Source organism: Lynx canadensis, chromosome C2 (genome assembly GCF_007474595.2).
Source record: "Lynx canadensis isolate LIC74 chromosome C2, mLynCan4.pri.v2, whole genome shotgun sequence".
NCBI classification, from domain to species: Eukaryota; Metazoa; Chordata; class Mammalia; order Carnivora; family Felidae; genus Lynx; species Lynx canadensis.
This window is the reverse complement of record NC_044311.2, coordinates 39,031,352-39,175,530: the sequence shown is the minus strand read 5'-3', so window position 1 is coordinate 39,175,530 and position 144,179 is coordinate 39,031,352. Positions and strand designations below refer to the sequence as shown.

General features: G+C 36.5%; 1 protein-coding gene, 1 long non-coding RNA gene and 1 pseudogene across 2 annotated transcripts; 2 read left to right on the top strand and 1 right to left on the bottom strand.

Annotated features, from left to right (window-relative positions):
• Window positions 1–33,212: 33,212 nt before the first annotated feature.
• Window positions 33,213–57,334, bottom strand: DIPK2A (divergent protein kinase domain 2A). Its single transcript, XM_030330600.1, has 3 exons — window positions 56,104–57,334; window positions 41,338–41,641; window positions 33,213–36,050 (listed from the first exon to the last, which is right to left on the bottom strand). The coding sequence occupies exons 1-3, from the start codon at window positions 56,758–56,760 to the stop codon at window positions 35,719–35,721; spliced, it is 1,293 nt and encodes a 430-aa protein (XP_030186460.1). The 5' UTR covers window positions 56,761–57,334; the 3' UTR covers window positions 33,213–35,718.
• A 3,083-nt stretch (window positions 57,335–60,417) lies between these two features.
• On the top strand, window positions 60,418–138,839 carry LOC116738307. The gene is made up of 4 exons (XR_004344082.1): window positions 60,418–60,473; window positions 61,831–62,050; window positions 79,787–79,879; window positions 138,665–138,839. It is a non-coding gene; the product is annotated as an uncharacterized LOC116738307 (long non-coding RNA).
• Window positions 118,299–119,847, top strand: LOC115524224 (annotated as a pseudogene).
• Window positions 138,840–144,179: the final 5,340 nt, after the last annotated feature.

Sequence of the window (144,179 nt, the reverse complement as noted above, 5' to 3'; positions counted from 1 at the left end):
TTAAAGGAATTGAGCTTATAGCTGAAGAAAAATTACATCATTTGGTCTAATACAATGGTTTTATTGCTCATTATAGGACATTGCTTTTGTGTGGTCATATTTCAAAGTCAAAAACAGTTTTCATATAATCCAAGGGCTTTCTAAAATTAAGTATATTTAAGTATGAACTTATACGGAGGACTCTATTTTTTTTTTTTATGAAATTTATTGACAAATTGGTTTCCATACAACACCCAGTGCTCATCCCAAAAGGTGCCCTCCTCAATACCCATCACCCACCCTCCCCTCCCTCCCACCCCCCATCAACCCTCAGTTTGTTCTCAGTTTTTAACAGTCTCTTATGCTTTGGCTCTCTCCCACTCTAACCTCTTTTTTTTTTTTTTCCTTCCCCTCCCCCATGGGTTCCTGTTAAGTTTCTCAGGATCCACATAAGAGTGAAACCATATGGTATCTGTCTTTCTCTGTATGGCTTATTTCACTTAGCATTACACTCTCCAGTTCCATCCACGTTGCTACAAAGGGCCATATTTCATTTTTTCTCATTGCCACATAGTACTCCATTGTGTATATATACCACAATTTCTTTATCCATTCATCAGTTGATGGACATTTAGGCTCTTTCCATAATTTGGCTATTGTTGAGAGTGCTGCTATGAACATTGGGGTACAAGTGCCCCTATGCATCAGTACTCCTGTATCCCTTGGATAAATTCCTAGCAGTGCTATTGCTGGGTCATAGGGTAGGTCTATTTTTAATTTTCTGAGGAACCTCCACACTGCTTTCCAGAGCGGCTGCACCAATTTGCATTCCCACCAACAGTGCAAGAGGGTTCCCGTTGCTCCACATCCTCTCCAGCATCTATAGTCTCCTGATTTGTTCATTTTGGCCACTCTGACTGGCGTGAGGTGATACCTGAGTGTGGTTTTCATTTGTATTTCCCTGATAAGGAGCGACGCTGAACATCTTTTCATGTGCCTGTTGGCCATCTGGATGTCTTCTTTAGAGAAGTGTCTATTCATGTTTTCTGCCCATTTCTTCACTGGGTTATTTGTTTTTCGGGTGTGGAGTTTGGTGAGCTCTTTATAGATTTTGGATACTAGCCCTTTGTCCGATATGTCATTTGCAAATATCTTTTCCCATTCCGTTGGTTGCCTTTTAGTTTTGTTGGTTGTTTCCTTTGCTGTGCAGAAGCTTTTTATCTTCATAAGGTCCCAGTAATTCACTTTTGCTTTTAATTCCCTTGCCTTTGGGGATGTGTCGAGTAAGAGATTGCTACAGCTGAGGTCAGAGAGATCTTTTCCTGCTTTCTCCTCTAAGGTTTTGATGGTTTCCTGTCTCACATTTAGGTCCTTTATCCATTTTGAGTTTATTTTTGTAAATGGTGTGAGAAAGTGGTCTAGTTTCAACCTTCTGCATGTTGCTGTCCAGTTCTCCCAGCACCATTTGTTAAAGAGGCTGTCTTTTTTCCATTGGATGTTCTTTCCTGCTTTGTCAAAGATGAGTTGGCCATACGTTTGTGGGTCTAGTTCTGGGGTTTCTATTCTATTCCATTGGTCTGTGTGTCTGTTTTTGTGCCAATACCATGCTGTCTTGATGATGACAGCTTTGTAGTAGAGGCTAAAGTCTGGGATTGTGATGCCTCCTGCTTTGGTCTTCTTCTTCAAAATTCCTTTGGCTATTCGGGGCCTTTTGTGGTTCCATATGAATTTTAGGATTGCTTGTTCTAATTTCGAGAAGAATGCTGGTGCAATTTTGATTGGGATTGCATTGAATGTGTAGATAGCTTTGGGTAGTATTGACATTTTGACAATATTTATTTTTCCAATCCATGAGCAGGGAATGTCTTTCCATTTCTTTAAGTCTTCTTCAATTACCTTCATAAGCTTTCTATAGTTTTCAGCATACAGATCCTTTACATCTTTGGTTAGATTTATTCCTAGGTATTTTATGCTTCTTGGTGCAATTGTGAATGGGATCAGTTTCTTTATTTGTCTTTCTGTTGCTTCATTGTTAGTGTATAAGAATGCAACTGATTTCTGGACATTGATTTTGTATCCTGCAACTTTGCTGAATTCATGTATCAGTTCTAGCAGACTTTTGGTGGAGTCTATCGGATTTTCCATGTATAATATCATGTCATCTGCAAAAAGCGAAAGCTTGACTTCATCTTTGCCAATTTGGATGCCTTTGATTTCCTTTTGTTGTCTGATTGCTGATGCTAGAACTTCCAGCACTATGTTAAACAACAGCGGTGAGAGTGGGCATCCCTGTCGTGTTCCTGATCTCAGGGAAAAAGCTCTCAGTTTTTCCCCGTTGAGGATGATGTTAGCTGTGGGCTTTTCATAAATGGCTTTTATGATCTTTAAGTATGTTCCTTCTATCCCGACATTCTCAAGGGTTTTTATTAAGAAAGGGTGCTGGATTTTGTCAAAGGCCTTTTCTGCATCGATTGACAGGATCATATGGTTCTTCTCTTTTTTTTTGTTAATGTGATGTATCACGTTGATTGATTTGCGAATGTTGAACCAGCCCTGCATCCCAGGAATGAATCCCACTTGATCATGGTGAATAATTCTTTTTATATGCTGTTGAATTCGATTTGCTAGTATCTTATTGAGAATTTTTGCATCCATATTCATCAGGGATATTGGCCTGTAGTTCTCTTTTTTTACTGGGTCTCTGTCTGGTTTAGGAATCAAAGTAATACTGGCTTCATAGAATGAGTCTGGAAGTTTTCCTTCCCTTTCTATTTCTTGGAATAGCTTGAGAAGGATAGGTATTATCTCTGCTTTAAATGTCTGGTAGAACTCCCCTGGGAAGCCATCTGGTCCTGGACTCTTATTTGTTGGGAGATTTTTGATAACCGATTCAATTTCTTCGCTGGTTATGGGTCTGTTCAAGCTTTCTATTTCCTCCTGATTGAGTTTTGGAAGAGTGTGGGTGTTCAGGAATGTGTCCATTTCTTCCAGGTTGTCCAATTTGTTGGCATATAATTTTTCATAGTATTCCCTGATAATTGCTTGTATCTCTGAGGGATTGGTTGTAATAATTCCATTTTCATTCACGATTTTATCTATTTGGGTCATCTCCCTTTTCTTTTTGAGAAGCCTGGCTAGAGGTTTGTCAATTTTGTTTATTTTTTCAAAAAACCAACTCTTGGTTTCGTTGATCTGCTCTACAGTTTTTTTAGATTCTATATTGTTTATTTCTGCTCTGATCTTTATTATTTCTCTTCTTCTGCTGGGTTTAGGCTGCTTTTGCTGTTCTGCTTCTATTTCCTTTAGGTGTGCTGTTAGATTTTGTATTTGGGATTTTTCTTGTTTCTTGAGATAGGCCTGGATTGCAATGTATTTTCCTCTCAGGACTGCCTTCGCTGCGTCCCAAAGCGTTTGGATTGTTGTATTTTCATTTTCGTTTGTTTCCATATATTTTTTGATTTCTTCTCTAATTGCCTGGTTGACCCACTCATTCGTTAGTAGGGTGTTCTTTAACCTCCACGCTTTTGGAGGTTTTCCAGACTTTTTCCTGTGGTTGATTTCAAGCTTCATAGCATTGTGGTCTGAAAGTATGCATGGTATAATTTCAATTCTTGTAAACTTATGAAGGGCTGTTTTGTGACCCAGTATATGATCTATCTTGGAGAATGTTCCATGTGCACTCGAGAAGAAAGTATATTCTGTTGCTTTGGGATGCAGAGTTCTAAATAGATCTGTCAAGTCCATCTGATCCAATGTCTCATTCAGGGCCCTTGTTTCTTTATTGACTGTGTGTCTAGATGATCTATCCATTTCTGTAAGTGGGGTGTTAAAGTCCCCTGCAATTACCACATTCTTATCAATAAGGTTGCTTCTGTTTATGAGTAATTGTTTTATATACTTGGGGGCTCCGGTATTCGGCGCATAGACATTTATAATTGTTAGCTCTTCCTGATGGATAGACCCTGTAACTATTATATAATGTCCTTCTTCATCTCTTGTTACAGCCTTTAATTTAAAGTCTAGTTTGTCTGATATAAGTATGGCTACTCCAGCTTTCTTTTGGCTTCCAGTAGCATGATAAATAGTTCTCCATCCCCTCACTCTGAATCTAAAGGTGTCCTCAGGTCTAAAATGAGTCTCTTGTAGGCAGCAAATAGATGGATCTTGTTTTTTTATCCATTCTGATACCCTATGTCTTTTGGTTGGCGCATTTAATCCGTTTACATTCAGTGTTATTATAGAAAGATACGGGTTTAGAGTCATTGTGATGTCTGTATGTTTTATGCTTGTAGTGATGTCTCTGGTACTTTGTCTCACAGGGTCCCCCTTAGGATCTCTTGTAGGGCTGGTTTAGTGGTGACAAATTCCTTCAGTTTTTGTTTGTTTGGGAAGACCTTTATCTCTCCTTCTATTCTAAATGACAGACTTGCTGGATAAAGGATTCTCGGCTGCATATTTTTGCTGTCTAGCACCCTGAAAATCTCGTGCCAATTCTTTCTGGCCTGCCAAGTTTCAAAAGAGAGATCAGTCACGAGTCTTATAGGTCTCCCTTTCTTTATATGTGAGGGCACGTTTACCCCTTGCTGCTTTCAGAATTTTCTCTTTATCCTTGTATTTTGCCAGTTTCACTATGATATGTCGTGCAGAAGATCGATTCAAGTTACGTCTGAAGGGAGTTCTCTGTGCCTCTTGGATTTCAATGCCTTTTTCCTTCCCCAGTTCAGGGAAGTTCTCAGCTATTATTTCTTCAAGTACCCCTTCAGCACCTTTCCCTCTCTCTTCCTCCTCTGGAATACCAATTATGCGTATATTATTTCTTTTTAGTGTATCACTTAGTTCTCTAATTTTCCCCTCATACTCCTGGATTTTTTTATCTCTCTTTTTCTCAGCTTCCTCTTTTTCCATAACTTTATCTTCTAGTTCACCTATTCTCTCCTCTGCCTCTTCCATCCGAGCTGTGGTGGTTTGCATTTTGTTTTGCATTTCCTTTAAAGCGTTTTTCAGCTCCTCGTGACTGTTCCTTAGTCCCTTGATCTCTGTAGCAAGAGATTCTCTGCTGTCCTGTATACTGTTTTCCAGCCCAGCGATTAATTTTATGACTATTATTCTAAATTCACTTTCTGTTATATTATTTAAATCCTTTTTGATCAGCTCATTAGCTGTTGTTATTTCCTGGAGATTCTTCTGAGGGGAATTCTTCCGCTTGGTCATTTTGGATAGTCCCTGGTGTGGTGAGGACCTGCAGGGCACTTCCCCTGTGCTGTGGTGTATAACTGGAGTTGGTGGGCGGGGCCGCAGTCAGTCCTGATGTCTGCCCCCAGCCCACCGCTGGGGCCACAGTCAGACTGGTGTGTGCCTTCTCTTCCCCTCTCCTAGGGGTGGGATTCACTGTGGGGTGGCGTGGCCCATCTGGGCTACTTGCACACTGCCAGGCTTGTGATGCTGGGGATCTGGCGTATTAGCTGGGGTGGGAAGGCAAGGTGCACGGCGGGAGGGGGGGCAGGCTTAGCTCGCTTCTCCTTAGGTGATCCACTTCAGGAGGGGCCCTGTGGCAGCCAGAGGGAGTCAGATCCGCTGCCGGAGGTTTGGCTCCGCAGAAGCACAGAGTTGGGTGTTTGCGCGGAGCGAGCAATTTCCCTGGCCGGAACCGGTTCCCTTTGGGAATTTTGGCTGGGGGATGGGCGGGGGAGATGGCGCTGGCGAGCGCCTTTGTTCCCCACCAAACTGAGCTCTGTCGTCCGGGGGCTCCGCAGCTCACCCTCCCTTTGTCCTCCAGCCTTCCCGCTTTCCGAGCAGAGCTGTTAACTTATGACCTCCCAGACGCTAAGTCGCGCTTGCTGTCTGAACACAGTCCGTCAGGCCCCTCCGCTTTTGCAAGCCGGACTCGGGGGTTCTGCTTGGCTGGCGAGCCGCCCCTCCGCCCCGGCTCCCTCCCGCCAGTCCGTGGAGCGCGCACTGCCTCGCCGCCCTTCCTACCCTCTTCCGTGGGCCTCTCGTCTGCACTTGGGTCCGGTGACTCCGTTCTGCTAATCCTCTGGCGGTTTTCTGGGTTATTTAGGCAGGTGTAGGTGGAATCTAAGTGATCAGCAGGACGCGCGGTGAGCCCAGCGTCCTCCTACGCCGCCATCTTCCTCTGTCTTTCTATTTTTTTAAAAAAGTGATCAATCTTAAAATCCAGCTATGTGGTAGTAAACATCAATGTAGGTTGGATGGGGGAAATATGGCTTTGTGGGAAGGAATCTACCTGGGGCCTCTTTGATTCAGAGATCAGTCTTGGCATGATGATGGAGGGGCAACCATATATCATGCATTTCCTAATGGGATGTGTTAGGAACTAGGTGGCTTCGCTCATAAAATATTTGTGCCTAAAATGTTCAACCTGAATGTCATCACTCCTAAAGATTGAACCTCTAGTTTATAGTAAAACAGGAGCTGGAAGAACAAGCTAACACAGCACCACCACAAAGCAATTAAACACATTTAAAAAGCAAGTTGTTCTACAAGACAACTGGCCCAGTCTCATCAACAAGTTACTATCATGGAGAGGAAGGAAGCAAAGGAGGGAGTGAGGAAAAAGCAGGTGTTGTAGATAAAAACAGTCAAAATACATCACAAATCAATGTACTATGTGTCCCTCCATTAGGATCCTGGTTTCAATAACTGGCTATAAAAGATATGTTGGGGACAGGACAGAATATTTAAAATTTAAATATGGGCTCAGTACTAGATAGTGTAAGGTAATTATGTTATATTTTTAGTTGTGATAACAGATTTGTAGTTATGTGGGAAACTGCTTTCATTTTCTAAGAAATCCATGAAGTATTTAGGAATAAAATGTCATGATGTCAATATTTTATCTTAAAAGACTTTATAAAAAATAGATGAAGCAAATACAGAAAAAGTTTTAACAATTTTAAAATCCAAGTAGTAGATATATGGATTATTTTATATATAGTATTCTCTCTACTTTTGGGTATGTTTAAAAATTTTTATAATACTAAATATAAATAAACAAAACAAAACAAAGCTATTTATTTTTTAAGTTGCTTCTGTTACATCCTTTCTTACTGTAAATATTCAAAACAATATTGCATTTAACTATCTTCCTGTCCCATAAGTTCTAACAAATAATATTTGATCTCCTATTTATTCATATTTTTTAATGCTTTTCAAAAAAAAAAGCAACAAGTTTCTAGGCCTTAATTTGTTAACTTTTACAGAACACTTAGGAGTAGACCTTATTTCACTATTCTACAACACAAATTAAAATACATCCATCTTTTAAAAGATAGCAAGTCACTCAATGCTATCATCCCCAAATGACCACTGTTAATATTAATACTCCAGTATTTTTTAGAATAGAAATATTTTGATATACTCAAGATATTATGTACAAGTTTTTATTCTGCCTTTTTCTATATTGTGATAGAGCCCAGGGATTACAGTCTTTTTCTAAATATTTTAAACTGTTTTAATGGATTCTCTAACCACAGGGTAGATTTTACAACCACAGTGCACTTAAGCATAAGAAAGAATTTTGCCTAGCCACATCAATCAGACAACAAAAAGAAGCAAAAGGCATCTAAATTGGAAAGGAAGAGGTAAAACTTTCACCCTTTGCAGATGACATGATAGTATATATAGAAAACTTGAAAGACTCTACCAGAAAACTGCTAGAACTGATAAACAAATTCAGTAAAGTCACAAGATACAAAATGAATATAAAGAACTCTGTTGCATTTAGATACATCAATAATGAGGTAGCAGAAAGAGAGATTAAGAAAATAATCCCATATATAATTGGGATTAATATATAATTATATATATATATTACATAATTAGGTATATATTAGGTATATTAGGTATAATTAGGTATATATATATAATATATAATTAGGTATAATAAGATACCTAAAAATAAACCTAACCAAAGAGGTAAAAGACCTGTACTATGAAAACTACAAAACATTGATTAAAGAAATCGAAGAAGACACAAAGAAATAGAAAGACGTTCCATGCTCATGGATTGGAAGAACAAACATTGTTAAATGTCTATACTACCCAAAGCAATCTCCACATTTAATGCAATCACTATCAGTATACCAACATTTTTCACAGAACTAGAGCAAAGAATCCTAAAATTTGTATGAAACCACAAAAGACCCTGAATAGCCAAAGCAATTTTGAAAATGAAAAGCAAAGCTGGAGATATCACAGGTCTAAACTTCAAGTTATAGTACAAAGCTGTAGTAATCAAAACATTATAGTACTTGCACAAACATAGACACATAGAACAAAGAACAGAATAGAAAACCCAGAGGTAAACCCACAATTACATGGTCATTCATCTTTAACAAAGCAGGCAAGAATATCCAATGTGAAAAAGACAGTCAGTGTCTTCAACAAATGGTACTGGGAAAACTAGACAGCAACATACAAAAAAAATGAAATTGGACCACTTTCTTTCACCATTCACAAAAATAAATTCAAAATGGATTAAATACTGGAGCACCTGGGTGGCTCAGTCTGTTAAGTCACTCTTGATTAAGTCACTCTTTATTTCAGCTCAGATCATGATCTCAGTGTTCTTGGGATCCAGCCCTGTGTTGGGCTCTGCCCTAACAGCGTGGGGCCTGCTTGGGATTCTCTTTCTCCCTGTCTCTCTTCCCCTCCCCCACTCATGCATGTGTATGCTCTCTCAAAATAAATAAATAAAAATTTTAAAAAATGGATTAAAGTCCTAAATGTGAGATATGAAACCATAAAAATCCTAGAAAAGAGCATAAGCAGTAATTTCTCTTACATAGTCTGTGGCAATTTTTTTCTAGACAGGTCCCCTGAAGCAGGGGGAACAAAAGCAAACAAACAAACAAAACAAAACAAAATAAAATTATTGGGACTACATCAAAATAAAAAGCTTCTGCACAGTGAAGGAAACAATGAACTAAACTAAAAGGCAATGTAGGGAATGGGGAAAATATGACATATTCAATAAAAATGAATGGGGAAAAATGACATATTCAATAAAAGGTTAGTATCCAAAATATACAAAGAACTGATAAAACTCAGCACCCAAAAAAAACAAATAATCCAATTTAAAATGGGCCGAAGACATGAACAGACATTTCTCCAAAGGAGACAAACAGATGGCTAACAGACACATGAAAAGATGCTCACCATCACTTATCTTCAGGGAAATGCAAATCAAAACTACAATGAGTTATCACCTCACACCTGTCAGAATGACTAAAATCAGCAACACAAGAAACAACAGGTGTTGGTAAGGATGTGGAAAAAAAAAGAACTCATATACCCTTGGTGGGAGTGCAAACTGTTGCAGCCACTCTAGAAAACAGTATAGAGTTTCCTCAAAAAGTTAAAAATAGAACTATTCTCCAGTAATGGCCCTACTGGTCATATACCCAAGAATACAAAAACACTAATTCAAAGGGATACATCCACCCCTGTGTTTATAGCAGCATGATTTACAATAGCCAAATTACGGAAGCAACCTAAGTGTCCATTAATATATGAGTTGATAAATAAGATGTGATATGGAACATTATTCAGCCATAAAAAGAACAAAATCTCACCATTTGCAATGACATGGATGGAGCTAGAGAGTATAATGCTAAGTGAAATAAGTCAGAGAAAGGAAAATTGCCATATGATTTCACTCATATGTGGAATCTAAGAAAGGAAACAAAAGAGCAAAGGGGAAAAAAGAGAGAGAGAGAGAGGCAAAGCAAGAAACAGATTGTTAACTAGAGAACAAACAGATGGTTACCAGAGAGGAGGTGGGTGGGGGGATGGGTGAAATAGGTGATAAGACTTAAGGAGTGTACTTGTGATGAGCAATGGGTGATTAAAATGTAAATTAAAAAGAAAAATGCCATTGTGAAAAAAAAGAAATAATTCCTTTTTTTTTAATGTTTATTTATTTTTGAGAGAGAGAGAGAGAGAATCAGAGACAGAGCACAAACTGGGTAGGGGCAGAGAAAGAGGGAGACAGAATCTGAAGCAGGCTCCAGGCTCTGAGCTGTCAGCACAGAGACTGATGTGGGGCTTGAACTCAGGAGCTGTGGGATTATGACCTGAGCCGAAGTCAGAAGCCCAACCAACTCAGCCACCTAGGAGCCCCAAGAAAGAATTTTTTTTTAAGTAAGGATTTAATTGTCATTTTCCATTACAGAGATTTGTAGTAGGGAAGCCATGATGAGGAAGACCACGGTTAGCAGATAAACACCAGGCTACATTATGACTAGTATCATAATCCTAGTGCTCTTGTTTGGGTCCAGCCAGAGATGGGATCAAAGGCTCATTCCCTTCAAAGCTGCATAATACTGACATCCAGTTGCGTAACTTTACACAACTTAAAGCAATTTACCCTGGGGGGATGCTCCTTCAGAAAGGAATAACTGTGAACTGAGATAGTGAAAAATATTTACATAGATAAGACTTAGCTGAACAGGAAGAAAACCTGGCATGGATACTTGCATTGAGAGTCAGGGTGAAAGTAAGAAAGCAAGGGAAAGGATTGAGTTGGAGAAGGATTTGAAAATGGGCACGTCTGGCAGAGACAATATAAGCAAAGGCAAGGCTTTGGGAAATGCACCTAGTACATGTCAGAAACCAATTTATAGCAAAGAGTATAGTGTGAGGAGATTTAAAAGACAATTTTTGTAAATAATCTTAGACCAATGATAAAAGACCTGGAATGACAGTCAAGTTCAACTGGATTTCAAACTTCAAGCAATATACAGTTACTGTGAGCTCTCAAGCCAAAGAAAGCCACAATAAAAGCAATGTTTTAGATAGATTAATCTGGCAGAAGTGTGTGGTGTGATTTGAATTGGGGGTAAACAAAACCTGGGAAAGTAGTGACATGTCTATAACAACAATGAGTCAGTTGAGGTTTTGTAACCATTGGATTAAGAAACCAGAGACACTTTAAAGAAGAGTAAACAAGACTCCAGGGCTAATTCAGTAAAATAGATAATGGAGAGGAAGAAAATGAATAGTGACTTGATGCATCCCTTAGTAACTGGGAGAAAGGTGTGCCCCCAAATACAGGGAAAGTGGGAGGATGGGGAAAAGCTCCAGATGAGACAGAGGCTTGATTGGGGATATCCAAATTTGAGCTGATAGTGGGACATACATGTGAAAGTATTCTATAGGCATCTGGAAAGATGAATCTGGACCCAGAGTATACAGTGAAACCAACAGTAAAGTAAGGTGAAGAGTTTCATGAGTGGTTTGTGGAATTCATCATCTTAACAGTATAGAACTCCTTATATAGGCCAGTAGTTTAAGTGGTCATTGAAATAAATTGCTTCCTCCCTCCCTTCCTCCCTTCCTCCCTTCTTTCCTTTCTTCCACAAATAAACATTTTCTTTCATCATGAATGACCTGTTACATTTACTCTGAATCAATGACATTCTAATCCCATCCCCATTAAGAAGGTTGACAAGTGAGAGTCACTTCAGAATATCTAGGGAATGTGTGCTCTCCTCTTCTATGTTAGAAATTATATGTCGAAAAGTCAAGGGATTTTTCATATCACGGGAAATATCAGTGTGAGTCTATCTCCACAGTTTGATTGCACATTCCAACCTTTTGAAAATACCTGTTATCAAACCTAGTCTTAAAATGCTATTGCATCTAGATTCAATGTTGCATTAAACCCCCTTATAAAAAATCCCCTGCCATCATCTTTGTTATAACTGTCAATATTACTCAGCTTCCATTATCCATGATATGATTAAGTTCCATTGAGTCTATTCCAACTCTCTTACATAGTTATTCATGGTGTTTCTGCTAAGTCTCAAACTCAGATAAGTATGAGACCACGTAACAATTCAAAACGCTGTCAAAAAAAAGTGAATCGAAAAGACATTAACGTAATGTCTTAATCGTTCAAAAATGAGTGGTGGTAGCTTCAGATAGGCAAGTCAACTACCTTTTTAGTATTCTTTCCCACAGTATCAAATAACTCATTTTCTTTATCCTGTGCCATGATCTAAAGATCTTACCATAGCTTTGTTAACTTTGTTTGTGCCTTTGTTAATAAAATAACTATTTTTAATACCTCATTAGTTGGCTGATATTAGCTAGAATGCTTTCCGCTGCAAATAAACATCTAATTAAGCTAGTTCAGATAAAGATATGTATTGGCCCATATACCTGGAATTCCAGGGGAAGGCATAGTATAGTTTTAGAACAAGCCAATAACTCTGGTCCTTTTTCTCCATAATTCCCTCCACCGAGTCCTCCACTGTGAATTAATTTCATCCTAAGATTAGCTTCTGCATGACCAAAAAGGAGCTGTGTCAATTCTGAGCTTTTTATCTGCATCACCATGATGACCAGAGAAAGACAGACTATCTTTTTTGATTGGCTCTTTTTTAACCGCAAGGAAATTTCTTTCCCTGAAACCCTCAGCAAACCTGTCTTCACATCTCACTAGCACAAACTGTCACATCACATTCCCATTTCTAAAGCCATCACTGGCCAAAGAAGAGGGATTATCTTAGGTCAATGACACCAATCCCTAGAGCTGGGAAAAATGTCTTTTTACCTGAAGCCCATTGGTTGGAAGGGGCAAAGAGATATAGCAACAAAAAAAAAATGAGGGGAATTGTTAGAAAGGAAAAAGGAAGAAATGAATGCTGTGGTAGAGTTTGTTGGTTTGCCACTAGACACTACTTTGGTTTTTTAAGTGAGGATTTTTGGGATGGGGTAAAGGAGAAAATGGAAAAGAACCCATTTGACAGTTCTTGTGGTTATCCACTCTTCCCAATTGCCTTAATTTTTCTCTTTTCATATTTCTCAAGATACTTTGCCTGTCATTGCTCTCCATTTATGTGCTTAATTACAAGTTTAATTTCTCAATGAGATTAGTGACTAGGATCCATTATACTGGGACTACTTCTTCCTAGTAATTTTTTCATGTAGGTATTTTTCTTTCTTCAGAAAGAATAATATTTGGAAATATTTTTGGAAATATTAGTCAAATTCCTAATATTTGGAGGGAAAATTAATCAAGACATGAAAGCTTTCTGAGTATCATTTCTAATTCTTTTCCAGGGATGGGAGTATGTGTGGTATTTTAAAAATAGCATCAGTTTATCTAAGGAGATCTCACATTATCACAGCAAGAGTAAAAGGAAAAACTTAAAAACACAATATACTTGAGACTGGTTGGATTTACTCTTTCCTCTGTCTCCTGTATATTGCTCCTGAAAAGGGTGTAGTTTCATCTATTGCCTTCTAAGGGCCTCCAAGCCCTGGGAACATGACGCCAATGGGCATTCCTCCTTATTCTGCCGCTGGTGGGAAGAATAAATCCCTTGGCCCCAGTAGGAAGGTACGGCAATTACTCCCCATATCAATCCTGCAAAATAAATATTATTCATTTAACTTATTCCCAAGAAAACCAAGGCCCTGAGAAGTTAAATCTCACCAAGTTACCACAGAATGATTGGTAGAGTCAAATTCAAATAGTGTTTTCTGATTCAAGGACTGTGTTACTTCCAATGTGTCAAATGACTTCTCAATTCTAAATGCCATCCAACATTCTTTTTAAATTAATAAACTTCATTTTTTACAATTTTAGATTCATAGCAAAGCTGAGCAGAAGCTGAATGAAAAGTACAGAGTTCCCATATGCACCCTACATGCATAGCCTTCCTCACTATCAGTACCCCCAATCAGAGTGCTATACTTGTTGCAGGCGATTCACTCTTGGTGTTGTACATTCTATGAGTTTAGACACTGATGTAATATAAGTACCCACCATTGTAGTATCATACAGAATAGTTTCACTACTCTAAAAATCCCCTGTGCCCTACCTATTCATCCTTACTGCCCCCCTACCCCGGCAATCACTGATTGTTTTATTGTCTCCATAATTTTGCCTTTTCCAGAATGTCAGATAGCTGGAATAGTATCATATGTAGCCTTTTCAAATTGTCTTCTTTCACTTAGCAATATGCTTTTTTAGGCTCCTTGGTGGCTTTTCATTGCTTTATTGCTCATTTCTTTTTAGTACTAGATGATATTCCATTGCCTGGATGTACCACAGTTTATGTATTCATTCACCTACTGAAAGACATCTTGGTCGCTTCCAAGTTTTGGCAAATGTGAATAAAGTTACTATAAACATCCATGTGCAGGCTTTTATGTGGATGTAAATTTTCGATCCAACCTCACCACACAAATCCCGTAGAAGTACAATTGTCACAAAGATTTACTGCAGCCTTGTCCTCTGAGTGGAGTTTCCCAGGCACATTAAGAATTCTCTAAATAAAAAAAATTTTTTTAGAAATATAGATTAGCAGTTAGTATTTTATGAGAATTTATATATCCTGGTATTGTGAAAATTCCATTTGAAGAATATTAGATTAATTTCAATTAATTTCTATCAATCTTCAATTGATAGAATGAAAGTCTCAATGCCAAATAAAAATGACAAAGAGGAATTATTTACTGGGAAGTACATATTTGTATACCAACCATTCTTGGTGTATATTTTAGAGTAAACATATAGAAAAAGGAGAAGGCTGTATAAGCAAACACAGAACCTTATCCTCAGAGGTCTCAGATCCTGTGCTTTCATGCAGCAAGTGAAGGGTGTGATGTCTGTAGCACTAGAGAGCAAAATAATTAATTCCATATCATAAATTACACTGAGGGCTTAATGCCCAGTAGGGGCTGAGACAATCATGTTAAAACAAGGACACATAGAATAAATTCCATTTTCAGTACAATTTTAGGATTTCAAATCAATTTGAATTTGATGAATTATGTTTAACGCAAATTTTTATTTATAGAGTTCATGCTATTTTAGATCATTCTTTTTATTATAACTGTTAAAGATAGAGAGAAGAATGGTTTATAGGAAAAGAAGTAATTAATCAAGTCCTTACAACCAATAATTTCAATGTTGTCATGGAGACTGTGTAGCTTTGCAAGCCAACCGAGAGGGATCCAGTGTGAAAGTTGAGTCTGGGGGAAAAGCAAGTAGGGGGGGAAGAGAATTGCCTCTACTTTAATGTGAAACACAAACTTGACAATGACAGAAGTAACCTCACTTAGAACAGAGATCAATCAGGTAACTCACGTTCCTGCAAGGACCAGGAAGGTAACAGGTAGGGACCGAATAAAACCAGAAAACCAGTGCCCAATCTAAGGTAGCAGCTACTACTCAGCTCCAGACGATTGTTGCCATGTACGAATGAGGAGCCAGTGTGGTTACATTTTATTACGTGGTGAATTGTCTTTTCAACTCCTTTGCCCATTTTTAAATTCAGAGGCTTGTTTTCTTATGAACTATTGAGAACTTTATATATATGTTCTGGGTGTCAGTACTTTATCAGATGTGTGTTGTGCAGATATTTCCTCCAAGCTTATGGCTTGTCTTTTCACTTTCTTGACATGACTTTTGAAGACAAAAATTTTTGCATTTGATGAAGTGCAGTTTATCAGTCTGCTCTTTCAGGGACCATACTCCTATGTTATATAGGAGTCCTCCCTTATCCACAGGGGCTATGTTCCAAGACCCCCATGAGATGCCTGAAATGGGGATTGCATCAAACCCTATGTATATAACCATGTTTTTTCCTATGTATACATACATACCTAGGATAAAGTTTAATAAGTAAATTAGGCACAGTAAGAGATTAACAACAATAATAAAATAGAACAATTATAACAATTTATTTTTAACCTACGTTATGTGAATCTGGTCTATCTCTCTAAATATCTTAATGTGCTATATTCACTCTTCTTCTTGTGATGATGTGAGATGATAAAATGCCCAACTGATGAGACAAAGTGAGGTGAATGATGCAGGTATTGTGACCTACTATTGACTTTCTGATGATGTATCAGAAAGAGGAGTATCTGCTTCTGGACCATGGTTGACAGTGGGTAACTGAAATCTCAGAAAGCAAAACCACAGATGGGGGGTGGGCACTACTGTATCTAGAAGCCCTTTCCCTAACCTAAGATGAGAAAGATTTTTTTTTATGCATTCTTCTAGAAGTTTTAGAGTTTTAAAGTTTATTCTTAAAACTCTATTTAAGGTTAATTTTATTATATTTTATGGTTATGAATCAAGTCTTTTTTTCTGCATGTAGTTTCTAACTATTCCAGTAACATTTGTTGAAAAGACTATTTTTTTCTCCACTGAATCACCTTGGCAATTTGTGAGCAATCAGTTGTCCAGACTTTTGCTACCAAGAAAATAGCTAATGTACTTTTCCTATTTCTCCTATGAAGTACAACTAAAATTTCTGAACATTATATATAAAATAAACATAAGAAGATTCTGAAAGATGGAGAGAAAAAGGCAGACTGGCTGGGGAATTTGGGACCTGAAGGATGGCCAAGTATTGGGTTCTGTGGGTTTTATTTTTGTCTCGGATATCCCAGACTTGGAGCTGAAGAAGCCAATGATCCATAAATGCCAATGGATGCAGACAATAAAAAGGCCCAACAAAAGCCTGCTCCCTCTAGCCAAAGGGCCAGGAAAAGAACAACTTCGAAAACAGGACCCTTTAGACAATTATTATACTCTCGCCAAACATCACAGAAAAAAGCAAGGCCCCATCCACATCCATGCCAGCCAAGGATGAGTGGGAAGCCTAGAAGTCTAGCCTTGTGAGGATATAATGAGGTGTTCCAACTCTCTCTGGCCATAGTGTCAAAGAAGGCAAAGTAGGAAGCAAAAACCTCCATACTAGAACAAACATCCATGTCTTGCATTGTTTCTAGCAAATCTGCTGTGAACCTTATCTTTATTTATCTATAGTGTGTTTTTGTATTTTTTTTTCTTTTCTCCATCTGCTTTTAAGATTATCCTTTTGTCATTCTTTCTAGGTAATTTAATTAAAATGTACCTTTGTATAGTTTTCTTCATGTTTCTTGTGCATGGAGTCCATTGCTTCTTGAATCTGTGGAGTTTAAAATTTCAACAAGTCTGAAATTTTTTCAGCCATTATTTATTCAAGTATTTTTCTCTACCTGCCTTCATTCATAGACTCCAATTACAAACATTCTAGGATGCTTGAACTTTTCCCAGACCTCAATGATGCTCTTTTCTATTCCTTTCTCCCATGGTGGTTCATTTTGGATAAATTGTACTTATGTCTTCAAGTGTACTCATCTTTTTTTTTTTTTTTTCCCCCTTCAGTGTCTTATCTTCTGTTTAACCTATTCAGTATATTTTAAGGTCTCAGTCATTCTGGCTCTCAACTTCAGAAGTTTAATTTGGGTCTCTTAAAATTATTCTTTTTAGCTTTTTGAACATATGGAATGTAGTTTAATAACTGTATTAATGTATTTATCTTAACCCAATTCTGAGTCAGCTTTCTTTGATTTTTTCTTCATCATTATGAGTCCTATATTCCAGCCTCTTTGAATGCCTGGTAATCCTTTTATATCAGACATTGTTGATTTTATATTATTGAGGGCTGCATATTTTTGTATAAATATTCTTAAGCTTTCCTTTTCAATACAGCTAAGTTACTTGGGAAAATTTTAATCTTTTTGAATTTTTTTTAAGATTTGCTATGTAGAACTAGAGTAGCATTTAGTTTAGAGCTAATTAACTATTGTCCACTACCATGACCCTTTTGAGCCCTCTACTCAACGCCCTGTGAATTGTGAGATTCTTCCAGTGTGGTTGATGCAATCAGGCCTTGTTGGCACTGTATGAATGTTCTATTACCTCTAATCATTTTTTGGATAGCTCTTTCCTTGAACTCATACATAGTTTCCTCACATGCATGGATTTATTAAGACTCTCCTGAATCCTAGAAGGGGACCCTCTGCAGATTTCTGAGGTTTTCTCATTGTGTAGGTCTCTCTTTTCAGCACCCATCCTTGTGAACCCTACTTGTTATCATAATCTCTTTGGACACCCCGAAGCATCTCCTTAACTCAGGGAGCCCATTGTCCTCTGCCTTAGTTTCTCTTCCCAGCACCACAGCCTGGAGACTCTATCAGGCACTAAAACAGGCAATAACAGGGCTAACTTCATGTGTTCTCTGTTTTCCCATCTTTTAAGTATCACTATCTTTCATTGCCTGATGTCCAGGGCCTTAAAGATTATTTTATCATATATTTTGTCTTGTTTCCTTGTTTGTTTCCTGAAAAAGAATAAATTCAATCTCTGTTATTCTCTCATGGCCAAAAGAAGAAGTCTGGTGAGAACCTGAAGAAAACTAGATTTGGAAATTATACAGTCAGAAGAGAAAGGAATTTTTCTGTGGGATTTGGCCTTCCATTAGACACCACTAAGTTTCCTGGTCTCCCTAACCCCTACCTTCACTGACTCCCAGAATGCCTCAGCCTTAGGGAAATGTACCATTAGGAAAAAAGTGATAGATAATGGACCTGGATCCTATGCTTCTGTATAAGAACTGAGTTTTTCTGAAAAGTCAGTGGAGATTCAACCAGCACAGTTTCAAGAGAAGCTTGGAACTAAGGATAGAGACTTGAGATTATGACCTGACATTGCTCTCTGAAGATTTGAGGTTTTTTTGTTTTAATTTTTTAATGTTTATTCATTTTGAGAGAGACAGCAAGCAGGAGAGGGGCAGAGAGAGAGAGAGAGGGAGACAGAGAGTCTCAAGCAGGACTGCACTGTCAGTGCAGAGCCAGATGCAGGACTCGAACTCACAAACCATGAGAACATGACCTGAGACAGTATCAAAAGTCAGATTAACCAGATATGCTACCCAGCCATCCCAAGACCTGGGTTTTTTAATGTATTTTCACACCAGATCTGAGAAGTGCATGTGATCTGAAGGTGCAAATTCTTCTAAGGGGAGAACTCAAGAGGAACATATGCCCAAGTCTCCCCTTTCCTTACATATTGTAGAATAAGCACTCTTAATTGCATTATTTAATTCCCTCCAGAATAGGGTATACATACTAAATTCATAAATATCAGGAGAAAAAAACTGTAGTGAAAGCCACAAGTTACCAAAGTTAGACTTATTTGTTTAGTCTGAGATTGCTGAAACTTGACCTTTAGAGTGCAATGTTTTCTGGCTGTGCAAAAGCAAGTTTGCTCTTAGAGCAAAACAATTCAAGAAATGACCATTGCAGAAAAAATGATTTTCAGGGTACAATATAGGCCAACTTACAGCACATTTTTAATGCTGTGTTACCAAAACCTGACATTCAAGTTGAAGTTCTAGTGCAAAAGTTAATGCTTGTGATGGACCAGTTTCTTTGCCTTCTTCTAAACATTACCCCACCTTCTCTTTCAGAGAAACTCCTCCTGTTTAAATGAACAAATATCTTATATCTTCATGAAGTTCATTCCTCAGGAAGACAGCCAAAAATGAAGAGAAAAGAAGGAAAACTGTACACTTACATTACCTTGACTCCCATGATGTGAAAGACAGCAGTAAACTTCATTAGAAAACCATGATGTCCTGGGGCCTCTGGATGGCTCAGTCGGTTAAGCGTCCGACTTTGGCTTGGGTCATGATCTTGCTGTTTGTGAGCTTGAGCCCCACGTCGGACTCTGTGCTGACAGCTCAGAGCCTGGAGCCTACTTCAGATTCTGTGTCTCCCTCTCTTTATGCCCCTCCCCCACTCTGTCTCTGTCTCTGTCTCTGTCTCTGTCTCCGTCTCTCTCTGTCTCAAGAATAAATAAACATTAAAAAAAAAATAAGGAAAAGAAAACCATGAGGTCCTAACACTAATATTCAGGCTTAGCTGCAGATATCTTATTTTTTCATATAATGTAGTTTAAGTCTTTCAGATGTATAGAGACGATTTAAAATAATTCTTCCTTCATTAACCAAAAAAAAAAAAAAACCAAAAAAACCTCTGTTAGAAATCTGGTGTAATAAATAGCTGCAAATCACTTCTTTCCTTCTCAAAAACTCTATTCATCTCCCTTTAAATCTGGGAGATTGGCAACAGCTGTGAAACAATTATCTGTAACAGATGGCTGAACACTTTCTCAGAGAGCATAAAGGTGTCTGACATGCCCCAGGACCCTTTACGTTTTGAGCACATAATCCCCTGTCCTGTACTAATATTGGACCCCAAACTAGATGATAAGTCTTGATTTCCTAACCTCACTGAAACATAGATATAATAAGTAAGTACTTTAAGTCCCCCACTTACAAGGGGTGGGTAGATACTGCTTCTGATAGGACTAGAAAGACCTTCAGTCTGCTCCAGAACAAGGCACCATATATAATCTCCTCGCTTCTAGAACCACATACTGCTCTTAGCTCCAATTCTACAGTTGCAGTCTATGCTCCTAGTCATTTATCCAACAGATATTTATTGTGCATCTGCTATGTGCTAGGCATTGTGTTAGATGATAGAGACACAAAGGAGAACGAGTCAGAAAAGGCCTGGGAAGGGAGTGAATCCAGGCACTGGAAAACAGAAACAGCAGAAGGTACAAACAAATAGGTAAGTATAGAAATAAGATAATTTCAGAAAAATAAGCCCTTCAAAGGAGACAAAACAGTTATAAAAGAGTGATCTGAGTGTCGTGTGGAGGTTTCTTTAAGTAGAGTGGTAAGGGAAAGCCTCTGTGTGGTGACGTTTAGGCTGAGATAGAATTCAAGCCATACAAGGAGCCCAGGTAAGACCACTCTCCCGATTAAAAGAGCAGGAAGGGCAAGGTAAGGCCCTATAAGACCCAAGCCAAGCCCTTAGTCCTTTTCTGGATCTTTGTCTCCTGGACGTCAAGTCTTATGAACACTGACTTTCTGACCTGCCCTACTATGACACACCTGTTCTACCCCCAAACTCCTCCCATGGTAATGCAAGCCCTGAGGATTCCCAGCTCTAACAGAAAAGTCACCATCCCAGGCCAACCTTCTGCTACTGACCAACACTTTATCAAACACATTAGCTTTATCTTACAAGTCTATGTAGAAAAGATCTTTGTATGTCTTCCCAGCCAGGAGTTAGACCTGTACTCAAAGCACACTTACAAGAAGAAGAAGAGACAAAAAATGGGGAGAAACTGATGTTTTTCAGTCCCTGGATTCACTCCCTTCCTAAAGCCTGGCCACATTCATGTTGTTGGACTATGAGACACTAATATATCATATCATATCATATCATATCATATCATATCATAATAAAATAGAATATGATATAACATAAATCTATTTTTACATAAGGTAGCTTGAGTTACTCTGTTACTTACAGTCAAAGAATACTAACCATAACACTCTCTCCACTTTCCCTCTATCCTGCAAGTGTTTCTCTTTAATGCCAGCTATGACCTATGTACCCAGTGATTTAATATAATGGTAAGTGACCACATTTGGTCAGCTTTCCCATGCACTTTCTTCCTGATGGTAGAGAAGTTTCAATAGACACTCTGTTATTTCTTAAATGCTAGTGGTTTGTACTGTTTTCGAGTATCTAACCTTCAAATTGCCCAGCTGGTATTTATATCATATTTTTCACTTGATGGCTGTACCCTTTGATAATATAATGTGTTCATTTTCCTAGTCCTGTCATGTTTTCATGTTTTTCTTAATATTCACTTTGACATTAGAGTCTTATTTTTCCCCTATAAATATTTTAACAAGCATTCTTATAATATTTGCCTTCATATCATTGAAAGTTTCTAAGTGAGTTCTATTGGAGCAAAATACCCATGCTATATTCTTTGATCAGTAATAATATGTAAAAGAAATGTCACAGCTTCCTTCCCACTTGTTAATTTAAGTTCAGTATATTTGTAGGTATTATAGACTATATCAATTTTAATCACATGTGTAAATATAGTGAAAACAAAATTAGGAATAGATGATAAAACTGCAGGAAAAGGGATACTAGAAACTATTAAAAAAAAAAAACTTAGAATCTGTTTCTGGTAAGGCCAAGGTCTCTTAAGGACACAAATTCTCTTTTTATGATAGCCATTATCATTCCTCCTCATAATGAACAATTTCAACAGAAGAAAAAGTTGTTGGAAACAAACAATTGTTAGAAAGATTCAGATTTTTAAGTCACTTCCAATCTTAGTATAAATGAATGATTCTTACCCTTTCTAAGATGATTTTAGTAATCCATCTACAATCACTTAATTATGCCAATACATATTCTTAATTAAAAAAATTAACCTTATTTAAACAAGTGATATCTAATGGAAACTTCAATGTCAAGTGTATAAAGAAAGACATTGAAGATGTGATGTGTTCATATTTTAGGGTTTGGAGCTCATAATAGGTGTGTAATGGAATAATCTAGTAATCTAATATATATATCTAAGTGGGATTGTGTAGACCAGCTCATTAGTCATTTATTTTATTCCCTTTCAAATGTCCCTCAACAGACTGAGCTGAGATCTTGGCAGTCATTTATGCAAGTGGGAATGAAAAAATGAATGACTGAAATGTATAGTACATAGATGATAAAAAGCGCCAGGGAGAAAAATAAACCAAGGAAAGGGCATAGTCATATTCTATGAATCATTTCCACAGGGAAACGTTAATGCTCTATTTCAAATGTGAATATAATTTTATTTTACAAATATTTGAGATAAATTTGATGAGAACCTTAGTGAGTTTAGGATCTAATAGAATAAACAGCTATTTAGAGACTTAGAATAATGTGCAAAGGAAACACTATTTTATAATGCTTTAAAAACACTTCCTATAAGTAAAGAAGACTTACAAATTCTAGAGAATTGAACTTATTTAGCAACAAGATCATCCTCCGCATCATCTGCATCATCACCATGTTCCCCCTCAACAAAGAACACATCACACATATACACAAATGTGTATGAAAGCAAATACTTTTCACTTAGGCACTAAAATCAATCACAGGAAAGTATGGAAAAATATGTCTAAGAAGAACTTTATCCCTTGGTCTTACTTTCTGCACCAAATGCTTCTCACACAAAGTTTGCTATGACCCACCACAGTTTACAGAATACATCTATCCTCCAGCAAGCTTTTAATACAAGTCACCTTGCTTCACACTATAGTTATAAAGGTTCACTTCCTGAAATTAAAAAAAATAAAACAGATGAACATAGGGGAAAGGAAGGAAAAATAAGATAAAAACAGAGAAGGAGGCAAACCATAAAATATTCTTTTTTTTTTTTTTAATTTATTTTTGAGAGAGAGAGCATGAGCTGGGGGGGGGGGGGTGGGGGTAGGTGCAAGGAAAGAGAGGAAGAGAGAGAGAATCCCAAACAGCCTCTATGTGAGAGTAGAGCTCATGTGGGGCTTGAACTCATGAACTGTAAGATCATGACCTAAGCTGAAACCAAGAGTCAGATGCTTCACTGAGCCACTCAGGCATTCCCATAAGAGATTCTCAACAGCAGAGAACAAACAAGGTGGCTGGAGGGGTGTTGGGTGGGGGGATGGGCTAAATGAGTGATGGGTATAAGGGGGCCACTTGTTGGGATAAGCACTGGGTGTTATAGGTAAGTGATGAATCACTAAATTCTACTCTTAAAACTGGTATTACACTATATGTTAACTAACTTGGATTAAAAAAAAAATTCACTTCTCATTGTCCTGACAGACCTACAGTTCCTTAAAGGCTTAGATATCTATTAAAAGAGTACTTTAAAATATTTAACAACTCTTTAGTAACTTGTTAAATATGACTTACCCAATGATATAGTATTTATTATTTTAGAATATAGTTATTATGTTAGAATATCAATTTTTGAGAATTCTTAAAATAAGGTGTTTAAGTGTATTCTAAAGACCACAATAAATTTGTATGAACTTGAAACTATAGGAAACTGCAGCTGAAAATGTCATTAGGAATAATTTAATCCTATTTCCTTTTAAAAAGAGAAAGTTGACAACCAAAGAAACAAAGTGATTTTCCCAAGATTATTCAGCTCACTGGTGGTAAAGACAATCATGAATATCCTGGCATCTAAATTATGTCTCCTTTCTCTAAAACTTAGTAAATTCTCTCGATCTTAAATTTTAATACTCTGAATTATTTAGCAAACTGAATCTTTTTAAAGAATTGTATAAAATATCCTTAAAATGCTTAAATATACTGAGAATGCATGTCCTTAAATTTATCCATAGGCACCACCAGTTTTATCGTAACAAAATAGCAGCATTTAAATCTCTGCCAAATCGTGTTTAACAGAAGTAAACATAGCCTCTGCCTTGAGGTTGCAGCTATCCTCACCTTGCCGCACCATTGTCTAAGATGAAAATGTTTAGGTAGACATTGTAATAGCTCTCAGCAAAGAACATCTATTCTGAAATCCAAAGAGCTAATTCAACCTTAAGGATGAGGTGCTTTCTCATGTTATCCTTCAGGCTTGACCCAGCCTCAAAGACGAAGAGAGATTATTCATGGTGACTCAGCTCTGGGGTGGCAGCAAAGGAGCTAAAAGGTGGGTATAGATGGCATTTAAATCTGGAACATTATAAGACAGAAGATTAGAGAGAGTTCTTTTAAGACCTTGGAGTCCATATGGAAATCACATTGGACAATGTCATCAAGGACTGCCTCCTTGTATCTTGCAGAGTAAAGCGTACAACTGGAATTTTTTTGTTTCTGAGTAGAGATCAAAGAAATGTCCTAAATGCTCTCTTTCCTTCAGCCAAACCCTCTACTGACCAGGCAAGCACATTTATTTACAAGGCAGTTGCTCAGAGGAATAAGGGGGGAAACCCAGAATTTCCTGAAACTTTTAACATACAGTATACTAATGGCCTAATGATTAAATGTGATAAGACAGCCCAAAGTGATATAATTTTAACTCATTTAAAGTATAAAAATAAACTTGCTCAGGGCTTTTGAGTGGCTCAGTTTGTTTAGCATCTGACTCTTCATTTTGACTCTGTTCATGATCCCAGGGTCATGGGATTGAGTGCTGCATCAGACTCTGCACTAAGCATGGAGCCTGCTTAAGATTCTCTCTCTCTCTCTCTCTCTCTCTCTCTCTCTCTCTCTCTCTCCCCCCCCTCTCTACCCCCTCTTTGCCCCTCTCCCTTGCTCATGCTCTCTCTCTCTCTCTCTCTCAAAAACATAAAAGTAAAAATGAAATTGCTTTCCTAAAGACTTCAAATGAAAATTGACAGAAAAAAATTAATGAATGTGTCTCACTTTTTTAGATTAGGCCTTTCCCTCCTTTAAGAATGATTTTTCAATAGTCTCTTGTTTGGAAACAGTTGAAAACTGTTAGAGCATTTCTTGTTAGTCTTGTTGGAGATAGGAGGCAAATGGATGAAGGATAAGTTCCTGTGGCCACAACTCTTCTTCTTTTTCTAGTATCTCATTTTTGTAACTCCAAGTACATTCATCCACAAATAGAAATGCCCTCCAAAGAAAGGACTACCTCTCAAAATGTGGCAACACGTATGAGCATATATTTTGTTCAGCTCAAGGCCTGGTACAAACTAACTTTTTAGTGTCAAAAAATAAAATGGTGCAAGGGAAGTATTGAAGATCACATCACAAACATATATTTTTAAAAGCATCAAGTTGTCAGAAACTTGCCAAAAGGAAACAAATATCACACACAGTGAAAAATCTTGCCAAAACCTTGAACAAAGTTGAAAGATCTGCAGACCCATAAAATTTTTTGCCAGTAGCACTAAAAATAACTTGAGGTGGCATGTAACTTAAAAGCTAATCTCATCTGATGGGTCATTTCCTAACATGTACTTAAGAGTATCTTAAAAAGAAACACAAAACAGATATGAACATTACTTTTAGCAGCTGTCAATACTCAGATTTAGAAATTTTATTGAAACCATACATGAAGGGTAAATAAAAAACTGATGGCATGAATTAATTCATGGTTTTTAAAATCACTCTTTTTATCCCTATAGAATGCACAAGAAAGGCAGTAAGTAAATGCTTCTTAATTAAAATAGCTAATGCTAGTTTAGTAAAAACTCTTATGGAGTAAGAATTTCACATGGGATCCAAACTATTGAATTGTTTATTTTTAAAGGTTTCTTCATGCAAACTTATGACATAAATAAATATTTCTTCAAGTTCCAAATTACCTAGATATGTTTTTGACAGGCTGGAAAACATGTCAGAATAACAAAAGTGTTGCTAAAGATCTAAAGTACTTAACATTTTTCCCCCCATTTGCCAAGATTCATCTAGATTTTTGAGATGGTAACAAACAGCATACTTATAATTCAGAATTTAGTTAACTCAGTTAAGAGTGAACAAATCATTTTCTCAGAATCAAAACTGAAAAATCTGTGCTTGAGAAAAGTATGCATCACAAGAAGAAATTTGGAATCAAATGAGAAATTACAAGATGCTTCTTAGAAATCAGAAACTACCAGGGCCTGAAAAAAGGGGAAATGGAGACTTATTACTTAATGGATAGAGTTTTGTTTGAAGTGATGAAACATTTTGGAAATGATAGTGGTGATATTTGCACAACATTGTGCATGTAATTAACACTACTGAGTTGTACATGTAAAAATAGTGAAATGATAAATTTTGTTGTATATGATTTTTTTCAACGTTTATTTATTTGTGGGACAGAGAGAGACAGAGCATGAACGGGGGAGGGGCAGAGAGAGGGAGACACAGAATCAGGAAACAGGCTCCAGGCTCTGAGCCATCAGCCCAGAGCCTGACGCGGGGCTCGAACTCACGAACCGCGAGATCGTGACCTGGCTGAAGTCGGACGCTCAACCGACTGCGCCACCCAGGCGCCCCTGTTGTATATGATTTACCACATAACATGAAAAGGAAAAAAAAAAAAAAACCTCATGACACATAGGAAAAGAGCACTCTAAGTCATCAATTATAACATAAACATGTCTTTGAATTTTAACATATCTCAAATGGACATTTGTTTTACAATCAATGGTGTCTTACATTTGCTGTCTTTCAGGCAGTAGTTGTGAGGTGGAGCCATTGCCCACACAGGTTCAAATTTGGTTGGTTATTCGGATTATTATTGGAAAAGCACAACCCCTGAACACTTCACCCAACACAGTATTCAAGAACCGTTTCAGGAGGAAAATATGAATCCTAGTTTTTTTTTTCTTTTTGTCTTGTTTTTGTAAGTTCAAGAAAGTGCCAGCATCAAGAAAGTGCCAGCCACAGAATTGGTGGCTATGGCTTGAAAAAAAATTCTAAAGACAGTAATGAAGAAATATGGCTCTGAGAAATATGGCTGCACCAATGCATTTGATGACATAGAGGATGATATATAGTGTGGAAAACCATGTACAGCAAGGGCTCTGAATAGAAAACTGAGTTAAGAGGATGGGTGAACTTTGAATATAAAACGTTCTGTGAATACCTTAGTCAATCTATCTTGCTTATATTTTCTCTTTTAGTATACACACATACAAAAAAAGTCTAAGAAGCTGTTTTAATTAATACAAAAATTCTGAGTGAGAAGACTCACTGTGAGACAGCTTACTTAACTGTTTTTTTTAAACCTCCCCTCCCCCTTAGAAGTATATAAAATAAAAGTGTCTTATAAGCAACGGCATCTTAGATTTCAATAAATACAGTAATTTCAACGAATAACCGAAGACTAATATCTTTAATAAGAACGGAGTACTCCTATAAAGCTATAGACAAATGTGAACAAGTCAGGGTTTAAAAATGGGCAAGGAATAAGAATAAGCAGTTCACAAAAAGTAAATAGCCATCAAATTCATTGGAAAGATGGTCAGCCTAAGGCTGGAGTGTTGTGGGAAAACATTGACTTCCTATTCATTTTTCCTGATGGAAGGACTGCCTAAAAGTGGCACTCCTGATCTGTCTTCGTCCCTTTCCCAGTGACTCTTCTAACTGGTAAGTTTGGGAAAGGGAACTTGTCATGTGCAGTTCAGCCACTTTCTCTCTTTCCTTCTAGGATATGACTATCCCATGAATCACAAATTCTGTTTCTTCATGTATTTTTTTCCAAGGAGAGACTGCTAATGGCAGAAGGTCTGTTGTTTTCCTATTCTTCCTGTGATAAAAGTGGGGAAGATTAATTCTAGGATATTGTATTTGGAAAACTATAGTTATCACAGCTATAGGCCAAGCTGTCCAACAGCTTTATCAATAGCATAGGTCATAGTCTATATCTTGACTCCTACATATGCCTCTTAATTTATTCTAAATCATGCAGGAAGGTAAAGGGGTGTTACTGGTTCTCTCAAACTTCATCAAATTATTAAGCAGTTGCAAATAAAAACAAGGAAATAGTATTTTGCACATAATATTGGTAAAAATTTTAAAAATAATAGTGTTGGGAGGCAATAAGAAGCCCATTCTTATATAGTTTTCGGAAGTATAAGCTAGTAAAGGCCTTTGGAGAATTTAGAAGCTTTATTTATTCTTAAATACACACATCTTTGACCTGTGAATTTCACTTCCTACAAAGTACTCACACATGTACAGGATTATTTGTATAAGGATATTCATAACGGTAATGTTTAATAGTGAAAAACTGAATATGGTTAACTAGAGAACCTATGTTTTTTAAATATTTATTTAATTATTTTGAGAGGGAGAGAGAGAGCATGAGTTGGGAGGGTCAGAGAGAAGGGGACAGATAGAATACCAAGCAGGCTCAGCTCTCTGCTCTGTCAGCGCAGAGCCTTACATGGGGGCTCTAACTCACAAACCCTGAGATCATGACCTGAGCCAAGATCAAGAGTCGGAAGCTTAATCGACTGAGCCCCAAAGTATGACTATTTTTATGCAGAAATACGATGTAATAATTTAGGATGGGTTGGTAAACTGAAACTATGAGCCAAACTTGTCTTGTTTTTTTACAAATAAAGCTTTATTGAAACAACCATGCTTATGAATTTATGTATTGTCTGTGGCTGCTTTTGTGGTATACAATGGTAGAATTTAGTAACAGCAACAAAGACTACATAGCCTGTAAAGTCTAAAATATTTACTATCTGATATTTATTTTTTTTAATTTTTTTTAACGTTTTATTTATTTTTGAGATAGTGAGAGACAGAGCATGAACAGGGGAGGATCAGAGAGAGGGAGACACAGAATCTGAAACAGGCTCCAGGCTCTGAGCTGTCAGCACAGAGCCCAACGCGGGGCTCGAACTCACAGACCGAGAGATCATGACCTGAGCTGAAGTCGGACACTTAACCGACTGAGCCACCCAGGCGCCCCTACTATCTGATATTTAAAGAAAATGTTTGCCACCCTGATTTAGAAGAATGAAATAAATTTAGACTGATCGAGGCTGATCATGAAAAAAAAATAGAACAAAAACAGCTGAAGACTCACATGATCCCTATTATACAGTATGATCTCCACTATATAAATTATATGTATGTAATGCAATCTAACACAAACAGCATTAAGCAGTTACTTATTGAGGAAAAGAAGGGCTAAGGTACAGAAACAGGGTGGGTGTGGGGAGGCGGCAAAGAAAGTATGTTTCTATCCAGGAATGTCTCTTGCCTCCTAGCACTCCCTGTCCCTTCACTAAATCCTTGCCTAAGACTCCTGTTCTGCCAAGCCAAGAGGAAAACTCTTCATTTGATCCTACCATTTTTACTGGTACTGCCACCTTCCAATGAAGAAGGTTGAGATGAGGTAGTTTATTATCAATGGTAAGCTTGCATATTTTGCCATGTCTTTTACCACTGTGTTTCCTCTTTTGAGAATTTTAAGACTTAAGTTATAGAAACTGGTTCCTTTTAAATTTGATCAGATAAACTAAAGAAAATTCTAAATGAAACCATGAGCTGAAGACAAGTAGACATACCTAAAGTATCATGGTAACTGACATTTTTTTCTTACTTTTTTTCAACAGAAGATGAAAAAAATGAAGCTTCAAGAACGAGAACCCTCCTTCCCCAAAAGATTGTGAATTTTTTTTTCTTGATTATAAATTATTATCCCATTAAGCACAAGAAACTGGAACCCCTTAAAATTATCATGCTGAATCACATCTTTGGCAATTTCAGCTAAACCACGAAAAGTTTTCTGAAAATATCTGCTGCCTCTCCCACTGCTAAAACTATTTAATCTTAGTTATAAAGAGGTAAAAGCCATGGTGGCTGTTCACTGATAGCTAGCAAAAAGCCAATTATTTAGTTCTTGAATGAAGCTCCTTCTTTCTCTGGGCAAGCAATCTACATTTATTACAATATACTTGTAATAGCACTTTGCAGCTATAAAGTGTTTTCCTATACATTACCCCATCTGTCCAGTAAACTTGTCAGAGTCAAACAGGAAATTCTGAGTTTCTTTAATGTGAATACTATCTCAGAGATGTTAAATAATTTGTCTAGGCTAAAAACTGGCAACTGTCAAAGGACAGATTCAGACTGCCTCTCAGAAACATCTAAGTATACACTTTTAACAGTTCAAAGATGACTGTATTTCCTCTTTTTAATTGCCTTTTCTCAAATGACTTAAGAGAAACATTATTTTTCCATGGGAGACAAGTGTTAAGTGTTAGAGATTCCTATTTATGTCTTTAACAACAGCAAGAGACTTTTTAAAGAATACAGGTAGAGGAAGATAGGGAAGAACTATCCTCAAAACTTCATCATATCTAAGAGTGCACCAAATATCATTAACCAGTTTCATTAAGACCAAAATCTGCCTAGGATTCAATTCTTACCTTATCCTACTTTCCTAAACATTTGAAAATTGTCTGAAAATCATTACATAAAAGGACCACAAAAGATTAGTGTCCGGATAAAAGTGAGTAAAGCAAAGAAACTCAACCCATGATGGTATTACTATAAAAATATAGGCATTGATTAAAAAACAAATCCAAAAGGTTGACTTCTAGAATTGTTGATAAGACAGTTAAAAAAACACACCTTTTAAAGCAAATCTCAGAAAATAATTTGGGCTGGGTGTATTCTCCTCACCACTCCCTTCCCACGAACCCAATATTACTGATTATTAAAAAAATGGAAAGATAACCTCCATAAAAGTCCTTAGGAGACTGCAAGTATAATGAAGTAATTTAGGTAGCTAAAAAAATGGATGAAAACATTACAGGAAACTAAAATCAGTAACAAGATCTTTAACTACAAAAAGGAAAAAAGAAAATTAAAGAGACTATTTAATGGCATTGGAGGGCCATTGACTTTGTTTCAGGATTAAAATGAAATGCTGAAAGATCATTGCTTTCACCAGCTCTACCTTCATCTAACAGCCTATAAGAGATTTCTTTCAGTATTTAATTACCTAAACATATGAGATATACATAGGAAAACTAAAATAGCAAAAAAACCATGCTTGACTGAACTCAAACTGCTGAGTTTTAAATGGTCTGTCACCTTACAAGGTAGACTATCTTACAAGGCCATATTCTTAGAACTTAGGGTACAAGACATAGCATACAGTTAAACATTATCTGTAGGATACAGAAGGTGAAAGTAAAAAAAAAAAAAAAAAAAAAAAGGCTAGTAGACCCCTAGAGATAGTATACTAGTAAATTCATGATGGGAATAGCAATCTAAGTCATTATCGATATAGGAGAAGCCTTAAGATTTTACCCTTTTGAGATTTTCTTTCTCGTTTTCAAACCCTTTTCCTCATCTCTCTTAACCCTGACTTCCTCTTCTTTTTTACCTCATCTGTATCTCACTCAGGATCTACCTCTCCTTGCCCTCACAAATCTTCCCCTCTCCTAATTTATAATAATTGAGGAAATGCATATGTTTTTTACATTTACATAATTTTTCCTTCAACTATATATATGCTTCTGGTTCTCAAGAGTTGCAATATGGTATAGTAGGAAGAATGTTGGAAGTCAATCAGAAAATCATTGTTGAGTTCCAGTTCTGCCACTATCTATTTTTGAGACCATGGGCAAATAATTTTTCAAAAGAAAAAGCAAAATATTCTTATCCAAGATTTAGACAATAGTTAACTTAGTATAGACTGAGTTATAGTCTGTACTATAACTCAGTCTAAAATAAGGACTTCTATGGTTTTTCCACATATTAGAGCAAGTGCAAAATTAAAGTAGGTAAGGTTACCCAAGACCTTATATAGGTTCACTTGTCTAAATTTGTTTCCAGTTTTAAAGTTGTTTTGTTCAAGTCAGGATTCAAAGGTGGCATTTGCATTTACTCTATGTGTTTATTAAGATTCTTTAACGTAAAGGGTCCCTCTCTTTTTCCTTGCAATTTGTTAAACAAAACCAAGTCAGTTACCCTGTAGAATTGCCCCTGTTATAGATTTTGTTGACTGCTTGCCCATGGTAGCTTTTGACATGTTTCCTTGTGTCATGTACTTCCTATTAATAGAACTAGGGGCTTGATCAGTTTTCTTTTTTCTTTTGAGTCATAGTATAAGGGATATTAAAATAGACCAATGAGTTCAAGTCTTGTCATCTTGATGTACCCACACAAAGTTCCTCCTCAGCTTTTCAATTAATGGCTTCAGGAGTGATTGATGGCCATTGCCTAACTCTGATTAGGAATTGTGAAATGGTGATATTCTAACACTCCTGCATTTATTAACTGGAATAACTCTACATATTTTATAAATTCTTCCACTCAATTATTTGATTACCCTAGGATAAGGCAGGATGAATGCTTCTTTATCTCCAAGTAATCAGTTTCCAGAATAACTCCTTAATACCCCTCCAAAGGTGACTGAATTGGTTTATCTTTGTTTGCTATTAACATTTGGAATGCATAATTTACATATTTAAATTGTTCTGGTCCATTGTAGTTATTATCCATAATCTCTTATCCATACAGAGATTATCAAATTACTTTTGAGAAAAGATGGTGGTATTTGAGAGCTTTCCTGCTTTGGTGAGAACTGATAGGTATTACTGTTAATTTTTAGATGTGAAATGGTACCATGATTTTGTTGGAAGAGAAATGTGTTATGTCAAATCAAATAACATCTCTCAGATTTGCTCAAAATAACCTGGGGCAAGTAGGTTGGGATATAGATAAAATAAGTTTGGCCATAGGTTGCTAACTTTTGAAGTTAGTATAAAACTATAGTCAACTATTGTTCATTATGTTATTCTGTTGTATACAGTTGAAAAAATCCATAATGAAGTTTTAAAACTCCCATTTCAAGAGTAAAAGTTACCTATTATTAAAAAAGTTTACAACAGAAAACCAGGAGAAAACACACAAACTTAAGTTCAGCTCATATCCAACCAGATAGTTTCTGAAAATGATATCATGCAAGAGGAAAAAATATACATGCAAGAAGAAAAAAACTGATTACACAACCTCACTTTCCATTAAAAAAATTTTGGATATTTGAAGTTAAGAGATAGTATGAAAAGTGTGATTCTTAAAGTATTCTTTATTAAGATCATTAAAAGTTGTAGAAACAACTTTATTATTATAAAGGCACAGGGAGACAGTTCTGATAAAATATTCAAATTAAACAGTAACTTACAGTACAAAAGACAATTTTAATGCACATACAAACCCCAAATGTCTGATTCAAAAATATTTTACTGTGTCTATTAATGGGCAATGATTAAAAATATAAATTGCTGCTGTATAATAAATATCTGATAGTGAACATCTTGATAGCAAAGTGAACAAAATATTTATTGCTTTTCACATACATATTTTTCCCTGTAATTTAAAATTCCTAATTCTTTTACTATCTTCTCAATCTTTCCACATAATCTCATGGGGGAAATGGTAGTTGTAACAACTACCTCCAGTAGCAATCACTGCTGGCAGTGTTTTCTCACTTCCTGTTCTGCAATCACAATCACTTTTCCAAAGTAACATGAACGTTTGCTAAGCCACATGAAGACAACCCTCTGTGACTGGCATTCTAAAGTTTGTAATGAACACTTATCAAATATAAAAGGTGCGGTTTTGAAAATGTGTACTTTATTTGAAGTTCTGAGTAAGTGGAGAATGTTTGACAAATCATTTTACCTACTCCCCTCAAAAGTTTCCTGAAGTTGTAAAAAGTCAGCTTAGTAAAATTTCTAGCACTTAAATGTTTCTTTGAGGGCCAGTTGATACCTGTAATATATGGATGTATAAAAATTAACATAATGCAATCTATTTTATAATGGAGAGACCTTACCTTTCTCCCAGTTTTTATACTGGGATTAACATTATTGATTTCATAATGCTTTTTTGTAGCAACCCAGTTATAGATGGTACAAGCAGAATTTCTATCACAACAGTAAAATAACATGAATGCACCATCTTATCTCAATGCTATTTCAACTTAAATATCTACATTAAAGTATTTGATAATCATTGTAAAGTTACTTAACCATGTCACGTTCAGACAGTGTGTAGCAGCTAGTAATGTGCCTGGCACAGAGTTGATGGTCAATAAATAGTTGCCGAATGAATGAAAAAGAAAAGAAAAACTTGGCTTTGGTTGTGCACATTTTAATCACTTTCTGATTTAGAATAAGGTCAGTCTAGAACTAAATACTACTCCACACTACACCAAACTTTGCTGTAAGCTAAAGCAATAATTCTAAACAAATAAACAAAAAAAGGATCACCTAGGTCAGTGATAGTCAATTTACATATTGTAACTTTTTAGAATAGCCCACAAATTTCACACATTAATTTTTTATCCACATACTTAAATTTGATTAACAATGGGGTAATGGAGACCAAGTTGGGCAGACTGGCTAAACTATGCTTTTCAATAAAAATTACTAGTCCGTCAGTAAATAATGTTATAATGCCCAATTAAACTAAGATGATGACTACCATGTTAATGTCTGCGAAACTACCAATGAATATAAGGTAGGATATCTTTAAGTCACATATGATTGGAAGCAGTAGCTTAACTTTTGAACATAAAAGAATAACCAGGGAGATCTGAATGTAACAGTGACAGAGTTCTATTATTGAAAGTGTGATAAGAAGTAGTAGTAGGTGACCAATTTTAAAATCTAACCATGATACTAGATCTAACATTTCTTTGGCATATGCATTACTATCTTGGACTAGTTAGCATTTAAAAAATACTGTGTTGTTTTTTCCCTCAATCAAAATTAATGTTAAGGTGAAGATTGCTAGCATACTCTTCTTAAAGCCTTTTAAAGGACAAGATGACATTTTGCAACATATGCCAAACTTCATGTTTAGTGTACACTTATAGGCATAGAGGGATGTAACTGTTAAACAATCTTAAATGATTTCATGCAATGGTGAAACCACAGAATGTGGAGAGAAAAGTATTTACACAATAAAATATTCAGCTCTGAAAAAACAGTAAACTTGGGAATCTTGCCCTAACAGTAAATGTGTACCGCATAGCACTGAACAAAAACTAGTTCAAATTTAAATAAACAACTAGAGTAACCTGAATGTGTAAAATTTAATAAAAAACATAAAAATGGGGGTGGGGAACACCTACACATCAGAAGGAAAAAGCGGCCTATAAAACAGGCCAATCTAACTTGACATTCAAAGTAAATGCAAGAGATTCACAAAATCATGATAGTAATGCAAACTAAGTCAAATACCAAGTACCCTTTGATACACAGGCCAAAGTAACTATCAGACTCATTTCCAATAGCTTCACGATATTCATTAATCCACTCAGGCATTCAGGGGAGAGAAGCAGTCAATGATAGCTCAAGTCTCCAAAGTGTAAGAACAAACTTATTTGCAGAAGCGTCATGTAATTTTTGAAGTAATGTCTTATTTTGATGTTAACATAAGATCTATCAGTGCAACTTTATCATCTTCTGAATGTATTACTTCCAAATTTCATTTTGCCATATAGTTTTTGGTGGTTTAGTTTCAGCCAGTGCTATTCAAATGGAAAAAAGGAAAGTTCAGCATAGACTACCTCACATTGTTACTTAATTGTGCTAGATATTCACGCAGCTCTTTTGCAGCTTGGAATCTGCCATAGCGTTTCTTTGGGTTGGCACACTCATCCAGCAAGGCCTCTAGTCGGCCATCTTTGGCAATTTCACTTGGTGGATCATGAAGGAGTCCTCCAGAAGTGCCACGCCAGGTGGCATGTCTGGATAAGAGGTTCTGACAAACAGCATAATAATTGTGGTCCACAGTCGCACGAGCACAAAGAATCTCTTTCGAAAATGATAAGCAAGCCTCCTTATCACAGTCATCAAATTTGCTTTCATACCATACATCCCAATTTTCAGGTTTATCTGTGAAAGGGGGAAAAGCAGAAAGAAATACATTTTAAAAATGTTTTCATTGCTTCCCAAAATACACTTCACTAATTACCACAGTAGTATTTCTTGCTCCAATTGTATTATAATTTTAAACATTTAAATATATTAACTTATATAGAAACATTTATCAGGAGTTAGCCAACGTCAGGCCGAAAGATCAGATAAGGCCCCTACTACTTAAAGAGTTTAGTCTGGATAGAAACTTTTGACCATACAGAGGAAGTACCATACAGAGAAGTAGGACACAATGCTACAACAGTACACAGGAAGCAGTACTCCTGCCTGGGGCTACAGAAGGCTGCAGGGAGAATATCTGATTTAGGTCTTAAAACAAAAGGCTAAGTCTGAAAAGAAATGAGGGAAAACAGTAGTGTAGGCTCAGTATAGTGTGTGCAAAGGCAAGGACTTAAGGGATTGTTCCAGCTGATTCAGGAGATAAGTAGTTCACTGAGGCTAGAATGTGAGACAGCTCCTGGAGAGAAAGTATAGAAGAGCCTAGAGAAATAGGTTGAAACTTGGGTGGTCATGAACACGATTTCTTTTACAGGAAGGTAACTCTGCGGGCTCGCGAGTGGCTCAGTGGGTTCAGCATCGGACTCTTGATTTCTGCTTAGGTCATGATCTCACAATTCGTGAGTTTGAGCCTGGCATCGGGCTCTGCACTGACAGTATGGAGACTGTTTCAGATTCTCTCTCTCTCTCTCTCTCTCTCTCTCTCTCTCTCTCTCTCTCAAAATAAATACACTTAAAAGAAAAAGAAAACGTGACTCTAGAATGAAGATGGGAGGGATTAAGATGATGAGAGCAACTAATAGTCCAGATAAAAAAGCCACATTGTAGAAACGTAGGAGACAAAAATTAACAGGTAAGCTTAAGTTGAAGGTTCTAAATGGATGACAAGGTCGACAGTATTTACATAACAGGGTTAACATTTCATATGGAGAGAATAAATATAAAGTACCTATGAGGTATTCAGGTAGGCATATAATATGTGCAATTAGAAATTGACTTGAAACTTAGTACTTTAACTTTTTAATGTTTATTTATTTTTGAGAGAGAGAGAGAGAGAGAGAGAGAGAGCGCGAGCCGGGGAGGGGCAGAAAAGAGGGAGACACAGAATCTGAAACAGGTTCCAGGCTCTGAGCTGTCAGCACAGAGGCCGACTCAGGGCCCGACCTCACAAAACATGAGATCTGAGCCGAAGTCAGACACTCAGCCGACTGAGCCACCTAGGTGCCCCGAAACTTAGTACTTTGAAGTCAGAGGTACAGTACACATATTTAGAATGCATCAACATAAGAATGCTTGATGGAGCCAAGAGAAGAACTGAATTATATTGGAAAGCGTGTTGAAAGCAAAGAAAGAAACAAAGGGCAGAACCTTTGGGACTTAAGGGGTTGGTAGAGGAGAAATCAGTGAAAAAAATTCATTCAGCAAATCATTATTTGAGTGCCTACTCTATGGCAGGCAAGGGTATATACTGGCAAACAAAATAATAGATGGTTCCTGCCTTCACTGGCTTACAATCAAGTATGTGAAATGGTCATTAAATAAACATTATCATAAACAGTGGAAAATGCTCTGAAGGAAACATTTTTAACAGTAGAAAGGTTTAAGAAAGAAACAACCCTCCCTACCATTAGATACGGTGGTCAAGTATAACATTTAAGCTAAGCTTCAAAGGACAAGTAGCTACCTATTTATGGGAAAGAGGTGAGGTGAGGCATTTTAGGCAGAGGTCACTGCATTATGGGAAAGCCCAGAAGTAAAAGGTTCATTCAAGAAACCAAAAGGCCACTGTAGCTGAAGCATCAAAGGCAGTAGACAGAGGGATATTAAAAGTGATGCAGATTGGGCCCTGGTAAGAAGTTTGATTTTATTTTTTCTTTAAGTCTCTTTAACATTTCTTTTGTACACAGAGAACATAACTCAATCTTTCACTTGAAACGTTTACAAATACGTTACAAAATTTAAATAAAACATTGGTTCACCTTAAGCTCTTACATTATTTTGTAAATTGAAGTATAATTAATATACATTATTTTATTAGTTTCAGGTACAAAACATATTGACTCTTCTATATATTATCCAAAGCTCACTATGGTATGTGGTCACCAACTGTCACCATGTTATTACAATATTATTGACTATATTCCTTATGCTATACTTTTCATCCTTGTGACTTATAACTGGAAGTTTGTATTTCTTAATCCTCTTTATCAATTCTGCCCCTATCCCCTCTGACAACCATCAGTTTGTTCCCTGTATTTAAGAGTCTGGTTTTATTTTGTTTTTTACATTCCACATGTGAAATCATGGTATTTGTCTCTTTCTTCCCGAATTATTTCATTTAGCATAATGCCTTCTAAGTCCATCTTGCAAATGATAAGATCTCATCCTTTTTTATGGTTAATATTCCCTTATACACACACACACACACAACACTTGCTCTTTATCCATTCACCTTAAGTTGCTTCCATATCTTGGCTATTGTAAATAATGCTACCATAAACATAGGGGTGCATACATCTTTTCAAATTGATGTTTCTGTTTTCTTTGGAAAATACCCAGTAGTGAAATTACTGGATCAAATGGTGTTTCTATTTTTAACTTTCTAAGGAACCTCCATATTGTCTTCCACAATGGTTGCACTAATTTACATTTCCACCAATAGTCCGTGATGGTTTCCTTTTCTCCACATCCTCACCAACACTTGTTACTTCTTCTCTTTTTGTTACTAGGTATTCTGACTGGTGTGAGGTGATATCTCATTGTAGTTCTGATTTGCAATTCCCTTATGATCAGTGATGTTGAGCATCTTTTCAGATGTCTGTTGGCCATCTGCATGTCTTCTCTGGAAAAATGTCTATTCAGGTCTTCTGCTTATTTTTTAATAGGATTGTTTTTTTGGTGTTGATATTTAAGTAGGAGTTTGAATTTTACCTAAAGAACAATGGGAAGTCATTAAAAATATTGAGCGAGGGAGTGATAAGATCAGCTTTATGTTTTGAGAAAGAAACTATGTGAGTAGAAGGAAACCAAAGGACGGAAGAATTGCAGGAAGTTGTTACTTATCAGTCACTTCACGAATTTGGCAATTAGGTGGTTGCTAATGGTAATACAGGATTTTAAGTCAGGTTCTAATGGGTGGAGGCATGAATGGAGGCTGAGGGAGTAGAAACAGGAAGAGTAAACAATGTATTTAAAAACAGGTGAAAAACGCAGGGCCTTGGAAAAGTCTTAGACATATTTGTTTATGGGGAGGGAAGAGAAATTGGATTTTAAGGAAGGAGTGGGAAGCTGAAGATAACGCAACAAGTTCTCAGAGAAGGATCTACTCTGAAATAGAGAAATTAATGTGTATGGTTTTTACTAGTTTAGATAATAAAGGAAAGGACACTGCGGGAGTTGCCACAGAGAAACTTCAGTGTCCCTGTGAAAGAAAAAATAAAGATCATTTCCCAGAAAGAGGTCAGAAAAGAAGGTAAATAAATAAATATGAAATTTTGTAAAGTAGATATTTAAACAGCTTTCCTGGGTGGCTCAGTGAGTTAAGTACCCAATTTCAGTTCAGGTCATGATCTTAGGGTTCGTGAGTTCAACCCCTGCGTTGGGCTCTGTGCTGACAGCTCAGAGCCTGGAGCCTACTTCGGATTCTGTGTCTCCCTCTCTCTGACCCTCCCCTGCTCGTGCTCTCTCTCTCTCAACAATAAACGTTAAAAAAAAAAAAAAAATTAAACAGCCCTTCAATGAGACATTTCAAAAGTGGCCAGAGCTAAAGTAGCACTGGAGCAATGCTCACTATATGAATACACTTGTGTAGTTGTATTTATCCAAGCTTAGGAATTAGTTGGTATAAAACTGTGACATGTATTCCAAGAATGTCTGGATAAAAAAATTACAAGAAATTATTTTTACAAACACTGAAATGAAAATTTTGAAAGTTGAGGTAAGTTGCACAACTTTGTGAATATACTAAAAGCCACAGAACCGTACACTTTATTTTTCAATTTAATGTTTATTTTTGAGAGAGAGATGGAGTGTGAGCCAGGGAGGGGCAGAGGGAAGAAGACACAGAATCTGAAGCAGGCTCCAGGCTCTGAGCTGTCAGCACAGAGCCTGACGCTGGGCTTGAACTCAAACCAGAGATCGTGACCTGAGCCAAAGTCAGATGCTTAACTGACTGAGCCACCCAGGCACCCCTGAACTATACATTTAAAAAAGAAAAGCATGATGGAATCTGATGCGACACTCACAAATGCAGGAAGAAGTAAGTGGGGAATAAAGCACTCTAGCAGGCTGTCTACTCCCTGTGGGAGGATCTACATAGCAAGTCAAGAAATAATCAGAAAACAGTTTGGTGAGTATAGAATCAGTACAAGGTACTGGGAAAAACCAAGTATTTAACAGGATCAAGAGAAGATCGTGCAAAACCTAAGAGTCAAACTAATAAATTTTTGTTAATTTCCTGCATTTCCCAGATGCCATACATTTTTGGTCTGAGTTCATCAAAAAATCCTCATAAGACAGGAGAAGAGGGGATTAAAAATATAAGACATTCACCATAGAGCAACAATCTTTCAATTTCTTTTACTAAGTAGATTAATTACAGAGTTACAGGCTTTGTCTCTGACACTTTAAAATTCCTGTGGCATTTAATTTTCAAAACACTTCAGACAGTCTGCCCACCTATCCTATGAAAAGCTCACAAATAAATGGAGAGGAAAGTTTTGGGTAAGATGTAATAATGTCAAACCGAAGTTAGGGATCTGCAGTGCTAGAAATCATCTAACGGTTAAACAAACAAACAAAAAAAAATCACCGTTGGAACCCCACAGAACAATGGAACACAGAACATCACTGTAAGAGATCCCACAGGAAAATAAGACCTCCATGTTTACTCTGGTAGTCTGTCACTATACAAAAACTTAATTCTGCATTACACTCCTAAACCACAAACTGTAGCAGACTACATGAAAAATAGACACACACACACACACACACACACACACACACACACACACACACAGTATACCTGGACATTTGAACTCAAAGGATATTTTACTAAATATGGAGAAACTCTGACTAAAAGTACAAGTATAATAAACTAGTATGTGTTTACTGACACTGGTCAAAAAAAACAAAGAGGCAAGGCTGCCATCTAAGAAGGAAACTAAAGGTTTGTTTCATATAAATGTAAACTTTATTTTATCATAGAAAAAATCTGTACAAAAATCAAATCTAAAATTTATATACTTACTTTGTCTAATTAACCTTTTGTCGGCAACCAAAACATTTTCAGCATCCACAATGATTACCTTCCCATCTCTAGGACCAACTGCAAAATTGTCAAAGCTGACGTCCAGGAGGTAGAGTGCAAATTCAAAGTCATTGTTTGTAAGCTGCTCAGCTATTTCCATCAATTGCCAAGCGAGGTCAACTCGTTTCTCCCACGGTGCATTAAAGTAACTCCACAGTTCTTCTCCAACGTAATTTACAGCCACCATTCTTCCACAAGCTCCAAGATATTTTGCAAATGGCCAACCTTCATCAGATGGAAAACTCTACAAAAGAATTATCTTCATATTACAAAAGATCCTGATGAAGATATCCTAGGTCTACCCCACCTCCCCCGATCCTCTTAGCAGAGACTGTTACTAGGCATGCACTTGATATTTCTTATTATATTCAGGAGTTGAAGAGAAATAAAGTTGATTTCTTTTCTAATTCATAACATTACTATGGACGTAAAATCTTTTTAAATAGGTAACTTTACATTATAAAGCTAAAACAGAGTAAGTCTTGCTTATCAAAATTTCAGAACCAAAGTGATCAACAAAACATAAGCCACCTTCCTTATTACCAAATCTAGAAGTATTTACATTTTCCTTTATCTTTCTAATTTGTTTAAGTACATTCAACCATCCTTTCCTTTGAATGAACAGCACTACAGGCCTATTAGCCAGCAAGTATTTACCAGGCAGCACACACTGTGCTGTACTGGCAAGAAGAGTGAATGAACTAAACAGAGTCTTTAAAATAAAAATTTTAGAGGAGAAGACAGCAAGCAAGTAATTTTGAGTATAATAAATGTCAGTTATTAAGAAGTAGTTTAGGTCCTAAGGGAGCATTTAATAGAGGCTATACCTAGTCCACAAGCGGGCAGGGGTAGAATTTAGCAAGGGATTCACAGAAGTGTCTCTTACCCCAAGACTGGTAAAAAGCGGTCTGATATCCTATTGATGCAACCTGCACTCCAGGTACCTTTGGTCCCAAGTCAGTTATTTCCCTTCCTACTCCCCCTGTATTTTCTGTTCACCTTTAGCTCAACCTCAAAATTACTTATTATCTTAATCTTCGCAAGGTTTTCTAGGTTTTGTAATCACTGGGAAAATTAACTGGCTAAAACAAAAGTCTTCCATATTGATGAACAAGTCACTTTCAACTCAAATGTCAGGCTTTATCTAAGATACTTTCCAGTGCTAAAATGCCCAACTACAAAAATGAGCATTGTAGTGCAAAAGGATGGGAAGTAATGTTTTAAACAACTCCTTGGAAGATAACATGACTAGAGGAAGTTATGTTATGTGCCATTCCTTCAGCCTAGCATCTTTCCTTGAATTGGGGGAAAAATTGTAAGATGGTATTTACACAAACACTGCAGGGGAAACAAAGGAAAACACTGCAGAATATAAATACAGCTTACTTCTATTGCTAAAAATTGAACAATCTATGTACATTTAAAGAGCTGGAGATGAGGCCTTTCTTCTTGGACCCCTTATAAAAATAATATTAACTCTGAACTTTCATAAAAGTGAAAAAATTCAATAATATCCTTAACATTACAATGTTTGTCAACTTAAAAGCAAAAGGTTCTTAGAACTAAACATCCATAATTACCTATTTTCATTTGTGATTTCTTTCAACTGTAACTATTAATGAATAGTAACTGTACTTGTTCTTTGTGTATGTAACTTTCTTTTAAGTTTTAGTATCTGCAGTTTTGTGATAAAACACTAATTATGTAAATTAAAGATATGATAGTATGAATCTTTACATATAGTAAATGAATTGATTCAATTTTAATTCAGATCCAACATCTACTCTGATTCTTTAGCAATTAGAGGGAAGCACCCTTCTCCTCTTGTATCTGAGAATTTTTTATTTCTTATGGATACCGGGAAAAGTGACAGACTGCTCATGTCCAAAGTGAACTGCTAAATCCGATTTGCTAACCATGTGTTATTTTCAACTTTTTCTTCTCAATTTCAAAATACCTCCATGACCCTGAAAATTTACACAAATGATTACAAAAGATTTAACTGTTTCCCAGAAGTATTCATGTACAAAGTACCTGACATTAACAAAAAAAAGGAAAGCACTAAAAATTGGTAAATGGGAGATTATATACTTTTGTCCTGCAAAAAGTAAAACAAAAAGATTCCCTCATACACTATTGGTATATTATTCACATGCCATACTGTAAAACAGATACAAACATATCTTTGTGAAAATAAAATGGTCTTTGACAACAGGAGAAAAGGGAACCCTGCCAACATCTGCACATGTACAAATGCCTCCTTGTTTTTGGAGACTTTCCAACTGGCAAACGACAGTTAAATATACACTTCATTACCCAAGGCCCTCATAGAAGAGGATAAAATATATGAACAAATGTCACAGTGAGCAATTTTATATTCATACAATGATTTTTGACAATGTTAACTAAAATCCTGTTATGCCTCATTTTAAGAAGTGCACTGCAATTCTTTCACATAGCTTGCTATCTAATCTTTTGGAAGAACTTTAATAAATGAATTCACGCTACTAGTTCAGATGACATTTTTTCATTGTATAATCAAAATAGTCAGATTTCATTAATGAGAAAAGAATTCTATTGAACACACTACAGTACAAAGAAAATGCTCAAAGGAAGCCGAAATATAATTTTTATTTAAAACAATTCTGGCTTAGCATCAAATTTCCATGGTCAGAGTTTGAGAGACAAAATTTTAAGATGTTACAGAGTGGACTTGGACTTGTTAAATATATCAAGCAATGAGAAACACAAGTTCTTACTCTCTGATTCCCAAACTCCCACAGGGCAAAAACAAACACACACACACACACACACACACACACACACCAGCTAGAATAAGAAGTTTATTGCTGAGGTCCACAGGTTTTATTTTAAAACAAACCTTAAAATCAGATTTTCAAATTGCCTAGAACAACAGACACATAGTTTAAAGTAACCTGACATAAAGTGTGTGTATTTTAATAAGTTATTTACAATTGAAAAAATATGTACAAATACTTTTCATTTGAAGGAAGGAGTCTTTAAACTTGGAATGATTTAAATTCTAAGTGGACTGGAGGCACTCCAATTAATTGTTTATGGTTTTTTATCAGGTCTTAACCTACATCAAAGTGTAATATGTAAAGTCTTTAAAACTAAATATTAGTTCAAAAGTGTACAAAGTTACAAAATAGTTATAAAACTATGTATTTCCATTACTGTATTTTTTTTAAATTAAGTTGGTGAGAACCCAAGAAAACTTCTAGGAGTATTATTAGCAATGTAGAAATTAAAAATGGATATTCAAGTATTAAGACACACATGACTGATAAGATTTAAATAAATATTAAATGCCGTCACTGTTAATTTATAAAATATAAAGTATTTTGAGTATGAAACCTAAGATAAATCTCTCTCTCTCTCTCTCTCTCTCTGGTAACAGAAAACTGCAAGTTACCTCTTGCATACCTGATAAAACCCAAATACTACTAATAACAATATTACATGCATCGACAGTAGCTTAAAGCCAAAGTTACAGAAATAAGTAAACAAAACCACTGGTGACATTATATGTACATATTTGATATTAAAGATCAGAAAATGTAGATATCTTATGCTCTTTATGGTATATAACATTTTATAAAATTTGTATACTTAAAAGACAATATAATATACAAGTAGAATAATGGAATTGAAATCATAAGAGTAGCTTTAAGGTCCACCTTCACTCTGCATCTCACTAACAGTGACTGTGGCAAAGCCAAAACTTCTTAGAGCTTTAGCCTATTCCTCTGTAAAACTGGAATAATATTTGTACTACCACATATATTCATCAAGGCAACCCAAGGACCAAAAGAAAAATAGTATAAAATATACTTTGCAGATTTAATATTACTTTATGAAGAAATGCTTACCAAAACATTTTATTTTTCCTATTTATTTTATACTTCCTAAATAAATCTGCTAAATAAGAAGTCCAGATATTCATCAAGAGTTACCCTTATTTTCATATCACTTACTGAAAGGCATCTAGGAATAATGAACATCTTCCAAATACAGTCAAGAACTACCAAACTAGAAAAGCATTGTTACTGTCCTCTAGTAGTTTCTAATTTACAATGAAATATATTAATTAGTCACCAAACTTTAAGTAATGAAAAATGTGTAGGGCATCTAAAAAAACACCAAAAATACAAAAAAAATTAAAACTTGGTAACATATATACACATAAACTCAACACTGTAATTCACTTTTCATTTACAATAGTTAAGTACCACAGAATAAATTCTAAGTGCTGAAGTAATCCATCACCTATTTATTGATCAAAATCAACCATCATGATGGTTTATATGATTTATAAAGAAGATGTGAAATCTAAGAATTCTAGAGTTGTAATGTATGTGAGTTGTAAATCTAGTTTAATCTTATTAGCACAGTTTAAATGATTTGCCCAAAGTCACACAGATAAAAGGCTGATACAACCCCTCAATCCAATATCCTCCTGTTTCAGAAGTTTCCAAATTTTGGAAAGGTAACAGTGCATATATTACATACACCTATTATGCAGAGTCTGGGACATATTCTGCTGAGAAAATAACATAAGCTTACACATTCTAAGTGGGATAAATTACATAAATTATCTCATGTGCTTTCATATATATGTTTTTAATTTGACAAAACCTTTGTCAAGTTTTTAAACTGGAATTGCAGGTAAGGGACTGTAGGTTAACTCACATTCCACTGACTACTCAAGCAGCTGGAGTAAAAGAGAGTTAGGAGATTCAGTGTGGAATGAAGAGAATATAAATTTTGTATTAAAAAATTCTAGATCTAGCCTAACACCATCATGAAATGCTAAGTAAACAGTTGTAAATAAAACATAGTCCCTATTCACAGGAAGCTTTTTCAGCCAGAATTGGGAGGATGGTTGTTAAATACACATAAATTATAAACTACACAATTTGTTACAAATTACAAAGTAAGAGTAGCTGAGAAAGAGTAGAGACCTATTTCAGACTGTGTGGTAAAGAAAGGGCAGCCTCTCTAAGGAAGTGCTACTTACGCTGAAATCTAAGAATGAAAATAGTGTTAGATAGACTGGGGAGGGGGCAGTCAGAAAGTTCAAGGCACACAGTACAGACAGAAACCATCTTCTAGGAACTGAAAAAAAGGCCAAATCACCTTCAGAAAAATAAATGAGGAGGAAATGGCTTCAGGTAATAGTCTGGAGAGGAAGGAAGGGATCAAATTATGTTGGGACTTACACAATAAAACACAAACTCCTCAACATGGTCTATATGCTTTGGAAAACAACAACAACAACAACAAACAAAAAAAGGCTTAACATTCAGAAACATTGTACATACTGGAATTAAATATCCTGTGACATGTTATTCTTAACAACAACAAAAAGTTTTTACAATTAAACAAAAAAACACAAGTTTTTACAATTATCACAATACCCTTTAACAACCACTGTCCTACCAGATTACTAAGGTCATTTTATACTGTCAGAACAGTTATTTTAAAAACACATACAACATACAAATAAAACAGATTAAAATAAAGTTAACTCTAGCACTTGTGATCTATAATCTTTTTCTTTCTCCTTACATGACCAAAAGTAGGGTTTGCATACTAAATTTAAAAGACTATACTTCCTTTAATACAGGAAATAAATTATTTTAATGACATTTACTAACTCACAACATTCCATTAAAAGGAATGTAACTTTGAAGTTTACCTAAAGAGGAGATGGATTACAAGATTCACTTTGTAAAGAAGAGAATCCCTAGTACAAAGAAACTGACTTGAAAAAAAATCTATTATCAAAACATACAATCTAAAATCTATAGGTTTTCTACAGGACTGGCATTTCGGCACACACACAAATTTAAACTTGGGAATGCTTATAGAAAATGAATGTTACCAAAAGAATAGATTCAATTTGTTTCGAATTATTTTTAAAAGCCCAAATCTGAACAAAATCCCACTGTAGTAATGCATGTTATAACAGCTGTTCACAGAGATTAGTCAACTGTACTGGTGACAGACTAATGTGTTCACAGTTTTGTGAACTGTCTGGAGGGGGAACACAGTAAAATTACTGGGATAATTTAATGGTTACCTAATTTTTGCTAAAACTTCTCTGAGACTTTAGCTTCTTAATTTTATACTGCCAAATAGTGGCCAAACTCCATTGTAAATAGTATAGAATCTTAATAATCTCAAGATTTTCAAGTTAAGAATATGTTCTATTTACTTCATTAAGTAACTTTTCCTTAAGTTTTTATTTACTAATTTTGAGAGAGAGAGAAAGAGAGCATGTGGCGGGGAGAGAGGCAGAGTGAGAGGGAGAGAGAGGACCCTAAGCAGGCTCCACGATCTCAGCACAGAGTCTAATGCAGGGATCAAACCCATGAACCATGAGATCATTAACTACCTGAGTCGAAATCAACAGTCGGACGCTTTACTGACTGAACCACCCAAGCACCCCTAAATAATTTTCTGAATGCCATCTTCTACCCACCTCGAATTCCAACAATATTAAGCAATGCCTTTAAAATACCAAAGTTATGTTATTTCACTGAATATCATGTCAACAGCTATTTCCAAAATTGGAAACTAATGTCAAAATGCATCAACAAAAAATTTGTATAAGTTTAATAGAAATTAATAGTCTAAGATGAATAAATACACTCTCCGTACCAAAACAAAAAAAACAAACCCACTTGGCCACATATTTTAAATATGCGTAAATTTACTAGTTTCAACTGATGTTTTCTTAACTACTGTCACAATCAGAAAGTGTGATTCACATTTCTAAGTTGAAATACGTATCTATAAACACCATACTCAAACACTGACTTCTAATAAGACAAAATTTCCAAGAAAGAAAAAGAATATAATAAGCTTCTTTTGGTTAGACCTAATGCCTGGTTTTAGATTTGTGTTTCTGTTGTTGCTTTAAACTCAATAAAGAAAACAAAACTCTTGGTTCCCCTACCCCAAAGCCTGGGGTTCCTCATCATCATAAAGAATTACTCTCTAGTTAGTTGCTCAGACCAAAATCCCAGGAGATAGACTTTATTTTTCTGTTCCATCACACCTTACCCATCAGGAAGTCATTTGAGCTACTTCTCCAAAATATATCGGTTCTGTCATTTTTATAACCTTCATCGCAACCATCTTAATCCAAACCACCATGCTCTCCCCAAAACTTGTGCAAAAGCTTTTCAGATTTCTCTTACCCCATACATCCCATTCTCCACAAACCAAGCCCTACTCAAAACACTTCTATTGTTTCACATTGCTCTGAAATAAAATCCTAAACTCCTTTAGCAAGGTTACAAGGCTGTATAGGATATGATCCTTGTCTCCCTCTATGATCTTCTATTCTACCATGCTTTCCTACTCCCATGCTCTTTACTCCTCTGGATTTGCAATATCTCTTGTTCAAAAACACTGCCCTCAAATCTTTGCACCACTGGCTTTTTCTCCCATTATTCACACCTCAGCTAACCTGTCATTTTTCCTGACCACCCAATTTAGAATATTCTATCCCCAATCCAATTCTCCATCACAAGAGTCTGCTTTATTTTTGTAGTATGTAAAATCTGAAATTACCTTGTTTTTTGTTTGCTGTCTACACCTAGTGCCCCAGAACACAAAGGCTGCACAAACTGTGACCTGGCCTGCCATCTTCACTGTACCCTAAATGTATATAGATCAGTTCCTGGAACTACTGAGCAATGCCACAGAATTCCTGGCAGATCTTTTCACCTCATAGTTAAAACTCCAAGTGTGCATGAGAAAGGCAAAATATGGAGACCCTGAGGCAACATACCTACCTCAGATAATAGATCTTTTTTTTTTTTTTTAAATCTGTTTTAATGTTTATTTTTGAGAGAGACAGAGCACAAGCTGGGGAGGAGCAGGCAAAGAGGGAGACACAATACAAAGCAGGCTGCAGGCTCTGAGCTGTCAGCACAGAGCCCTACACAGGGCTCTAACTCATGAACCTGAAGATCATGACCTGAGCCAAAGTCAGAAGCTTAACTGACTGAGCCACCCAGGCGCCCCCATGATGATAGATGGATCTTCTAAGATTCTGTCTCAGAGTCTAAGAAATTAGACCAGACCTAACCTTTATTTCTAAAATTATCATTTAGTTTCTGTACTATTTAGAATTATTAACCTGTAATAACTTACAGAGAACAAGTGAACTTTTGCTTTATATTACTGAATCTTTATCTAAACCCTATTTCTTACAACAGTCTTTCTGTTTCATCGGGGACAAATCCCTAACCCTCCTTTTAATTACTACTCAAAAAATACCTATAGCCTAAAGCTGCTACAGAGGTATTTAAGATGTGTATATATGCAAATAAGGTAACATTTTGAAAGTTTGTCAAAGGAAGAGTAAAATGTGTATTTCTAAGATATCAACATAACGTACTAAAGAACTTTTCAACTACTACACCTATCTAAAAATGAAATGAGTTGATTTGCAAAGTAGTAACATATTGTAAAAAACTTTACAATTAAAGACATTTTGTGTATTTTACTGAATAGTTGCATCTCCTTTAATCTTTAAAACAATCTTGTTAGATAACTGTTATAATTCCTATTTTTTTCATTAAAAAACCGAGGCTCTAAAACTTTAAGTGACCATTCAATAGCTTTGAGGTAGTAGAGAATGCTATCACAATACTGCCCCTACCGCTCCTCTCATCCCCCCTGACCCCAACCACAGACTAAATCCCATTTATCCTTTAGAACTCAATTTCTCTGTGAAATTTTTCCTGGTATCCACTCCTATAAAGATACGTTAAGATGTCCCTCCCTAAACGAGTCATTTGACAGAGCGCAGGCACCTTTTTTTTTTTTTTTGGTAGGGCTTATAATGCTATAGTGATTGTAATATCCATTTATTTACATACCTCCTACATAGTAAGTTACCTGCTGCCTAGACAGATCCTTTGAATCCAGGTATCTTATAACTGACTATTTACCAAATGAACAAATAAAATCCAGTTCTACAAGTCCAAAGAGCTTCCAGGCATTTCAAAGATAACTCCCTATCAAGAATCAATTTTAGTAAGGACATACAAATTGGATAAGAGATTTGATTACATAATTTCAAACCTTTCAGGGTCTATGACTGGGATGTGTAACCATCCACATCTTACAGTAGTAATTTACAATTATTTACTAACGTTCATTATAAGTGCAGGGAAAATGCAGGGCTTATATTCTAAGGTAGTAGTTTTATACATAATGAATGGAAAGTTAAGAAAGAAAAAATGTCAGCATTCTGTGAAGTTAGCAGTAATGACTGCAACACAGGAAGTAGGCCAGAGACCATAAACCAGAAAAACAAAATAAAAACCAGTCTGATGATCCGCTAAGAAACTGACTACCCATGCCTAGAAAGAAGACCCCAAAAAGTAAGCTTATCTATTCCCTAACATGTGAGGAGTATGTGCTGATCCATGTGGTGGAAATATGAAGGGAAATAGTTGGAAGATCAGACAAAAGTACAGAAAGGACCTCAGAATTAATAATGGTGAGAAGATATGAATAAATTCAGAAAATAGGCCAGTGGAGCAAAATTATTTTGCTCCACTGATCTGGAAGTGGTGCTTTCCTAAGAGTGACTGCCTGTTTCTATGGGCGTTCCAAAATAAAAGTCTCTTTTTGGATGAGAGGTAGACAGAATTATTTTATTATTTCAGTTTTTTCATCAAGTGTTGATGCAACCTCTGAGAAAAAAAAAAGCAGAAAAACAATAAAACCTCTAGATTTAAGGTTATGAATTAGATAAAAAAGTGCTCTATTTAGAACTACCTAGTCAGAAACATCTCTGAACAATAAATCTGGGAATGCAGTTACCACAATTGTATCTGGTAGGAGAGAAGTAGGTGGCTCCCTAAGCTATTACTTGGCAAAGAAACTCCTGAGACAGTCTGGAACATCCTTTCAAAACTTTGCTACTGCCCCACAAGACACTAGGCTACATTTAGCTCCGTGTTTTTTTCCTTTAAAGGCAATCTTTGTTTTTGTTCATTTTGTTTGAAACTGATTGTGGCTATGTAAAAATTGGGGAGGAAGGCAAGCTTGAAACAGGGTTCTCCAACCTGGTCTTCTCATAGCCTCTTACCAGGAAGGGACCAAGCACCAAAACCCCCAATCCTCTTTTAGAAGTTTAAAATTACCAGTTAAAGTCAAGCTTAGAAAAGAAGTAGAAAAAGAATAATTTTTCAAATCAAGAGTGTGAGACTCACAGTTATTGAGGCTAAAAAGGAAAAGGACCTACTCCAATAGCCTCATTTTGTAGGTAAGCGAGTCCCATAAAGAAGTTTATCAATTTGTCCAAAGTAAGACAGTTGGTTAAATGACCATAATCTTTTGTTTACTTCAAAAACTGTATATTAGGCAGTACACATTAAAAATATTTTTCCTTTAAGAAGGATTTGTTAAGGACAAAATAACATTCACTCAAAGTTTTCTGTAAAAATTCATCCTGTAATATAGGAATGGACTAAATATAAATAAGTAATGGCTTATAGTCTAATAACTACCTTTAAAGTGATCCATATTCCAACCAAACTTCAAACCAACTGGTCAAATACACTAGATACAGTTACTTTCACCTTATTTAATGTCTAATATTTATTGAGTGCTTACTAGGCATGTGGCACTATATAATGTGTTTCGCATGTATTATTATGTCATGTACAAGAATTGAAATAAAAGTTAAAAACCCACACTGTAAGTGACAGTTACATACTGTAAAAATTAAGGAACTCCTATTAAACCCATGATGCAGGAAATTTAGGAAAAAGTTCTACAAATGTAGTGAAACAAATTTCCATTTCCTTCATACTACACAAACATGAGCTTTCTTTATTTCTGTAAGTAAGACTATCATCACTATCTCTAGGTCAAGTCAGGTATACAGTTTGGGCTTCAGGAAATCCAGACAGCATTTTTCTTTAACAAACACACAGCTTCTATAAACTCAAGAATAGGGAACTACAAATATTGGTAGAAAATTTACCAAGAAAATAACAGAAAACATCTTGCCATCTTGCCAAACACTTTTAACATCTTGATTTTCCAATATTCCAAGAATGCTATTAACAATATAGAATAAACTGGGGTGCCTGGGTGTCCGACTTCAGCTCAGGTCATGATCTCACAGCTTGAAGGCTCGTGGGTTCCAGCCCTGCGTCGGGCTCTGTGCTGACAGCTCAGACCCTAGAGCCTGGAGCCTGCTTCTGATTCTGTGTCTCCCTCTCTCTCTGCCCCTCCCCTGCTCATGCTCTGTCTCTTTCTCTCTCAAAAATAAATAAACATTAAAAAAATTAATAAAAAAATATAGAATAAATAATTCCCTCCCTCCATTTTTTTTTCCACTCTCCATTTTTCCTCTCTCCATTCTTTTCTGTGAAAAGAAAAAGTATCAGAGTAGAAGATAAAGGTTCTAGCATTTTGTTACTTGATGTTCACAAAATTTTTTTGGAAGATGATAATCCTATGGCTGAAAACCTTCCTTTGAACTAGATAAGCTGCTGTAAGGGCTAGTAAAGCTATCCAACAATAAGAAGGGAGTTGTACTTTCATACTATTTCATACTGGGAAGGCTGTGTTACAAATCTATATAGCCTTACATACATAAGGTATGAGTGTAATAAGTCTTACAGACTTTTAATACCTTTCATGTCTTCTTTCAAGGCATAATAGAAAATTCAATTTGTTTCTTAACTTCAGAAGAGGCGATTTTTAATGGGCTAAATTTACATACATGTTTTGGTTCAAATATTTATTTTGGAAGCATGTTTACCACACTGGAACTTTTGTTAAGAGCAGTTTGATGAAGTCAGTTCAAAATACTTGTTTTTCTCCAAAGTAGTTTTTGGACAATATAAGAAAAATCTAATTTGTGACCAACTGTCCAAAAATTCAATAAGTAGCTCCCTCTCCTGGAAAAAAAAAAAAAAATGTGAGCTCCTCTTCATGCTGTAAAATACATGCTTGGATCTTTAAAAATATTTTTTAAAATACATGAACCAAAAAGTACATCTATACAGCCAAATTTTCTATCATTATTAATACCACATACTATCATAAATGGCTATTAAGTTTTATAGAAACTATATAAATACTAAAATTGTACTTGTTTGTCTAGTTAACAGAAAGTAATTAAACATGATTGACTTAGTATGTAACAATCTTTGTACCTAATCACAGAATTTTAAGACTCCTTTCACTGTAGTGGTTTTATACCATTATCAAACCTTAATTACATTGTTCATACTTCTTAACTCACTATTTTTTTCCAAAAGAGGAAAGGGTTCTATAAAGAAAGTAGCAGCTCTAGGAAAATTTCTTATTTAAAAATAAATCTTATTCAACTTGCTTGTCATCGTGTTAAAAAAAAAAACAAAACAATATGAATGACTGGTATTAAGGACCTCAAATTTATATTTCTCATATCACTCAATAGTTAGAGAGCTAGGTTGCCTGAATTTAAAATGCAAATACAAAAGTCAAAATTAACAATGTTGATAAGTACATGTCCTCACATACTAAAAACAAACTCTTATCCCATAACCTATCTCTCACCCACCCACCAGATCAGAGCAATTGTGTCACGAGGTTTAAATTACAAGAACACAACTGATTTTTTTAAAGTTGTTTATCGCTAAAGATGAAAACAGAGAAAGAGTTAAGTTTGAGGGAAGAGTTAATCAGAAAACAAGATACAAGCACACTTGGCTATCTCAACTATAAAATAAACTGAAAATGTCAAGACAACTTCAAAATTCAAAAAATGTAAGCTTCTCATATAAAGCAGATTTACCATAGTGCAAAATGAATGCCAAGAGATTTTTATAAAGCAGTGGATAATGTTATTAAAACATTAGTCCTAGTATTTGTTGATTCTAATACATCAATACTCATAATTACCTGATAAAAATCTTTCAACAGGCACCCTCTATTACAAGTGAGAAAATGTGTACTAAGATAGCTCCTTACTAAATCTTGACAGACTATCTGCAAATACACTGCTGAAGCTTTCTACAAGGACCAACATTCCTAATATAAACATCTCCTTTCTAATATAAACATCTATTTCTCAAAGAAAAAAGATAAATGAAAAAAAAGTTTCAAATCAAATGTATACAAATGAGGACTTAAGCTTCACAGGCTGACTGCTTTTATTGAAATTATTTGGTAAAATAATTTCTTGCAGGGAAGTTTACCCTCTAAATTTTATATACCATTCATTGCTAAAGAGAGCAGTGTTTAATATACAATCTGTACTTTCTATGTGACTCGTTACATACATCCTATGACAGCTTAAAATTTACGAACACTCACACTAAAGTCTTGAGGCAAAGTATTTACTTCGTGTTAAAATTACTTGGCTGAACTAATTAAACGAAGCTGGTTTCTCTTAGGTAAGTTGGGTGATGGAGAACTTGAGAAAATATAAATGAATACTATATATTCCTATTCACGCGCTTCAGATTAAAAAAACAAAAGAAAACCAAGAATCCTGTACAACCACACCCCCCACTAGTGACATTCTCAGCAGAACAGAAAGAGAATGAAGCATAACAAAGTTACTTGTGATTAATTTTAAGTTATCCTCCCCACCCTGTATTTGATAAACAGCAAAACAGGCATGGAAAAGGAGCAAGGTAACTTTCCTGCAATTACAGGAGGGATCACAATCCCACATTAGTCACCACTATCCAAGGACACCGCACTGAAGCTGGGTGGGAATGTGTAGAAACTCAGGAACTACTCCAATGGTCAACAGTTTTTCGGGTTTTGTTTTCTCTTTTTGCGGTCACCAGTAAGAAGATGCCAACCTACTCACCCCTAAAATGTACGTTTGTTTTCAAAATAAAGTCGCGTGAGAGCCAATAACTCAACTAGACCAGAGGTGAGAATCTCCTTCCCCTGTTTCTCACCCTGGCCTAACATGTCATCTTCTTCCTGCAGTCAAATTACTACATGAATACGGCAGGTCACAGAATCAGGATGAAAATGTCGGTATTGGCCTCAAACCCTCCCAGTCCAAGTCCAAAGATGCCTTACTTTCTCCCCTTCCTAGTCCCACTCAAAGCACGATTTATGGATTAACCTCATCCCTGACCGCAGGCTCCATTCCCCAGCTTTTCCTCAAATTAGCTGCCACATAAATGAGTTAAAGAATAAAACAAAGACTTTGGGGGCGAAGTTAGACCAGCCACAAAGAGTACTGAAGAGGAGAGCAAACGCGGTACAGAAACACTTGAGAAGAACTAAGAAAGATCCAAGGGCTCATGAACAGACTGTGCCGTGGAAGCGCAAACCCCGGCTGATAAAAGCAGAAAGGCTGGGAGAAGAGCCCAAGGAAACTCACAAGAGAGACATTTTGGGAACGTACAAGACGCGCTCCCTCTGGTGTTTAAAGGATCCGCAGTCAAATCCAAGATGCGCTCGAGTCTAGGTGCCAAGAGCAGACTCTCCACCAGCCAGGTCGCCCTCCGCAATCCGACACAGTGCCCAAGGGTCCCCCAGGGCCTCCCCCTTCCCACGCCCGCAGGCTGGCCCAGCCGGGCCGGGTCCAAACTGGGCAACGAGCGCGGGTGTAGCCACTTCTCCGACTCCAGTTCGCCCGCGCTGCCCTTCCCGGCAGGACGCCCCCCTCCCGGGCTCCGCGCCTACCTGTAGCACCAGCGGCTCGGGGTTGAAGGCCAGGGTCAGCAGCAGTTGCATACGCTCCGAGTCCTTGAGGTTGCGCAGCAGGAAGCTGCCCGAGTCCTTGGTCTCCGCGTAGCGGCGCACCAAGCGATCGAGCAGGCGCTGCGAGGGGCAGTGCACCAGGTCGGACCAGCCCTCCACCGCCTCCGGCGTGAGCAGCCGCACGTCGCCGTTGAGGCGCGCGAACTCGGTGCGGGGCATGGCCTGGAGCAGGTCGCAGCGGGGTCGGCCGGTGGCCCGTTTGCAGATGCTCTGGTCGAGCTGCGCCAGCTCGCGCTGCGAGCCGAGGCGCTTGAGCACCACTCGGCGGCGGCCGCCCTCGCGGGGCTCGCCGTACTGCGCGAAGTAGACGTTCTTCACGTTGAGGAAGTCCAGCAGGCGCAAGCGGCCCCACGCCTCGAACACCACCTGTCCGTTGAGGAAGCGGCGGCACCAGCTCGTGCCGAAGCACGCCGGGCACTTATTGAGCTGCAGGAAGCGCCGGTCGGCCAGCTCGTTGCGCTGCCAGGAGGCGAGCAGCGACGGCGAGTGCAGCACCATCAGCACCAACAGGCTGCCCAGCGCCGCCAGCTTCAGCGAGCGGGACAGGCGGCCCAGCTTCGGGGGCACCAGGCGCCACATCCCGCCCGCCGCCCGTCCACACGCACCCGGAGGGCGAGGGCACCCCCGTGGGCGCCCCCGCCGCGCCGAAACCCGAAGAGCGACCGGCTGGGGCCCCCGGGCGAGAGAAGGAGCGAGGTCGCGGGCTGGGGCAGGAGGCGGAGTAGGTGTGTAAGAGAGAAAGACGGGGAGCGGGAAGGAGCCGACCAAAGCAGGCTGCGACTTCTTCCAGTCACTAGAGTCCACAACTCTCGAGCTCCCTCCTCCGAGCTCCCCGCCCTCCGACTCCGGCGGCGCCTCCTTCACGCCAACCAAGTTATAGAGGAGCGGGAGGGGGAGGGAGCGCGGGGACCCGACGGCCGCGCGTCCGCGCACGCGCACTGTTCGCTCGGGGGCGCGAGAGCTGCGGCGGCGGCCGCCTGTGGGGCGAGCGGGGTCTCTGAGGAGAGGGAAGGAGGGACTCACGGAAGGGGAAGAGAAGCTGGAATGTCTCACAGCGAAAAGTAGCAACAGTGTAGGAAGGTGGGAAGGATGAGGTGCCCGCGCGTCCCTGACGCCTCACGCCCCGATTCGTACGCGCCGGCTCTCCAGAGAGGGAGAGGGGGCCAGGGGGCGGGGCTGGTGGGGCGGAGCGAGCGCGTCGCGCACCGCCCGGAAAGCGTAAGCGCGAGCCCGCGGGGGTGGCTTTGGGGGCCGGCTCCTTGGGGGCGGAGCTCGAGCTTTTGGAGGAGGGATAGCTGGTGAGATCTGGTGGTAAAATGACTTTTAGTTAACGGTTAACCTCTTGTGATTGTTGAGTTTTACTGGGGCCTCTCTTTTGCCATCATGGAAACGGTCCTGTAAGAGGGGCCAAAAGAAAAAAAGAATTGCAGAATTGCCACCCCATCACTCACCGGACTGCTCACGCCGGGCGGAGGCAGAGGGGGCGGGGCAACGTGCTCCTCGCCTGTGACAAGGGTGGGTAGCGCGCCTGGGGGCGGGGCGAGACAAGGCACGCCTGGCGGGAGATCGCGTCTCTTAAGGCCAGCGCGCTCTAGGTCGGGGGCGGGCTTGCGGTGAAAACGTGGGAAAGGCGTGAGTTGTTGGCTGACGGTTTGGGGACCGCGTCTTTGGCGTCTGTTATTATCTGTGGAGGCATCTTAAATTTCCTAAGCGGGTACGGAAAAAACGAAGTTAAAGTGTGATGGAGAGGGAACCGACGCGGCCTGGTGTCGCCGGGAGTTCTGCCCTAACTACTGCGAAGAATCGGGGATGAGCAGTTGGCATGTTTGCCTTGCTGCCCGCCTGTTTTCACAGCCCGGCCCTAAAGCCGTTTTTTCCGGCTCAGAGAAGTGAATTTCCCGGCGCCGTCCGTGAGGAGCGGGCTGGTGCTTCAGGCCCACCCATCCCCCCCCGGCTCCGCCCCTCCGCGTCCCCGGGCCCGGGCCTGCCCCGCGGTCTACGACGCGTTGCTGTGGCGGTAGCCATGGGGACTCGGGGCTGTCTGGCGCTCCACACAGGCGCTTTGGCTCAGATTCACGCCACGACTGCAAAACTAACTCGGAAATGCTGAACTATATAGCGCCTTGTTTTGGTATAAGTTTTAGGGGACCCGGGCTCTTTAGCAGTAGCTGAAAATACAGAACCCTTTTCAGCTTAAGCGCTCGAATAGTTAACATGGGGAGTAGTTCTGAGAAAAAGGTGGCTCCTGATACGGTATTAAAAATCTGAGGCTTTACTGAATTCACTTCAGGGATTGAACAATGATTTTTAGAAGACGCTGGTAACTGTCATGTATAGATAAACTCTACAAGGGCTTAATAAGAAACCTCTGTTCTGGATTATCAAATTTACTTCACTGTATCGTCCTCAACAGTTACTTGATTGCAATAAAAGAAGCCATCCTCTTGCAAAGTACTGTTGAGTTTAATGTACTGTCCTTCCTGATATAAGAATTCAATATTCAACATAGATGGGATTTTTAAATGATACTACATTGAATACAGACAACTTGGAAGATTTAGTCTTCAGAGCCTTGTATAAAATGACTAAGAAATTTGGCTTCTACAGCTAAGGACTCTCTGCCACCTCTGGCAGTAATTTTATTTAATTTGCCTTCAAGCATCCCAGAACTCCATACAATGTGCAGTTATGAGCAAAATCTCAAATGAGGATTTCCTAAGAAAAGCCTTTGGTGTCATTAGTCTGGAGATGTCAACTCTGCTGCTGCTACTGCCACTGCTGAATTGTAAACTAGGCAAGTCATTTACTAAACTAAAAATTTTCTATCCCTAATATCTTTCTTACCTGTCCTGGAGATGTGTTTGATTAATACCAGATAATTTATGTGAAAATTCTTTAAAACAAAAACAGTCCATACATTTTTATGTTTATAGCTAGAATGAATCCGTTAGCATCCTTGACAGTAAACTGATTAAGCTGAGAGAATTGGACCATACTTAGAGACTAGTTAGGTGACTAGTAACAGGATTTAAGAATTGCTTCTATGTGTGGACAAGATCTTGGGAGTTCTTAAACTATTCTCAGCCTCCAAATCCTTGGATTTCTCTAGGCATCATTTGAAGAGTGGAAATAAAAAAGATTACCAGTCTACACAAACTGAATGTAAAAATACTTGCTTTGTCTCTAAGTATTTTGCATTTGTGTAAAAGCCTTGATACCTTCAGTTAAGTTTTCTAGACATTTATCAAGATAGATAGTGTTCAAAAATTTAATACATTTCTCAAGGTAAAAAACAAAAAGGCTTAGAGCTATAAGAGAGAAACTCAAGAGTGTTCTAAGTACTATATTAGGGTTTGAAGAAAGATCAGTAAGTGAGTGATACAGTACATTACCCACCTATCCTATAAATTACAGGATGCTTTTGACTAATGGAATATAAGCTAACATCCAAAGCTCTTCCCCATAAGTTTAAATAATGGCCAATAATGTAATTTCCAGTGCATTGTAAAATGGCATTTTACAGTAGCAGTCACTCCTTTAAATATATGCAGTGGAATTAAATATAGTATTTTGATACTCATCCATTTTTAAGAAGTGAACTAACACTTTGCTTGAATAAGTATTACATTGTATTGCTGTTCTGTCCTTTACATTCACAGCAATAGTTCTCAGGGACTATTGCCTCCCTCCCATGGTATATTTGGCAATATCTGGAGACATTTTTGGTATCATAACTAGGGAGTGGGGGCTACTGGGTATCTAGTGGGAGGAGGCCAGGGATATTGTGAAACATTCTGCATTACACAAAGCAACTCTCAACAACAAAGAATTAACTAGCCCAAAATGTCAGTAGTGGTATGCTACTAAGAAACCCAGACCTACAGAATTCTATTCTTACATAGAATGGTTTTAGGCATAAAAGTCTTACTGGTTATCATTGTTTGCTGCAGCAAAAAAAAAATGTGTATATTAATATTTATTCCATATCTTGTGGTCCTAATGTTCTAAAATTAAGTCAATCCAGGAAAATTTTTTTAATCATTGTGACTGTTACTAATATACAGATGATCAACATATAAATATAATTTTGAATAATTATAGAAAGTAATACTTTATCGAAATGTATTTCTTAGTGAGATTGGGATTTTTATTATTTAGTTTAAGTTTTCATGGGTGAATATTATTTATTTATTGCTAGAATCTTACCTAGCCATTAATTTTCTCAATATTGACTTTTAGGTGCCCTGGCAGTTATGTCCTGGAACAACGCACTGTAGTGAGATTCAGGATAGGTAAGAAGTTTATTTCTTTTGTAAAGGCCAAAACGGCCATTCTCTGTGTACTGAAGTACCTCAAACATTATTTTTTTAAGAAGTTGTTTACTAGTAGTTACTGGATAGGTGGATGGGTGATAGCAAGGACACTGGTGGGAACACTCTGGATATATTCTGAATACAGACCTAACATAATTTACTCAAGGTTTGGATGTGAAAGAAGGGGAAGCAACAGCTCTCACTGTGTGGTTTTTATCCTAACCCACTAGATTTATTATTTGCTGAGATGGGGATACTGAGAAGAAAAGAATGAGGCAGATACAAATACAATTCCCTCTGTCCATTTTCTTTAGTGCCGCATTTGTGTTTCTAAGTTTAAGTTAGCTGTTGAATCTTACAGTTATCTTATAGTTATCTATCAAAATGTAAATAATATATTACTCTCAGTGTAGTTAAAAGACTTACACATTTTCCCACAAATGACAGGATCTTTTCCTTGGTTTCTAACTCCATTGCCTACAGTTCAAACACTTGACAGCGTTAGTTGTAACTCTTTACCAAGTAATGTTAATAATCTAATTGGTATATATTTGATTACTTTAAGGACAGGTTGTGTACAGTGTTTTAATGGTATTTTAAACACATTTTATTGTATTTGAAATCAAAAACTAGATGTAGGTAATTTTTAGGACAGGTTCACTATCATCAAACAGTTGACTCCATTGGATGTATAAAACTCATAAACACCAGAGGACTTTGCTTGTTATAATTGAATTATAGTAGTTTTCTGACTTGTGCAAAACAATGCAATTTAGCTCAAATGCAACTGGAACCTTTAATTCATGATTTATATTAATTCAAATTAATATTCATTGTTATTGGCTAGGCTGATCCAGAGAGGCATGTTTTTCTCGTAGTAAATTTTGAATACTTCTGTTTTTTTCCCACATTGTTTCAGCAAAGGAAATAATATGTGAAAATATAGAAAAATTAACACCATTTCAATGAGAGGTTACTTTCATACCCAGTTATTAAGATCTTTTGAAAAGTTAACCCAAAACGTGTACACCTTTGTAAGTTAACATTATTATTACCTATTTTATGGATTGGCATACATATGGAAAGTTCCCTTTATTCAGTTCCACCCCAAGTTCAAGAATCTGAGGGTATGGGTTCTCCAAGTCCAGTGGATGAGACAGAGATATATACCAGCTTTATTATATATCTGTGATATATAGTGAGGTCTAAGCAATATTGAAGGAGCATAAACAAGTTAGAAATTCCTGAAGTTACCAACATTATATTTGCATTGAACTCCTTTTGGGAGAGTAAGTTGTGTGCACTAAAATAATTTTGCTTCTTTCTCCTTTAACAGCCTGTTTTCTTAAGCCTTACATCCTATGTCTCTTACCTCTCTGCATCTACTGGCTTGTAGATGGTGAATGAATCTACTGGCCACCGCTGGTGAATGAAAGCAGCTACAGCCCACTGCTGTGGCTAAGCAAGTCTGCCAGAAAGCTTGAAGAGGAGCCTCAGGTGCCCTTTACAGAGCAAAAGCATCCTCTGAGTAGCTAAAGCTTGGACTTCTAAGTAAGGTATCTTTACCGGATCCCTTAATGGAAATCACATGTATAGGTAAAAGACCTGCCATGCCATAGTCTTTAGCCTAATGGCTGTGCCAGTTGTAAAGATGATCCACAGCTGAAGAAGGCTATTTATGTTTTGTACTTGGGTATCAAACATAATATGTATTTAGTATTCAAAATTATATAGTTGAGATATGTTTTTTTGGTTTTCCTTGCAAAAGGGCTTATAAACCCTGTAGGTAATTAATTAAGAATTCCCATTTGGAACACTAAAGATTGTGGCCACCAATTCTAACATATGGGATATGTGTATGTGTGTATGTGTGTGTGTGTTGGGGGGGTTCCCCATATCAACAAGCAATTCTCCCAACACCAAGTGGGTGTCCTACAATTTAACTCAATTCTGACACTGTCTACCTGGTAGACCAGGTAGTTACCTGTGCTTCTGAATGACCAGCTATAAATCAGAGATTCCCATGACCCCTTCTTTGCGTCACAGGTTAAGAGTTCAGTCCTACAAGACTGTCTGTGCTTCTGCTTCAGATGCCAGTAGCAAGTCCAGGTTATCACCTATCTTCTCTCACATACCCTCTCCTTGGTTTTGATTAATTTGCTAGAGTGGCTCACAAAACTCAGAGTATTCATTAGATTACTGATGAATTACAAAAAGATGTAACTCGGGGCACCTGGGTAGCTCAGTTGGTTAAGCGTTCAACTTTGGCTCAGGTCATAATCTCACGGTTCATGGGTTCAAGCCTTGCGTAGGGCTCTGTGCTGATAGCTCAGAGCCTGAAGCCTGCTTTGTATTGTGTCTCCCTCTCTCCCTGCTCCTCCCCCACTTGTGCTTTGTCTCTCTCTAAAATAAATAAACATTAGAAAAAAATTTTTTTTAAAAAGATGTAACTCAGAAACAGTCAGATGGAAGAGATGCATACAGCAAGGTATGGGAAAAGGACTAGGAGCTTCCATGACCTTCCCAAGTGTGCCACTTTCCCTGACCATGTGTTCACCAACTTGGAAGTTCTCAAAACATCTATTTGGGGTTTTATAGAGGCTTTATTACATAGGTATGATTGATTAAATCACCATCTGCTAGTGATTGATCAGCCTCTAGCTCCTCCCTTCCCTCTTCTCTGTTCTTATCAAGGGGTGAGACTAAAAGTTCTAACCTTCTATTCCTGGTTAGTTCACCTGGCAACCAGCCCCCATCCTTCAGTGCTTTTCAAAAGTGACCCATTAACGTAAACCCAGTTGTGGTGGAAATAGGCATGTTATGAATAACAAGACACTCATTTTACCTTTATGGCTCTGAAGTTCTTTCAGGAACTGAAGACAGAAAAAATATAACAATCGATGTTTCCATTGCTCTTATGCTCAGGAAATTCCAAGGTTGTCATAAATCATATTATCACAGGAACTAACTGTAGAGATGTCATATCATCCAATGTAATCTAATTCCAGAGTGTGGCCCATTGAACTATTAGTCCACAACAGATTTACCTTCTTTGAAATGTAACTGATTCACTGATCTGTCTGATTTGACAGACCATATTCTACTTTCTGTCCTTGTGCTACCTTGTACTTACTAAAGAAAGTGGATTGATATGCAGGACTTTTTCCTCTTTTTTTCCCCCTTAGGAAATAGTAGAGTTCTAGTTATTTTTTTTGAGAAGCCAGGAATTAATCACAAAATAGTACATATTTATTTATTATAATTAAGCTTCCTTGAAGATTAGCCTGATACTTAGAACTTAAATAATTATATATAAATATATGGTGTGCTGATCTAATCACAAGGTAACAAGACCATTATTAGAACTTGTTGACAAATTAAAAATAGCAACTTAGTAGATTAAACTGGAATGTCATAATTAATTTGTCTTTATAGATAATATATCATTCTAAAATAAAATAGAATCTAATTGCAGTTATAAGTTTGCCGACTTAGTAGTAAATACAGTAATCGAAGTCCTAGGATTTGTTTAAAAGCAAGCTTTAAACTCTAAATAAGAGCAGATTTTAGTTTTTGTTATTAAGTTTTGATTTGTAAGTCTTTAAGATACTAGTACTCAATTTTTGAACTGTATGTAATGAAAGACATTGAAGCAAAGTAATGTAATCTGCATAAAAAAAGAAAAAGTTCAGTGTTTGTCTCAAATACCAAAGAGATAACCAACAGTAAATAGTAAAAAACTTTCCTATAAAAATCATTAAATTATAATATGAATGTTTATTCATTTATTGGAATATATGTTTCTACCAAGATGACTACCAATGACTTACATTTCTTACATTGTTTTTTCTCTTAAAACTGGAAATAATTGCAAAGGAAATTTCAGGGACAGTATTTTAAAAGTTCTATTTAAAAAATTACTCTCTTGGGGCACCTGGGTGTCTCAGTCGGTTAAGTGTCCCACTTTGACTCAGTCATGATTTCACAGTTCCTGAGTTTGAGCCCCTCATTGGGCTCTGTGCTGACAGCTCAGAGCCTGGAGCCTGCTTTGGATTCTGTGTCTCCCTGTCTCTACCTCTCCCCTGCTCATGCTCTCTCTCTATCTCTCTCAAAGAATGAATAAACATTAAAAAATTTAAAAATAAAATAAAAATTATTCTCAAATTCCTCTTAAGTTTGTAAAAGCCATGAAGAGAAATATTTTTCTCTAATAAAACATTAGCCTATCTTTTTTATATTTTGTTTTCTATTTGTTGCTTATATGTAGAACTAAAGTATTTTTATTATAATATTTTATTATAACATATCATAACAACAACAATTCTACATTTCTTTCTTTTTTGTGGGGGGAGAGAGAGAGAGAGAAAGAGAGAGAGAGGGAGAGAGCACACATGTGAGAGGGGCACAGAGAGAGAGAGAGAGAATCCTAAGCAGGCTTCACACTCAGTGCCTAGTGTGACACTGGGATCATGACCTGAGCTGAAACCAAGAGTCTGACACGCTCAACTGATTAAGTCACCCAGAAGCCCCTATATTTCTCATTAATTCTTATAGTTTGTAGATTCTCTGGGTTTTTTTATACATACCAAATATATAAGTTACAGCATCATTTAAAATATTATGTTTTTTAGGAATAAATCTAAAGATAGGAATAATGCTAAAGAAAGAAAGATGGACACCAACTCTACACTGAAAATTACAAATCATTGAAAGACAAAGGTCTAAATAAATGGAGAGAGTGATATACCATGTTGAAGGATTAGTAGATTTAATATTATAAAGATGTTAATTTATAATTCAGCATAACCCCCATCAAAATCCCAAGTTGTGTGTTTTTTTTTTTTTAATTAAATTGACAAGCTGAAAACTCAGACATATCTACAAAGAATGAGGAATGACCGAGTTATTCTTAAAGAACAAAACACTGGAGTACTTAGTAAATACAAACAGTAAAAACACACAGGTGGTCAGCTGACTTACAACAAAAGTGATTAAACAGTGTAGTTCCCAAGGTGGTCTTTATAATAAATGATACAAGATCAAGTGAATATTATGAAAAAACATGTACATCTTGATCTGTCTTCACATGCCAAATACCAGAATCAATTTCCTTTAGGAATTACAAACTAAATGTGAATGATAAAATACTAAAGCTTTTCAAAGGTAACAGGAGAACTTCTGTCTGACTTATAATAGGTTGTGATTCAGGAAATACCTAAGATCACCCCCAGGGAAGAACAGAGCTCAGCAAAGCTGGTATACTCATGGTTGCAGTTTATACCATGGTAAATGCAGATTAAAATCAGCAACAGGAAAAGGTACATAGGGCAGGGTACAGGAGAGACCTGGTATAGAGAGCTTCTAGTTGTTCTCTCCCAGTGGCATTGTGTGAACAGTGCTTGCTTCTCCCAACAGTGATATGTGGTGATGCAGACAGAGTGTTGTCAACCAGGGAAGCTCAACCAAACCTTGGTGCCCAGTGTTTTTTGGGGGATAAGTTACATAGTCATGGCTCTCTTCCCATATTGCTGATCTTAGTCTTCTGCTCCTCCAGAGGTCAGTGTGATACCACATGGGACAAGGTCCTCACCATAAATCACATTGTTAGTATAGACTACTTGGCATGGTTTAAAGCCCCCAGGTAAACAAAGACACTCCTTTGAGGCAGGACATTCCAAGGGCTTATAGTTACCTCCCAGTAACTAAGTTACTGGGATGAGGGCCATACCTTTCTTTGGACAAGATTAATCTTGTTACACATCAGTAAAGAGTTCTTAATAAATACCAAAAGCTCTAAACATAAAGGTAAAATGATAAATCCGTCTGTATTAAGAACTTGTATTCATTAAGAGAATGATTAAGTAACTCAGAGTAGGAGAAAGTATTTTCAATACACATATTTGACAAAGACTGGTATCCAGATTATGTGAAGAACTCCTAGAAATCAACCAGAAAAAAACCCAATGATGGTTGGTGGGGGAGGGAGACAACAAGCAGAAGACTTAAGAAGGCATTTAAAAACAATAAATCTCACCTTTAATACTAGACTTGGCAAAAATGTGGAGAAATCCTACCTCTTATACAATACTGGTTGGAATGTCAATTGGTACTTTGGAGAACTGTTTGGCTGTGTCTACTAAAGGTGAACATATGCATACCCTGTGACCTAACAGTTTTGTTTCTAAGATTATACCCAAGAGAAAACTCATGGATTCATTCACCAACAGACATATTTATTGCCATACTGAAATAGAAAACTGAAGAATATTCCAATGTCCATTAACAAAGCATAAATTGTGGTATATTCACACCATGGAATATGATATAGCAATATATATGATAAAACCATTTACAACTGTGTTAAACAACATGGACAAATTTCACAAAATGAGGAAAAACCAGACAAGATGGTACATTCTGTATTATTCCATTTATATAAAGTACAAAATCAATAATTAGGCATCACATTAGCAGTTATTCTTAGGCAATAAATACAAAAGCCATGTAGTGACTGGAAGGTGCAAAAGAAAGGTTCCAACAAGTTCAAGGAAAAACAGCAACAATAATACACATGGCAATCCAAATCCAAAGAGAAAAAAACACTTCTTTCAAGGAAGCCAAAAATGCTGCAGAAACCAAACACCTAGATACATTCAGTTTACAAAACAAAATGCTTAGCTTCTCTAAGATACTTACATTGAAGATACCTGAAGTTTTCCCAGGAGTAAGAGTAAATTGATTTGCATTCACTTTACAGGCCATTCTTGAAGAGAAAGTCTGCTTTAAAGGTAAATTTAATCTCTTAAAAGGTAGACCTACAGCTTTTAAATGACTTTTTTATGGTCTGTATTCATCAAGGGTTTAAAAGCAGTGTGTCACCTTTTTGCACAAATACGCTATAATAAAATATTTTTCTTTGTCCCTGGTTCCTGACACAAAGCTCCTAAAACCTTTGGAATTTCCTCAGTGATAAGGCAGGCCTCTAGTAGCTTCAGGTTGGGGGCTGGTCACCAGAAAGACCAATCCATGATTAAAAGCTTGGAACTTTCAGTCTCACCCCAAACTTCCAGGGAGGGGAGAGGGGCTGGAGATTGAGTTAATCACCAATGAGAAACAATTTAATCACTCATGCCTATGTAATAATATCTTTATAAAAACCCCTAATTGATGGGATTCAGAGAATTTCCCAGTTGAACTCATTAAGGTGCAAGGTAGGTAGTGCACTTCTTCCATTTGGCTGTTCCTGCGTTATGTCTTTAATATTATACTGGTAATCACAAATAAAATGCTTTCCTGAGTTCTGTGACTTGTTCTAGTGAGTTATCAAACCTAGGGAGGCAGTCACAGGAACTCAAGAATGTTTAGTTTGCTGAGCAGAACTGTAAGTATCCTTGGCACCCTATTTGCATAGCTTCTGAAGTGGGTGCAATCTTGAGGAACTAAATTCTTAAACTGGTAGAGCTTGATGCTAAGAATTGAGCTGAACTGTTACACATCAGTTGGTATGAGAATTATTTAATGTGTATTGTCAACAAATAATCTCTTCTTACAATGACAGTTGTTATGATTGATTTGTAACCCCCCCACCCCGCCCCCCACACACATTCATATGTTGAAATCCTAACCCCCAGCACCTCAGAATGTAACCATATTTGGAGGCAAGTTCTTTAGAGAACTTGATTAAGTTAGATGAGGCCATTAGGATGGGTCCTAATCCAATCTGACTGATGTCTTCATAAAAAGAGGAAATTTGGATACATAAACAGATACCAGAGGTGTATACACACAGGCAAAAGACCATGTGAACAGGCAGCAAATGTACAGCCATCTACAAGCCAAGGAAAGAGACTTCAGAGGAAATCAACACTGCTGGCACATTAATCTTAGATTTTCAGCCTCTAGAACTTTAAGAAAATAAACTTCTGCTGTTTAAGCCACCCAGTCTGTGGTATTTTGTTATGGCAGCCCTAGCAAACTAACAGAATTTATTATTTGATTTTACATGCTTATTTCAGACCAGATTCATTTCCACTGATGTTATATGCTTATTTGAGACCAGAGTTTTTAGCCTGGAAATTTTAGAGAACAGTAAGTAGTATCCACATCTCATGCTATCCCAACCCAAGGATTTGAATCATGATTTTCATACTTGAAAACTAGCACATGAATCACACATCAGGAACATGAAAGATCAAGTGGAAGAATATCTCAAAGCACAGAACAAAATTATAAACAGACAGGAAGTACGAAAGAAAAGATCAGAGAACTGAAGGACACATACAGAAGACCCAATAGTGAATAATACAGGAGTTCCAAAAGGTGGAAGAATAACGATGGAGTAGCATCAATAATTAAGTATTTTATAGTAAAAAAATGTCTTGAACTTGAGAAAGCTCTTTGTCCACAGAATAAAAGAGCTCACACTGGCAGGATTGATGAAGAAAAACACTGCTTTGGAAAAGAAGACCATAGGCTCAAAACTTAAAAAAAGACTTAGTTATTTACTAAAAATGACATTGCAGAAAAGGAAGAGTTCCTATCAGCTATTGCAGAGCAATCATAACCGATTTCTTTTTCTTTTCTTTTAAAGATTTTTTTAATGTTTATTTATTTTAGAGAAAGAGTGTGAGCAGAGGAGGAGCAGAGAGGGAGACAGAATCCGAAGCAGGCTGCAGGCTCTGAGCTGTCAGCAGAGTCCAACAAGGGGCACGAACTCACAAGCCGTGAGATCATGACCTGAGCCGAAGTCCGACATTTAACCGTCTGAGCCACCCAGGCACCCCAAAAACTGATTTCTTAATACAACAAAATTATCATAGTATATTTGTACACAATGGTGCAATCAAACCCCAATTCCAAGATTTGCATTATAGTCAATAGAAAAGATAGGACCTCAGTAACAGTTAATGAAAAAGGAAATACCAGTAGTCACAAATTAGCAAACAAAATGGTTACCCAAAGGAGATGCTAATATCATACAATTAGAAATGGTCATGGAATCTGTCATTAATATCTCAAGGAGCTGTCATTTTGTTGAGATTTCATTTTTTTCCACACACTGACCTAATGCTATCTTGTTATAGACATGTTAGAAATAATCTAGTTAAATTTCTGAGTCCCAAGGATAAAGAAAAAATAGTCTAATTAGCTAATGGAGGAAGAATAATTATGAAAGAAAAGAATCAGATGAACCAACACTTTATTTATAATATTAGAAGCTAGTAAATTTAGTATAATTTATATCTAGGGAAAGGACTATATGATCCATTGATTCTAATACAATCAAGGTATCATTTAATTGTCAATTTCAAAGAAAGTTGTTTATAAACATGTGAAGATTGATAGAATATATCACTCAGCAGCACAACTGAGGAAGTAGTAAAGGAAAGGACTATAATCAAACAACAAAGAAAATACAGATCTACAGACATGGGAAAATAGAGTAAATGAAAGAATGAGGAGCTCTGACACAATTGTTACCTTAAAGAGATATCTAAACAGATGCAGAGTGAATGAGTGTGTGTAATATAAATACTAACTGATGCTTCTTGAAATAAAAGTGGCATACTGCAAAGGCACCCTGATAATAGACTCTAAAGGCAATTAAAATATATCAACAAATTGTAGGAGTTTGGGGCCAGGGAGAGGGGAAATAAAAGTGTTCCAAAGGGCTCATCCAGTGAAGGAACAGAGCACCTACCAAACGAATAGTTGGTATCTCATTTCCATTTAACCCTTACTTTCATATGGATTTAATTTTGAATGTATGAAAATATAATCACTAGTTGCATGAAAAAGTGCAATAGAATTTCATAATTAAAACAAGGAAAAGAGACTAGTAATGATCAAACAGGAAAACTAAGAGAAATAGTTAAAGGAAAATAAGGAAATATTTTTTTAAATGCAAACAAAGTAGGATGAAAGGAAGAAAACATGAATGATTAACTTCTCCAGTGTATAAAACAGCTTCTCAGATTGAGTTGAAAAAAAAAACAAAACAAAACCGAAACCTATCAATATATTCTTTTAAAAAAAGTGGTTAAACAGAGCAGTGAAGAAATGTTGAAAATAAAACAATAGCATAAAAGAAAAGCAATTGCATATACAAAATCAGATAAAATGTATTAAGATTAAAAGTTCTAAATAAAATAAAGACTATACAATGACAAAAGGCACGGTTTACAAAGAGCATATAACAAGCCAGTTTTTAAGGTATTATCTCTCAGCTTCAAATTTATTGTTCTATATTTTGCTTTGTAATGCTGGAATTAGAACTCTGAAAATTGAATTTCTGATTGGTCAGTTTACTCCCTGTTAAGTTCTGGCAATAGGGGGCAATAAAGGGTTGTCACAAGACAAAGAAGAAAGAAACTGTTCTTTTTGTTACCATTTGTATCTTATTTCTATTAGCATCACCCTAATAAAGTTTTACTCTGGCAGCTTCAGAATACAAGAAGGTAGGGAGAAGCCATTGTATCTTGTCAGTGTCTATTCAGGGAAAAGCAGAGAGAGGTAATGGAGTATCTGAATGACCTGAGAACTGAAGAACCCCACATAAAGTAAAAGTTATTCACTGGAAATCATAGCAATTCAATTGGAGAATAGTAGCTAAAACTGGAAGAGGTTTAACATTTTCCAATAACCAGTAAGTTGGCTAGTTCCTGTAAGTTTTCATAACTGACCCACTAGGGCTTCCTCCATGTACAAGGCTTCATACTGAACAGAAACTGCTGGGATGAAACAAAATTGTTTAGTTTAGGAACAACTGAAATGAAGGAAAAAGGTGGTCCAGATAAAAGGGAAAAGGAAGCAGCTAGAATCTGCCCCAAGCAAGCCATTGTAGTTTTACTAATATATGAAAATAATATAAAAAGAATCTAAGCAGAGAAGCTATCTGAACTAAATCTTCTAAGAAGTTATGAAAACTAAATCAACATAGAAATGAACATTAGAAAACTATTGAAATAAAATACCAGACAAATAACTATAAGAAAACATGACAATAATAGAATAAACCTATAGGCAAAGAAAACATGCTAGAAAGATATATTCAACATATATGCAAATTGAAATATACCACTTCAAAATGAGATAAAAAATTAGGAAAAGATACAAGATATGAAAAAACAATCAGGACTAGGAAAACTCAGAAATTAGTTGATACAGCTCAAAAAATAATTGAAAACTATACCAGATCTGATAAATAAACTAGAGAAAATATACACCCCAAACTCAAGTAATCTCTTGTTAGACATAGTAGATTAAAAGAAGAGAATTAAAACAAAAATCAAACAAAATGAAGAGATAAAAGGGATATGAGAGAAAATGACAAATACTGAAGATACAAAAAGAAAATTCAACATATGAAATAACAGTTCCTTAAAAAAAAAAGAATACTAAAAACTTGCTGAAAGTATTATTATGAAGTGTATGTTAATAGAGCACTCTATTACCTGATAATATCAACCCCAAAAAATTGAGACCAAGACATATTCTAATAAAATGACTGGACTTTAAAGAAACAAAAAAATCCTCTGGGAATCTAGGGAAAAGAGCACATGTTTAATAAAGGCATCAAAGTGATATTATCACGGGATTTTTTTTAACATCAATGCTTTATGCCAAAAAATAGAATAACACATTTAAAATATTTAAATGCGACAAGGCATAAATGGGACAAAGCAAATGACTAATTATATATTCTAAATCTATTTGTGTGACCTTGAGAAGCAGATTATCAGTATGGAAGAAAAGAGTTAAAAAACTGAAAAGGCTGTATAAAAACCCTGAATTTGTAAAATCCTAGAAAAAACAAATTACCAACCAGGAGCAAATAGTGGCCCTGGTTTCCAGATTATCATTTTGACATTTCCCCCTGCCCCCCACTGCCTTTTTTAAGGAAACCATGGCTGCTTCAAGAAATGACTGACTCCAGGTTTATGCAAAAAAAAATGTACTAGAACATCTTGAAATACTGCATATCAGAGAAATAATCAAAAGAATTCAGAAGTCAAATTGAGGCCCTCATTGGCCATAGATTATATAAAGATCACAATGGATTTAAACTAATCAAATACGTTAAAATTTGTGATTTCATAACAATATTAAACAGTAGTTTTTGAAGACTTCATTGGTCACTGTGACAGGCCTCTAAAGATGCTCAGTTGTTAGAAATTTTACTATATGTGGAAAAAGGATCTTCATAGATGTGATTAAGTTACAGATATTGAGATAGGGACTCTCTCTCTCTTTCTCTCTCTCACCCTCTGACTTTTAAATATAATAACAAGTACTATTATAAGGGAGGCAGTGGGAGATTTGACTACAGACAAAAAAGAATGTCATGTGATAGAAATAGAGGAAGAAGATGGAGGAAGGGAGGAAAGGAATGCAAGGGCATACAGCATTGGTCTCTGGAAAGTATTCTCCCCTAGAACGTTTGTAGTGATTGTGGTCCTGCTGAAACCTTGATTTTAGCTGCAAAAGATTTATTTCAGGCTTATGGCCTTTAGAACTATCAAAGAATAAATAGATGTTGTTTTAAGGCACCAAGTTTGTGGTTGTTACAGCAACTGAAAAAAAACTAATACAGTCAGAAATCATTATCTTAAAAAAAAAACAATAAAAAGAGAAGGAAGCATTCATTTCTCCTTTCCTAAATGAACTATACCTCTTGGTAAGTATCAAATGAGGAATTGTCTTCTTATTAACTTATTCTAGCTAATCAATAAAAATATTAGCATATCATAGGTACTTTATAAATACCAATGAACTGGAATTTAGACATTGAGCACAAATGGCTGCTGCATCAAAATTGAGAGAAAACAAATTATGTGTACCTTCAGATGAAAGATTATAGTCTTACCAAGGGGATAAAAATGTAATTTTATCAAACTTCCAGATCCTGAAGACAGTTTGCAGGAAATAGAATACAATCGAACATGTTGAATCACATCACAAGTATGTAATAAAAAAAATCCAGACTATGAGAAACCAGACTGGACAAACATCTCATTTCTTCAACAAATAAATAGTAAGGAAAAGAAGGGATACCAGGAACACCTGTATGTAAAAGGGGTCTTAAAAGACAATTCAAGGGGCGCCTGGGTGGCGTAGTCGGTTAAGCGTCCGACTTCAGCCAGGTCACGATCTCGCGGTCCGTGAGTTCGAGCCCCGCGTGAGGCTCTGGGCTGATGGCTCAGAGCCTGGAGCCTGTTTCCGATTCTGTGTCTCCCTCTCTCTCTGCCCCTCCCCTGCTCATGCTCTGTCTCTCTCTGTCCCAAAAATAAATAAACGTTGAAAAAAAAATTAAAAAAAAAAAAGACAATTCAAGTTAAGAAAAGTGAATAAGACTAAACTATAATGTCTAGGGATGTCCACTTGGATCATTAAAAGCCATAAAAACAACAAGGAAATGAGTGTCATAAAAGTTGCAATAGTGTATATGTGTGGGAGGGGGCTATCTGTGCAAAAGGGCACACAGAGAGTCTTCTGGGATGGTTAACCAATTTCTGTTTCTTGACCAGGATGGTGGTTATAAGAGTATTCTCTTAGACCATTCGTGTAGCTATAACAAAATACCACAGACTGGGTAGCTTATAAACAACATAAATTTATTTCTCACAGTTCTGAAGGCTGGAAGTCTAAGATCATATCACTGGCATGCTTGGGTAGGGCCCTCTTCTTAGTCACAGACTTCTTGTATTATCAGTAGGCAGAAAGGGCCAGGGAATTCTCTGGAACCTCTTATAAGAGAACTAACCCAAAGTCTCCACCTACTAATACCATCACCTTTGGGGATTAGGATTTCAATTTAAGAATTTTGAAGGAGGGGGATACAAACATTTAAAACAAAGCAGGTATTTACCCTTATAGTAATTCACTAAGCTACATTTTCTTTTGTGTGTTTTTCTGTGATTTTATCTTATAATAAAAAGACAATAAATAAAACAAGTAAAAAATACTACACTAGTGCTTCCACCATAAACAACTAAAAAATTGGACAAAATGTGGGGAAGAACTGTGTTCAGATTTTGAAAAACAGGCAGTAGAAGAGTGTGATCCTAAAGAGAAGGGAAACAAATGAAATAAGTTATTCAATCCTTCCACTTTCTTTTTTTTTTAATTTTTTTTTAATGTTTATTTCTGAGACAGAGAGAGACAGAGCATGAGTGGGGGAGGGGCAGAGAGAGAGGGAGACGCAGAATCGGAAGCAGGCTCCAGGCTCTGAACTGTCAGTACAGACCCCCACGCGGGGCTCAAACTCACAAACTGTGGGATCATGACCTGAGCCGAAGTCGGTTGCCCAACCAACTGAACCACCTAGGCGCCTCTCAATCATTCCACTTTCTAACTGGAGGCAGTTTACAGACTGCAGAGCAGGAAAGGAGAGCATGAACACACCTGGGAAATATTTGAATTTAGAGCAGCCAGAATGGAGAAACATTGTTGAGCAATCAAGGCATTCCGTAGAGATCCCAAAATGGTCCCGTTTTAGTAATAGGGCTAAATTTGGCCATATTAAGAATATTCTGTCATCACCTGAACAAAGCTTTTTAAAAAACCTTGAATGGATGAAATAACAATGCCACAGCAAAACTCAGCATTTTTTTTCATTTTTTATTTTTATTTTATTTTTTAATGTTTATTCTTTTTTTTTAATGTGAAATTTATTGTCAAATTGATTTCCACACAACACCCAGTGCTCATCCCAGTAGGTGCCCTCCTCAATGCCCATCACCACTTTCCCCTGTCTCCCATGCCCCACCAACCCTCAGTTTATTCTCAGTTTTTAAGGGTCTCTTATGGTTTGGTTCCCTCTCTCTCTAACTTTTTTTTTTCCTTCCCCTCCCCCATGGTCTTCTGTTAAGTTTCTCAGGATCCACATAAGAGTGAAAACATATGGTATCTGTCTTTCTCTGTATGACTTATTTCGCTTAGCATAACACTCTCCACTTCCATCCATGTTGCTACAAAAGGCCATATTTCATTCTTTCTCATTGCCAAGTAATATTCCATTGTGTATATAAACCACAATTTCTTTATCCATTCATCAGTTGATGGACATTAGGCTGTTTCCATAATTTGGCTATTGTTGAAAGTGCTGCTATAAACATTGGGGTACAAGTGCCCCTATGCATCAGCACTCCTGTATCCCTTGGGTAAATTCCTAGCAGTGCTATTGCTGGGTCATAGGGTAGGTCTATTTTTAATTTTTTGAGGAACCTCCACACTGTTTTCCAGAATGGCTGCCCCAGTTTGCATTCCCACCAACAGTGCAAGAGGGTTCCTGTTTCTCCACATCCTCTCCAGCATCTATAGTCTCCTGATTTGTTCATTTTGGCTATTTGACTGGCGTGAGGTGATATCTGAGTGTGGTTTTGATTTGTATTTCCCTGATGAAGAGCGACATTGAGAATCTTTTCATGTGCCTGTTGGCCATCTGAATGTCTTCTTTAGAGAAGTGTCTATTCATGTTTTCTGCCCATTTCTTCACTGGATTAATTGTTTTTTGGGTGTGGAGTTTGGTGAGTTCTTTATAGATTTTGGATACTAGCCCTTTGTCTGATTGTCATTTGCAAATATCTTTTCCCATTCCGTTGGTTGCCTTTTAGTTTTGTTGATTGTTTCCTTTGCTATGCAGAAGCTTTTTATCTTCATGAGGTCCCAATAGTTCAAAAAACTCAGCATTCTTTAAAGAAAGACTAAAATCCAGACTCTGCAACATAAAACTCATATTCAGTATTCAATAAAAAATTACTATACATGCAGGAAAAAGCAACTAATAACTAGGAATGCAATTAATTAATAGAAATAAATATAATAGATGATGAAATTAGCAGACACATTCTTTAAAATACTAATTATAAATATTTTGAAAGAGAGGAAACATGAAAGTGAGACAAATGAAAGATATGAAAAAAGAACTAAAATGAAACATTTAGATGTAAAAAATGTATCCAAAATGAAGAAAAACAAAACCCAAAAACGACAGTGAGCTTAATAGCTGACTGTACACTAAAATAAAAGATTAATGAACTGGGACACCTTAGTGGCTCAGTTTGTTAAGTGTCTGACTCTTGATCTCAGCTCAGGTCATGATCTCACAGTTCATGAGTTTGAGCCCTGCATTGGGCTCTGCACTAACAGTGTGGAGCCTGCTTAGGATTCTCTCTCTCTCTCTGCTCCTCCCCTGCTCTCTCTCTCTCTCAAAATAAATAAATAAACTTAAAAAGATAACTGAAGATGTAGCAAACAACCACAAACTGTTTACAGAACAAAGAACAAAAGGGCCAAAAGTAAATGAACACATTGACTCTGTGAGTGTGGACAATATCGAGTGATCTAACATAAGTACAGATAGTGTCCCAGAAGGAAGGGGGATTGGAAAATTTTTTGATGATACAGCAGTCAAATATTTTTCAAATTTGAAGAAAATCATATATTCCCAACAGCCTGAAGTTAGTTCCCAACAGAGTAAACACCAGGAAAATCATACCAACAGACTTAAATTGTTGAAAATTAATGACAAAAAATTTTTTAAATGAACCCAAGACAAAAAAAAAAGCATTTTACTTGTAGTGTAATTAATAAGATAAGAATTAATATTGACTTTTCATTAGAAACAATATAAGCTGGAGGGTGATGGAAAAAACATCTTGAAAGTACTGACAGAAAGAAAAAAAATCTATAATCAGATTCTATATCTAGTTAAAATATCCTTCAAAAATGAAGGCAAAGTAAAGACATTTTCAGACAAAGCTAAGAAAATGTATCACAATCCAGCACTATCAGAAATGATTAAGGAAGTTATTTTAGACTGAATAAAAATAATGCCAGATAGAAATTTGGTTCTACACAACTGTTCTAATAATCCAATTAAAGACAGATTTTCAGGCTAGATGAAAAAGCAAAGCAAACTTGATGGTGTGCATATAATCACTTTGAATATAAAGACAATGGTAGGTCTTTAGTTGTAAAAAAGCTAAAATAGTTGTATTAATATCAGACAAAATAAATTTAAAGTGAAATGATATTACCAAAGTAAAGAATGTCATCTTATAATAATTAAAGGATCAATTCATTGAGAGGGCATAAAAATCCTAAACCTGTATTCACCTAATAACTGAGTTTCAAAATGCGTGAAACCAAAACTAAGAGAACTGAAAGGAAAATTAAATTAATCTGTAATTGTGGTTGAAGATTTCAACACAATTCAGTAACTGATAAAGGAAATTTACAGAAAATCACTAAGTTTATAGAAGACATGAACAACAATATCATCATGTTTGACCTAAATTGAAATATAGAAAACTACATTTAACAAAAAATACATACTTGTTTTGAGTGCATGGGAAATATTCATCAAATAGATTTTACGTTGAGCCACAAAAAATTCTAATAAACGTAAAATAACCAAAATCATACAGCATTATTCTCTGACCATAATGAAATAAAATTTAAAAAAAAAATAAAATTTATCTGTAAATAAATACCTAAATATTTGAAAATTAAACTATACAGTTTTAAATAACCCAGATTCAATGAATAAATAACATAGTGAATTAGAAAACAAATATTGAAATGAAATGGAATGAAATGAAATGAAATTATTTTTGAATTAAAGTGAGAGTAACACATTAAAATTTGTAGGGGCAGCTAAAGTGATGCCTATATGGAAATTTATAGCTTGTAAGTGCAAATATTTTTTAATGATATTAATATCTATTATTATTGATATTTCTAAAAAATAATTTAAAAAATCAATGATCTAAGCTTCTATTTATTTTTTTTATTTTTTTTTATTTAAAAAAATTTTTTTAACGTTTATTTATTTTTGAGACAGAGAGAGACAGAGCATGAACAGGGGAGGAGCAGAGAGAGAGGGAGACACAGAACCTGAAACAGGCTCCAGGCTCTGAGCTGTCAGCACAGAGCCCGACGCGGGGCTCAAACTCAGGGACCGTGAGATCATGACCTGAGCCGAAGTCGGAAGCTTAACCGACCAAGCCACCAAGGCGCCCCTAAGCTTCTATTTAAAAAGGTAAAAAAAAATTAAGCCCAACATAAGTAGAAGGAATGAAATAAGGAATAGAATAATGAATCAAAATAATAAGTTAAAAAAAATCAGTTGAACAAAGATCAGTAAAATCGATAAACCCCTTGCTAGGCTGATCAGAAAAAAATGAAGACAAAAATAGCCAAAGATAGGAATGTAAAAGGAGAAAACTCTATAGAGCTTATATACATTAAAAGAATAAACGGACATATTTCATGGGAAAATGGATTACTTAAAATTGATAAAATTGAAAATGTCTAAGAGATCAGTTGAACAAAATTGACACAGGGAAAAAATAAATATATGAAAAATTCTCCTATTAAAAAAATGAAATTTATTATTTAAAAACTCCCCACCTCTAAAACAAAAAAAAACATCACTCCCACGTGGAAGGACTAGTAAATTTAAGAAAATATTAAAAGAAAAATGACATTAATGTTATATAGATTTGAGGAAACAGTGGGAATGAAATACTTCCGACTCATTTTAGGAGGCCAACATTGTCCTAATACCCTAAAACCAGACAGAGACATTGCAAGGAAACAAAACTACAGATCAATATCCCTCATGAACATAGATGAAAAAAATTTTATCAAAATATTATAAATCTAATCCAGCAAAACAAAAATAATATATCATTACCAAGTAGTACTTATTCTAGAAATGTAAAACTGATTTAACTTTCAAAAAAAATACAGATATTTAACTTGAAATGGATCAGAGATCTGAACATAAAGGCAAAAACTTTGTGACACTTCTAGAAGAAAACCAAGGCAAAATTATTACAGAACTGGGATAGAGAAAGATTTTTGAGATAACATGCCAAAAGCTCCCATCATAAATGCAAAAAATGTTAAATTTACTTATCAAAATTAAAAACTCTTTAATTTTTAAAATGTTTTTTGTAAATTTTATAGTTTAATAAGTTATTTAATAAAATAAGGAAATAAAGTGACTGGGGCACTGGTTATAAAGTTATTGAGAGAGGGGCGCCTGGGTGGCTCAGTCAGTTGAGCATCTGATTCTTGATTTCGGCTCTGGTCATGATCCCATGGTTCTGAGATCAAACCTCGCGTCAGGCCATGTGCTGAGCATGAAACCTGTTTGTGATTCTCTCTCTCCCTCTGCCCCTCTCCCTTACTCGTGCTTGCTCTCTAAAATTAAAAAAAAAGTTAAGATTATTGAGTGAACATGTGGGATTTGAGATATAATTGTTTGAATACATAAATTTCAGGCATCGATGCGGAGATCATCCTGATTCTGTTGACATCCTGAAGTGATGCTCAATGCCAGGAAATCTCTTCAGTCTTTAAATTTATCTGTCAAGGTAAGGCCACACTTCATCCCAAGGTAGGATGCGAAAAACAGCTATATGTCTTAGGACTAACGTAAAATCTCATATTCTTTTGTAAAAATCCTTTAATGATTCTGACTTTCCTACTCCTTTTCTCCTTTTCAGTTTCTTCTTCATTATCAGCTGTTGTTGGTTTACAGTGCTCATCCAGCTTATCCTTACTGAATTGTTTTTCATTGCTTGATGCTATAGAGGTGCTGAAAGATCCCATAGTGATAACTGCCTTTCTTCTTTTCTTCCATGCTTCCCACTCAGGATTGTTTTATTATCCATTCCCTACGTGTAAATCTGTATTATATAGTTTTTGTTCTGACACAGGTACAGTCTTAGTTCCTTTTGGAGTGGATTTAATAAATGTTATTGTTATCACTTTAGGTTTTAAAACAGTATCTTTGTTTTATTTTTCCCAAGTATTGAGATATAATTGACATACAATATTGTATAAATTTAAGGTGTACAGCATGGTTTGACTTACATATTTGTGAAGAGATTACCACGATGAGTTTAATGTTTATCACCTCATATAGATACAAAAAAAATGAAAAAGAAAATGTCTTATTCTGTGTGATGAGAACCCCTAGAATTTATTCTCTTAACAACTTCCAAACATACCATACAGCAGTGTTAACTAGAGTCATCATGTACATTGCATCTGTAGTACTATTTATCTTATAATTGAAAGTTTGTAACTTTTGATCACCTTCATCAGATTCCACCCTCCTCCACCGACTGCCTCTGGTAACCACACATCTGATCTTTTTTTTTTTTTTTTTTTTTTGAGTTTGGAGGGTTTTTTTGTTTGTTTGTTTGTTTTGGTTTTGGTTTTTTAATTTTTTTTTTTAACGTGTATTTATTTTTGAGACGGAGAGAGACAGAGCATGAGCCGGGGAGGGGCAGAGAGAGAGGGAGACACAGAATCAGAAGCAGGCTCCAGGCTCTGAGCCATCAGCCCAGAGCCCGACGCGGGGCTCGAACTCACGGACCGTGAGATCATGACCTGAGCTGAAGTCGGACACTTAACCGACTGAGCCACCCAGGCGCCCCTAATTTTTTTTTAATGTTTATTTTTGAGAGAGAGAGAGAGAGGGTGTGTGTGTGTGTGTGTGTGTGTGTGTGTGTGTGTGAGCAGGGGAAGGGCAGAGAGAGAGTGAGACACAGAATCTGAAGCAGGCTCGAACTCATGAACCACAAGATCATGACAGGAGCCGAAGTCAGACACTTAACTGACTGAATCACTCAGGCACCCTATTTTTTTTTGTTTTTTTGTTTCTTTAGATTCCACATATAAGTGAGATCATACAGTATTTGTCTTTATTTCACTTAACATAATGTCCTCAAGGTTGATTGGTGTTTTCCCAAATGGCAAGATTTTGTTCTTTTTTATTTTGAATAATATTCCATTGTATTATGTGTGTGTGTATGTGTTTATATGTATGTATGTATGTATGTATATACTACAACTTTTTAAAAAACACTTTATTCTTTATTTTTTTTAAATTTACATCCAAATTCGCATATAGTGCAACAATGATTTCAGGAGTAGATTCCTTAGTGCCCCTTACCCATTTAGCCCATCCCCTCTCCCACAACCCCTCCAGTAACCCTCAGTTTGTTCTCCATATTTATGAGTCTCTTCTGTTTTGTCCCCCTCCCTGTTTTTATATTATTTTTGTTTCCCTTCCCTTATGTTCAACTGTTTTGTCTCTTAAAGTCCTCATATGAGTGAAGTCATATGATTTTTGTCTTTCTCTAACTTCACTTAGCATAATACCCTCCAGTTCCATCCATGTAGTTGCAATATATCACAACTTTTGTATCTGTTCATCCATGTATGGAGACTTAGGTTGTTTCCATGTCTTAGCTATTGTAAATAATGCTATCATTAATTGCATAGGGGTGCAGATTATCTTTTTCACATAGTGTTTTCATTTCCTTCAGGTATATGGTAGTTCTAATTTTAAGTTTTGGAGGAATCTCCTTACTGTTTTCCATAGTAGCTGTACCAATTTACCATCCTACCAACCATGCACAAGTGTTTCCTTTTCTCCACATCCTTATGAGCATTTGTTATCTCATCTCTTTTATTATGGCCATTCTAACAGATGTGAGGTGATATTGTGGTTTTAATTTGCATTTCCCTGATGATTAGTGATGTTGAACACCTTTTCATGTACTTGTTGGTCATTTGTATATCTTCTTTGGAAAAAGTCTATTCAGATCCTTTGCCCATTTCTTTAATTGTATTATTTGGGGGGCTCTGCTATTGAGTTGTATGAATTGTTTTTTTATATTTTTGGATATTAGCTCCTTATCAGATATATAGTTTACAAGTATTTTTTTCCTATTTTGAAGTTTGCAAGTATTTTCCCCCATTTTCACTTTAGTCAATTTTTTTGTTGTTTTTGTTTTTGTTTTCTGTGTAGAGCTTGTTAGTATGATGTAGACTCACTTCTTTATTCTTGACTTTGTTACTTGTGCTTTAGGTAGGTGTCATATGCAAAAAATTGCCGAGACCATTTCAAACTTTGTCTCTGTGTTTTCTTCTAGGAGTTATTTGACTTCCAACCTTAATACTTAAGTCTTTAATCCATTTTGAGTTCATTTTCGTGAGAGGTATAAAACAGGTGTTTAGTTTAATTATTTTATATGGGAATATCTACAATTTTTCCAGCACCATTTTTTGAATAGACTGTCTTTTGTCCATTGACTATTCTTGGCCCGCTTGTCAAATATTTGTTGGCTATATAAGCATGGGTTTGTTTCTGGTTCTTGATTCTGCTCCATTGGTCAATATGTTTTAATGCCAGTATCATATTATTTTGATTACCATACTTTTATAATATAGCTTGAAATCAGGAAGGGTGTGATGCCTCCTACTTTGTTCTTTTCTCAAGATAACTTCTCTTTTAAATATCCCATTAAGAAAATGAAAAAGCAACCCATAGATTGGGAAAAAAATTATGTACATATATCTATTAAATTATATATGTATATAATTATATAATTTATGTAATATAGAATATATTTATATTGTAATTATATTTTATAAAAATCATATGTAAATAATATGTAAGTGGTAAATAAATACTGAAAAAATGTTCATTATCAATACCCATCAGAAAAATGCAAACTGAAAGTCAAAAGAACAAATGACTGTATACCCTTAATATGGCCAAGATGAAAAGGATTAGAAATACCAAGTATGGGTAAGGATGTGAAACAACAGAAACTCAAACAATGCTGGTGGGATTGAAAAATTATATAACACTTTAGAAAATAAATTAGCAGTTTCACAACATCTTATTTTAGAAGGAATTTACACAAATAAGTCAATGTCAAGAAATAACCCAACAATTTACCTTTTTCCAAAAATGAAGAGAAAATTATATAGAAATTCATCCCAGAAACAATCAGTGCTAGAAGGCTATGAAACAGTATTTACATTTCCTCAGGAAAAGTAAGAACACCCTAAGAATTTGATACTAAACCAATTATTGCACAAGTTTAAGCTAACAGACATTTCAAACCTATAAAAATTAGAGGATATATTATATTGCTTTTAGAAAGGAAACCACTTAAATTATTATAAAGAAAATAAAGAAGCCTAAAATTAAACCAAAGAAAAACCAAAAACTTGTAGTAAACATTTAAAAAGTAAAAGAAGAAAACATAAAATAATTTGACAGAACTAAGTCAAATATATCTCTCAGATCAATAAATTTATATGGAATAAACTTACCTAGTAAAGAAAACTCTTAGATTGAATCACAGTGCAAAACCCAAGTATAAATTGTAGATTAATGAGATCCAATCTAATTCAGAAAGGTTAAAAATTAATAGTTGAGTATAGACATAGCTGCAAGTGCCCACAAAATGAAAATAGGGGATATTTGTGCATGTTTTCCCCCCCAGTTGTATTAAGAAATAATTGACATATATCACTGTATAAGTTTAAGGTGTACAGCATGATGGTTTGATTTACATGTTATAAAATTATTGCCACAGTAGTTAACATCCACCATCTCATATATATACAAGAAAAAGAAAAAGAAAAAAACAATGTCTCCTTGTGATGAGAACTCCTAGGTTCTACTCTCTTAACAACTTTCCTACATACCATACAGCAGTGTTAACTATAGTCATTATGCTGTATATTACATCCATATTATTACTTTATATGGTAAAGATAAATATAAGATATAAGGTAAATATAAGATAACTAGAAGTTTGTACCTTTTTGACCACCTTCTTCCAATTCCCCTCTCCTCACCCCTGTCTCTGGTATCCACCATTATGATCTCTTCTATGAATTTGGTGTTCTTTGTTTTTAGATTCCACATATAAGTGAGATAATACGGTATTTGTCTTTGTCTGACTTACCTCTCTTAATATAGTGCATTTAGGTCCATTTATGTTGTTGCAGATGGCACGATTTCCTCTTTTTTATGGCTGAATAATATTCCATTGTATATATACACCACAACTTCTTTATCCATTCATCTATCAATGGACACTTAGGTTTGTTTCTATGTCTTGGCTGTTGTCACTAATGCTGCTTTGAATAAGGGGAAAAAGATGTTTTTTCAACTTATGTGTATGTTTATATGTATCAGTTTTTTCACACTAATTCCTAGATGCTTATCAATTCCATTTCCTCTTCCACATGGGGTCACTATCTTTCCCAGCCCAGACTGCAATATGGATATGGTCTTGTGACAGGATTCTAGCCAAAGTAACTTGATGGACAAGATACACCCACTTCCAGGCCTGATAATAAAATGTTTCATGCAGTCTTATCACTTTTTCTCAAATCGAAAGACTTAACATAAAATCTGAGGGGGCTATAGAAGATGGCCTGAACTAAGTTGCTCTTTTCAAAATATCAATATAGGGGCGCCTGGGTGGCGCAGTCGGTTAAGCGTCCGACTTCAGCCAGGTCACGATCTCGCGGTCCGTGAGTTCGAGCCCCGCGTCAGGCTCTGGGCTGATGGCTCGGAGCCTGGAGCCTGTTTCCGATTCTGTGTCTCCCTCTCTCTCTGCCCCTCGCCCGTTCATGCTCTGTCTCTCTCTGTCCCAAAAATAAATAAACGTTGAAAAAAAAAATCAAAATATCAATATATAGTTGATAGATTATACTTATTCCTCTAGAGAGTATGGCCCTGCACACCAGAAGGTGACATCTTCAGTGGTGATTTCCTCATTCCAGGGCCCATGTCTACTTAAATACCAACTACCAGACATCCTGAAGCTTCAGGTGAGAGGTAATGTTGAAATATTCCTGGGTAAGGCAATAATAAAATCCATTTTCATTAACCTACTTTATTTCATGTAGAGGTTATGAATCATCAAAGCCTTGTACAACTATTAATATTTTCAGGTCAGTCCAACCATTTAATGAGAATGATCTCATTCCTATCACATCCCTTTGTCTAGATAATTTCTTTTTCTGTACTGTGTACTAACTCTTGACATAAGATTATGATTTGGGGTCCTTCTGGCAGCTGATCTTTTAACTATAAACTAGTTGCCAACTTTTAGTTACCACTTTCATCAGTAAATATATCTTGTTACTATCTCCTGGAACCACTTTTGAAATCTCCCCTTTAACCCATCTGCAATTCCATGATTTTCTTGCACACAAAGTGGAATTTTCTGGTTTTTCTCTTCAAGATCTAAGGAATTTCTGGCTATGACATAGATATTTTTTGCAGATTATCTGGTGATTATAACTAGTGATAAAGTGTTGAATTGTATCAATGTATTAAAATGTATTTGAGCAGTAAAATAACACATTTTAGATTTCAAAGTCCTGTTGAATTTCTAAAATCTCAGCCTTACCCAATCACTGTTGACAAAATGATGGATGTTATACTCCTTTAAATGTTTCCTTATGAGATAATTTAAATTCCCCCTGCTTCCCCTCCCCTATCTGTCTGTAGTGTTGTACTTCCTTGGCTGAAATCAAATATTACTTTAGAAGTTTGGGCAACATAATGGCCTCCCTTGTCTTTTAGACCCTTGATTCTGGTGAAGTTTAAAAGTACATCAATGAATGTTAATTCATCCTCTGTTACACTTATAAAACTGGCTCATATTCTCCAAGTCTACTTGCCAATGTTATTCCAATGTCTAAAATACCCTATTGTTCTCCGAAAGTGAAAATAAAAAGGTGCTTTATTATGAAGAGCATAAACATTTTTTTCACTTAAAGATTGTGCTACATCTTGACAATTATCCTTCTTGTTTCTCCTTAACTGCTTCTGAAAAACAGGAGACACAGTCCATTAGCTAATAGTTCCTAGAAAATAGTAAATCCCTAAACAAATACTGGGCCTTGTTAAATGCAGAGGATTTATTAAAATAGTAGTTGTATTACTTTTCCCAAGCTTAGGTGGCTTAAAAAAAGGACGCCAAAATCTATTGTCTCAAGTTCTGGAGGCTAAAAGTCTAAAATCAGGTGTCTACAGGCCTATGCTCCTCTGAGGCCTGTAGGGCAATACTCCCTATTACATCATTCTAGCTTTTGGTAGTTTGCCAACAAATTTTGGCATTCTTTGGCTTGTAGATGCATTACTCTGTCTTCACGTGGTATTCTCCCTGTGTCTCCTAGAAGCATTCTTCCTTTTGAAACTCAAACATCTGGACCAACAGAGTGTAAGGTTGTGGGTACAGAAAGCAAAAAAAAAATATTGTTGGTGGACACTAAGAGTAACAATGAGTGATGTCACTCCCATATCATCCAGGAGGCTATTTATGTTTACATAAGCATCCAGTATATAGTGTTGGTTCTCCCATAACCAAGATTCACAGGTCCAGGAATCAAGGGTAGAACTAGGGAAATGGGAGTGAATCCTATTACTATTTAATACAACTCTTTTCTGTACTCCAAAGGCTGACTGATAATGGTGTTTTACTGATTGGTTAAAATTCACTCTCTAAAAGAAAAAAAACTTTCAGCAGTAAATAATTACTAATATAAGTGCATAATTATATATTGCTTACCCTGTAATTTATTTAATTTTTAAATTTTATTTAAATCCAAGTTAGTTAACATACAGTGTAATAAAGATTTCAGGAGTAGAATTCAGTGATTCATCACTTATATATAACACCCAGGGCTCATCCCAACAAGTGCCCTCCTTAATCACTCATTTAGTCCATCCACCCCCACCCAACATCGCTCCAGCAACCCTCAGTTTGTTCTATGTATTTAAGAGTCTCTTATGGTTTGCCTCCCTCTCTGTATTATTTTTTAATTTTTTTAAATGTTTGTTTATCTTTGAGAGAGAGAGAGACAGAGCGCGAGTGTGGAAGGGGCAGAGAGAGAGGGAGACACAGAATCTGAAGCAGGCCCCAGGCTCCGAGCTGTCAGCACAGAGCCCTACCAGGGCCAAACTCAAAAACTGGGAGATCATGCCCTAAGCCAAAGTCGGATGCTTAATTGACTGAGCCACAGAGGCGCCCCTGCCTCCATCTCTGTTTTTGTCTTATTTTTACTTTCCTTCCCTGTGCTCATCTGTTTTGTTTCTAAAATTCCACATATGAGGGAAATCATATGATATTTGTTTCTCTGACTGACTTATTTCACTTAGCAGAATGTACTCTAGTTCCATCCATGTTGTTGCAAATGGCAAGATTTCATTCTTTTTGATTGCCAAGTAATAATTCCATTGTGTGTGTGTGTGTGTGTGTGTGTGTGTGTGTGTGTATACCATGTCTTTATCCATTTGTCAGTTGTTGGACATTTGGGCTCCTTCCATAATTTGGCTATTGTTGACACTACTGTATACTGTAAATTTTAGAGGAGAGTTGCTGTTTATTTGCGCTTTATCTGAATGCTTTATAGTTCTCTTTTTTTTCCATCTGTCAGTGGTTACTCCTTATTCTTACCATGTCACATATCTCATTTATCTTCATCAAAGACAGAGACAAAAGGATAAACCCAATCACCTTAATAGCTCAAGAAAAAATAAACAAATATCACCAGAGAAACAAGTCAAAGAAATAATAATAAGACAAGAATTTTGACTCTATGTTCTTGAGGTTGAAATACTTTTTCACTAGTTTATTGTAGTGAGGTTAACATCATTGCCATTTGCTTTGAATTCTTGAGTACAGGATATATATTTACCAATAGAAGAGTATGTGGACACTATGCCATGACTTATTTACCTCTCATTGGTGTGTAATTTTATTTATGAAATACTTTTACATATATTATGTTATTTATACAAAAGACCTTTGAAGTAGATTTAAAGCTTTTTTACCAATAAGAAAACTAAGGTTCAAGGCAGTTAAACAGTTTGTGTTCAACCATATAACTGGTTTAGTGGCGATATGAAGCTCCAAATCTTTTTTTTTTTTCCTAGTACAACTCAGGTTTGAGAAAACTTTACAAATGGAATACTCTAGCAAAAATTGAAATAGAGATTATTTAATGTATTAAAATTCTCCTTTTAGCCTTTTGAAACTAATGCTACTTGTATTAACCTCATTCTAAAAAATACAGTAGATTAAAAATCTACTTTTCATTCATCATTTACCTTCATTCTTTTTACATTGATTTTCTTATTTTTGAGAGAGAGAGAGAGAAAGGGGCAGAGAGAGTGGGACAGAGATTCCCAAGCAGGCTTTGTTGTACAGAACCTGATCAGGATTCAAACTCATGAACCATGAGGTCATGACCTGAGCTGAAATCAAGAGTCGGTCACTGAACTGAATGAGTCACCCAGGTGCCCCTCATTCATCATTTACCTTCAAAAAATACTTCTGGATTGTTTTAATATTAAATTATATGATAGAACAATTTTAAAAAATCTTTTAATTTTATCTAAATCCAAATTAGTTAACATATAGTGTAATAATGGTTTCAGGAATGGACTTTAACAATTCATCACTTACATATAACCCACAGTGCTCATCCCAACATTAAGGAATGCTCATCTCCCATTTAACCCATCCCCCCACCAAACACCCCTCCAGCAACCCTGTTTGTTCTCTGTATTTAAGAGTCTCTTATGGTTCGCCTCCCTCTGTTTTTATCTTATTCTTCCTTCCCTTCCCTTCCCTTATGTCCATCTGTTTTGTTTCTAAAATTCCACATATGAGTGAAATCACATGATATTTGTTTTTCTCTGACTTATTTCACTTAGCATAATATACTCTAGTTCCATCCACATTGTTGGAAATGGCAAGATTTCATTCTTTTTGATTGCTGAGAAGTATTCCATTGTATATATATATACCACATCTTCTTTTTCCATTCATCAGTCGATGGACATTTGGGCTCTTTCCATAATTTGCCTATTGTTGATAGTGCTACTATAAACATTGGGGTTCATGTGCCCCTTTGAATCCATTTTTGTATCTTTTGGATAAATACCTAGGTATGATTGCTGCGTCATAGGGTAGTTCTATTTTTAATTTTTTGAGGAACCTCCATACTACTTTCCAGGGTGGCTATACCATTTTGCATTCCCACCAACAGTGCAAAAGTGTTCCCCTTTCTCTGCATCCTTGCCGACATATGATAAAACAATTTTAAAAATAAAAGTTACAGCTGAAAATTATCATTTCTTTTTTTAAATGTTTATTTATTTAATTTGAGAGAAAGTTTGTGCACACAAGTGAGTGGGAGAGGACAGAGAGAGACAGACAGAATCCCAAGCAGGCTCCACACTCAGCATGGAGCTGAACACAGGGCTCGATTTCATGATTGTGAGATTGTGACCTGAGCCAAAATCAAGAGTTGGACACTTAACTGACTGATCCCCCAGGAGCCCTGAAAATTATTTCTTGATCATGAGAAGTTCTTTTTAGCCATAGCCTAAAAAAGACCTCATGCATCATAATAATTTTCATAATTATTTCGTGTATCAAGCCTAAAAAAGACCTCATGCATCATAATAATTTTCATAATTATTTCGTGTATCAATCCTAAGGACATTTAAAAAGTTGTAGGGGCAATATTTCCTTTTATATATGTTTTCTGTAGTAAAGGATTATAATTCATCAGTGCCAGTGTTTAGGTCATAGGTAGAACTCCCAAAGGAAGTAATTCATTTTGAAAGGAAATGACTGCCCCACTTTGTTTAAACCAGTCCAGTGTATTAAACTTAATAGAGGAAAAAAGTACATCTTTATATATAGATGATAATCTAAATTTATATCTGCAGCTCTGAGATCCAGATATACATATCTAGCATAATGACCCTATCCACTGGGATAATGATTATGCACCTCAAACTTAACCTGGTCCTTCCAGAACTCTTGTGTCAGTCCTTTATCTCCGTCTTAGTAGAAGCTGAATTCCAAGATATTCTTATTTCCTCTTTCCTTCACACCCTATATCCAACCTATCTGAAACAACTGTTGGATTTACTTTCAAATTATATCCCAACCACTTCTTAAAAACTCTACTGCTACTGCCCTAGTCCAAGTCACCATCATCTCTCACCCTAACTACTACAGTAATCTGCCTCTTTTATGGCACCATCACCCTACCAGCAAGTCTCCATAAGGAAGCCAGGGTGATATTTTTAACAATGTAAATTAAACCATATCTCTTACTCTGCAGCCCAGAATATGGTCCCATGTCCTTATATTGGTTTAAGGAGCTACCTATACTTCTGTATGGCCTCATCTTGTATCACTGTCCTCCTACCACTGCTGTAGTCACACTGTCTTTTCAGCTCTTCCTGTGAACACACCAAACTTGTTCAGACCTCCTTGGTATTTCTTTTACCTTTCACTGGAGATATTTGCATAATTTCTGTCCTCACATCATTCAGGTGTCTGGTCAGATGTTCCTTGAGAAAATTTTCCTGATTGCTCTAAAATGCACCCCTCCCCACTACTTAATTCCTTTGACTCCTTGATTCATTTTCTTCATAGGAAGTGTTTAATTTTTGCTTTCACACTAATTGTCCCTCTTGCATGAATAGGAGTTTTACCTTTTTCATGGCTCCATCTCTAGTGCCTGGTTCAGTGCCCAGTGCTTGGACAGAAATTTAGGTATTTTTGAATGAATGGATGAATGCATTCATTTAAATATTCATAGTTCTAAAATTGAAGCAAAATAGTTTAATTTAATAATGTATAATGCTAGCTTAATAGTTACATTGCTTTAGAAAAATCTCAGTTAAAATTATTTGCAATTTGCTTCTCTGAAGAGTTGATCTGCTGAGTGACTCAACCATTAATAGGCATGCCTTATGGCAGATGCAGGGATTGCAAAAAAAAAATGGCTAAGAATATATAATTTGTCTCCATCTACAGCAGTGGTTCTCAACCTTGGTCATATATTCGAATCATCTGGGGAGGTTGTAAAAGGCTGATAACCAGGCCAGATCCCAGAACAAGTAATTCAGAATCTTTGAGGGTTGTATCTAGGACTCCATTAATAAAAAAAAAAAAAACAAAATCTCCCTAGCTGATCATAATGGACAACCAAGATTGAGGACCACTGATCCATGAGGCAGGGGGTTTTGCAAAACTATTCCTGATACTGACAACAGTAAAGGAGGTATTCCAATACTTGTTAAATTAATTAATGAGTGAGTTAGTGAATGAATGGGTGAATGTAAAGGATGTTGATAGCCAACTGAACTCCTGATCACTGCTTGAAAACCATTCAGAGGGTTGGGCCTACCAATAAAGTTGCTAGATTTAGCAAATAAACATATAGGATCCCTAGTTACACTTGAAATTTAGATGAAGAAGGATCTTTTTTTAAAGCAATGTATGTCCCAAATATTTCAGGGAATATATACATACTAAAAAATGGATTTATTACTTGGCTGAAATTTAAATTTAAGTGGGCATCCTATATTTTAGGTGGCAACTCTACTTGTTACTAATGAAGGAACAGTTAAGGTTGTTCTCTTGTTCAGCATGTTATTAAAATATTTAAAATAATTCACTGTTGAAGTGGTAATTTAATCCTATATCTTCAGCTGTACAAAGGTACCATAAAACAGTCTATTATCCTTAGGAATGAATTTAATTTTGTCTTTTTAAGCTATTAATAGAGCAGTCATAAAAATGAGGTGAGTTCTTATGCATTATAGATTTTCCAAATGAGCTTAGAATTTAGATTCTTCAGTATCTGTTTTTGAACTATCAAATCTTATACCTAGAGTAAAAAAATAAAATTGTAAGTGTTTTTAGGACCTGTGAACTACACTTTCAGCATAACCTCTGAATCAGGGACTATATTTTGCATTCTCTTTCTACTCCTGTGAAGTGTGAGAAAGACAGGTATTCTTCAGGCCATAGACCTTTATTTCTTCCTAGCTATATAATACTGACCAGCTAAAACTAAGATTAAATGGTGATAGTGAATAAAACTTGACCTTAATGATGGAAAAACAGCATAATTGAAACAAATCAGTTGAATAATTGATCATTCAAGCAGAAGTCTCAAAGATACTACCATTTTCTTAAAGGATCCATAGAAGTTCTCACCTTTTGCAAATGTAGATTAATACCCTTCCACCAGTGGGTGGCATACTCATGTGTTCAGAAATTCTCCATTGGGTGGGTGACCCAAAGAAGTATTAATTATGGTATTAGAATGAATTCCATTCATTCTAAGTATGGAAAGAATAGAATGGTGAAAAGGCAAAACAGGAAAAGCTATTCGCATTTCTAACATTTTCATTCTCCATTGGGGTTACACAGTATGGACTAATTCTATGCTTCCTGAAGAATTTGCTGGAAGTGACTTGCTGAGAATTAGATGGCCAAAAAAAAATTGATTTTCTGTGAACAATGTCTTTTATTGTTTTAAGACCTCTTCTTCAAAACTTGCCCAAATGTTGTAACAAAAATCATACTTTTGCAGCACTTTTTATTTTTCTGGTTATATACCATTTCTTTCTAGACATTTAAGCAACCATCCCTAAATCTAATGATGGACAAAAAAAAAACAAAACAAAACAAAACCAAAAACCAAAAACAAAAACAAAAAAAAAAAACACAAAAGCTCAGAAGAGAAAAAGGTCTATTCAAGTATAAATTCTAATTCATCTATCCCATAATTCTGAGACTATTATAATAAGGGTACCATCAGGCAAGCTATATATTTTCTGCATATTGCTCTGGCTGACAATCTGCAGTGAGGGTACAAGAGCATTATAACTCAAATAGATTTTTCTGACATGGGGTATATCTGGCACCCTGCTCTTTCATAAACATTACTGCCTGTTTTTCAGAGCTTGAGATGACATAATTGTAGGTTTTGTAAATTTTCAGCAAGGCACACTATTTAAGATGTCTGATGTAGGCATTACATAACTTTGAAATACAAAATTTCAAATTTTGTTTTTAGAAAGACTGTCTTGGGGCAGTGAATCCAGGTGGGAAGTACTTAGCTTTATTTTGACTTTCAGTAATCCTCATATTTATTTTGCAATTCAGTACAAAGGTGAATACTCTCAATTTGAGAAATTATACATAGAGCTATTTGATTCCCTCTGTTTGTCAAGTTTCATACATATATATGCATACATGTGTTTTTTTAGTGTACTGATTTTATGGTTTAAAAAAAATTTTTTTAACATTTATTTATTTTTTGAGAGACAGAGAGAGACAGAGCATGAGCAGGGAAGTGCAGAGGGAGACACAGAATCGGAAGCAGGCTCCATGCTCTGAGCTGTCAGAGCCCAACGCGGGGCTTGAACTCACGAACCGTGAGATCATGACCTGGGCTGAACTCATCACCTAACCGACTGAGCCACCCAGACACCCCTATGGGTTTTTTTAAACAGGATACCTATGGTAGTGGTAATAATAATAATAATAATAATAATAACAACAACAACAACAATAATAATAGCTATTTGCTGAGGTAGTATAGTTAAGGTTAAAGGCACAGGCCTTGGGAGTTTTTCTTCCTGTGTTCTGACCCCAGCTCTGCCTAATAGCTAGGTAGCTATGGCAAAACTAACCTCTCTAAACCTTAATTTCCTCGTTTGAAAATGAGATAATGAAAACAGCTACCTATTAGCACTGTGTACTAATTGAGAAAATATATGTGAAGTCTCGGGCATGTAGTTGGCACTAGATGATTGGTAGCTGCTCTTCTAAGGGTAGAATTTGTAAACTGGAAGTAAACACTTTAGTGAACTCATCTCTGAATTAGAGCTAATAACAGTTGACTACCTTTAAGGCTTTTGTGAAGATTAAGTGATGTAAGGTGTATATGATACACTGAGCTTAGTGGCTGGCACACAGTAAGCATGTCAATCAATGGGAGCCATTGTTTTATTATTATTTTTTTTTTCAAGTACCATATATACTGCATTTCCAATAAAAATATCATCCTCATTATATTGAGAAGAAACTTGGGCCAAAACAGGCTAGAAGGTAATTGGGCCAACAGTCGAACCCTAGTCTGGCTCCAATGCCCCACATCCTTTCATGACAATCTACCTAGCTCTAACCAAAGGTCATTCCAACATTAAGAGAGAGGACACTGAGAGACCAAGAAACATGTTTTATTTCAATTCAATTGCTCAGAGATGGGACATGCTTCCTACTATTTTGCTGATTCTCTACCATAGAGTAACTGAAAAATACATTGTTTACTCTAAGTTTTGAGGCCTTTTAAAAAAATCATAATGATGCTATTTTTTATCATTCAGACAATGAGAATAGAGATTGCATAACCAAATAAAGAATGAAAGAAAGCAGTATCATGTTCTTTAAATTCTCCAAAATGTCTGATAAAATTATAGACTTTGTTGTACTTTTTGGTGCATTTTAAATGAGCAATAAAGCTGATACTTAAAATTAGAAGTATTTTGAACAAAGATGTTACATGAAATTATTATTTTTACTTCTAATGTTTAGTTTTTACCTCAAGTGTTTACAAAATGCACGTGGCTAAATATAAATAAGTCAATCAGTTGGTGTTCCAGATGTCTTGGGAAATATCCAGATGTTTGTGATCTTAAAAAGGGATATTTTCAAAACAACCATTTTATTTCCCTACTTTTCAGCTGCATGTGCTAGCTTAGCTATTATACTGACTTAGCTATAATTTGCTCTTAGTGTAAAATAACCTGAGTCTTTTCATAGGGAAAATCTGATTCCAAAAATATAAACTTTAAGTCACTTTGAAAATATTTTAGAAAATTAGAATGGAAAGGAAAAGAAGGACTGTTTAAATCAGGGGTTGACAAAGCTTTTCTGTCAAAAACCAGGTTGTAAATATTTTAGGCTTTGTCAGTCACGTGGTCACTCTTGAAAGTACACAACTCTGCCTTTACTAGACTTGATAGGCATGGCTGGATTTCAGTAAAATTTTATTTACAAAGCAAGCAGTAGTGGGCTGCATTTGATTGGCCTGGGTGTAACCATGCTGAAGATACCAGATATATTCTATTTTGCATAATAAGTAAAAATTTGCCAACATAAGTTAGGGAGAAGAAATTTTTAAATAGTAGCATCTATCACTATCCAGTTGCCCTTGGAGATGTAGTGGTTATACTTCATTTGCTCCCACATTCTTACTCCCCCTTCTCTGACCTCCTTTGTCTCATAGGAGGTTGACCTTAACAGACTGAATCACCCTCAGACTTTTGAGTGACATATGCTAAAAGAGAAAAATTCTTATAACTCTGGAGTGACTCACTCAGACATAGATATTTCACTGCCTTCCCAACCTGAACTGCCGGGTCCTAAGGGAAATCCACACTGGGCACAAATCTTTCCTCTCTTTCAAACTAAAGTGTATTGCTTCTCTGTTCTCTCAGGGTAAGCTTCCTGCTGATTCTCACTTAGAAAATACCTGATCAATCTGCTGAGTATAAACTAACCCTCAGGGAGGGACTTCTCTTTATTAGAGGATTTCAAGATATGCCTTAAAAAGTAAATAAGGAATTTATGAAGATGGGGCTGACAGCTACCCTGGGGAACACGGTGAGGCTAAAAAGCCATTCTGGTAACTCCTACCTTAGAGAAAATTCATTATCCATAAGGTCAACCTTGATACTAGTAACAAACCAAGATTTGGGGACCCAGGTATTTTTGAATCACCTCACCAAATACCCATTAGGTCTTTTAAAACAAGTGGTGTAATGTTTATTCATCTTTGATACCACTTTAATATTCTGTATATATTTTTTAATTAGTCTAAATTGTCAGGTGTTATGCTACCATGATATAATTGAGAGATGATGAAATAGAACTCAAGTGGTAATTTTTTTTAAGTTATCTTAATGACAATTAGAGATGTTACTGGTTTGACTAGGTATGTGTATGCAAAGAATCTGCTGTTGAAAAAAAAATCACTTTAAAACTCCGTTAATGAACCATTTGTTCATTAACAAATGTATTTCCTGAAATGCACTTCTTGGAGCACTAATCTTATGAGTCTCTGTAAAGGAGTGTTCAAAGGCTAACTATAGCCTGCTCTTAAAGGATGGCAATGCACAGGAGCAGATTAAAGGCTCTGGGAGGTATTACAGTAACTAACCTGTTTAAGTTTCTACACAAAATATTTCCCCAGCCTACTTAACCATGAAACCTTTTTTGAATGTGATTTATTAACACTTCATAGACTTTATTTTGAGAAATGCTGGTAAAAGGTATTAAAATATCTGGTTTTAGTCACTAGGAAAACTGCCGCTATTTCATTCAATTATTTTTGGCATCTATTAGTTGATTTGAACATTTGTTATTTAAAATTATCATCTTTGAAAAGATTTAAAAAGAAAATATAATAAGATATTTCCTTAAATGTCTGGTAAACACAGCTTTTGCCTGCCTCCAAGTATTAGGATTTGTAATTGTATGTGGAGGGATTAATGTCCTAAACAGGCTTTGTGTTTTGAGCAGTGGGCAAAGTAGGGTGGTCATGGAAGTGTCTAAAAGGAATGAAAAATATAAGGAAGTATTTTGAGTTGGGGTACCATGTTGGCTCAATCGATTAAGCATTCTGACTCTTGATTTTTGGCTCTGGTCATTATCTCACTGTTTGAGAGTTCAAAACCCACATCAGGTTCTGCGCTGAGTATGGAGCCTGCCTGGGATTCCCTCTCTCTCCTTCTCTCTGCCCCTTCCTCACTTGTACTATCTCTCTCTCTCTCTCTCTCTCTCTCAAAATAAATAAACTTGAAGAAAAAGAAAAAGAAAAAATATTTTGAGTTGATCCTAACCCTGAATTTTGTGTTTAGAGCTTTGGCTATACCATATATTATTTTTTCTTTCCAATTTTATATTTATTCTCAAATTTTAAATATAGTGAAAGTTATATTGAAACCAGTGATATAATCATAGCCACAAATTATAATTTCAGGGGTATAGGATTTTGTGGTGGTTGGACTACAGACAAAGACATACTTACACTGCCACAAAACTACAGCAAAATTAGCTGGAGTAGCAGAATTTCATTAATTTCCCATTTAAAAAATTTATCTTAAAAGGCCATTAATTTCCAGAGATATTATCGAACTTCATGAATAATTTATTATGTAGAATGTGATGAGAATTTCAATACAAGTTTTTGACCACCCATGAAGAAAATACTGCCTGCACATGTGGTACTTATCATTTATGTTCATGTTGTTATAAATGAAATAATTCTTTGAAGCCAAAGGCATCTAAATCTAGAATTTTACCTAAGCAAAATGCATATTTTGAAAATATTTTAAATAAAGATATATTTTACATATAGTAATATACACAAATGTTAAAAGTAAAGTTGGATGAATTTTTATATACATATAAAATCTCTATAACCATCAACAGATCAAGATCAACCTTGCCAGAAAATTCTCTTCTACTCCTTCCCCATTGATACCCTTCCATCCCATAGCATTATTTTGACTTCTACCACCATAAATTAATTTTGCCTGTAAAATACATATTTTTAACAATGTGTTTTTATTGTTGTTAACAAACGTATAAAAAGGAAAAAATACTGCTTGGGTACTAGTTTGGGGCAGATGAATATAAAAAAGAGAATAGTGGTTATATATTTAATAACAATAATGATTAGGTTGTACTTACAGGCACCCAGGCATACTTTATCAAAGTGATCTAAAATATTTGCCAAGACTTTAGGAGTTGTCAGTAGCTACCGATTTTATGTATGCTTTGCCTGCAGTTCAGTTAAACTCATGACTGTTTCTGTATGAATAAATTTTTTATGTTCTTTGAGTCCATTATTAGAGGACTAAGAGTGCAGGTGAGACAAATGTACTTCTATCAAGAATTTTATAATCTAATATCTGTAGATCTTACATGCCTTTCATCATTCACCCTTATTTGTTTTATTAGGCTTTCTCTCCTAACTGGTATGTTTAAAACCAGTCTAGGATTGGAATCTGGTTCTCCACAACTCTTACCCTATGGTTACATCAGCCTAGTAAAAAGAAAAATAAAAGATCTTTCCTTTGGCGATGGACCGCAGAGATGTAGCCACAAAGCCAGATGCTCTTGCTCAAATGGAACTTTGCAGGCCCTGAACACATGGTTTCTGGGAAAAACCTAGAGGGCGTGATTTTCCACAATGTGTCTGCATAGACAAGATGGACTTCAGAGGCTGGAATGATAATAATTATACTTTGTATGGTCTTGAGTTTTCCTGCTTCCCAAGTTGTTTTTTTTTTTTTTTAAATTTTTTTTTTCAACGTTTATTTATTTTTGGGACAGAGAGAGACAGAGCATGAACGGGGGAGGGGCAGAGAGAGAGGGAGACACAGAATCAGAAACAGGCTCCAGGCTCTGAGCCATCAGCCCAGAGCCCGACGCGGGGCTCGAACTCCCAGACTGCGAGATCGTGACCTGGCTGAAGTCGGACGCTTAACCGACTGCGCCACCCAGGCGCCCCTCCAAGTTGGTTTTGAGAAGGAGTACAATGTGAATGAAATAAGCTCCTCAAGACAGAATTCTTTGGGTGCTGCTTTTCTGGCCTGCTGCCCAACTCTGAACACTAGAATTCTGTCTATAATTATCAGCTGGGGTTCAGGCTAAAGATCGAGTAGACCCTCTATAGTTTTAATCTCTTCATGCAATATTCTATGCTGGTTGCTGCTATTTCTGGTCAATATCCCAACCCCACCTTACTCCTCTATTTCCCTGATTGAGTGTAACAAAAGCCTTATAAAAGAAATGATAATGATTTCTGTATCTTCCCTTTAATTTTTTAAATTATTACTCCATCTAAAAAAATTTTTTTTTCAAAGATATTTGATTCAATCTAGTTCCCTCAATATCCCAAACTTAAAATTCAAGTTAAAAATGTACACCTAGAATTTTGCCTAGATATGATTTTTTTCTCTTAAGTATTCTTTTTAAACTTAATTTAAATGAATTCACTTAAAAAAATTTCTTTTGGCTTCTGTTATATGCTTGACACATATCCTAAGTCCTGGGGAAGCAACAACAAATAAGATCACAGTTTGTAAGGCAGACGTTCTCAGAGGAGCTGACGTCAGAGAGAAGGGGTAGATCTGGGAACATTTTTTCCTTTCTTTAAAAAATTTTTTTAATGTTTATTCATTTTTTTGAGAGACAGAGAGAGAGAGACAGAGTGCTAGTGGGGGAGGGGCAGAGAGTGAGGGAGACACAGAATCCGATGCAGGCTCCAGGCTCTGAGCTGTCAGCACAGAGCTCGATGTGGGGCTCCAGCTCACAAACTGTGAGATCATGACCTTAGCCAAAGTCAGACCTTAACCAACTTAGCCACTCAGGTGCCCCTTCTTTTCTTAAAAAAAAAAAAAAATCCCACTGTACTAGGAATGTTGAGAAACACATGTAAATATTGTGGTGTGGCTGTTTCCCCAGCATCTATTTGTCTCTTCTTAGAAACCTTCCTGAACTTTCATTTTGGTAGCCACAACTACTTTATGCACCTCTGGCTCTAGGGTAGGGGAGGAAGCTTAGGTCTAAGATAGAAAACATATTATCATGTTCTGATCTCAATGATTGGTTAATGGCTGCACCACCATAATAAGTAAGCCAGGTTAATACATAGAGGACAAGAGACCTGGAAAGGAATGAGTCTTTGATCAAACCAATCATGAAGCCCACTGAAGACCTAGACTTTCCAGTTACATTAGTCAATAAATCTCTTTTGTTTTTAAATTTGTTTTATTTTACAGTAAATGTTAAGCTGCTTAACAAAGAAACAACATAAACTGATTGCTAAAATAAGATGATAGTTTATTTCTGGCGTAATAGTTTGACTTCACTATCTAAGCCTAAAGGAGCAGCTTTGTTAAATGAGGTGATCCAGGGAGTTAGAGTCATCCATATTATTACTCTGCTGTCACTAGGATGATCTCCTTTTGGGGATGGTTGAAGCTGGGTCACTGCCTGGTCTATAGCCCACCCTATAGGAAAAGAAGAAAGAGGGGTTAGGGAATTGTATCCCCAATATTTTAAGGCCAAAGCCTAGAAATGGGAAACATTACTTCTATTCACATATCACTGGTTCTAAGTTTCATTACCTGGCCATACCAAACTACAAAGCTGACAGGGAAATGGAGTCTCTACCTGCATGCCTTTCTAAAACTTGATTACTCAGTAAGAAGGGGAAAATAGATTTAGGAGATAGCTTTAGCAACCTGTCACACAGCTTAAGTTTTTTCTGTTCCTTATAACATCAAAAGTTCTGAGACATAAGAGGAGACATTCATGTTAACATTTGTATATAATGAGATAAGTACTATAGAAACCAAAAAAATGAAGCATTTCCCCCCCATATCTTTCCCTAAAGGTAAAAATTGCAATTAAAAGGAACTATTTCTTCCAACATTATTAGTAAGGCAGATTTAAATCATTAGAAGTTTCCTGGGGAAGTTCAGTAATTTTCCTTTGACCTGTTGTCTCACAATTGTCTCTATCCTGATCTATTAATTGCTTTTCATTCAATCCCCTGCTTTACTTCAAAGTATAGTCTCCAGAATGGCCTTTTATTGAATATGTTGAATCATTGTCTTTCTGAGCACATGCAAAACTAAGAATGTTTTCCAATTAATCATTACTTTTACCTGTTTAAATGAGCCTACAGAAATAGTCAATGGCATTTATATAAAAGTACTTCAACCAACCAAAACTTGGTCAATATTTATTATACTCATTGGGCCATCTATGTGTAAATGGCTCATTTTAGTCATATAATTTCCCTGTAAGATTGCATAATGGAATGTGTTAGTTAAAAACCTAAAGAAATGATGTTACAATTTTATTTGAAAAAAATATTTACTTCTTATTAAAAAATAGCAGCATACCAGAGCATATAGGCTTTTTAATATACTTTTTTTCTTAAAAATTTTTAATGTTTATTTATTTTTGAGAGAGACAGAGACAGAGCGTGAGTGGGGGAGGGGCAGAGAGAGAGGGAGACACAGAATCTGAAACAGGCTCCAGGCTCTGAGCTGTCAGCACAGAGCCTGACATGGGGCTCGAATTCACAGACTGTGAGATCATGACCTGAGCAGAAGTCGGACACCCAACTGACTGAACCACCCATGCACCCCAATTGAGAGGAAAGTACAGAGAGTTCTTCTATACTTCATTGCTCCCACACATGCTCAGCCACTTTATCAACATTCCCATCAGAGTGGTACACTTGTTACAATTGATGAACCTGGATTGACACATCATAATCACCCAGACTCCATATTTATATTAGGGTTCACTCTTGGTGTTGTACATCCTATGGGTTTTGACAAATGTGTAATGACACGTATTCACCAATATTATACAGTACTGTATGATCCACAGTATCATACAGAATAGTTTCACTGCCCTAAAATCATCCTATTCCTGGCAACCATTGATCTTTTCACTCTCTACATAGCTTTGCCTTTTCCAGAATGTCATATAGCTGGAATCATACAGTGTATAACTTTTCAGGTAAGCTTGTTTCACTTAGTAATATCTATTTAAGTTTCCTTGAGATCAAGATATCTCAAATATAGCCATCCCCTTTTTTATAATAGTCCAGCTGATAATTTTCACTTAAAGTCTTTTTTTTTCCATTTAAAATATTCTGATTCCACATTAGATCTAAAGTGAGGCTTTTAAAAGCTTTGGAAATCATTACTGAAGTTTCCCAAGAAGCTATTTTCTCCCCTTTTGACCACCAATATTTTATTTTCATCCTTAATCTCAAAAGTTTGCTCTCCTATGAAGGGAATTTTCATTATAGTATTACTTCTTTTCAGACCCTATGGTTTATAGATAGACACACACACACAAGCTCATTTATTTATAAATATGTATATGTTTTTAAATTTTAAGATTTTAGTATCTTTAAAAATGACAGACCCTAGAAACCAGGTCTGTCAATGGCTGTTGCCTTTTTCATTCATCTTCCAAAGAGCTCTCTTAAAGAATTGTTTGTATAGTAATAAGATGAATTATAATAATAAACAATACCTTCATTATTCATTAAAGAAAAATTCACTAAAGAATGATAACTATTAATCAATGTTTTATCAATTACATAATAGACCCTATGTAATGACTATCTTGTATATTGGCATGGCATTAAATTTAATTCATATTGATTAGTGCAAAGATAAAGAAATAGAACTATAAAATGAAATATTTATAGTCTCTGTCAGAATTTCAAGCTTGAGTATTTATTTCATGTCATATATTGTGTAAGTTACCAATCTAAGATCATAACATAATTTGGTGTCTGGGAAATTGCATAAGTTTAACAAAAAAATATACATATTCTTAAGTTGTTTTCCTACGCTGACATGTAATTCTTGAATTCACATTACATTTTGAAAGAGGTGTATTCATCTGTGAAATAGTTCAATGAATACACTTGCACTTTACAAATTCACTATTTAAATATCAACGACAGATGCATTAAACATTGGACAACAGATTCAGTGGTCTTCAAAGTGAGACATGCACACACCTTAGTTGCTATGCAAATTGAACCAGGGGTTATGTGGCAAGAAAACATTAGGACACATATTTCTTGTTAACTTTTGAAAATCTCATCTATTTAAAATAGTTTTTTTTTAATGAATTCCCATAATCTATAAGATATCAGTAATGGGAACACATATATGTGATTTATAAATAATTTTTTTTAATGAGTGTAGTGCCTTTTTTTCTAAGAGCATGGATCAAATTAAAAAGGTTGTAGACACTCTAGATATAAAGCTCATTGTTCTCTGTTGTATGGCTCATACCTAATATAGTCCTTGACACAAAGTAGATATGCTCAATAAATATTTGTGAATGAATAATTAATCAGAATGGGTAGGGAAGGGCTCCATGCATTATTTAAATCTTGGAATGCCATGGAAATAGGCCCAATATATAAACAGGCCAAGTAACATTTTCCAGACCTGTTTTTATTTTTTATTTTTTTAGGACACTTAGACTTTTAGTGGTTGCTTTGATACTAGATGGTCCCAGAAAGCACAAAGCCCTCTGAAATGCATTCCAGAATTGTTGTTGTTTTTGTTGTTGTTGCTTTAGCTTTACTGAAGAACACAAAATTAAAAACAAACAAGTAAACCACGTAAGTAGTTGATATACTAGAATTCCATTTCGACTTAACGATGAAGAGGCAATTAGGTAAGAATTTGCTATTGAATCTAAACATGTTGAAAGGGAGCAAAATGAGGTGCTGACAAGGATACTTACCAAGACACATCTTCTAATACTCAAAATCTAAACCTTTAAGAACAAGTGTCGTTAAAAAATCCTTGGAATACTTTATACCTTTAAGTTTCTACAGGTTTCTTAGAGTCTTTAGAATTAAGTAAAAAAGGAGAAATAGATATTTAGAGAACAATTCTTTTTAAAAAGGAACGAGTGACAGTATGGTTTCCTATACAGAAATGATAGCCCTGTTATTTTGGAGAGAATGGTAGTATTTTCTCAGAAACCTGCAGTGTGGGCTTCAGCAAGAAATGAAAGAAATAAGATTTCTTATTGACAGTTAAACTTGAAGGTCAAAACAGAGAAGATAATTGCATAGGTATGCAAAGTCACTGGAAAGACAGTCTGAGCTGTCCCCAGATTGAATGAATCATTATGTCCAAAGAAAGACTGTTGTTAATAAGGTGAGGGCTACTCAGTCAAGCAGCACAGTTTTCCTAGCTGCTAAGACTTCAGAGTATTTGACCTCAGATGAGTTCCAGTGTAGTTTGGATCCAGGGGGTATTCCCAATGGACTTTTGAGAGTGTTTGTTTTGTTTTGTTTTCAAATAAGACTTTCCTCATTCTGAGTTTCAGTGTAGTGTTTTTGCTTGCTCTGATTTCATCCCACCAAAGGGCCTTCTGAGCAAGGGGCCTTCTCCTGATTTGGTTGCTCAGTTGTGTTCACCTACAAGAAGAAAAATATACTGATTATATGAATTTGGGTCCTTTGTAATTCCCGAGGTAGTGGTTTCTTACAGTGAACTAATTAGGTGGTTTCTGATGATGTTTGGAGTTCAAGCTGAGGAGGTGACCATGGTAAAGATGTAGGCACTCCAATCTATGAGACAGAGTTTTTGTTATGCATGAACTGATGTCTTCTTTCAGTTTGGATTCATTTTAGGAACCATGAAAATTGCTCAGGTCTTATGTTTCCTGAATGAGGACAAAAGCAAAGTATTTGGCATTTAAAAATGTTACAAGGTTGGTCTGAATCCAGAATTTAGCAGTCCCGGGTCCTGGGCTCCACTCAGCCTCTGTTTAAAGAATTTAGCTTGGCTACCTCTTCTTTGTGCTCTCTCGTTTACCCCAAAAGGGATTTGTACACAAAGCACAAAGTACTTTCGTGTCTTTATGAAAGAGCAAAGAAACTTGGACTTTGCTATGTTTTTTATAGGGGTGGCACAGTCATTTCACATTGTGCATTGTACAGCAAAGCTCCCGTAGATCTAGCAGCAGCTCTCCTCAATGTTTTCATCCTTGGAGTAGCTGTTTAAAAATCAACCTGTCTCCCCACCCCCTTTTCTTTGCAGGTGGTGCTCTTTCTTACACACACACACCCCAAATTTCACAGTCCTCAGCCCAAACCCTACCCCTTTCAAAGTCCTGTCTACCATCAGGCCTGTTCTCCCCTGAGAAGAGCAGTCTTATCTCTGAATGCCCTCCTCCTGTTGAATTGTCCCCGAGATTCTTAAGAAAAAAAAAAATCCATTACATCAGTATAGCAATGAGAACAAAAACTTCCTTGGAAAAACTGAAATAATGTGTCATTTTAGTTTTAAAAATAAACAAGTATCGGATGATTTCTTATTTAACATAGTCACAAATTCTTTAAAAAATGTGAAAATTAAAGCAAAAGAAAATAATTATTTAAACCTTTGAATTCGGTAATAAATGATCCAATTACAGGTAAAACCAGAAAGGCCTTGAAAAGAATTCCAAGGGATGTTTTAAAATATCAGGCAATGAAAGAATACATAAAGAATTATATTTATTTTTTAGATTACAAAGTCAATTGCTGGAAAAGCATTCCTCTTCATCACAGACCATTATCCAGGTTATTGCATTATTATTTTTTTAATCATTAATTTGGTGGTCTTTCATTTTTCTATTATTACAACAGTACTATGAGGTCATTATACACATTTTCTCCCCCAGCTTTAATGAGATGTAATTGACATACAACATCATTTATGTTAAAGTGTACAATATGTTGATTTTATGCACTTATATATTGCAAAATGATCATCCCAGAACATTAGCTACCACTGCCATCACTTCACATAATTACAGTTTCTTTTTTGTGGTGATAGCATTTAAGATTTACTGTCTTAGCAACTTTGAAAGGTTATTATGTTTTGTTTTTATTTTATTCTAAGGAAAACCACTTGACTAGTCTTCACCCACTGTCAAGTGATCTGACACTAGGCAAGTCATTATGTTTCTTTGAACTTCAGTTTCTTCATCTGTAACATAGGATTAATATTTGCCCTGTTACAAATATTAAATGATATAGTTAGTGTATGGATAATAAGGAAAATTTTAACAATTGGCCCCACAGTCCTTCTAGGGAAGAAGTTAAGGGACAGTTGCCTATGTGCTAGGTTATAAGGTGAGAGTTTGCAGTTTTCTTCCCCTTCAAAATTATCCCTCCAAAAAAGAGAGCAACCTTAAATTCAAGTCTCATACATCATTCTTTCAATAGTTGGGCAACAAATAACTATTTAGGGAGTATATGTCTGAAACAGCTTCAATCAGTGTTAATTTCAGTTATTTATAAAGGTCACCTGAGATTCTTGGTTATTAAAAAAAAAAAAAAAAAGAAGGCAAAGAAATTTAACCCCGCTACTATAATCATTATTCCCTAGGGTGACCTCTGAATTGTAAGTGTTGAATGTCATTGTAAATAAGGCTTAAGTGTCACTTTAAAAAGCAATAAATTAAATGGTTACATTATGGAGAACATAAATAACAAGTTGATTCTTACGACTTGGGATAAAATTTCAGTTTAAGCAGTCTGGCAGGATTAAAAATGCTGTACTTCCAACTAGTTAGAAAGAAACGAACTTGATGTGTTTGGAGGAACTGTGTCAGATGACTTAACAATGGCTCTATTGATGGCAAAGACACTCATGTCAGTTGTGAAGAATTTTCATGAACTGTGAGAATGAGGATAAAAACCCAGTATTTTATAAAGCAGTATAGGTTCATGTGTGTTTTTAAATATGATTGTGTGATTCAGTTGATAAACTCAATACCGTAAGAAGACATTTGACTATTTCTCCTATGTCAATCATTTAATGTTGGCCAGAAACTTTTTAAAGGGGATCTTCTCTTTTGGAAAATGCATTCTTGGATCTCTTATATTCAGGCACAGATGGTATCCTGATGGGTATTTTGTTGGAGAATTTGTGGCTCTAGACGAAAAGAGGAGTTTGTTTGCTCCTAAGAGTAGGGGGCAAGAAGTGAGGGAGGCAGGGAGGCTATAGTCACCCATAAGTATAGGGAGATGGGCAGGTGTACATTCCCAGTGTTGAAGAAACTGAACCACAGGAAAAGAATAGAGATGAATCTGTTCATCTGAGATTACCTATGTGCTGCAATATAAACCCCTTCCAAGTCTCTCATGACACCCCAGATCTTCAGAAATTCTGCACACTTTCACAAGCTTTGTGAGAGTAGAATTTTTGTGGAACTCAAGAAAGGGGATGTCTTGCATCTGAGTTAACACTGGAATTGGGCAGAAATAGCCTGGAAGCCAAAATGACCTTAAGAGTATGGAATATTCTCTGTTCTCTCACCTTGTACCTGTGGGAAATTTGAGGAAAGCTCAGAGCTTTCTTTCACCAAGCAGAGGTCAGGTCAGTCTCCCCCAGACCAAGCAGGAAGGGGGCACCAATGACATATGTGAATTGGGAGCACTAACGCACTTAACAAAGTTAAGATATTATTATTACTTTCTGTCCAATAACTTGTATCAAAAAGTTAACTACTTCTGATACAAACCCAATGGAGTATTTTAAGTGTCCAATTCTATGACTTTAAGAAAATGTATTGTTTGAGGCCTTTGTGTATTTTTAGAACTCAGGTTTATTTTCTCTTACCTCATTTGAGCCCTATTTTCAAAGAAAGAGTATTTGAGTAATTGATTATTAATTTGAAAATAAGTACTTTGTGAAATAAGAAGAGTGTCTCATTTTTCTGAAATCAAACCTGTCACTAAGTGGGTTTAGATCTTCTTCCTTAGTTTTTACATGAAATTTAAGTGCTTTTGCTAGAGCTTCACACTTTCTCAATTTTTCTGTGTACCAATTTTATAATTTACTTTTATTTTACAAAAAGATCAGAAGTTTGACTTCATTATTTATGTTACCAGCGAGCTTTTCTCAGGAACATAAATACTAGGGGTAGAGAACATCTAGGTCATAGAACCCAAGTTGTGGAAGGCTCCAATAAAACCTTTAGGAGTATTACTTTTCAAAATTAATGGAAAAAGCTTTATCTTCAAGAATCAGAAGTTATTCTTAAAAAATCAACAAGATGGAATTAAAACAGGTTCTAATTTTTTTCTAAGATCTTCTTTATATATCTCTAGTTTCCATAATAAAAACAGCTTTTATCAGTTTTGGTCAATGAAAGTGGCATTTGATAATCTTTGGTAAGAAAAGTAGTTATATGAAGTTGCTTCTGTTATTAAGTATTGATAAATTAGTCTTATTTGAGCCATTTATTTCTTAAATAATTTTAAGCATGTATCTGTTTTGAAAGCATGCATCTAGCTTATGCAGGACTGAATAATTAGGGGGAAAATAAGCTGGACATGCTTTGTAGTTTACTGTCATATACAGTAAGGATTTATTTCTGAAAATATTTAAGATTTGAAGAATGGGAAGAGGCAAGATGCCACTTTTTTAGTCTCAAAGGGCTTTTACTGTGATCTTTATGTTTCTTGTTATCTTGAATCTATTTCTGTAAAACTTGTAGTAGCTATTTTCCAAAAGAATTTGAGGCACAACTGCTGATATATAATTACAGCCATATTATTATGTCTCTTGGTATAATCCACTATAATCAAAGTTGTTTACTCCCTGATTATATATCCAATTGTTCTACCAACCATGAAACAGTTGCTATGAATGTTCTTGAGAACCAATTTTTTCCTCCTTCTCAGTCCTTCATGAAATCTGCTTCTGTGTTTATTGTAAAATCTTGAAGAACTTGTCTCTTAGACACTAGTTATCTCCTACATAAAATTTCATGTAAGAAATTTATTTTGAAATTTAGTTTCAAGGCCCCAACTTTCGATTCTGACAGAGAAGAATGAAAATTGAGGGAGAAGCAATCAGGGAGACGTAACTCAAAAAATAATTCTAAGAAAAAAAATTATCCTTGGCTGACCTTGTTTATATATTTTTGTTCTTCATGCTGGAAAGCATTTTTGTTCATCCATGAGGACTCCATGTTGTCTTGGGGATTGGAGTAGCATGTGTAATCCCAGGTTTACATGCTTCACACTCACTTACTGTGCCTGTGACCAATGTTGATAGATAATCCAGATTTTCTTTCCTAACGTGACCTCACAACCCTTGTCAATACACAGGATTGGCAGCCACTGCCAAAAAATCAATTGGCTTGCAAGATGAAACCCATTTGTCGTCTTCAGGTTAGAAAGTGTAAGTAACAACTCCCCCGTTAAATACTTTTATTGTTTGTGTGAAGACATTGAAACCTTCTTATCAAATTTGCAGATGACATCATGGTGTGAAGATTGATTGTTATAGAGCAGCTTAGTTTTGTGCAGAGAACAGTGGTCTCGGTATGAGTTCCGATTTTGACACCCTCCCTTACATTTGACACTGCATGAATCACCTTCCTTCTTCTATCCTGTTTTCCCTTTTGTAAAATGAGTATCATAATGTACCATTTAGGTCTGCAGTTAGAAACTTTTAAAATAATGGTTGCGACAACCTTTGTAGATTGTCTAATGATATACACGTGGAAATCAAAGTTCCCTTTATATTTTCCCTGGAAAACTGAGGCATATGTTTTACTCTTTTGTTTTAGTCTTCTCAGGCTTCCATAGCAAAATACAACAGACTACATGGTTTAAACAGCAGAAAATTATTTTCTTAAAAGTTCTGGAAGCTGGAAAGTCCAACATCAGTGTCTGGCAAGGTTTTGTTTCTAGTAATGGCTTTCTCTCTGGCTCATAGACAGCTCTCTTCTCACTGTACCTTCACAGGGGAGAGAGTGAAAGCTCTGGTATGTTTCTTACAAGTACACTAATCCTATTGGATTAGTACCCTACCCTAATGACCTAATTTAACCTTAATTAAAAGCCCTATTCCCAAATATAATCACATTAGGGGATAGGGCTTTAATATATCAATTTTGTGGGGACACAAACATTCAATTGATTACATCTGTATATCTTGAACTCTTGACCCAAGAAGGGCTGACAGTCACATCAGCAAATCTGAACCTAGACACAGGGAAGCCATATCTATTTTTACTATGCCAGGGAAATCCAGGAGGGCCAACTTGATAAGTGTAGTTCTTATAATACTATTCTGAGCCAAGTAATACCAAGAAACTGGAGTTCTGTTAAGGGCTCAAAAGAAAGAAGTCAGATCCACCTTTGGATTTTGGCTGAGAATTCCTGGGGATGAGGCCCTACTTGCTCACCTTTTCACAAGGTCCTTCTAAGGAATCACATAGTGAAAGGCTACAGGCCTAGAGAGACCCATGCCAAGGATAATGAAGCCCTAGGATATAGCAGTCATCATGAGATCCTATGCAAGGGGTAGGTATGCTGTTATCTGCTCATTATCTAGACAGAACTGAAGTTAAACAGACCACTCACCCCTAACAGGCAAGAGAAGCAGGTTAGTCCATTAGATCCAAAGAGCTGGAAATTTTCCCTTCCTTCCTCTTCCCTACGCCTCCCTTTCCTTGTTTCCTTCTTCCTCATCTCCCCCTAGTTCTTATTTTTCTTCTAGAATACTTTAGGTGAATATTTGGCTAAAAGTAGGGAAGTCTCCCTTATATCTGTCAGGCCCCAAATAAATTAATAAACTCTTATACATCACTGAATAAAAGGTTCAAAATGCCAAGAGTTAAACATTAGTCAAGTTTTTAAATAAAGTTACTTCATTGTCTACTCAAGAAAAGGTGAAGTAAAGATGGATCTGCAGAGTCCTATTCTGGCTGACTCTGACCATAGTAGGACCAAACAGGAGCATTAGAGCTTTCATCTTGCCAGTGGGGGGGGACAGTGAGAGGTAGAGTGGAGTACAGTTTCAGGTTCAGTATTTAGCAAGCCTTGGGGCCCTGTATATTAAAAACTCAGGAGTTCCATGCTGATAAGTACCTGCCCCAAGAGATTGATGAAAGCCAGTACTGTTTCTGCCTCAATTTTCTGTTCAGCACTCCAGTTCTCTAGGGAACTATAAAGCCTAGTACAGCCCTTAAGTCTGGGAAGAAACGGCTCTTGCCCAAGCCTTGGGTTTTGGGCAGCTTGCATATCACAGATATCAAATTACAAAGACTTGAGAATATTTTTTTGGGAAGTTTGGTAACTGATAGAAAAAATGAGATTTGTAAGAGAGGGATTTATGAGCTGAACTGGGTATCCATCAAGGCCAGAAGATGCAGGGCTGAGAACCCTCACCTGTGATAGTGGTAGGAGAGTGGGGAAGAGTAGGTGGAGAAAATCACAGACTCTGCCCCGGGAAACCAGAAAGAGGGAATAGTTGTTTTATTTGAAGCTGGCTCCTATTCATTTAAAATGACATCTAAGCAAACTGGATTCCATAGATAATTGTGCTCCCTTTCTCTCCTTTGGGAGGAAATTCTGAGAAGGAAAAATTCATCATGAGGAGGAGAATTGGCCCCCTTCAGCATTCTGGGGAGCTTGTCTGGGTCACCAGGCATGGGCCCAGTTTCTGCTCTGCCCTCCCTTACCCCAGCAGATCCATGTTGGACCAGAAGAGGGGCCTAATAACAGTCATCAAGGCTTCAGTGCAATATATGGAAAATTGGTGGGAGAGAGGGTGACTTGGGGACCCTTACTACACTTTTTCCAATTCCCCGTGCTGGATTACATGACAGGGCCTGGATCCTGCATCTGAGATTCTGGTCATCGTCTGAGGTCTGATTAATAACTGATTACCTGAAGGAAAAATGCTATTTCTAGCTCTTCTGGGCTTGAGTTATTACTGCCCTTCCTCCCTAGAACTCCCAACATCACCACATTTACCACCACAACCCCCACATTGGGCCATCTTGGGTAATTTGGTTACCTTGAGCTAAACCCTAGTTTGCCTTGGCACATTGAATATTAAGTAAAATTAATTCTCCCTTAACCCCATTTTCTCCCAGACCTGATTCTCTGGTGAAAAATGATGATTTCAGGAAAATTGCAAATCAGATGGAAATTCTGGGTTGGCTGCTATGGGACTGTCATTACAAGGTAACATACACTGGGTGGCTTAAACAATAGAAATTAATTTTCTCATAATTCTGGAGGCTAGAAGTCCAAGATTGAGGAGTTGGCTAGGTCAGTTTCTCCTCAGGCCTCTCTGCTTGGCTTGTAGATGATTGCTTTCTCAGTGTCCTCACATGGTCTTTCCACTGTGGATGCATATTTCTAATGTCTCTCTCTTCTTATAAGGACCACAATCATATTGAATTAGGGTCCATACTAATGACTTAATTTTAACCTAATTATTTCTTAAATACCATATCTCCAAATACAATTACATTCTCAGGTACTGAAGGGTAGGACTTCAACATATGAATTTTGTAAGGGACACAATTCAGCCCATACATGTCACTTATACACTGTGTGACCTTGGGAAAGTTATTTAACCCTTCTGAGCCTCAATTTCTACATTGTAAAGTGGGGAGAGGAATATCCACCCTATGAGGTTCTTATGAGAATTATATATATACTATATGTAAACAATCAAAATGATCTTTGGCACAGAGTAGACCCAGAGACCCTGGGATGCCAACTTGACTATTATGGGGTAGGTGAATGTTGATCAATAGCTTGTCTTATACAAATTGCTCATACTACAGTCTCTGTGTGCGTATGTGAATGTGGGTAGAAAACGCATAATTTCCAGATAACTACTCATGCTTTTTAGTATCTGATAAGAGTATGTATAATTTAGTTTGAGGAAATAGCCCTGTACAATTTCAAATTTCAGAACTGAAAGTTATAATCAAATTCAAGTGTTAAAAAATGAAGGGAGACCTGTTATTATTTCACTGTAGTTTTTTTTTTTTTTTTTTAACTCTCAACACTTTAACTTTGGAATGAAGCAGTTCAAATTATATTCTCTAATAGTCTTTGGTGTGCATTTTACAAATGGGAGAAACAGCAAAACAGAAGAAAGGAATGTACCATTGGTATAATGGAGTTCATTTTTCTTCTTTCTTTTTCAATATATTGTTTTTGAAGTGGTTTCCCACAGGAATAGAATTTCCTTCATGAAAGTTGAAATGAAACTGAAGAGCTCTTCACACAGAGAACACCGTGTGATTCCAAATGTGCTTCCTATCCCTTTCCATGTTGAGACTGGATTTTCTGTGACATCATTCTGAGGAATGTGTGCACCATGGCTGGGGTTATCGTATGGGGCAAGGTCCATGTCAGGGAACAACAGCAACAAAGAGAAAATAAGCTAAAGAGAATTTGCTTTTCCTTAGTGTCCCTTGCCATGTACATCTGGTAATTTCCAGAGGCTCTGGTCAAGGGCTCATCTGGGGACAGGGCTGAGCTGAGCCCATTCTAATTTAGGTCATCAGAGAGGTTCAGGAGGAGTGCTCAGGCCTATAGTACTCCTGTAGTTTGATTCAGGGGGCAAGGTGCTTTGGCCTGAAAAAGGGCATTCTACTCCATGGGCATGAGCACATCAAGGAGGAAAGGAAGGGAGGCCTTGCATTGATAGTTTGATGTCTTTTTCTGAACATTCTGGGGGCATTTTCAGGACTTTGCACTCATTTTTGGTAGTCTTTTCCCATCCTGTCTAATGAGATAGTTCTTTTGCCCTGGCAGCTAGTTTAAGTGCAGATAACTTTCCCTTATGCCTTCCATCTACTTCTCCCATCTCCCTGAAAGCCCCAGACCCAGGCCTCATCTCTGGGCAGTGGTTATGTCTTCTCACTGGTTTCTCCAGCCTTTCTCAAACCCATGTTCCACACTGGAACCAAAGTGTCCTACTGATAAAGCTCCAAATCGTTTTTAGATCCCATAGCAATGCCAGATAAAATACAAGATACCCAGTAAATTTAATTTAGATAAACAATATTTTTTAGTATAACTATGCCCAATTCATACTTATTTTAAAAAGTTATTTGTTGTTTATCTGAAATTAAAGTTTAACTGGGCATCGTGATTTTTATCTGCTGAATATGGCAAATCAGGGCCTTACATACTCTAGCCCAACCTCGCTTTTACCTTTTTGCATATCGCAAGTTCTCTCTGTTGCTTAACTGCTTGCAATTACCCCAAACAGGCTGTTCAGTCTGAATTCCCCAGAACAGACCCTATGACAAGGCCTGGTGTGCAAAGCACTTTATTTGGGAAGCTCAGAACATACTGGTGGGGAGTGGGGCAGTGACACAGGAAAAGGAACCCAGTGCCCACAGTTGGACTGGCGCCAAATCCCTGGGGAAATTCTGGGAAACACTGTGAAACATATTTAGAATTATCCCATCCAAGGGGAGAATAAATGGGGGAATTTACGTATCAGCTACACCACTCTGTCATTGGTTGAGGACAACCCTTGGGGATGTTATATTCCTTCCAGGTTTTTTACCAGCATTTCCCAAAAAAGGGAAGAATGCCCCTCTGCTTCCTGGGGGAAATCTCAGGTTTAGATGCAGATACAGGCAAGGTGAATGTGCGCTGGAGAACAGGACATTTTCAAGCCCAATGTACATGGGCAGGGTAGCCACCTGCTACACAGATAATACTTTTTCCCTTCTAGGTCTTTTTCTTAGCTACTGTCTCAGACTCCTCCCATCTCTCTACTGCCCTTTGTTCTACTCATTCTGTAGTATTCAATTTAGATGTCACTTCTGAATGAATGCCTTCCTCCTCCACCCCCACCCACTCATACATCCAAAATTCAAGTGCTCCCCACATCCTTGTGATAACTTCTATTACAACTCTGACTAATTTTCTATTACAATGTTAAATAAAGCTTTTCAGGCAATTTAGTTATGAGCATGTGTCGAGGTTTATTAGAACTTTGCTGCAAGGAAAAGACCTGTAAGAGTGTATATTAGCCAATTGAAAGATGCTTTCTTGTAAGAAATTTTGTAGTTAGAAGAATGATTACATAATTATTGTTGAATCAGATATAAAAAAGAAGAAAGAATGTTTGGTTAAAGATCACCAGATTCTAGGGGTAACTGAGTGGTTCAGTCGGTTAAGTGTCCAACTCTTAGGTCTTGGCTCAGGTCGTGATCTCATGGTTCATGGGATTAAGCCCCATGTCAGGCTCCATGCCAAGTGTGGAGCTTACTTGGGATTCTTTCTCTGCCTCTCTCTCTGCCCCTCCCCCACATCCAACCCCTACCCCCTGCTCATGCATGCAGTCTCTCAAAATAATTAAATAAGCTTAGAAAACTTTTTAAAAAAAGATCATCAGATTCTTGATTGGCAGTCATCAGGGTAACCAGTCACTTGATTCCCCAGAGCAAATTTTCATCTATTAAAATCTGTAGGGAAATTGTTTAAAAATTAATTAGGAGTAACGCTTTCTCCCAAAAGAACATAATAAATTGTATCACTCAAAACATGTTCTTTTTTTTTTTTTTTTTCTCAGACTGGGATTGGGATAGCTTTTTCTTTTCTAAAAACGTGATTACATGTTTCCTTCTCTTTTGCCTCCCCCTAACTCCTTGAGGTTGATAACTATAACTAGTTATTATTATACATGCCCTGTAACTAGTACAGTTGCAGAGCCCTCAGTACACACTTTAATGGGGACTAAGTAAAAGTCAATCAATTTCTTATATACCAGAATTTAATAAGTAAATTTAAAATTAAACACATATTACCATTTACATTAGTACCCCCCCAAATTTAAATATGTAGGTGTAAATTTAACAAAATATGCACAAGATCTATGTAAAGAGAACTACAAATCTCTGATGAAAGATATTAAATACATGCATACATACATACACATTCCATGTTCATGGATAGAAAGTCTCAATATTGTCAAGATATTAGTTCTTCCCACTTTATCTATAGAGAATCAATGCAATCCCAATCAAAATCTTGGCAACTTACCTTGTGGATATCAACAAATTGATTCTAAAGTTTACATGGAGACGCAAAAGACCCAGAATAGTTAACTCAATATTGAGGGACAAGAACAAATTCAGAGAACTATACTACCCAGCTTCAAAACTTACTATAAAGCTACAGTATTCAAAAAAACTGTGGTATTGCTGAAAGAATAGAAAAGTAGTTCATTGGAACAGAATAGAGAATTCAGAAATAGACCAGCATAAGTATAGTCAACTTATCTTTAACACAAGAGCAAAGACAATAAAATGAAGCAAAGATAGTCTTTTGAGGAAATGGTGCTGGAAAAAATGGATACCACATGCAAAAATATAAATCTAGACATAGACCATTCCTTACAAAAGTTAATTCAAAATGAATCAGAGTTCCAAATACAAAACAAAAGGCTATAAAACTCATAGGAAATAACAGGAGAAATCTGGGTGATCTTGGATATGGTGACTACTTTTAGATACAACAACAAAGGTATTGTTCATGAAAGAGGCAATTGATAAGCTGGACTTCATTAAAACTAGACTTCACCAAGATGGTAACGTAGATCATTCCTGACTTTGCTCCCCATCACAAGAAGGACAGCTAGCAACTATTCAAGATGAGAACTTCACTGAAAGAATTCTAGAACATGAGGGTGAGTCTAAATCACCCCCTACACCACAGAGACAAGACAGATTTCATTAGAAGGGTAAGAGAAGTGACTACCTAATGACTTTTTTTCACTTCCCTCAGGCCAGTGCAACACTATATGGAGGGGTTTTCCTTGAGCCATTAGGTCCTCCAGTAAGACAAAAAGAGAACCCGGGGGAAGACAACCAGTCTTCCCCACTGACCATTGGGGTTGCTTTGTGGGAACCTCTACTCTCATCTCACTCCATGGGGATTTCAGGGGAACCTTGGGGGCTTGACCACTGGGAATCTGACTTATGATGGAGAAGCAGGGAGGATCTTATAACAACAAGCACATGGATCTTGGCAGATCAAGTTTATACCTGCAATGATAAAGTAGTAACCCCAACCAATGGTTTTGCTCATCTGAAGAAACATATTGGTAATGCAGTCTGACTAGGGAACTCATTGGGGTGCAGATCTGCCTGATTTGAATTTTTAAATGAAGGGTATTGCTAGCCCTAGAGCCTTGTTTGCCCGTGCTCAGACAAGGAGCTGAATAATGGCCCTGCCCACTATGGTGAGTATCTCCTGGTCACATCTACTGGCCAGAGGAACACCTACAAGCTGTGTAGAACAGTAGTGCTCAAACTGAGAGGTGGGTAGGTAGAGCTTATCACCTCCAGAGCAAAGCCAGTACCAGGCACAGGAAGGTTTCTGTGCTATACATAGGCAGAAGGATTAATTCATAGCCAAAGCTGAGGGTAGCTCCCAACCCCTCCCAGCTAGATAGTCTGGGAAATTGAGAGTTGCCTGGAGTGACCCTTCCCCTTTCCTTGTTCCAGACAAGGGAGCTGGAACATAGGCCTACCTGCTGTGGCTCCCTGTCCCACCTGACCAGAAGAGCTGGCAAGGATGCCTGGGAGCTGTGTGCTGCAGTAGTGCTTAAGCTGAGACACAGGTAGGCAGAACCAATAGTTTTCAGAGCAAAGCCAGTGGCCCTTTCCAGCCAGGGAATTTGGGGCACAGGTTGGCTTGAGTTAAGACAACAAAGAGCTTTGCCAGTTTTACAGCTGCTTCTCCCACTATGCCCATATAGAGAAACTAAATTGTAGCCCCACTTATCGCTGCATATAGCCTCAAGCCTGCCTAACCAAGGAACCCAACCAGAGCACATGGTAAGCTGTAGAGTCTATCCAATAGCCCTGCTTACAGTGACACTTGAACAGAGAGCCATCTGTGACTTTCCCTGTCTGCAAAGAAGAACTGGTGGCCTCAGCTGACAAGCAAATTTAGTGCACACTTTTGCCTGATTTGGGTCCCCAAACAATGAGCTGTACAAGCCCTAAGTCCCATACTGCTGACCAGTCAGGGAAGGAAAGATAATTCATACCCTCATCTATTAATGAATATAGTACCCAAACCTAACCATCTAGTAAGTGTGAACAGAGAATCTAGACAGTCATGGAACCCATCCTACAGCCTCACTTGGGTAGTGAACCAAAAAAGCAGCCCTATTCAACTGTTCTCACCCAGTGGCACCACCATCTCCATCCCTGGCCTCAGAACTTGCACAGTTGCCTCACCCCAAAATAAATCATAATCGCAGGCCCCACCTACCCAAGAACATTACTAGTATACATGTCCAGAAATTCAAACTGTTGACTGTTTGAATTTGACTGTTTGGAGACCTGTCTCTGCCAAAACAAACCTGTAAAGTCTGGAAGAGGAACCTGATTACTTAAATACACAGATAGCAACATAAGGAATCAAGGATCACAAAAAGTAGGTAAATATGACACCAACAAAAGAAACTAATAAAGCTCTAATAGATGATTTTAAAGAAATGGAGATATATGGACTATAAGACAAAGAATTCTGAATAATTTTCTTAAAGAAGTCTAGTGAATTCCAAGAACACACAGACAACTAAACAAAATTAGGAAAACAAAGCATGAACAAAATGAAAAGTTTGACTAAGCAATAGAAAAGGAAGAAAGAAGGAAAGCAAGAAAAAAGAAAGAGAAAGAAAGAAAGAAAAAAAAAAAAAAGAAAGAGAAAGAAAGAAAGAAAGAAAGAAAGAAAGAAAGAAAGAAAGAAAGAAAGAAAGAAAAAAACATTCTAGAGCTGAAAAATATAATACTGGTGCATGGGAAGATGGCTGAGCAGGTATCCAAGTCTATGCTCTTTGTGTGTGGGTAACATGTCAGTCACCCATTGCAGAATAAGTTTTCAGAAAACTTGTAACTGATCAAAAGCTTTCAGATAATTGGAGGATAGAAAATGTAGTGACATCTACATATGAAATAGCAAACCCTCCCAATTATGGAGGGCACAATTAAATAAAAAAGCATATTATTCCCATCAGTCTGTGGGGTTAACATTGCCTGGCAGGTTACCAAAGAAGACTTTGCTACATCTGATTATATACTACATATGGATGAAAGCAATCTGAGATACTTGAATAGGAAAAGAAATGCAAATCTAAAATTGAACTACTTGAGAGTTATCCACAAAAACAATTTATTATTGAAACAATTTATTATTTATTATGGGAATGAGTCTGACTTTGAGACTATCTACTAGCAGTGTGTGAGGTGCTGCAGAGCCTTCTTGGAGAAAGCCTGCTAATGTCATTACCATTTCTCCCTACAGCCTCATGGTGAGCGCCATAGTCTTCACAGTTAGGCCACAGTTGTTTCTGCAGTTGACTCACTGTTTCTTATCTTAAAAAATAATTATAGATAGAAATCAGCTTTTGTGTTTGGCAGACAAATAAATAAAAATGTTTGATCCAGAACAACAACAACAAAAAATTTTTAAAGCATCAATAGAAAGGAGAAGTATCTACAAGGGAATCCCCATAAAGCTATTAGTAAATTTTTCAACGGAAATATTTGAGGCCAGGAGAGAATGGGATGACATATTCAAAATGTTAAAAGAAAAAAAAAAAACCCTGTCAACCAAGAATACTATACCCAGTGAAGCTATTCTACAGAAATGAAGGAGGGATAAAGACGTTCCCAGAAAACCAAAAGCTGACGGAGTTCATTACCACTAGACCTGCCATACAAAAAATGCTAAAGGGAGTTCTTTGAATGGAAATAAAAAGAGCCTAGCTAACATCATAAAAACGTAAAAAATTAGTGTAAAGGTCACTGGTTATGGAATATATAGTCAAGGGTAGATTCTGTAATTTGTAATTGTGGTATGTAATTTACTTACAACAATGGTTTAAAGTTAAGAAAATAAATATAATAAAAATGTCCATAACTGGAATAATCTCTTATTAATTATACACTACAAAAATATGTAAGTTGTAACAGCAATAGCCTAAAATGTGAGAGGGAGAAGTAAAAGTATAAAGTATGCAATGAAGTATTATAATTTTAAGATATTTTATGTAAGCCTCATGGTCATCACAAGGGAAAAACCTATAACAATGATAGATTTTTAAAAAGAAGGAAGAAAAAGATGGAGAAAGAGAAGGAGAAGAAATCAAAGCGTATGGATACCAAAGGACATCAAAACATGAACAAAGATAGCAGGATAAGGAACATTGAACAATGGATATACAAAACAACCAGAAAACAATTAACAAAATGGCAGTAGTAGTCCTTACCTATCAATAATTATTTTAAATGTAAATAGATTAAATTCTCTAATCAAAAGACATAGAATGGGTGAATGGACAAAAAACAAGACCCAATGAAATACTACTTACAAGAGATTCACTTTATTTTCATTATTATTTTTTAATATATTTTTTTTTTACTTTTAAGTGATTCTAGGTTTACAGAGAAGTTGCAGAGATGGTGCAGAGGGTCCTGTACTCCTTGCTCAGTTCCTGCTGATGCCAGCATCTCAGGTTTCCACAGTACTTTTGTCCAAACCATGGAAGCAGCATTGGTCTATTGCCTGATGCAAGGCTTTAACTCCCAGGCATCCTTCTCAGGTCTGGTCCAACCAGGCCTACCTTACATGTCGCAGTTCTGAACCTGCTCAGGGCTGTCAGAGTTTGTCAGTGAGCCTCATTCAAGGTCTATTTGATGTAAGATAAGGTTCTGGGCTTTCAGGTAGAAGACCACAGGGATGACTGTTCTTCTCATCAAATCATAGTGGGAGCATGCAATATCTTGTCTAGAATTCTGGCCTGTGGCACATTTGCAGCCATAGTGGATCCATTATTTCTCCAAAAGGTGTGAGCTTTCTTGAGAGAGTGGTGGTCTTGTGTCTCCTGTATTTTTCTCTTTGGAAGGAAATGAGGGCCCTGCAGGTGAGGTGGTTGGTATTGTTTGCAGTTGGAGGGAAGGTTGGTATGTGACAGCTTTCAGTGGTGCCAGCTGTCATTGCATCCTGTTCTTATTCTTGGGACCCTGGGTGTTGCTTCACTTTAGCGTTAAATACAGACATAGACTGAGAGTGAAGGAATGAGAAAAGTTGTTCAAGCAAATGGTAACCAAAAAAAAAAAAAAAAAAAAAAAAAAAAAAGGCAGGGGTAGTTACATCAGATAAAATAGATTTTAAACTAAAAATAGTAAAGAGAGCCAAGATCATTACATGATAATAAAGTGGTCAGTTCATCAAGAGGATATAACAATTGTAAATATATATGTGCCCAAAACCTGAACACCTAAGTATATAAAGCAAAACTAACCAAAAAGAGAAATGATAATAGTAGAGTACTTTAATTCTTCACACTATACAATGGATAGACCATCCAGACAGAATCAGTGAAGAAAGAGCAGATTTGAACAAATTATTGACCAAGTGGATTTAACAGACATACATAATATTCTACCTAACAGCAGAGGAATATGCCTTCTTCTCAAGTGTACATGGAAAAATTTCTAAGATAACCATATATTAGACCAGAAGACAAGTCTTAGAAAATTCAAGAAGATTGAAATCATACCAAATATCCTCTCTGACCATAATAGCATAAAACTATAAATTGGTAACAGGAAGAAAACTGGACAATTCATAAATACATGGGAATTAAACACTCCCCTTAAAAACCAGTGGATCAAAGAAATTAAAGAGGGATAAACAAGTTTCTAGAAACAAATGAAAATGGAAACATAATATACCAGAACTCATGGGATGCACCAAAGGTATTTTAAAGAGAGAAGGTCATAACAATAAACATCTATATTAAGAAGCAATAAAAATTTCAAATAAGCAACCTAGCTCTATGCCTTAAGGAACTAAAAAAAGAAGAAAAGGCTGAGCCTGAAGTTAGTAGGAGAAAGGAAATAGTAAAGATTAGCACAGAAATAAGTGAAGTCAAGAACAGAAAATCAATAGAAAAGATTAACCAAACTAAGAGTTGTTTTTTGAAAAGATGAACAAAACTGACAAATCCTTACCTAGACTAATGAAAAAACAGGATCCAAATCAACAAAATTATAAATGAAAAAGGAGACATTACACCCGATACCCCGGAAATACAAAGAATCATAAAAATGCACTATGAACAACTGTATACCAACATATTAGACACCTAGGAGAAATGAAAAATTCTTAGAAATATATAACTTACCAAGACTGAACTGGGAAAAAGTAGAAAATCTGAATAGATCAGTTAGTAGTAAGGTTATCAAATTGCTAATCAAAAATTTCCCAACAAAGAAAAGGCCAGGAATTCAAAGCTTCACTGGTGAATTTTACCAAACAATTAAAGAAGAATTAACACCAGTCTTTGTCAAAATCTTCAGAAAAAAAGAAATCAAAGAGGAGGGAACATTCCCAAATTTATTCTAAGAGGCCAGCGTTATCCAAAGCCAGAAAAGGTATCCCTGATGAATATAGATGAAAAAACTCCCAATAAAATACTAGCAAACCAAATTCAGAAGCACTTCAAAAAAAGTTCATTCACCATAATCAAATAGGATTATATCCTGGGATGTAAGGATGGTTCAACATACACAAATCAATTCATGCGATACATCACATTAATTGAAGAAAAAAAAAAACCTAAGTATGATCATCTCAATGGATTCAGAAAAAGCATTTTTAGAAAATTTAACATACATTCATGATAAAAACTCTTAACAAATTACACATAGAAGGAACATATCTCAGCATAGTAAAGTCCATATATGACAAGCCCACAACTAACATCATATTCAATGGTGAAAGTTTAAAAGCTTTTCCTCTGAGATCAGGAACAAGACAAGGATGCTCACTGTCACCATTTCTAGTCAAAATAGTACTGGCATTCCTAGCTAGAGCAATCAGGCAAGAAAAATAAATAAAACAATCATAATGGGAAAGGAAGAACTAAAATTATCTTTATTTGCAGATGACATATTGCGTGTAGAAAATCCTAAAGCCTCAACCGTTAGATTTAATCAATGAATTCAGTAAAGTTGCAAGATAAAAAATAACATACAAAAATCTGAAAAAGAATTAAACTGATCCTCTTTACACTAGCCATCAAAAACAGTTAAAAAATCAGGAAAAAAAATAATCAAGGAGGTGACAATTCTCTACTCTGAAAACTATAAGACACTTATGAAAGAAATCAAAGAACACAAATAAATGGAAAGGTATCTCATGTTCATGGATTGGAAGAATTGATATTAATTAATTAATATTGTTAAAATGTTAATACTGACCAAAGCCATTTGTAGATTCAATGCAATCTCTATTAGGATTCCAATGGCATTTTTTACAGAAGTAGAGGAAATTCACACTAAAATTTTTATGGAACTTATAGATCCCAAATAGCCAAAGAAATCCTGAGAAAGAACAATGCAGGAGGCATAACACTTTTTATTTCAAGCTATACTATAAAGCTATAATATAACAACAACAACAACAACAACAACAACAACAACAACAAAACAATTATACTGGCATATAAACAGACACATAGACCAGTGGAATAGAATAAAAAACCCAGAAATAAACCCGAGCATATATAGTCAACTAATATTTGACATGGGAACCAAGAATACTCGATGGCGAAAAGACAGTCTCTTCAATAAATAGTGCAGGGATAATTGGATATTCAAAAGAATGAAACTGGACCCCAATCTTATGCTACTCACAAAAGTTATCTTGAAATGGGTTAAGAACTTTAATATAATACCTGAAACTATGAAAGTCCTAGAAGAAAACATAGGAATAAAACTTCTTGACCTGGATCTTGGTAATGATATTTTGTTTTTGAATTTAATTTAATTTAAAATTCCAGTATAGTTAAAATACAGTGTTAATTATTTTCAGGTGCATAAATAGCAATTCACCAGTCCCATACATCACCCAGTGCTCATCACAGCAAGTGCACTTCTTAATCCCCATCACCTATTTCACCCATCCCCTTTACCTCCCCTCTGGTAACTATGAGTTTGTTCTTTAGAGTTAAGAGTCTATTTATTGGTTTCTCTCTCTCTTTTTTTTCTTTGCTCATTTGTTTTGTTTCTCAAATTCCACATATAAGTGAAATCATATGGTGTTGTCTTTCTCTGACTTATTTCACTTAGCATTATACTCTCACTCCACTGATGTCATTGCAAATGGTGTATTTCATTCTTTTTTATGGCTAAATAATATCCCATTGTGCATATGTGTATATGTGGGTATATAATGTGGGTGGGCATATATATATATATACATGTATATATATGCATACGTATATATGCATATATATATACCACATCTTTTTTATTCATTCATCTACTGGTGGACACTTAGATTCCTTCCATAATTTGGCTATTACAAGTCATGCTGCTATAAAGATAGGAGTGCATGTATCCCTTTGAATCAGTGTTTTTGTATACTTGGGTAAATACCAGTAGGGAGATTACTGGATCATAGGGTAGTTCTATTTTTAACTTTTTGAAGAACCTCTATTTTGTTTTCCAGAGTGGCTGCACCAGTTTGCATTCCCACCAACACTGCATGAGAGTTCCTTTTTCTCCACATCCTTACCAATACATGTTGTTTCTTATATTGTTGATTTTAGCCATTCTGACAGGTGTGAGGTGATATCTCAGTGTAGTTTTGATTTACATTTCCCTGATGGATATGACGCCTAAATCACAATCAACTAAATAAAAAAAAAAAATAAATGAGTGGGACTACATCAAACTAAAAAAGCTTCAGTACAGCAAAATAAACCATCAACAAAGTGAAAAGACAACATATGGAATAAGAAAAAAATATTTGCAAATAGGGGGTTATTATTCAAAGTATATAAAGAACTCCTACAACTCAATGGCAAAAACAAAAACAAAAACAAAAAACCCCCTCAAATAGCTTACTTTAAAAATAGATACAGGAGCTGAATAGACATTTTTTCAAAGAAGATATATGAAAGGCCAAGAGGTACCTCAAACATGCTCAACATTACTAGTCATTATGGAAATTCAGATTGCAACCACAATGAGATATCACTTCATACCTGTTAGAATGGCCATTATCAAAAAAGCAAGCAATAACAAATGTTGATGTGGATGTGGAGAAAAGGGAAATTTTGTGTACTCATGGTGGGATTGTAAATTGGTGTAGCCACTATAGAAAACAATATAGAGAAGCCTCAAGAAATTAAAAATAAAACTACCATATGATTCAGCAATCCCACCTCTGGGAAATGAAAAGGAAACGAAAGCACTAAATTGAAAAGGTGTCTGCACCCTCAGGTTCCTAGCAGTATTATGTACAATGGCCAAGATATGGAAACAACCTAAGTGTCTATTGATGTATCCATCAAAATGGATACAAAAATGATGATACACACACATACACACACACACACACACACATACACACACACACACATTGGAGTATTATTCAGCCATAAAAAATGAGGAAATCCTACCATTTGCAGCAACATGGATGGATCCTGAAGTCCACTTAGCATTATGCTAAGTGAAATAAATCAAACAAAAACTGTATGATCTTACTTATATGTGGAATCTAAAAGAAAAAAGAACCGTATAGAAACAGAGATTAGATTACCAGAAGTGGAGGATGGGGGAAGGGGAAATTGGAGGAAGGTGGTCAAAAGTTATAAACTTCTAGTTATAAGCTAAAGAAAACGTAGGCATGTAATATACAACATGATGACCATAGTTAGTACTGCTGTTCGATATATAGGAAAGTTAAGAGAGTAGCTAAGAGTTCTCATCAGATGACAAGCAACAATTTTTTCTCTTTTTTTTTTTTACTTTTTTTTCTTTTTTTGTGTTTATGTGAGATGATGAACGATAGCTGAACCTATTGTAGTAATCCTTTCATGATATATGTAAGGCCAACCATTTTCCTGTATGCCTTAAACTTACACAGTGATTATATCAATTATTTCTCAATCAAACTGGAAAAAAAAGTAAAGTACAGAGGAGAAGAAAAAAACCCAAGACTTCTGACCTGTGAAAGACAATGTCTAGAAAATAAGACAAATCAGGACTGGGTTAAAATATTTGCAAAAGACACATCTTTTTTTTCTTTTTTCTAAAAACACATCTGATGCAAGATTATTATCCAAAATATACAAAGAACTCCTAAATATTCAGCAATAAACAAACAAACCAATTAAAAATGGGCAGAAGATTTGAACAGATACCTCACCAAAGAAAATATACAGATGGCAAATAAGCATATGAAAATATCTCATTAGGGAATTGCACATTAAAACAACAATAATGTATCACTACATACCTATTATAATGGCCAAAATCCAAAACCCTGACAACACAAAATACTGGTGAGGATATGAGGCAACAGCGCTCTCATTCATTGCTGGTAGGAATGCAAAATGAAACAGCCACTTTGGAAGACAGGTTGGCAGTTTATTTTAAAACTAAATACACTCTTACCATATGATCTAGCAATTACACTCCTTGGTATTTATTCAAAGGAGTTGAAAACTTATGTCCATACAAAAATCTGCATATGGATGCTTATAACAGTTTTATTCATAATTGCCAAAACTTAGAAGACACCAAGATGTTCTTCAGTAGGTGAATTGATAAATATACTGGTATATCCAGACAATGGAATATTATTCAGTGCTAAAAAATAAATGATCAAGCCATGAAAAGACATGGAAGAACCTTAAATGCATATAATTAAATGAAAGAAGTCACTCTAAAAAAGCTACATACAGTATGATTCCAACTATGTAACTCTCTGAAAATGACAAAACTATGGGAACAGTAAAATGATCTGTAATTTTTAGGAGTTGGGGATGAGGGGTGGGGAATTTATTGGTAAAACACAGAGGATTTTTAGGATAGTGTAACCATTCTGTAAGATACTACATTGGTGGATACATGTCATTATACATTTGTCAAAATCCATAGAATGTACAACAGCAGGAGTGAACCTTAATGTAAACTGTAGACTTTGATTGATACATATGTCAGTGTAGGTTTATGGGTTGTAACAAATGTACCACTCTGGTGGGGGATATTTATAATTAGGGAGATTATATGTGTAGGGGGACAGGAAGTACATGGGAGCTCTCTGAACTTTCCATTCAATTTTGCTGTGAGCTTAAAACTGCTCTAAAAAATGAGGTTTATTAATTTAAAAAAATCAGTTTTTAAAAAGGTTTTATTTCCCTCCCTGTGCCTTCCTCATCCTCCTCGGACCTAGTCACTTCCTGAGGTGAGGATGATAAAGCTGGTTGAAAGGCCTACCAAAAAAGATCTTAAACAGGTAGTGTGATTACCTTGCATATACCTCCTAATATAACGTTAGAAGCTCTTCCCATCCCTCACCTTGTCTAGCTTAGAAATAATCTGGCACAAAAGGCTGAACCAGAGGAAGAAGAGAGTGGACTCTAAAAGACAGTGAAGACAAAATTATATGATTCCATTTATATGTAGTGTCCAGAACAGGCAAATCTATAGAGACCAGAAAATAAATTAATGGTAGCCAGAGACTGGGAGGAAGGGCCACAGGTAATGACAACTGAGGAGTAAGGGTTTTTCTTTGGAGTGTCTTAAGTTGATTGTGGTTATGGTCATACTGGTCTGTGAATATACTAGAAACTATAGAAGTATGTTCTTTGAACTTTCTGGTTTGTAAATGTATCTCAGTAAAGTTGTTTTTAAAAAAAACAGGGTGAGGCAAACCAAGAGTTAAAATGATGGAGGGGTGGAAGGAGGGAGGAGAGGAGGCAGAGAAGATTGAAAGGGGAGGAGTTTCCTGGCCATCCTCCAACCTCCCACCTCAGAGGAAAATTCACATAGGGGTACCTTCATAGTTTAAAACTTAAGCTTCAAGTTTCTAAGGAACTATAGACAAATGAAAGTCAAGAAGCCAATCCTGAATCTCAGTCTCCCTGTGAATTATGTAGGAATTGGAATAATCATTTTGAATAAAAGGAAGAGACAATTTGGCACATGCTTCTGGACTTTCTCCATTATGCTTTTCTAACAGACAGTGAGGTTGTTTGGGACCAGCTTCCATTCACTTTAAAGGGAAACACAATAGGGAGTTACCTATTTTTGAATCCCTCTTGATGTTTAAAATTTTAACATTGTATATCAGACATAGATTTTGGAGAGAGCTATGTACCCAGACTATATTTTTTGGTCCTCATAAAATTACTTTTATTTAATTGTGCTTTATCATTATGCCACCTGCCTCTATTGAAGAATGTATTGAGAAAACAGCACTTGAAACTCACCATTATCCTTATTGCAGGGGTGGGTCTTTAAAGCATGTTTGTAGACCTGACTAGATCAAAAGCACTTGAAGCTCTTGTCAAATGCATAGATGCAAAGATAATCACAAATCTGAGACTGAGTCCCAGGGATATGATTCTATATGTTAACATATAATTGCATATGTTAACAAAGGTCCTCTTCTGTTGCATATCCCAGCTGAAAATCACTATAGTACATCACATATTCCTCCTTTATAAGGAACCATGAAAAACATCTCTCTTACTTCAGTTCTAGGAACAACTGTTCTGAGCAAATCACCCCATTTCTATCTACCCTCAAACTACCAGCAACATAGGACTTAAAAGACAGTGAATTTTAGAAATGACCATATTTTTCTCTTTAATTCACCTATCAGAATAGTCAAAAACAAATTTTCCAAATTTTCTGTTTCTATGTGATGTGCTTGTATTAGACTAAACTTGTTTTTCTTTTACTCCAATTTTACCTCATCAGTTTATTTTATTCTGCTTGTCATGTATCTTTGTAGGTCACCTCGAATACTTTTTGTAACAAGGGGGATAAATTTGTCAATATTGCAGGATCTTAGCCCAAAGCACCAGAGGCTTATTTCATCTAGTCCTCTACCTTTCCTCCCTTCAATGTGTTATGGCATCATTGTTCCCAGGGAACAATTGTACATCATTCTTGTCTGAAGAGCTGAAATGCATACAGGTTATTCCTCAGTTTATTAGCCATAGTATTAATTATGGAGATACCATAATACCCCTAAGTTTTTAGAAGAAACTGAGGCCAGAAATAATAACTGGCCCAAAGTTACTCAGGGAGTGAGAAGGCTAGGATAAAAAGGCAAAACTCTTAATTACTTTCTTACTGCACTTACCAATTTGCTAATTTCTAGGGATTAATCAAGGAGGACCCTTACTTCTCATTACAAGTGATTTGTATTCTAAATACTTCTAAACCTGGAGGATGTGCTCAGGATGACCCAAGACTTAAAAACTAATAACACCCTACTCTTTGGGGTTAGCACAGGAAAGGGAGTTGAGAGCTGAGAGACTAGAGAGATCAGAAGTCCAGAAGTCCACAGGCCTTTGCTTCACTGCCCACAGTGTTAGTCTGTCCTCCTCCAGGCTATCCTTTTAATTCCAGTCTCTCTACTCCTTTCAGTGGGAACATCTCTCAGAAATAAAATCCTCATATTTTTGTCGAGCAGCTCAGTATAATATGAACATTTTCAAAAAGAAGACAGTTCTTTGAAGACATTTTATTGATGGGATTTTTTCCCCCTTAAGAAACCAGAAAGGTTTGGACTGAGAGTCTGGATATTAGATGGAATCATTCATATTTTGGGGTTTCCAGGGACTAAAGTGTGTGCAAAATTACAACACTCTGAAGGGTAATTTATTTATATTGTATGTCAATTAGTAATATATAGGTGTCCTAAAATTGGTTGTGGTTACATATTGCAACAATTTGTAATCTATTGCTCTTAAAGTGACCAATGAAATTACAAAATATAGTGACAGACGTGATTCCTTTTGAGTCAGTCCACTCCCATTCTGGCTCACACGTTCACTGTTTCTCTACACACACACACACACACACACACACACACACACACAGAGAGAGAGAGAGAGAGAGAGAGAGAGAGAGAGAGAGAACAACTCAATCACTGAAAGCTGGAGCAATTTGGAGATCAAATTCTACATTTCCAGGTTTGAAGGTCTCTTGAATAATTAAACCCATTCTGAAACCACTTAAGTTTTCATAAATCTCATTTGCTTTTTTCAAGCTATATTCTACCTGGTTCATCAAGGCAGAGTGGTGAGGAAAAGCAATTGGAGTTAATGTCTAGATAGTTCAATAAATAAACCAGGTGGCATTAAAGGTAATATACATATATAGCAATTATCCAGCCAATTTGATGCAGTTGTGATTCCAGAATTTATGCAACTGAATATAGGGCTAACCTTGGGGTTCCTGATATGCTCCTTTGACTGATCATGTTTTGGCCTGTGGTGTTAGTTTAAATTCTTGAACCTTAAGGGGAATATTGGAACTGTGACCAAGTTAGATAAGTTATCTTCCCACAACCTGTTTTTCCATGTATTAGTTTCTCACCTTTCAAGTTTGTAATGAAAAGTAGAAATAATGGATGTGAATCACTTAGAATAGTGCCTGGCACATAATAGGAAGTTACTGTTATTCTTTTAAATTTTTTTTAATGTTGATTTATTTTTGAGAGAGACAGAGACAAAGACAGAGTGGGAGCCAGGAAGGGGCAGAGAGAGAGGGAAACACAGACTCCAAAGCAGGCTCCAGGCTCTGAGCTGTCAGCACAGAGCTGGATGTGGGGCTCGAATCTAGGAACGCGGGATCATGACCTTAGCTGAAGTCAGATGCTTAACCAACTGAGCCACCCAGACGCCCTTTATTTATTCTTATTACTGATAATAGCACAGAGGATCTTATTCTACCATAATAAGAAAAATCAGGTAGTTTTATAATACAATTAGAACAATTATACAGATCTTCCTCAATTTATGGAATTATAGGGTTGTGTCCCAATAACACCATCATAGGTTGAAAATATTTTAAGTACAAATTGCTTTTAATACTCCTTACCTACTAGACACTATAGCTTAGCCTAACCTACCTTAAATGTGCTTAGAACATTTAGCCTACAGTTGGGCAAAATTATCACAAAGCCTATTTTATAATAAAGTGTTGACTTTCTCATGTTATTTGTTGAATATTGTACCAAAAGTGGAAAACAGAATGGTTGTGTAGGCAGAGAATGGTTTTAAGTGTTATCGTTTGTTTATCTTCATGATCACGTGGCCGACTAGAAGCTGCAGCTTGATGCTGCTGCCCAGAATCATGGAAGAGTATGGTACTGCATAGCACTAGCCCAGGAAAAGATCAAAATTCAGAATTTGAAGTACAGTTTCTCCTGAATGCCTATCACTTTCACACCATTGTAAAGTTGAAAAATTGTAAGTTGAACCATCATAAGTTGGGGACTGTCTGTGTAACTGGAAACTACTTTCAGTATCATTGTATAAGGATAACCTTCATTTTCCTTAAAATTCCCTAGGAATTCTCAAACGATTTCAGGGTCTTTACACTTCAAAATTATCTGTAAACTTATGCACTGAAAATACAGCATATTGACACTTTTTTTCAACATGATGAAGTCTTACATCTACTCAGATAAATTAATGTCATGTTGATTAACATCTTTGGTAGAAGTAAATGTAGGAGCCATTGAATAAGCCAATTCATAATATCTTCTCTAGCAAAACTCTGTATTCTGATGTTCCTTACTTTAACACTCTTTGAGATGTACCAAGTTTTTCTTCTTCCTTTCTGGTTGTGCATGGTTGCTTTTAACTTTCTTCTGATATTTTGTAATACTAGAACTGTGTCACTAGACAGATACTTTTTAAAAAATTGACTTTATTTAAATTTTTTTATGTTTATTTATTTTTGAGAGAGACAGACAGACAGACAGACAGACAGTGAGTGTGGGAGGGGCAGAGAGAGAGGGAGACACAGAATCTGAAGCAGGCTCCAGGTTCTGAGCTGTCAGCCCAGAGCCCAGTGCAGGGCTCCAACTCATGGACTGTGAGATCCTGACCTGAGCTGAAGTTAGATGCTTAATCAACTGAGCCACCCAGGTGCCCCTAGTCTTTATTTTTTAAAAGCAGGTTTAGGTCTTCTGACATCAGTCCTAAGCAAGATTTGATCATCTAGCTGCTCCCTTCCTCCATGTGAGTTGGCACAAAGGAGACCAGTACCAGCGGTTGCAAACTGCTTAGATTTACATCCTAGGGAGGTGACACAATTGCAACAAAGTAAAAGTTTTGTCTATCTTTTGATGAGTGAGTTCTAGTAACTATAAAGATGAAGATAATTACACATTTCTTTATATTTTCTTGAGAATAAGACAGCTGTAACAAGAACACAAAGGACACAAAAATATCAATGAATGTTTTCATCTTTTTCTCTTAGTTCATCTAGTATTCAATGATGAAATATTGATAATGAACATTGCAATATTTTATAATTACCTTATTTGGGTACATTTCCAGAAATTGATGTTTTGAAAATCAAAAGCACTTAACAAGATCCAGCAATATTAATATTAAGGTATTGTATTAGCTCAAGCTTCCATAAGCTTGATAATATGCGTAATATAATAATATGGATAATTCCATAAGCTTGCGTGACTTAAACAATAGAAATTTATTTTCCCACGGTTCTGGAGACTGGGAAGTCCAAGGTCAAGTTGCAGATAGATTCAGTTCCTGGTAAGGGCTCTCTTCCTGAATTGTAGATGCCTATCTTGCTGCATTCTCATATGGTTGAGAGAGACAAGGTATCTCTACCTCTCTTCCTTTTTTCCTGGGGCTACCAATCCGATCAGATTTGGGCCCAACCCTTATAACCTCATTTAAACTTAGTTACCTCCCAAAAGCCCTGTATCGAAATACAGTCATACTGAAGGTTAGAATTCAATATATGAATTTTGGAGGGACACAATTCAGTCTACATCAGGTATGTTTTTAATATAAAAATAAATAAAATAGGAAGGGAGTCAAACAAAGACAGGGAAGGGAGAATTTTCTAGGGTATAAAGAGGTAAAATAATGGTGTTTCAGTTTTTTAGTTATTGAAGTATGGGCTGCCCTTAAGTTAATGGACTCAAGTTTTACTGGTACAAACAACCATTAACTAAGAAGCATTTTCTGGCAGACTGTCCCACAAAAAGGTGTGAACTAGCATCCTTCTCACAAGTTTCCACAGAATTTTCAGCTAACTGGCATTGTTATAGCAACTGGAGTGCCAGAGGAAGCAGTCATGGTCTTTATCATCGTCATGTGTCACTATGGCAACAGGCGCCTCTGGAAAGTAAAAGAAAAAATCTTAAACTGTCAACTAGAATCAAAGAGGTTTGTGAAGGGAAAAAAGGTGGAGGCAGAAATGAACATGAGGCTGGAGCAAAGGCCAGAGCAAAGAGAAATGATTGTACAGAGCTGAACAAACAAGAGAGAAAGGAAACAATAAGCAAAACAGAGGGCAGAGACGTGGCTTGCATAGGAAAGAGGAAGGCAGGAAGAAACATGTAAACATAAAATAGTGAAAAAATATTTCCAGTGAGAAGGATTTGTAATATTTATTGATTTGAATAGCTCTGAGATCCAGAGATAAATGAGCATAGGATGTTAAGGTCTGTGCTGTTGGAACAATCCAGTATGCTATTATTAATATTAAAGAAATATTGAGAATGAGGCAACAGGATAGTAAAAAGGAGTAAACCAATCTGTGGAGTGCTTTTGGCATAGCATCCTGCTGACTAGGAATTCTTGTAATATTTGGTGTTCAGAGGCACCACATTTAAATGTGGATCTTCCTTTATTGGGCAGTATGATTGCTTTAGACAAAGGCATGTTGCCATTTGGTCCATTATAAATATATATTTCCTTCATTAAAGGATCTTAATGGATTTTTCTTTCCAAGAGAGAATTAAGATGATTATTCTAATACTATTAAAAAGTAGGTGGCAATGTCATTTGGAATAAAACACTTTCACTTAATATTTTCTGTTTTATTAGTGGTCAGATGGGTCAAAAGTTTTTATGGCCCAATATTAATTTTTGTGAAGAGAAATGTGTACTTTATTAAAAGGTGTTACTAAAATGTTGATACTTTTTTTAAGAAATTATTTTCAGAAATGAGAGATTGCAGGGGCACCTAGGTGGCTCAGTCGGTTAAGCATCCGACTTCAGCTCAGGTCGTGATCTCGCAGTTCATGAGTTCTAACCCCGCATTGGGCTCTGTGCTGACAGCTCTGGAGCCTGCTTTGGATTCTGTGTCTCCCTCTCTCTCTGCCCCTCCCCTGTTCACACTCTGTCTCTCTCTCTCTCTAAAATATAAATAAATGTTAAAAAAAATTTTAAAAAAAGAAATGAGAGATTGCAGAGGGAATAGAAAGAGAGGCAAAGAAAGAAGTGATAGTTGTAGTCTTTTTTTTTCAACTTTTTTTTTTTTTTTTTTTTTTTTTTTTTTTTTTTGGGACAGAGAGAGACAGAGCATGAACGGGGGAGGGGCAGAGAGAGAGGGAGACACAGAATCAGAAACAGGCTCCAGGCTCTGAGCCATCAGCCCAGAGCCCGACGCGGGGCTCGAACTCACGGACCGCGAGATCGTGACCTGGCTGAAGTCGGACGCTTAACCGACTGCGCCACCCAGGCGCCCCAATAGTTGTAGTCTTAACTAAAGCAAAATAAAAAGAATGAAGCTTGAGATTAAACCACAAAAATAAAACCAACAGTCTGGGTGGCAGAAATTTGGTCCCAAGGATTTTAACAGGATTTAATTTCTTTCCCTAGTTTAAAAATTTTTAATGGCAAGCATTTCTCTCAAGCACTGTATTTTAGGTGTCATTTACTAACTTGGAAAGGGGTGGTTTGTGGCCATTTCTGTTCTGTTCAGGATAAGTCAACTGGTTGACAGTAAGGATGAACAAACCTCTTTAAGAAGGCCCAAATTTTCAGTGTCCAGAGGCCCTTTGCTGACCTGCTCCCACCAGAAGTAAAAGCTCCAGAGATATCACAGCACAAATATCCATCTTCTCTTTGGATCCATCCCCAAGACTTGGATACCAATAATGATACCTCCTTCTGAAAGTTCATGGTTTGAAAACCATGCAAAGCTTTGTAGTGTATAATCCTCACAAACAAGTTTCATTTTTCTTTTGAATATTGCAGTTATGTTTTAATTTTTTCCTTTTTTTCTGCCAACACACACAAAAATGTCATTATTTATAAAATACGTATAAAACTGAATGCAATATGTAAATAAAATTGTCAATTCCTGATGTTCTAGTTACTTGAAACATGAAACAAAGAAGTGAGGAAACATGCAAACAGATGTCAAATTGAGGATTATACCTTCAAAAAAGTAAACTTGTTTTGAAGTATAATATATAAACAAAAAGTGACTAAAGATTATAAATGTGTTGCTTGACACATTATGTTGTAGTGAACACACTAGTTTAATCATCACCCAAACCATGATATGAAACATTATATTATAGCTTTCCCATGGTTTTCTAATAGTGTAAGAAAAGAGCCTGACATATTTTGCAGCCACATCCATTTACATTGTAAGATGGATAAGCAAAACAAAAATGTTCCATTGCAACTTCTAAGAATTTTTTGTACCATGTGCAAAGAGAGACCCCTGCTGGAACATTTTTTTTTAAGAGAACCTCTAAACCAACCCACAGAAACTACAGAGAAAAAGAAATAGCTATGACTCTTACTGGCTTTAAGATGAAATTTCTGAATGCATTTTATTCCAAGAAATAGAAAATGTTTAACCTCTACTAAAGTAAAGGAGGCTTTGGGGTTTTCCTTGATATATACTTCTCTGATTTTCTTTAGATTTCCAAGATTGGGTAAAAATAGGGTCTAACTTTTTCTGCATGTCTCGAGATCCCTATTTCTTTGCTCTCTGCTGGGCTGATCCCCCCATACAACCAGGGTGCTCCTGGAGACCTGCATGCAGTGGGGTGCATGGCCACTCCTGATGCTCTCTTTGGCATTATCACCTGCTGTTTAAGATGTGCTGTCTGTGGAGGTAGCAATTGATTCTAGAGCATAAACCGTAGTTTCATAGTCAGATGGATGCATATCACACCTTACTAACTAATTTAATTTATTCCAAGTTAGGTACTGTGTACTTGCTCTTTATTGGGTGTCTGCTGGTGGTATATCTGGAGTCTTTGATTGCACATCATGAGACAGAATGTCCAGTGAGTGCCCTGATGAGGAGTACCAGCTGAGATGGGAAGCCAAGAGAATCCAGACTTGACGTGACAAATGCATTAGCATGTTGCTCATCCTGAAGTAGCAAAGTGAAGGCTGGAGCAATTCCCTGCTCCAACTGCCTGCACTTGGGAAGATTTGATCGAGTTCCTTAGGCAGAGAATGGGGCATATCCAGAGGGATTCAGGTGCACAAAATATGGGCATGATGATAATTTTAGAACCTGCACTGCTTTAATTTTATTTAAATTTCCCTTCCCCCTGAAGTCCATACTTACCTCCTTCTTTGTTTTGTGCCTCAACAAAATACTATAAAACACCTTCTTCCTCATCCCAAAATGCAGTATGCCAAGAGACTCATCTCTTTCTCACCTTTACCTGGACAGCTCTTAAAAAATTACAAAGTTCAACTGAATTCCAATTCCTGACACGTTCCATATCCATTCATTTCAGCTGCTGGAATGCTCTGGGGTTGCCAGGTGATGGTCATCATGATCTTTCACCTGGACCACCATGACACTAACAATTGGTGTCTCCAACTAATCAATTCCCCAAATGGCTGCACTAAAATCATAGCTCTCTAATCATTAAAACATTTATAATGTATACGAATATTGAATCACAATGATGTACACCTGAAACTAATAGGATATTACATGTAAATTCTACCTCATTTAAAAAAGAGAAAAAAGTAGAAAACCTATTCTACCTCAGTCTTAGGTGTTTTTGAGGTCAAAATTTCCTAGTATGGCATAAAGGACCCTCCATCATCTACATGCTTTTTGGATTTTTAGTTCTGTCTCTTGGTAGGGATTTCCTCATGTCCCTACACTCCAACATTCTTACTTGCTTCGGGTTTTCTAAAAACATCTTTGCATATGCTACCCTAATAGGAACGTCTTTTTCATCCCTTATTTACCATGCCCACAGTTTGTGACTATCTCCTTTTTGAAACTTTTGTAATCCTTCCCCTCCCACTTCAGTTGAAAAGAGCCATTTCCTCTTTCATGCTACTGTTTGAACCTGAACATTTTTTTATGGTCACTCCTTTGCCAATTTCTTGAACCTATTTATTTACCTGCCAATTTCTCCAAGCTGGAATATAACCACACCTGATTGATATTCTTACTGCTTAGTCCAGGGTCTGGCTTCTAAAAAAGAGCTCCTTAGGGGTGCCTGGGTGGCGCAGTCGGTTAAGCGACCGACTTCAGCCAGGTCACGATCTCGCGGTCTGTGAGTTCGAGCCCCGCGTCGGGCTCTGGGCTGATGGCTCAGAGCCTGGAGCCTGTTTCCGATTCTGTGTCTCCCTCTCTCTCTGCCCCTCCCCCGTTCATGCTCTGTCTCTCTCTGTCCCAAAAATAAATAAACGTTGAAAAAAAATTTTTAAAAAGAGCTCCTTAAATATTTCATTGTGTAGTAAGATGCTTCAGTGCTGAACCCTAATGATTCTGAAGGAGTGATTGCAGCAAATGTAGGTAATTTGTTATTTTAGCTAAGGGGCATATGGAATTTATTTTAAGAAAATCTATTAATGGGTAGGGGCCCCCGGGTGGCTCAGTCGGTTAAGCATCCAACTTCAGCTCAGGTCACTGAGTGGTATGAGCCCTGCGTCAGGCTCTGTGCTGACTGCTCAGAGCCTGGAGCCTGCTTCAGAGCCTCTGTCTCCCTCTCTCTGCCCCTCTCCTGCTCACACTCTGTCTCTCTCTCTCTCTCAAAATTAACATTCAAAAATTAAAAAAAAATAGATTTTCTTTCTTTTTTTAATTTTTATTTTATTTTTGAAAGAGAGAGAGAGCGAGCGAACGAGCAGGGCAGGCGCAGAGAGAGAGGGAGACACAGAATCTGAAGCAGGCTCCAGGGTCCTAACTGTTAGAACAGAACCCAACACAGGGCTCAAACCATGAACCGTGAGATCATGACCTGAGCAGAAGTTGGACACTGAATCGACTGAGCCATCCAGCCATCCCAAGAAAGAAAATCTATTAATGGGCCTTTTGTTATGCAAAGGTAAAGAAAAATTCGGTTCCAGAATGTCCCAGGCAGGACATAGAGAAAGTAAAATGAGCTGCATTAGCACACACAGTAGATTGTCTTCACTTTGGTCAGAGTGGGGTTTTTTTTGTTTGTTTGGTTGGTTGGTTTTTTGTTTTTAATTTTTTTTACTATTTATTTTTGAGAGAGAGAGAGAGAGAGCATGAGTGGGGGAGAGGCAGAGAGTTTGAGAGAGAGACACAGAATCAGAAGCAGGCTCCAGACTCTGAGATGTCAGCCCAGAGCCCGACACGGTGCTCAAACTCACGAACTGCAAGATCATGACCTGACCTAAGTCAGATGCTTAACTGACTGAACCACCCAGGTGCCCCCGTGTTGTTGTTGTTGTTTTTATGGAGATTATCATAACATTGAATGGACATCAGGCTGAAGATAGGTTGGTGGAAAGAAATAATATTTCTCAACCCTTGTGACATTGTCAAAGGCACTTCTATGTCTGGGCAGTAGGCTGGCTATAAAACATGGGATCTATCTGGGGGCTAAAGAGATAGTTGGGTAGCAGATAAGCCCAAGGTAAGGTAAAAACATTGACAGAGCTTTACTTTCCCTTGTTTCTATTTTAATTTCCTCTGTAAACTCCTAACCTCCAATTATATTAAACACTCTAGCCTAGATTCAGTTGAACTTTGGCTATTGAATGGTAGTGAATGGTGGTATCCACTCAGGACAAAGCAACTTAGTTAGTTAGGAGCAGTAGGGGCACCTTCCAATGTGCCCAGAGAAGTTCTGAGTTCAGAGGAAACTGGCTGGATAGAGCTGCTGCTAATTCTTCTGGCACCCTTGTAAAAATTAAAAAGTACCCATTCTTCGGTACCCCTTACTTACTTCTGCCAGGAAATTGGTCTAATATACTTAAGTTACTATTTTGTTAAATTAATATTTGTTAGGTCGAGCACAAGGTGCCAGATGGTGATCTGCAGTTCAACAACAGACCACAAGAGAAAATGAAATAGAGACATTTATTATTCACAACCCTGGAGGAAGTATCTGGTATTTCCAACACTGTCATTACAACAACTGTCTCCATGCTAGTGAAAAATGGAAACCGGCAATCATTTTTGAGCTTTCTATGGATTCTGTAAGCTACTGAATTTCTTTCCAATAAATCAGCTTTCAGCAAAAATAGAGTGGAATTTTCTTGCTTGTATCTGAAACCCCTGATCTTCATTATAGCCAATTATCCTTTGGTTTACAAAATGCAGTACTCTTTACATGCTCTGGATGAAGGGTATGTGTGAGCACATACATACATGTGGGACTTGGGATAGGCAAATATAATTTTTATGGCTTTAGAACATATTACCAATGGAATATTTTGATTTTTTTTTCAAATTTTAAGACACTATACTACAAGGTATGAAGAAAAGAACTAGCATTTTCTGGGGGTCACTGAATAAACCATGTGCTTTATGTATGTTATTTTATTTAAGCTCTAGAATAACTTTTGTCATAGGCATCAAATAGAGACACTACAGAAAGTTTCAACATAGTCAGAACTGTTTAGATATCCTTTAATTACCATTTCTTAGAAACTCAAACCTCTGCTTTATGTAACACTCTCTCCCTTCAATATCTTTATGCCTGTTTTTGTTATCTTTGAATTTTTCACTGTGTTTAATACTTGTCACATAGTAGACCCTCAAAAATGTTTAGCAAATGGCATTAGAGTCATATACCATATGCTACCCCAAACTGCTTTTTACAGGGTAAATAAAAAGCTACTTTGTATTCACTTTAAATATTGTAGCAATGGATTTTCATTTTCTTACAGACCATGTACAGCATAGCAAGCTTGATGTCTCATCAAGCTTGTTAAAAGAAGAATTTACCTGTCTGTATATGTCTGTGCATGTATAGGTCTTTTGTTTTGGAAAATGACAGTGACTGTGATTACTATCTGCAAATCATTTAAATGACTGCTGTATAATTAACAATCATTTCTACATCGTACACACAAAGATTCCCGTTTGATTTTAACCCATTGTTGCTATTTGTGTGCTGTTAACTTTTCTCATTGTAGTTTGCAACACACCACTTAGATTTATGTTCAGGCAGATTATTTTATGAGACAACTGGGAATCCCTTACTTCCTAATGTTGCTGCACTCCTTCATTTAATAACTATTTATAAAGCACCTGCTGTGTGCCAGGTGCTGTGGGAGCTTTGGTGCTATTTGGACTTCAGTGAATTGTAAGCATTGCCTTGATCTTTCAGGTGGTCCCTTTGTTTTTAGATTAGTAACATGAAAATCTAAGTTGTATAACAAAGAACCCAACAAACCAGTGGATTAAGAAATGTAATTCCTCTCATGTAGTGGTCCAGGATGTGTAGCTTCTCTCTTGCTTCTGCTGTAGGTTGGTACCCTTATGTCAAGGGTAAAAGGTGGGTCACAAGTACTTCTCTGTTTCAGTTCACAGAAAGGAAAAGTAGGATGGAAGCTGCATGTACATTTTTTTAAAGCCCAAGCCTAGAGTGACACACAACACTTCTGTTCACACTCCATTGCTCCACCTAGATGTAAAGGGGCCTGGGGCCTCGCAGTCCCTAGCTAAGTGCCTACGTGTGCAGGTCCTTCTACATTTGCACACAAGAAGGGAAGATGGAAATTGTCTTTCACAGCCTCAGGACACTCAGGACTCCTTAGCACTTTGTCTTTTGAGCAGTTTAAATCATTGCCTTTTTTTCAATCATCACCTTAAAGCCATTCTGAAGCCTCACTTTTTTTCCCCTATTTTTTTAAATTAAAGTATAATTGACATACACTATCCTATTAGCTTCGGGTATACATTGTAGCGATTCAATATTTTTTTTAAGTTTTTTATTTGGAGAGAGAGAAAGAGTGCAAGTGGAGAAGGGGCAGAGAGAGAGAGGGAGAGCGAGAAAATCCCAAGCCAGCTCTGTGCCATCAGCATAGAGCCTGATGCGGGACTCGAACTCACGAACTCCGAGATCGTGACCTGAGCTGGAATCAAGAGTTGGATACTTAACTGGCTGAACCACCCAGGGACCCAAATATTTTTATGTAATATAAAATGACCCCCACAATAAGTCTGGTTACCATCTGTCACAAAGTTACTATAGTATTATTGACTATATTCCTATGCTGTACATTACATCTCCATGACTAATTTAGACTTCTTAATCCCCTTTACCTATTTGGCCTGTCCCCCAACTCCTCCCCACTCCTCCCCACTCATAAACAACAGTTTCCTGTAACTATGAATCTGTTTCTGTTTTTTTGTTGGTTCATTTGTTTTATTTTTTAGATTTCACATATAAGTGAAATCATACAGTATTTGTCTTTTTTATGTCTGACTTATTTCACTTAGCATAATATCCTCTAGGTTCATCCATGTTGCCACAAATGGCAAGATATCATTATTTGCTATGGCTGAGTAATATTCCATTGTGTATATATACAAAACATTTTCTTTATCCATCCGTCCATTGATGGACACATAGGTTGTTTCCATATCTTGGCTGTTGTAAATAATGTTGCAAATGAACATAAGGGTACATATATCTCTTTGAATTGGTGTTTTTGTTTTTGTTTTGCTTTTTGGATAAATACTCAGAAGTGGAATTTCTGGTAGTTTTATTTTTAATTTTTTGGGGGAACTCCATACTATTTTTCATAGTGGCTCTTCCAATGAACATTCCCACCAACAGTGCAGAAAAGTTTCCTTTCTCTACATCCTTACAACACCTGTTATTTCTTGTCTTTTTTTTTTATTATTATAGACAGTCTGAGATATGTAAGGTGCTATCTCATTGTGGTTTTGATTGGCATTTCCCTGATGATTAGTGATGTTGAGCATATTTCCATATATATGTTGGCTATCTGTATGTCTTCTTTGGAGAAATATCTGTTCAGATCCTTTGCTGTGTGAGGTGCTTATGTTTTGCATTTTGTGTTTATTTTCTGATTATGTAGCCAGGGCTCTTCCTTCCCTTGCATTGAATTAAGATAAGGGAGCTATACTGGAGCCTGGAAAACAGAAGTTGACTGATGCTCTTGCTTTCAAAAACATGAGTTAATTGAATGGAATGTATTAGGTCAGTCTTTCTCAAAATTAGCCTTGCATCAGAGTCACATGGAGGGTTTGTTAAAACAAACCCTGCTGGGTCCCTAACTCAGAGATTCAGTTCAGTAGGTAGGGCCTGATAATCTGCATTTATCAGGACTGAACTCCTCGCTGCTTCTCACCCTTCCAAGTGTTTTCCTCTGTGGAAGGCCCCCAGGGCCTTCCTGTAACCCTCATGAGCAAGCCTAATAATCCTGAAGTTCAATTTCCCAATAGCTCTGGACAATCAAGACATAGACTGAGATTGAATTTGATTTGAGTAAGGAAACATGACATTCTTGCACATCTGGATCTGTAGGGTAAAATTATTATAAGCTTCATTGACTAGGTTGCTAGTCAGGAATTTGCTTAAAGCACTAACCCTTCTCTTTATACCTGTAAATCTTTCTAAGGCCACAGGGAGAGTACCTCAAAAGATTACTTACATGCCCTGTGATTTAGATCTGAAAGAGGACTGGGGCAAGAGGAATACTTCCTGAGCCTGTAACCGTGATCCTGACCCTCTGCCCATCCAGCCAGCACAGGTATTCTGAGATTATAAGGGAGGTGACCTGGTACCCTGGTTCAGCAGCCCTTCATTTGCTCTAGACCTGAGGGCTACACTCTCTGCCATACATCTATAAATACTTTTACATTTAAGCAACAGGTAGAAACCTTTTGCAAAAATTATAATCATTTCCCAATTCTCTGAAATAAAAGGCCGTTTTATATATGCCAAGATGTTTAAAACAGGGTTCTAAGTCAGAAATGTGTACTATCCCAATATTGTAAGCAAAGACACTTTTCCATTTGCCATGTACTTACCCAAATAAAGTGTTTTCTGGGATAAAGTTTCTTCTGGGAAACATGTATCAGGGAAATCTCCAAAATATCTGGAATGTATCATCTAATGCTTTTTTCTGTCCTTTCAAAATTACCATTCACTTTGGCTTTGGCCTATTCTTTATTGACTGAAGTTCTAAGGATAGCCAAGGATAATGTCTGTTTTCTGAATTATTTTTTGGCCATTTCGCAAAAACATGGAAAGAGATGGTCACTATATTTAAAGGAGCTGACAATGGAAAGAGGGTGATGTAAATAAGGTTTCAGTATTCATCAGGTACTGACAGTGACACATGCTACTAGAAAAAAAAGTGGAAAATGTCTCTATTATAAAAGCCTAGTGTTCATACTGCATCATGCATTAATTCATATATGCTGTGTACAGAGCCCACAACTATTTGACATAGAACTTTCCAAGTTTAGTATGAGACTAAACTTTACATTATTTGTATAGAGGCTGCAAATCCTTACTTTCCATATGTAGATGAACTCTTTCAGGTGGCATATTATATGGTTCTATTGGGTTTGGCGTAAATGGAACACAACATGCAACAACCCTTCAAAAAGGCAACGCTGAATCATTATTTATCTACTCTTATAGTTTAGACCCAATACATTTTTGTAGCTATAAAAATAATCAAACTGCATACTCTGCTATGGAGACTGGTATGGGGACTGGTATTACTTCACAGTTCTAAATTCAGAATAAATTAGTAAAAATAGCAGCTTCTCCAGTAAAAGCATCATGGGATCCAAAATTTTCAGCAACAAGAGAACTGCAGTGTATAATGGGGCACTTATAAGTCAGCTGAGGGTTCTGTCTTTTTTGGTTAAAATATAGGGAGTTCTTATATGTGTCATTTGGTTAAGATATAAGGAGTTCTTAGATATTATGCTAGGAGATGTATATATATTTCTCATTTAATCCCTCCAGTAATTATGTGAGGCTAGTACTTGTTTTAGCTCAGGCTGCCATAAGAAAATACAATAGATTGGGTGGCTCAAATAATAAAAGTTTATTTCTCACAGTTCTAGAGCCTGTAAATCCAAGGTCAAGGTACCATAAGGGTTCGTACCTGATGAGAGCGCTCTTCTTGGGTATTAGACTACCATCTTCTCACTGTGTTCTTACATGAATTTTCGTTGGTGTTTTTGGATGGAGAGAGAGAGTGAATTCTTTTGGATGGAAATAGCAAGTTCTCTTGTGTCTCTTCTTATAAGGGCACTAATCCCAACACCCTTATGACTTCATCTAAACCTAATTATCTCCCAAAGACCTCATCTCCAAATAACATTGGACATTAATTGAACATTAAGACATCAACATACGAATTTTGAAGGATGCAGTTCAATTCATAACAGTACTACTATTATATCCATTTTATAGAGAAATTGAAGCTCTGAGAAGTTAAGCTAATCAGTGGGGAAGCCAGGAATTATACCCTTTCTAATCCCTTAGAGGCCATACTACTTTTATGGAGCCATCCTTGTGATA

Coding starts and splice junctions, on each gene's coding strand:
- DIPK2A (XM_030330600.1), bottom strand. CDS start 56,760: ATGTGGCGCCTGGTGCCCCCGAAGCTGGGCCGCCTGTCCCGCTCGCTG. Junction 41,642..56,103: donor CCGAGCCGCTGGTGCTACAG/GTAGGCGCGGAG, acceptor ATTCTTTTGTAG/AGTTTTCCATCTGATGAAGG. Junction 36,051..41,337: donor CAAAAGGTTAATTAGACAAA/GTAAGTATATAA, acceptor CCCCTTTCACAG/ATAAACCTGAAAATTGGGAT.